The sequence below is a fragment of the Cervus elaphus genome, chromosome 1, assembly GCF_910594005.1.
Source record: "Cervus elaphus chromosome 1, mCerEla1.1, whole genome shotgun sequence".
Taxonomy (NCBI): Eukaryota; Metazoa; Chordata; class Mammalia; order Artiodactyla; family Cervidae; genus Cervus; species Cervus elaphus.
The window spans coordinates 31,216,214-31,360,392 of NC_057815.1; the positions used below are offsets into that span (position 1 = coordinate 31,216,214).

A 144,179-nucleotide genomic window follows, 5' to 3' on the forward strand; every position below is an offset into this window, starting at 1 on the left:
TGAAGAAATGTGTGTTGTAGCTTGTTCTGAGTGTGGTGAATGGCATACCCGTTACTACCCTTGGTTAGGCCTAGGTGTTCTGTGAGATGAATTCCTAGAAAGGAGTTACATGCACCCTGTTTCTTTCCTGAAAATTCACTGTGAAACAAGAAACATTGCTGCAGTGAGTAGAAGACAAGCAACCAGAATATTTTCCAGGCAGCTTTGAAACATAGCTTTCACAAGGCTATGTTGTGAAAATGGCTTTTACCAGTTAGGTACTGGGTTTCAAGTTGACCTACAGAATGTCTCCTTCCAGTTTCTAGGCACCCAGAAGAGATACCTGGGACACACTAATGCCTTCCATGAGTAAACTGGGGTTAGCAGGGTGTTCTGCATGTGGTGAGTGGTGTATTAGAGTTACTACCTTGGTTAGCAGAGAAGGAAGTGGCAACCCACTCCAGTATCCTTGCCTAGAGAATCCTGTGGATAGAGGAGCTTGGTGGGCTGCCATCTATGGGGTCGGCCTAGTTGTTCTGTGAGATGAGTTTCTAGCTAAAAGTTGCAAGAACCCTGTTCCTTTCCTGAAAATTCACTGGTCAAGCAGAAACATTGCTGCATTGTGTGTGTTACCGAAACTCAGTCTCTGTTCCCTGGGTTGAGTACAAATGTAGAGACTGAATTTGGGAGAAGTAGAAAAGAGCAGCTTGTATTTCTTTGCCAGGCAAAGGCACCACAGTGAGTTAATGCCCTCAGGACTATGTGACCAACCCTGGAGGGGGTAGTGAGGAGTTTTACAGTGTTCAAGGAGCAGGGCATGATCAGCTCATGGACAATTATTGGATTGGTTGGTATCAAGATGACATTTCAAACATCAATTTTCTGGCTTCAGTCAGTCTAGGGTCTATGTGCTTGTGGTAAGCAGGTTTCATCTGGAATGGATTCTGCTTCCCATAAATATCTTGATGAGAAAAACTGGACCATCATTTGAGACTAGTGGTCATGTTTATTTTTGTTTTTCAGACAGCTCTGTGAAATGAGCTCCTGGCAAGAAGTTGCATACACCCTCTTTTTCTAGACAACTCACTTGTATTTCCAGAGGCATTCCCGCAGTGAACACAAGATAGGCAACAATAGGCTTTGTCAGGCACCTACCAGATCCCAGGTATCTGGCTTTCTACAAATACTACTCACCATCAGGCCTTAATTTCAAAGCTGACAAATAACATATTTACCAGCAGTCTGGGCAACGAAAAGGACACTTGGGACACTCTGAGCTCTTCCAATGATAAACTTGTATAAGCAGGGAGTTCTGTATATGGTGCATTGCATACACTAGTTTTACTGCCCTAGTTAGACCTAGGTGCCTTTAGAACTTCCCAATGCCTGGCAATGTTCAGGAAAAACTGCACTGATTTTTTATTTCATAGGCTTGAGACTCTCATGTTTCTTTCTATCTTGAGTCATCCTCTAAGCAATAATCCGCACAAGAATATATGAGCAAGGCTTCTTCAATGCAAGGACAATGAAGTGTTCCCCATAGTAAGCAGAAGAACTTGTTACCAAGCATAAAGTTTCTTTAGCAGTTTTTCTGCTTCTATGAAGGGAAGTTATACCTTCCTTGTGCATTACGTATGTATGTGATGATGGCTTCCATAAAGTTGTGTATCTAGCATTGATCACTGTTAAGTGACGCTGAGCTCCTCTAGGTGTGCTGAATGTGATTGAAAGGAAAAGCCTTTCATGGGACATAAACAAACATGACTTTCACATAAGGAGAAGATAGCCAATTTATTCCTAATGTAAGGAAGAGAGCCCTGTGTTCTTTCATTGAATGTAAGATATATTTCAAGCATGGTGTATATAATATATTGCTTCAGAGATCTGTTTCTCGAGGGTACTTGAAAGCTGTGCAAAACTTTGTGTTCTAAAGATGTGTAAGAGTGAAGGCCTTTAACACCATAAGAAAACCCTTGTTTGTCAGAAAAAATATAGATTTCTTATAAGCTAGATAAAGTTTTATACAGACTTGCTCTTCAGTGTATGAAACTTGTATCAGGATTTGAGGTTGCTAGTGATATATTTGAGATACCTACAAGTCTACCCTTTCTAGTGTGGAGAGGTAGAAATGTCAATCACTGCCAAGCTGGTATAAATCTGACCAGAATTTCTCTGGTGGTCTGTGGTCCACAGCACGACTTATTTTTAAAGCTATATATAAATTTTTAAGCTTTGTTTTAAAGAGTTTTCTTATGTGAATACAAATATTTAAAATAATTATCTTGCTCTTTAAATATAAAAAAGAAAATCATCTATTTCATCTAGATGTTAAAACTTGTTAGCATGTTGTTGTTCAGTTGCTAAGTCATGTCCAACTCTTTGCCACCCTATGGACTGCAGCATGCCAAGATCCTCTGTCTTCTGTCTCCTGCAGTTTCCTTAAATTCATGTCCATTGAATTGATGATGCTATCTAACCAGCTCTTTCTCTGTCACCTCCTTCTCCTTTTACCTTTCTTCTATCTTTCTTAGCATTAGGGTATTTTACAACATGTCAGTTCTTCCTATCAGATGACCAAAGTATTGGAGCTTCAGCAACAGTCCTTAAAACGATTACTCAGGGTTGATTTCATTTAAGGTTGACTGGTTTGATCTCCCTGCTGTCCAAGGGGCTCTCAAGAGTCTTCTCCAACACCACAATTCAAAAGCATAAACTCGTTGTCACTTAGACTTTTTTATGGTCCAATTCTCACATCTGTACATACACTACTGGAAAAACCACAGCTTTGACTATACAGATCTTTGTCAGCAAAGTGATGTCTCTGCTTTCAATATACTGTCTAGGTTTGCCATAATTTTCCTTCCAAGGAGCAAGTGTCCTTTAATTTCATGGCTGTAGTCACCATCTGCAGTAATTTCAGTGCCCATGAAAATAAAGTCTGTTAACATTTCCATTTTTTCCCCTTCTATTTGCCACAGTGATGAGGCCAGATGTCATGATCTTACTTTTCTGAATGCTGGGTTTCAAGCCAGCTTTTTCACTCTTTATCCCTCTCATCAAGAGGCTCTTTAGTTCCTCTTTGTTTTCTGCCATTAGAGTGGTAGCATCAGCATACCTGAGGCTGTTGGTATTTTTCCTGGCAATTTCATTTTGTGATTCATCCAGCTCAGCATTTTGCATGAGGTACTCTGCATATAAGTTAAATAAGCAGGGTGACAATATACAGCCTTGTCGTATAGCAACAGTTCTAACTGTTGCTTCTTGACCTGTGTAAGTTTTCCCAGGAGACAGGTAAGGTGGTCTGATATTCCCATCTCTTTAAGAATTTTCACAGTTTGTTGGGATCCACATAGTCAAAGGCTTTAGTATAGTCAATGAAGCAGAAGTAGATGATTTTTTGGAACTCCCTTGCTTTCTTCATGATCCAACCAATGTTGATAATTTGATCTCTGGTCTCTCTGCCTTTTCTAAACCCAGCTTATACATCTGGAAGTCCTTAGTTCAAATATTGCTGAAGCCTCAGTTGAAGGATATTGGGCATAACCTTGCTAGCATGTGAAATAAGCACAAATGTATGGTAGTTGGAATATTCTTGGCATTGCCCTTCTTTGGAACTGGAATGAAAACTGATCTTTTCCAGTCCTGTGGCCACTGATGAATTTTCCAAATTTGCTGAAATACTGCGTGCAGAATCATTTCTTAGGATTTTAAATAGCTCAGCTGTTAGTATATGTTGAACTTCAAATAAAAGTGAAAGTGTTTAAAAAAAAAGTGAAAGTGTTAGTCACTAATGTCCACCTCTTTTGCGACCTCAAGGATTGTAGCCCACCAGGCTCTTTTGTCCGTGGAATTTCCCAGACAAGAATAGTGGAGTGCATTGCCATTTCCTTCTTCGGGGATCTCCTGCAGGGATCAAACCCAGGTCTCCTGCATTACAGGCAGACTCCTTACTTTCTGAGCCACCAGGGAAGCTTCAATTTGTGATGTAAAATGCTATAATGCATGTTAGAAATAAAACTATTTTTAGCCTATAATTCTTTCTTTTCATATCATGAACCTTACAAATTCATTTAAAGGGAAAATTTATAATCTTGTACTGAAATTCCATGACAAAAGTAATCAATATCTCATCTAAGATTTATTGATCACTACTGTTTCTGAAGGGCTTCCCTGCTGGTTCAGGTGTAAAGAATCCACCTGGCAGAGAGGAAGACACTGGAACCCATCAAAAAAAGATACCCCACATCCAAGGACAAAGGAGAAGCCACAGCAAAGTGGTAGGAGGGAAACAATTACGATAAAATCAAATCCCATACCTGCTGGGTAGGTGACTCACAAACTGGAGAACAATAACACCAAGGAAGTTCTCGCACTGTTGTGAAGGTTTTAGGCCCTATCGACAGAGGAATGGGTAAAGAAGATGTGGTATATTTATACATATACACACAACGGAATATTACTCAGCCATTAAAAAGAATGAAATAAGGCCATTTGCAGCAACATGGATGGACCTAGAGAGTGTCATATTGAGTGAAGTCAGACGGATGAGAAATACCATATGAAAACCCTTACATGTGGAGTCTGAAAAGAAATAATACAAATGAACTTATACAACAGAAAGAGACTCACAGAGTTAGAAAGCAAACTCATGGTTGCCAGGGGGAAGGGATAATTAGGACTTTGGCAGGTCATGTACACACCGCTATAGTTAAAATGGATAACCAACAAAAACCTATTGTATAGCACACGGAACTCTGCTCAATGTTATGTGCTAGCCTGGATGGGCCTCAGAGGGGTTTGGGGGAGAATGGATATAGACACATGATGGCTGAGTCCCTTTATTGTTCACCTGAAACTATTACAACCTTGATAATCGAGTATGAAGTCACTAGTCGTGTCTGACTATTTGTGACTCCATGGACTACATAGCCCACCAGGCTCCTCTGTCCATGGAATTTTCCAGGCAAGAATACTGGAGTGGGTTGCCATTCCCTTCTCCAGGGGATTTTCCTGATCCAGGGATCAAACCCGCGTCCTGCATCATTTATTGTCTGTCTTTCCTTCTAGAATATAAGCTCAATGAGGGCATTGACTTTGTATTTTCCTGGTTCACTGTTCCCCTCCCAGAAATTAAAATAGTGACTGGTACACTGTACAGTTTCAGTAAGCTTTTATTGGATGAAAACCCCTAAATAAATGTATGGGTACTATCCAACTGACTAAAATTTTACTAAGTACCTATGATGTGTCAAGTCTTGTGCTAGTAAAGTGCAGTGACAGAGTAGTTATCATCTGTGATTTTACAGAGCTAACAATCACAGATAAAATTTCAGACAATTTTCTACTGAACAGGAGTATTTTATTATTGATAAAATGTTATGTGATTACTTCATTAAGATTCTACATCATTTAGTTCATTTAGCAACATTTTATAACAAAAGTTTATCTTCAAAATGCTGGACTCTTACCCTAAGATCCCACATATTTCATGACCTACTTCAATTACTTTTAAAAACCATCCCTGTTCCTCCATCATGGATTAAGTGATGTCAGCAATAGTAGTAGACTGAATATATCCTAACTAGTCTCTACTTTCAAATTTCTCCCAGGCACTCTCCTTTGACACTTTTCCACACATTTTCTCTTTAACTAAAAAATATAGGTAATTTAATCTCATTTTAAAAAAAAACAAAAAAACATTGAGCACTTCTTCCCTGTATATAGTATGTTCATAGAGATAATCAGACCTTTTGAAGAATTACACACCAGTTCCCCTGATCATAGTAACTTTGCAGTATGCTGATATTACTCAAAGTCTGGCAGGCAGCTTCCAATTCTCCCTCACAAAACACATGGTAATAACGATGAAACACAGGACCTGGGTCACGGGATCCTAATGAACCAAGTGGCTCCACACGCTTGTCCTTACCAGGATTTTCCTTCAAGTGCCAGGGAACCAGTAAGTCTTGAGAATGAAAAGAAGTCCTGTTAGTGTGAACAGGCAACTTGGAATTAGCAACGTTCCTTGAATTACATCCTCCATCTTGAAAGTCATTTATGGAGGAGACAGGATGTGCTGAATCTTGACTGCCTACATTAGGCAACTGCTTCACAAGCAACTCTTGCACTGATGTATCATTGCTGATTTCCTCTTTCATTCCTTGGCTAGTTCTGTTTTCTCTAAGATACTTGGACTTCTTCTTATTATATTCTTGCTCCATAGCCCAAACATAGATGAGTGCCTTCCCACCAGGTCTTAGGAGTCGAACAAGTTCTTGGAGAGCTGCCACTCTACGCTCCTAGTGGAAAAAAACAAAAAAACAAAACCATATTGTCATTTATCAGCCAGAAAGAGATACAGAGAGGAAATGGGAAATATAATTGACTACAGGACTGTTTTCAATTAAGATGGACAGCACAGAAAATCAAACATAAGACAAATTTTATATAAAACAAAAAAAGGAAAAAAGAAGAACTGTGTTCTACAATCAAGGCGGGGGGGGTAGGATAAATAGAAAATATATTTTTTTCTTTCCATTAATAATACAGAGGCACAGAAGGTGTTCTGTTTTGTTTTGAATTCAGTTAAGGTCATAAGGTACCAGTAACTCCAGCACAGAGGAATCTATATTACTGCTTAGATCAGGAGAAAATGAGTAACACTCAGGAGTAATAATATTTTTTCCTATAATATAAAATATTAAATTCACTTATTTTAAAATTAGAAGCATAGTGACTAATTAAAAACATCAGCATACCACTACCAGTTAAATACTTGAGTTTTGGAAAAAAAAAAGAATATGAAAAGAAGAAAAATAGAATGGGAAGAACATGAAACTGAGATCTTGGGAATGAGAAAAAGAGCTGAGGAAGCAAGATGGGAAACAGAAATAGAGAAGCAGCTCAGAGGCTGAGAAGAGAGAACAAATTCTCAAGAGTCCTACAGCTGATCTCTTAAAGTCTCTTATAGCTAAAGTGCTGCAACTCTGTGGATCTGAGGAAGATATTTAAAGATAAGTAAGCCTCCGGCAGGAAAAAGGCAGAAATATGCAGCAATAAAGCATGGTCACAACAGACCTGTATTTAAGCAAGCACAACTCCCAAGTAGCTCATCTCCATTCCACAGGGTTTCTTTAAAAACTGGGGTACACTTTATGACATGGAAAGAAAGAAAAAGCTGAAACATAGTCCAAATCAGTAAAATCTATGAAGATTTCCTGACACTTAGTATTGTCCCAGAGGTCTCTGAGACTACCTCAGTTCTTTTCATTCTTTTACTTTATTCTTCTCTCCAGCAGTTATTTCCCCCATTTTATCTTCTAGCTCAATGATCCATTCTTCTGCTTCAGATATTCTGCTATTGATTCCTTCTAGAGTATTTTTAATTTCATTAATTGTGTTGTTTGCCTCTGTATGTGTATTCTTTAATCCTTCTAGGTCTTTGTTAACAGATTCTTGCATCTTCTCCATTCTATTTTCAAGGTTTCTGATCATCTTTATGATCATTAATCTGCATTCTTTTTCAGGTAGTTTGCCTGTTCCCTCTTCATTTGTGGACTTCCGTGTTTCTAGTTTATTCCTTCATTTGTGCAATATTTCTCTGCCTTTTCATTATTTTTTTAAAACTTACTGTGTTTGAGGTCTCCTTTCCCCTAGCGTCAAGGTTGAATTCTTTCTTCCTTTTGGTTTCTGCCCTCCTAAGGCTGATCCAGTGGTTTATGTAAGCTTCCTACAGGGTGAGATTTGTGCTGAGTTTTTTTTTTTTTTTTTTTTTTCTTTCCTCTGATGGGCAGGGCTGAGTGAGGTGGTAATCCTGTCTGCTGATGATTGGGTTTGTATTTTTGTTTTGTTTGTTGTTTAGATGAGGCATCCTGCACAGGGTGCTACTGGTGGTTGGGTGATGCTGGGTCTTGTATTCAAGTGGTTTCCTTTGTGGGAGTTCTCACTATTTGATACTCCCTAGGATTAGGCGTTCTCTGGTAGTCAAGGGTCTTGGAGTCAGTGCTCCCACTCCAAAGGCTCAGGGCTTGATCTCTTGCCAGAAATGGAGATTCCATAGGTGGTTTGTTATGGCAATAAATGAGATTAAAACAAATACCCAAACACAAGAAACCAAAGATGAACCACAGACAAGTGCAGTTGCAAAATTAGGCAAATAATAATTAAAATAACGGAATATACACATATACACCCATAAGCAAACTCAAAACAGTCCAACAAAAAAAAGTACAATAGACTGACCCTGCAAACAAAGAAAATAAAAAATGATATCCACCAGTTAAGAACAAAATTAAAGCACAAACTGGAAAACAAAACTAAAGCAAGGTGTCAACTGGGGAATAAAGCAATGAAAACAAAACAAGCAAATATGGTGAGAAAAAGAAAGGAAAGAAAGAAAAGAACAGAAATGCAAAGTTAAATAGAGGCAGACAAAGATTTATATATATTAAAGATTAACTGCAAGGGGAAAAGGACAGTAGGAAAAGTAAACAAAGGAATAAATGTAGAAAAAAATAATAATAGGTTTAAAAAATTTTTAAGTTAAAATTATAAAAAAAGAGAAAAGAGAAAAAAAAGAAAAAAAAACCCTCCACCTCCATTGCAAAAGGTGAACGCAGAGGGAGAGGTTTATAACAGCAATGCAAAGTGTGATTTAAAAAAAACTTAAAACGCTTAATTAGATTTGACATCAACCGACAACTACAACACAGGGGGATAAAAGCCAAAAGAAACTACAGAACGAGTCAAAATATAAGAATAATAAATGTTTTTCTTGAGTCTCTGTTGTCAGCATCCTTTCTCTCACTGGGAGTCACAGTCCACCTCACCTCCCTAGGATGCCCTCCAACACGGTGCTGGTCTCTGGACCTGCTGAGCAGGTCAGCTCAGACTCTAACCTGGTCCTACTCCTGTGTGTTCTTGCCTCCAATGTCCACAGCTATGAGAACGAGTGTGTTTTGTTTAGTGGGTGCTCTCAGTGCCCTTTCATATATTCCAAAGACAGAGTCTGCCTAGTTGATCGTGTGGATTTAATCCCCAGCTTGTACAGCTGGTGGAAAGGCTTTGGGTCTTCTTCCTTAGCCACAGTGCCCCTGGGTTTCAGTTGTGGTTTTATTTCCACCTCTGCATGTGGGGTCGTCCACTGGGGTTTGCTCCTGAGGCAGCCCTGGAGGACTTGGGTTTGCCCCTGTGAGGGCCAGGTGTGGAGGTGGTGCAGCTGCCTGGGTCTCAGGGCTTCTGGCAGCACCAGGTACTCAGGGGAGTTGGCAGCTAGGGCAGCAGGAAATATAGTGCTCTAGAAGGGTGTGGCAGCCAGTACTGGCCAATATGCTCCAGTATTCTTGCCTGGAGAACCCCCTCCCTGGCAGAGAAGCCTGGCAGGCCACAGTCCACAGGGCTGCAAAGAGGTGGACACAACTGAAGAGAACCCATGTGCATAGACACAAGACTTCTCTTGCCTGTGGCAGCCCTGCCCCAGTGAGGGTTAAGTGTGAAGGAGGCGTGGCTGCCTGGATCGAGGGGACCCTGATGCACCAAGTGTGCAGGGACACAGACAGCCTCAGCCGCAGGAGTTATGGCCCTATCAGTCTTTGTTCAAGCCTCTAGTAGCTGGCAATCAGAAGGCCTCTTTGGCTAGTCTTTCTCCATAGCTCCACCCCTTCAGGCATGCAGAGGGCTCCCTTGCCTGGGGTCCTTCTCTGTTGTTTGGCGCATCAGGCACATAGACAAGCCCCCCAACTGGGGTCCTACTCTGTAGATCAGCATGTCAGGCACTTAAAGGGGCACCCTGGGTGGGGTCCTACTCTGTTGTTCTGCACATCAGGTGCTTGACGGGCCAGCCACTCTATTGTTCAGCTACCAATGCTGGGGTATGGGGAGAGAGAGGCTATGGTGATTGATCCACTATGCATGACTCAGCAGTATCATCTTGCTTCCATGGCTACCTGGCTTTCCTCCACAGGCACGTCCCACCACGGTCTCCTCCTTCACATCCCCTCGGTCCGTCTCTATGCAGTCAACAGCAGTCCTTGCCCTGGGATTGCTCCGGAACCCCTACACTCCAGCTCCCTGCTGCTGCAGTTTCTAAGGGACTTGCATCCCTGTCCAGGGCACATGTGACTGCAGCAAGGACTGTCTGATTCTCATTCCATTTAGGCTGCCACAGATCAGCTGCTTCACTCTCAGCCTTAAATGTTTCTCCTCTGACCTAGCAATTGCCCTGATGTGGGGATTGGTTAGACCCCTGCTTCAGTTCCCCCACCTGCTGACTCCTGATTTTCTCCCTAGCTCCTCATCCTACGGAGTTCTGCCTGGTTCTATATATTCTTTTCTGGTGGTCAGGTACTCTGCCCACTCTCAGCAGGTGTTCTGCAAGCACTTCTGTGTCGGAAGGTGCACTCCTGACGTATCCATGGAGAGAGATGTACTCCATGTCCACCTATTCCTCCGCCATCTTGTTCCTCCTTCCTGCCACTTGGTTATAAGCTTTTGGAGCAAGAAAGACAATACTTACTGCTGTAGCAAAATGGTGAATAACAGCAATGGAAATGCAAGCGTCACAAGATCCACTGCGGATTGGTACTGCCAAAGCATCACAGACAAAGGCCTGATATTGCCTCTCTCTACAAATGTCCACAAGGTTTTGGCTATGATCACAGCCAATCTGTAAGAGATAAAGAATTTCAAAACATCTTCTTTAAATGCCGTAGAGTTATTAGGCAGATTTCATATTCATTGTGAAAGGGTTCAAGTCTATGATATTATCAGTTTTTACAGCCAGTACAAAATCACTTATATAATTTACAGAGCAGCATTTATCTTAACAGATATCAGACAGAATTCAAATTAGTAAATGGAAACAAATGACTAGAATAAAAATAACACTGGTGGAAATGAGAAGTTCTAATTAGCATCTAATTGATCACCACTGAGAATCTTGAATTTTTTTGTAATATCTTTTTGTAATATTTTCTTTTTTATCTTATTTTATTTGCCACGCCACATGGCATGTGGGATCTTAGTTCCCTGATCAGGGATCAAACCTGCGCCCCTTGCAGTGGAAGCACGGAGTCTTAACCACTGACTGCCACGGAAGTCCAATATCACACATTTTGAAATGGAAATTATGACACAAATGTAGACATTTAGTTTTTTGGGGGGATCTACAAATAATATGTTCAAAGTATCTCTTATTAGGATATAAACTATTTAGTAATGGCCCAGATGTCATGAGGATGGCTTATTTTTTCCCTGCTTCTTTACAGTTTTCAAAATGTATTACTTCCACCATCATAAAATAAAATCACCCTAAATAAAGTTAAATAACTTATTTCATTTTTTAAATCTATTGATTCTTGTTCTGCTAAATATATATATCTCATGATTCTAACTTGTGATTCATCCAGCCCAGCATTTTGCATGATGTACCTTGCATATACATTAAATAAGCAGGGTGACAACAGACAGCCTTGACATACCCCCTTTCCCAATTGTGAACCAGTCTGTTGTTCCATGTCTGGTTCTAACTGTTGCTTCTTGACCTGCATACAGGTTTTTCAAATTTTTTAAATCATCAACATAATATTAAATATTCAATTCTAAAGGTACTGATAAAAAAGGAAAAACCATTCAACTTAGTAACAGAACCATATGAAGTTTCACTTTTCTTCTATTAAAGTATCAAAAATATTTCAAAACCAAAGTATACCACAGTAATAACACTGAGATACAACGTCCTCTCATAAAATATTCATAATACAAATTGGCTGGACCTATTTTAAAAAGCAATTTTGTAAACCATCTTTTAAGAAAGATAAAAATGTTCACAACTTTTACCCCAATATTTATTCTTTGAAAAGTTCATCCTAAGAAAATGATTCAAAGTATGGAAAAAGGTAAACAGGCTAATGAAACTGTCTTTAATGAAATCCACCAAATGTTACAGCACATTCCTTGTATTAATGTATTTAACTCTTGAGAGAGACGAGACGGTAGAGTAGAGGACTTGAGCTCACCTCCTCTCACAGAAACAACAAACTACTCTCAAGAAAACACCAAAATCACCACCAACTGCTGAACAACAACCAACAAAGAAGATATTCTACATCCAAAGACAAAGAAGAAGCCACAATGAGACAGTAGGAAGAGTGCATCTGCAACACAATCAAATCCCATTCCGACTGGATGGGCAACCCACGAACTGGAAAATACATCACAGAGTCTCTCCCATAGGACTGAGGGTTCTGAGCCCCAGTAAGGCTCCCCTGTCTGCAAGCCTGGCATCAGGAAGAGACCCCAGGGCATTTGGCTTTGAAGGCCAGCAGAGTTTGACTGCAGGAATTTCAGAGGACTAGGAGAAACAGAAACTCCAGTTTGGAGGGGACTCACAAGGTTTCATGCACACCAAGACCCAGGAATGTGGTGACTTCACAGGAGCCGATGCTAGACCTACCTGCTGGTCTTGGAGGGTATTCTGCAAAGGCAGCGTGTGTATGTGGGGGTAGGGAGGGCTCTGGATCATTGCAGGGATAAAAACCCTGGTGGCAGAGGTACCAGCTCACTGGTGTGAGCTCTCCTGGAGACACCAAGACCCGGCTACACCCAACAGCCTCTGGCTCCAGGGCTGGGACACCTCAGGCCAAATAACCAACAGGGAGGGAACACAGACCCACCCATCAGCAGACAAGTTGCCAAAAATTTTCTTGAGCCCACAACCACCTTTAAACACATCTTTTGACACAGCCCTACCCAGCAGAAGAATAAGACCCAGCTCCAACCACCACTGGGCAGGTACCAGTCTCTCTAACAGGAAGCCCACATAACCCTCTAGATCAGCTTTACCCACCTACTATCCTGCAGCCTACAATCTACAATGCTGAAGCCTACAGAACAGAGACTGCAAACACAGAAAGTGTCAACTGCAAATTGGAGCTTGCCAAGGGCATTTGCTGTTGCCTCGGCAGAGACTGAATCCTGTGCTGCTGCAATTGCTAATGTTTGACACACCCTGAAAAATGAAACTAAAAGACGCTTACTCCTTGGAAGGAAAGTTATGACCAACCTAGACAGCTATTAAAAAGTAGAGACATTATTTTGCCAACAAAGGTCCGTCTAGTCAAAGCTATGGTTTTTCCAGTAGTCATGTATGGATGCGAGAGTTGGACTCTAAAGAAACCTGAGTGCCGAAGAATTGATGCTTTTGAACTGTGGTGTTGGAGAAGACTCTTGAGAGTCCCCTGGGCTGCAAGGAGATCCAACCAGTCCATCCTAAAGGAGATCAGTCCTAAATAGTCATTCAAAGGGCTGATGCGGAAGCTGAAACTCCAATACTTCGGCCACCTGATGTGAAGAGCTGACTCATTTGAAACGACCCTTGAAGCTGGGAAAGATCGAGGGCAAGAGGAGAAGGGGACGACAGAGGATGAGGTGGTTGGATGGCATCACCGACTCAATGGACATGAGTTTGAGTGGATTCCGGGAGTTGGAAATGGACAGGGAGGCCTGGTGTGCTGCAGTCCATGGGGTTGCAAAGAGCTGGACACGACTGAGCAACTGAACTGAACTGAATTGAAGGGAGTTCAGTGTGGAGAGTGAGACACTCAGTGCTCCAAAGAAACTGGAAGAACAGGTCTTTAGATAGTTAGAAATTTTCAGGAAATGATTTCACAATCCCAATCCTTGCCTCTCCTCATTTTAGAAAGCACTAAATCCCTACATGGTGACATTGTTGGTGTTGTCGTTCAGTCACTAAGTCGTCTTGACTCTTTGCGACCCCATGGATTGCAACATGCCAAGCATCCCTGTCCTTCACTATCTCCCTGAGTTTGCTCAAACTCATGTCCATTGAGTTGATGATGCCATCCAACCACCTCATCTTCTGTTGCCTCCTTCTCCTGCCCTCAATCTTTTTAGCATTAGGGTCTTTTCCAATGAGTCAGCATCTGGTGGCCAAAGAATTGGACCTTCAACTTTAGCACCAGTCCTTCCAATGAATATTCAGAGTTGATTTCCTTCAGGATTGACTGGTTTGATCTCCTTGCTGTCTAAGGGACTCAAGAGTTTTCTCCAGCACCACAGTTCGAAAGCAACAACTCTTTGGTGCTCAGGCATCTTTATGGCCCAACTCTCACATCCACACATGACTGGAAAAACCATAACTTTGACTATACAGACCTCTGTTGGCAAAGTAATATCTCTGCTTTCTAATACACTGCCTAGGTTTGTCATAGCTTTTCTTCCAAAGAGCAAGTGTCTTAATTTCGTGGTTGCAGTCACTGTCCACAGTGATTTTGGTATCCAAGAAAATTAAATCTGAGTTTCCACTTTTCCCCCACCTATTTGCCATGAAGTGATGGAGCCAGATGCCATGATCTTTGTTTTTTGAATGTTGAGTTTTAAGCCAGCTTTTTCACTCTCCTCTTTCACCTTCATCAAGAGGCTCTTTAGTTCCTCTTTGATTTCTGCCATGAAGGTGGTGTCATCTGCATATCTGAGGTTATTGATATTTCTCCCAGCAATCCTGATTCCAGCTTGTGAATCATCCGGCCCAGCATTTCATATGATGTACTCTGCATATAAGTTAAATAAGCAGGGTGACAATATACAGCCTTGACGTACTCCTTTCACAACTTTGAACCAATCCATTGTTTCATGTCCAATTCTAACTGTTGCTTCTTGTCCTGCATACAAGTTTATCAGGAGGTCTCTTCAAGAATATTCCACAGTTTGTTATGATCCACACAGTCAAAGGCTTTAGCGTAGTCAATGAAGCAAAAGTAGATGTTTTTCTGGAATTCTCTTCCTTTTTCTATGATGCAGCAGAAGTTGGCAATTTGATCTCTAGTTCCTCTGCCTTTTCTAAATCCAGCTTGTACATCTGGAATTTCTTAGTTCATGTACTACTGAAGCCTAGCTTGAAGGAGTTTGAGCATTATCTAGCTTGCATGTGGAATGAGTACAATAGCACAGTAATTTGAACATCCTTTGGCATCAGCTCCTCATAACTAGCTGAAAACCATTTGTAAAATAAGCACTTGATTGCACTGAACTCTCCCGTCACCAAAATCCTATATATTGACCTTCCCCCACTACCATTTTGGAACAGTTTCTCAGAGCTAGCTGAGCTGCTGTCTCTGGAGCTGCAGTCCTCATTTTGCACCAAACAAAACCTAACCTGCACTCTCATGTTGCGCATCATTTTTTAGTCAACAGTTATGGCAACCAGTGAAGCTCCCAGATGGACGTCCCTCCTTCACCTGAACTCTGTGAGGAACCAGAGCTTTGGTCCCAGCAGCAGCCCCGTGTGCCCATCTGCTTCCTCAAGGAGTCCAAATGAATTTCAGTAACTCTCTCCTGGTTCTTTGATCTCCTGTATTGGTTGATGATACTGAATTTTATTTGGCAGTTGGGCAGGTTACCCTGCCCCTCCCAGTTGAAAGATACTGGGGGGAAGAGGCCAGCTGAAACATACTCAGACATACCCACTCATGGTCTAGACACTAAGGGGGCTCAGTTGTAAGATACCAAGAAATACCCGTCCAGTTGAAAAAATTTTTTGGAGGGGAGGGATGGTTGAAAGACACCAGGAAAAACCCACCCAGTGGAAAAGTATTGGTTGGGGGAGGGTCAGTTGAAAGATACTGAGGTTGTTCAGTTGTAGGAGACTGCATGGTCTGTGCTGAGTTAGGTAAGAGGCTGACATAAGGCTCTTCTTCAATTCAGGTGCCTTAATAGAATTTGTTGGGATAAAAGTGAAGAGTGAATTTTATCCACAACACATTCAACTTAAAATGGGAAATAGAGCCTCTTAGAAACAAAGAGCATCAGAAAGTAGCTTCTAACACTCAAGCCAGGGTTATGTACATACAAAACTTATACTTCCAAGTAACTACTTAATAGAGGAAATTATACTGGAGGAGACATCAACCTAAAAAGTTGGGGTTCTTTTGATATTCCAAAATTGATATTTTTGCATGCATAGTTAGAAAAAGCCACTCCATAAGATCAAACACACTGAATAGAATGCTTACTTTGGTATCAGAAGGTTCTAGAAAAGGAAATAATAAAGTAACTTCACAGGAAACCAACAAGAAATTGCTTGAAACTATATCAGAACTAAAAAAGGCTGCTAGCACTGACTCTGCCAGGTCGTAGATCTAGTAAGACTGAGCAGTCACATTTGACTTTTCTTCTGAGTATGTCTTTGCCATCCTCTTGGAGCATTTTTTTTTTTTTTTTGCCATTCGGCTTTCATTTTGAGGTATTACATTGCCGTTTATTCCATTTGGCTTTTGATTTCTAGGCATCTCTTTGCCATTTGTTTTATTTGAAGCGTGACTTCCAGTTGGTGAGGTTCTGGTTTGGTTTGGTTACTTTGGTTTGAACACAAAGATTGGTTTGAGCACGCAGACATCTGGTATGAACTGCTCGAGCTGAAACGGGAAATGCTGCCTCTAAGGTTCCACATCCAACCTGGGAACCCCTTGGGAAAAATTTTAAATGACTTGTTCTACAGCTCTGATCCAATGACAAAGAAAAATGGCCTAGAAATATTAGATCTTTACGACAGGTAAATGGACTTTAGTTCCCTTATGTTCAGGATTCTTCTCCTATAATCAACAGCCTGGAACTGGTCAAACTAAGACCCTTCACCTCCCCAGAGGGGTAGTCCCCACTGGGACCAGCTGCCCTTGTTATCAGGACTGATTTAAGCACTACCTAGCCTAAATTTTGGCTATGGAACTATGACCACAGAAATATAAAGAGAATTTTTGATAGTGTGGCCATAATAGTCTTTAGATTCCAGAGAAAACTGGTTAAAACTTTTTTGAAATTTTCCTACTAGGAAAAGATGCTTTTCTCTCCCTGTGCCCTGAGACCATGGCTCTCAGGGACACTTGTCTAGATCATTACTAATTCTTGAAACTGAGGAGAAAAAAAAAAAAATGGAAAAGTCCTTATCCCAACTGTTACATATAAACTAGTGAATTTTATATTGTGATATGTGATTCATGACTAAGTTTGGAAAACAGTTATGAGATCTCTTGTTGTGTCTATTTGGATATATGTACATCTCAGTATGTGTCTTTGTATTTGGATATTGTTGCTGAAGTTAATTTGTAAATGAGCTCTATTTAGTCGGTTTAAAGAACAGTAGGCACTTAAAAATCAAACAGTTCTAAGTCCAAGAGAAATTAAGCTAAATGGATTTCAGGTTCATGTGAACTGGGAAATATTAAGGATCAAATTAATACTTGGTATTAATGTTTGTTTGTTGACATGTGTTGGTACTTACATTGACTTTGGTAAATAACAGGACAGGGCTCACATGTGACCACACCAGGGAATCCTTCCCTATTGCCTCAGGTTCTGCCTGTGGTGGAGAGTTCGCTGGGATTTTCCCTTTTGGACTAGCCTTGTTATGGGTAAGCTTTGTTCCATCTTGTAGTCCCCCCAAACACCCAGGATATTTTTAGAAGACTGGGAGACTTTCAACTATGCTTCCATGAAAGCAATTGGTATTTCTCTCTCCAGTGCCCAAGCCCTCAGGAAAAAAAAAGAGGGGGTGGGGAGTGGAAAAAGCCTTTTGAACTCAAGCAAAAAAAAAGAAAACACTGAGATTTCTGGTTCAGTCTTTATGTAAAAGTTAACTGGTAAAGGAACTGTTTGAACTGACTTGAAAGTAAGCACTTACAGATTATATCTAAATACATAGAAAAGTGGCCAAGATAGATTTTAGGACTTATGATCTGGGAGATATTCAGTACTGAATTGATATCTGCTATTGAAGGTGGCTTAAACTTGTTGGTTTGATTAATATAGATATGTCTAAAGTTATCAATGTTAAGTATAATATTCCTGTTGTACCTAGGTTTACTAGTGGTCAAATAAAACCTTACCTGTTACAAATCTGTTGACAAGTAACTCAATGTGGAAAAAACTGTAAGGAAACTAAGATATGTGTTTTCAGTAAAAGAAAGTATGAGAAATAAAAGAATACTGAAAAGAGTTATGCATGATCAGGATTTCCTAAGACTGAACTGAATTTAGTTGGGTAAATGAACCTTGTTGAGACTAAGCTAAGACTTGGATTTGCCTTTTTCTTTCTGTTCAGAAAAAAGTTTTCTTAGAATGACATTTTTGATAACAGATTATATGAGTTTCTTTGCCTTTAAATGATTTGTATTTGCTTTTGAGATCTCTGGTAACGTGTTAAGGAATAAGTACGGTCTCACAGGGACTGATCTTATCTAATAAAGTGCTTTTACACTTTTTGACAAGTTTCCCAAATATCAAATTTTAATTAAAGTTCTTTTGATTTCTGGCTAACTTTGGGATGCTTCAGAGGACCCCTGAAACATCCCAAAGAGAGATATTTAATTAGGTTCATTTGGTATGCTGAATTGCATGGGAAGTATTGTTGAGTGAATAATAAATCACCTCAGATTATATATTATGGTAAATGTTATTAATACAGCTATCCTAGAAATTATATGGAGTGCCTAAAATTCTGATATGTCCTGGTTAATATGTTATCAATCATAATTCTAGTTATAACAGTAAAGTGTTGTCACGGCCATAACCAAGTTTCTTTGTCAATTGCATTGTAATCAGATTTTAAATGTGCCTTCAAAGTCTTTTGCCATTCTAGACAGTTTTGGTTTTATTTTGATGTTTTTGCAAAAATGCTTCCTCCTAAAGAAGATTTATAGAAAGGACTTTTGGATAAATACAAGTTTCTCACTTTCAGACCATAATGCTGAACCAGGTAAGAAATTAAAGGATTCTAATGTGAAGAAAGCTGAGCACCGAAAAACTGATGCTTTTGAACTGTGGTGTTGGAGAAGACTCTTGAGAATCCCTTGGACTGCAAGGAGATCCAACCAGTCCATCCTAAAGGAGACTAGTCCTGGGTGTTTGTGATGGACAGGGAGGCCTGGCGTGCTGCGATTCATGGGGTTGCAAAGAGTAGGACATGACTGAGCAACTGAACTGAATGGGAAATCTGATGGCTTCCCAAAGGTTAACAAAAGGACTGAATGAACAGGTGAATATGCTTATAACTTTTATGGTTTATATCTGAAAAACTACTGGTTTGTATCTATGTTTTCCAGGTATAAGGAAAACTTTCCCCTCAAAAATTTGGTAAGTTATACTTTTGCAACCTGAGGCCTTGCCTCCAGGCGCATGAAAAGGCAACATAGTTCATGCTGAGATATTTGACATTACACAAAGATGGCTAAGTAGAAGGATACGTGCTCATCTTCTCCTGCAAGAACACCAAAATTACAACTAGCTGCTGAACAATCATCGATAGGAGAATGTTGGAACCCACCAAAAAAAGACATCCTACATCCAAGGGCAAAGGAGAAGCTGCAACAAGATGGCAGGAGGGGCACAATCACATTTAAAATCAAACCTCATGCCCGCCAGAGAAGCTTGGAATGCACAAACAAAACCTTGTGTACCCAGGAACCAGGGAAAGGGGCAGTGACCCCCACAAGAGACTGAGCCAGGCCTGCTGTGAGTGTCTGAGGGTCTCCTGTGGAGGCCTGGGTTAGCAGTTGCCTGCCACGGGGACAGGGACTCTAGCAGCAGCAGTCTTAGGAGGTGTGGCATGTGGCATCAGTCCTTCTGGAGGAGGTTGCCATTAGCCCCACCACAGAGCCACAGGTGGGCAATCCCAAATTAGAGAACAATTATACCAAAGAAGTTCTGGCACTACTGCGAAAGTTCTAGGTCCCAACCTGGAGATCCAACAAAGGGACTGAAAATCCCCAGTAAATTTGACTTTGAAGGTCAGCAGGATTTGATTATAAAACCTCCACAGGACTGGGGAAACAGAGACTCTTGGAGGGCACAAACAAAATATTGTGTACACTGAGGCCAAGGAGAAAGGAGCAGTGACCACATAAGAGACTGAGCCAGACTTGCCTGTCAGTGTTTGGGAGTCCCCAGCAGAGGAATTGGGTCAACAGTGGCCTGCTGCTAGGTCATGGCATTGATAACAGCAATTCTAAGGGCATGGCATGCTGGCATAAATCCTTTTGGAGGTCACCATTATCCCAGCTGTAATTTGGCCTGAGGCCAAACTATAGAGAGGGAACACAATCCCACCCATCAGTAGAAAACTGGATTAAAGATTTACTGAGCATGGCCTTGCCCACCAGAGCAAGATCCAGTTTTCCTCACAGCCAGTCCCTCCCATCATCAAGCTTGCATAAACCTCTTGTCCTCATCCATCAGAAAGCAAACAGAATAAAAACCACAATCACAGAAAACTAACCAAAATGATCACATGGATCACAACTTTGTGTAACTTAATGAAACTATGAGCCAAGCCTTGAAGGGCCACCCAAGACATGGGTCACGGTGGAAAGTTCTGACAAAACATGGTCTACTGGAGAAGAATGGCAAACCATTTTAGCATTCCTGCCTTGAGAACCCCATAAACAGTATGGAAAGACAAAAAGATATGACACCAAAAGATGAACCACCCAGGTCAGTAAGTGTCCAATATCCTCCTGGAGAACAGAAGTAATGAGGAGGCTGAGTCAAAACAGAAATAACACCCAGTTGTAGATGTGACTGGTGGTGAAAGTAAAGTCCAATGCTATAACCAAAATTGCATAGGAACCTGGAATGTTAGGTCCATGAATCAAGGTAAATTGGAAGTGGTCAAAAGGAGATGACAACAATGGACATCAACATTTTAGGAATCAGTGAACTAAAATGGACAGGAAAGGGCAAATCTAATTCAGATGACCACTATATCTCTTAATGTAAGCAAGAATTCCTTAGAGGAAATGGAGTAGCCCTCATAGTCAACAAGAGTGCAAAATGCAGTACTTAAGCAAAATCTCAAAAATGACAGAATATTCTCCATTCGTTTCCAAAGCAAACCATTCTACCACAGTAACCCAAGTCCATGCCCCAACCACTAATGCCAAAGAACCTGAAGTTGAACAGTTCTATGAGGACCTATAAGACCTTCTAGAACTAATGCCAAAAAAAGATGCCTATTTCATCACAGGGTACTGGAATGCAAAAGGAGTAAGTCAAGAGATACCTGGAGTAAGAGGCAAGTTTGGCCTTAGAGTACAAAATGAAGCCAGGCAAAGGCTAACAAAGTTTTGCCAAAAGTATGCACTGGTCATAGCAAACACCTTCTTCTAACAACACAAGAGACAACTGCCCATCATGAAAAGATGGGCACATAAAGGACAGAAATGGTATGGACCAAACAGAAGCAGAAAAGATTAAGAAGAGGTAGCAAAAATACACATAAGAACTGTACAAAAAAGATCTTCATGCCCCAGACAACCACGATGGTGGGATCACTCACCTTGAGCCAGATATCCTGGAGTGTGAAGTCAAGTGGGCCTTAGAAAGCATGACTATGAACAAAGCTAGTGGAGGTGAGGGAATTCCAGCTGAGCTATTTCAAATCCTAAAATATGATACCGCTAAAGTGCTATAATCAATATGCCAGCAAATTTGGAAAACTCAGCAGTGACCACAGGACTGGAAAATGTCTGTTTTCATTCCAATCTCAAAGAAGGGCAATGCCAAATAATGTTCAAACTATCACACAATTGCACCCATTTCACATGCTAGCAAGATTATGCTCAAAATCCTTCAGGCTAGGCTTCAACAGTACACGAACCAAGAACCTCCAGATGTACAAGGTGGACTTAGAAAAAGCAGAACCAGAGACCAAATTGCCAACATCCGCTGGATCACAGATAAAACAAGGGAATTCCACAAAAACATTTACTTCTGCATCATTGACTCCACTAAAGCCATTGACTGTGTAGATCAAAACACGGAGTGGAAAATTCTTAGAGATGGGAATATCAGACCACCTTATCTGCCTTCTGATAAATTGGTGTGCAGGTTAAGAAACAGGTAGAACTGGACATGGAACAATGAACTGGTTCAATATTGGGAAAGGAGTACATCAAGGCCGTACATTGTCACCCTGTTCACTTAGCTTATATGCAGAGTACCTCACGCAAAATGCATGGCCGAATAAAGCTCAGGCTGGAATCAAGACTGCCAGGAGAAATGCCAATAACCTCAGATATGCAGATGACATTACCCTAATGGCAGAAAGCAAAGAGGAACTAAAGAATCTCTTGATGAAGTTGAAAGAGGAGAGTGAAAAAGCTGGCTTAAAACTCAACATTTAAAAAATGAAGATCATGACATCCAGTCCCATTACTTCATGGCAAATGATAGGAAAACAGTGGAAACAGTGACGGACTTTATTTTCTTGGGCTCCAAAACCACTGCAGATGTTGACTGAAGCTATGAAATTAAAAGATGCCTGCTCCTTGGAAGAAAAGCTATGACAAACTAGACAGCCTATTAAAAAGGAGAGGCATCACTTCATTGACAGAAGTCTGTATAGTCAAAGCTATGCTTTTTCCAGTAGTGATATTTGGATGTGAGAGTTGGACCATAAAGAAGGCTGACAGCCAAAGAATTAATGCTTTGGAACTGTGGTGCTGGTGAAGACTCTTGAGGTTTCCATGGACAGCAAGGAGATCAAACCAGACAATCCTAAAGGAAATCAACTCTAAATAGTCATTAGAAGAAGTGCTGCTGAACCTAAAGCTCCAGTACTCTTGGCCACCTGATGGGAACAGCCAACTCACTGGAAAAGACCCTAATGCTGGGAAAGATTGAGGGCAGGAGGAAAAGGAGGTGACGGAGGATGAGATAGTTGGATGGCATCACGGACTCACTGTACATGAGTCTGAGCATTCTCTGGGAGATAGTGAAAGTCAGGGAAGGCCGGCATGCTATAAGTCCAGGGGACTGCGAAGAGCTGGACATGAAGGAGCAACTGAACTGAAAGACAACAACAAGAAAGCAAAATTGAAGCATTTTCACATTTTCTGTCTACCTTATCCCTCCAGAGATTGCAAACTCTTAGTTTCCAGTAGCTTTTTCAGATAAATTAGAAAAACCATCTCAGCAACAGGTCCACACAAAGAAATCTTGCAATTCTGGAGACCAGGAAAAGGGAAGGATTCACCTACATCTGTTGGGTGAAATCTGTGATAAACCCTTGGTGTGACTCTCCTAGTCCTGAGAATTTTAAGTTCAGTCTGAGACTCTTTATAAAAGTTTCAGTGAAGCAAAAAAAAAAAAAATATATATATATATATATATGTAAAATAGTTATGGTTATATAATCCACCAGGCCAGTTTTATTGAAACCAGGCTTATTTTGTAAACAAACTTGTCTTAATTTAGTTATATTTGGTAAAATCAAGGTTAATTTTAGGGAGAAAAAGATATTTTGATGGATGTTAAATCCCAGTTTGGTTTTGTAAAGTAATTAGCCTCCAACTAATAAAAATAAATGGAAAAAAAAATCCCAGTTTGTTAATTTAGGTCTATATCTACTAAGACTCATTTCCTGGATAGTTGTTTGTTGTCATGCTATACTAATATAAAATTTAATTGAATTATTAAAGGACATTCTAAGCTTGTTTCTGAGGCTTATCTCAGTGATCAATCTTTTGACAAAGATGAGGTGCCTCAAAACCTGCAGCAAGGACTGGTAAAGACATAACTGGACCATAACTAGAAGACAAGTGTCTAGAGATCTTCAACTATTAAGACCTAATCCAGTAATAGCACACTGCGTAGCCTTCTCCAGAACTAGGAATGAGTCTTCCCAGCAGTGTGGAATGGAATGGTCATGAAATGCCTCCCAAAGTATGGTCAAATTTATTAACCATGAGGGGGTCCTCTCAACTATAACTTGGCACTTGCAAAGGGCATTTGCCATCTGCCTCTGCAGAGACTGAATCCTCTGTTGCTACAGCTGTTGACTTTCACGCCCTGAAGGGAATTCAGGGTGGAGAGTGAGGGACTCTGTGCTCCAAGGAAACTGGTGGAACAAGTCTTTAGATAGTTAGATATTTTCAGAACTGATTTCATGATCCTTATCTCCTCAGATCTAGAAAAGCATTAAATCCCATCATGGTGACATCACCTTCTCATGACTAGCAGAAAACCTTTTGTAAAGCAAGCACTGGATTGCACTGAACTCCCCTTTCATCAAAATCATATATATTGAGCTTCTCTTACTATCAATTTGGGGCAGTTTCTCAGCTATTTGAGATACTGTTTCTGGAGCTGCAGTCTTCATTTTGCCCCAATTTTCTAGTTGACAAAAGTGAGACAAAGTGAGATGGCAGAGAAATATGTTCCAAATGAAGTAACAAGATAAAAACTGAGAAAAACAAGTGGAGAGATAAGGCAATCTACCCAAAAAAGAGTCCAGAGTAATGATAGTAAAGATGATCCAAGATCTTGGAAAAAGAATGGAGACACAAACTGAGAAGATACAAGAAACATCCACAGGCACTTCCCTGGTGGTCAGTGGTTAAGATTCTGCCTGCCAGTGCAGGGGACATGGGTTCGATCTCTAGTCTGGGAAGATCCTACCTGCTGCAGAGCAACCGAAACTATGCACCACAGCTACTGAAGCCCTTACCCTGTGCCCTGCAAACAGATAAGCCATCACAATGAGAAGCCCGTGCATTGCAATGAACAGCAGTCCCTGCTCACTGCAACTAGACAAAGTACAAAGATCCAAAACCTATGGGTGGCAGCAAAAGCATTTCTAAGAGGGAAATTTTTTATAGCAATACAATCTTACTTCAAGAAAGAGAAAAATCTCAAATAAACCAAACCTTACACTTAAAGCAATTAGAGAAAGAAAAACAAACCCAAAGTTAGTGGAAGGAAAAAAAATCATACAGATCAGAGCAGGAATAAATGAAATAGATGAAGAAAGAGAAAAAAAATCAATGAAACTAAAAACTGGTTCTTTGAGAAGATAAACAAAATTGATAAACCTTTAGCCAGATTTATCAAGGAAAAAATGAGAAAGGACTCAAAACAATAAAATTAGAAATGGGAAAAAAAATCACAACTGATACCAGGGAAATCCAAAGGATCCTAAGAGACTACTACAATTAAATAAACTCAAAATGGATTAAAGACCTAAATGTAAAACGAGATACTATAAAACTCTTAAACACACACACACACAAAACAGGCAAAACACTCTTTGATATAAATTGCAGCCATATCTTTTTGGATCCTCCACCAAGAATAATGAAAACAAACAAACAAACAAAAATAAAAAAATTGAACCTAATTAAACTTAATAGTTTTTGGACACAAAGGAAACCATAAACAAAATAAGAAGACAACTCAGAGAATGGGAGAAAATATTTGCAAATGAAGCAACCAACAAGGTATCTTGTATATCTCAAAAAAAAAAAAAATCCTGACTAGATATTTTGTGTATCTCAAAAATATACAAACATCTCGGGCAGCTCAATATCAAAAAAAGAAACAACTGAATAAAAAATTGGGCAGAAAATCTAAGTAGACATTTTCATACAGATAGACAAAAAGCACAGGAAAAGATGGTCAACATCACTAATAATCAGAGAAATACAAATCAAAACTATAATAAGGCATCACCTCACACCAGTCAGAATGGCCATCATTAAAAAGTCTATGAACAATAAAGGCTAGAGTGTGGAGGAAAGGGAACTCTCCTACACTATTGTTGGGAATGTAAATTGGTATAGCCACTTTCAAGAAGAGTATGGCAGTTACCTAAAAAAATAAAAATAGAACCACTATATGATCCAGCAATCCCTCTCCTGGGCATATATCAAAGAAAACCATAATTCAAAAAGATACATGCACCTTGATGTTCATTGCAGCATTATTTACAGTAGCCAAGATGTGGAAGCAACCGCAACATCCACAACATACAAATGTATAAGGCTATACAATGGGGCAAAGATAGCCTCTTTAATAAATGGTGCTGGGAAAATTGGACAGCTACATGTAAAAGAATGAAATTAGAACACTTCCTAACACCATACACAAAGATAAACTCAAAATGGATTAAAGACCTAAATGTAAGACCAGAAACTACAAAACTCTTAGAGGAAAACATAGGCAGAACAGTTCATGACATAAATCAAAGCAAGATCCTCTATGACCCATGTCCTAGAGTAACAGAAATTTTAAAAAAAAGGCAAAAAAGTGGGACCTGATTAAACTTAAAAGCTTTTGCACAGCTAAGGAAACTATAAGCAAGGTGAAAAGACAACCATCAGAATGGGAGAAAATAATAGCAAATGAAAAAACTGACAAATGATTAACATCCAAAACATACAAGCAGCTCATACAACTATTGCCAGAAAAACAAACAACCCAATCAAAAAGGGGGCAGAAGACCTAAACAGACATTTCACCAAAGAAGACATACAGATGGCTAACAAACACATGAAAACATCACTCATTATTAGAGAAATGCAAATCAAAACTACAATGAGATATCACCTTACACTGGTTAAAATGGCCATCTTCAGAAAGTCTACAAACAATAAATGCTGGAGAGGGTGTGGAGAAAAGGGAACACTCTTGCACTGTTGGTGGGAATAAAAATTGATACAGCCACTATGGAAGGCGGTATGGAGATTCCTTAAAAAACTAGGAATAAAACCAGCAATCCCACTCCTAGGCATATACCCTGAGGAAACCAAAATTGAAAAAGACACATGTATCCCACTGTTGATTGCAGCACTATTTACAATAGCTAGAACATGAAAGGAACCTAGATGTCCATCAACAGATGAATGGATAAAGACGCTGTGGTATACATACACAATGGAATATTACTCAGCCATAAAAACGAACACATTTGAGTCAGTTCTGATGAGGTGGAACCTAGAACCTATAATACAGAGTGAAGTGAGTCAGAAAGATAAAGATAAATATTGTATTCTATCGCATATATATGGAATCTAGAAAAATGGTACTGAAGAATTTATTTATAGGACAGAAGTGGAGAAACAGACATAGAGAATAGACTTATGGACATGGGGGAAGGGGAGGAGAGGGTGAGGTGTATGGAAAGAATGTGGAAACTTATATCACCATATGTAAAATAGATAGCCAACAGGAATTTGCTGTATGTCTCAGGAAACTCAAACAGGGGTCTGTATCAACCTAGAGGGGTGGGATGGGGTGGGAGGTGGGAGGGAAGTTCAAAAGGGAAGGGATATATGTATACCTATGGCTGATCATGTTGAAGTTTGACAGAAAACAACAAAATTCTGTAAAGCAATTATCCTTCAGTAAAAAATAAATTAAAAAAATAGAAAGCATATTAAGAACTACTGAGAAAACATGCAATTATAGGAAAATCAGATTTTCAGCATATAGTTTAAAGGGCAGAGAAATAAGCAAAGGCATAAAGTACAATAAAAAGATCATATTAAACTCTTGATCTGAATACTGTCTTGAGTAATAATTAGCTAAACAGATTAGGAAAGCTACTTAATCTCTCAGAGCCTCTGTTTTCTCATTATAAAAATACCTGCTTTTCAGGGTTAGCATGAGAATCAAATGAAATGATTCATATTAAATATTTAAATAACCATAAAAGCGCTATGCACATGTTAGTTATTATTGCTATACAAAACAAAGGATGCTCAAGATTCTTCTCCTGAATTCTAGATATGAAGAGAAGTCCATGTAACGTACTCTGAGTTAAGGTACCACACTGAGTTAAAGACCATGCATTTGAGGTTGTCACATTTCCTTCAAGATTATAGATCACATCATATATATATACAGTCTAGTGTTCTTTCAATTTCATGTAAGAAATTGAAGGTGAATTTGCAGATTTGCTTCTCACTATTCAAAACACCATTAATAAGTTTCTATTATGTGTAAGTGGACATCAGACAGCCCTGCTGGGTCTGAGCCAACAGCCTAGTGCTGTCACCACAGCTAGTATCTAAGGTATCTCTCTTATTAGAACGCCATACAGTATGAACTCTCCAGGTGGAGATGAGGTTAAAACTTGTCCTGACACCTTGTAATCTCGAGTATGTCATAACCTGATCAAGTGTCGGTTTTCCCACTTTCCCATTATAGCATTTAGCACACAGCCGGTACTTCACATTGTCAGTTCCTTTCTGTTCCTTCCTTTACTGGGCAGCCAACAGTTAAAAAGCAAGGCAAAACAAAAACAGAAATGTATAAAAGAAACCTATATAATCATATCTTCAATTCTTATCATTATAAATAGACACCTGACATTATTATTATTTTATTAAATTTGTAATCCCAACTATTTATAACAACCTAGAAAGTTCATACCAAATATTAATTATTTATCTAAGAAATACATCTGGAGTAAAAGTACTTTAAGAACAATGCATAAAACATCACTTGGTAAGTAAGTTAGGTCAAGCTCTGGGTATGCACATCTCATCTATTATTGGTACAATTATATAGGCAGTAAGTTTCTTGAAGGTATAAAATCTTTTTTATAAATTTTAACTCTGAAAATAAAGCCAACAGCTAATGCTGATGCTAGGAATGAAGAAGCCTGAAAAATAAGTGTTTCTTAGCTAGAATATAGAAATTTTGAGTTAAATAGCAGAAGAAAGCATGCATGCATACCTCAGATCGGAAAAGAACAGATTTACTTCTAAAAGAAATGAATAGTTGTTCATAAAACTATTTCTTAGAGAACCAAAGCTAGGATTTTAAAAATATACTTTGTTAGAAATTATATAAAACAGTGATACTAATAATTTTTTAGATTCTGAGACTATCCTACATTTGAACACTTAGAATAATGTCTCAGGTCACATCCTCTCATGAATGTCAAGAAACGCATGTGTTTTCATGCTCAAAGATCCTGTTCAAAATACACTCAAATATCATTGCTCCATCCAGGTTGGAGCCTCAGCAGCTTAAAAAAGTAGACTTCTCTTTTATCATACATAATTCCATTTCTTGTATAATGAAAACCCTAACTCCAACCCAGACAAGTAGTTTTCATTCATTCATGAACAACATCTACCAAGCCTTCTCTGAGGTCAGAAAATGGCAGTAGAAGAGCAGAAAGCAAAGAATACATGCAGCCTGCCACAGATGAAACGAATGCAGATAATGGAGAGTGAGGGCACTTATGAATTCCTAATTCTTCCAAATATATTCCTTCTTGAATCAGCTTTAGATTCTTGGTTCAGATTATCAAGAAATCATTTGTCTCGATTGTAAAAGGATAATGTTATCATATGACTGCATCAGTGTGGCTGACTTCAACCTAGTTTCACTGTCACAAATGATACCTGACTAGACAAAGCCATGGGTTATCATCAAGAAAGTGTAAAAGCAGAACTCACTGAAAAACATTTTTGGACAGTACCTTAAGATTAAAACATCAGAAGATATATTGTTTTAAACTATGGTTAGAGCTGTGAGAAATCTAAAACCCTATTTCCTTTTCAGTATGAACAAAGTTAATTCACAAGACTTTATTATTTATAAACTAAAATTTAGTTGTAAACATGATGGCAATATATGAATACTTATGTCTTATTTTGGGGAAAAGCAATTCTTTTGTCTGCCTCTTAATGAAGAAAGTCTACCTTTCCTCAACTGCAGTATTACCTTTCTTCCTTAATGTAGGTGTATAATATCTAGGACGAGGTAAAGATTACAAGCAATCTGACATGCTACAACAGCCCATGAATGAACTGCTCTCATTCTCCTTTACATAATCCCCCTTACTCTCTAGTCCTTCCTCCCCTAACTTTGAGAAAGGGACGCTCCAGTCCTCAGAGAGTAGTGGTGACAGGAGTATTTACAAACAATACACTAATGCAGGGAGAACTTCCTACTTCCTAATACAGCAGGGGGGAAAAAAGTGATCCCTAAGAAAAGGAAATTGTAACAGCTGAAAACTTTGGCATCAGAGAGAAGTGGGTTCTACCCTAGATTGAGTACTACAAACCTTGGTCAAATTTTTAATCTACTTGAGGCTTAATTTTCTCAACAGAAAGACAATAAATACTAACCTTTTTTTTCTACTATGAGTAAAAGAATACTAGATTTGGAGTCATAAGGCATGGGCTCAAGTTCTAGTTATCTCCTCGAAAACAGATTAAGGCTACCCACTCCAGTATTCAGGGCTGGAGAATTCCATGAACTACACAGTCCAGGGGGTTGCAAAGAGTCAGACACGATTGAGCGACTTTCACTTCTTCTTTGTCGCTCAGTCGTGTTTGACTCTTTGCGACCCCATGGACTGTAGCCTGCCAGACTCCTCTGTCCATGGAGATTCTCCAGGTAAGAATATTGGAGTGGGTTGCCATGCCCTCCTCCAGGGGATCTTCCCAACCCAGGGATCAAACCCAGGTCTCCCGCATTGCAGGCAAATTCTTCACTGTCTGAGCCACCAGGGAAGCCCAATAATACAACACCAAGGAAGTAATATAAAAACTCTGTGAGCCTCAATGTCTTCAATTATTAAAGACGGATCAAAGTATCTACTTTATACTTCTTATGAGGAACTAAGCAAAGAAAATGGTTCCTATAAATAAAAATCATTTTTATAACCTGTAAAGAGTTATATAAGATAGTTTTACTGATAATCTTCTTAGAAAGCATAATCTGAAGGAAACAAAAAGCCAAAAAACTACAAATAATGGCATGCCTATAAATTTCTAGGGGAATAAAAAGAATAAGAGTGTTCATTAATTTTCAACCTGTTGGTTATAAATTTTTTGCAATGACCTAAAAACACAGCATTATATCATGAGGAAGGTGATGCTAACCTTTACAAATAAAGCAAAAATAAAGCCAGAAAAGATAATTACTTGCCATATATAACTCCTTATTGATGCCAAGATACTTTCCATTTCCACATCCAATATCAGCAACTAATGAACCACTTGGCAAAGCTTTCAAAAACTCTACTATGTGTGGCCAAGGGGTGTGTCTCGTGCTGCTGAAGTGCCTAGCAATTTCTTCATAAACCCGATGGACATAATCTTGCTCCAGTTGTAAGGCTTCTTTATCACTCTCTGGAAATGATGCAGGAGCCTCCTTCATCTGGCTATCACAGACCAAAGGGTAACCTAATGAGAAAAATAAAGCAATATAAACCATTTATTTATTTATTTATTTTTAGGCCACGCCATGTGGCATGTGGGATCTTAGTTCTCCAAAGAGAGGTCGAGTCCATGCCTCCTGCACTGGAAGTACAGAGTCTTAACCACTGGATTGCCAGGGAAGTCCCTAAACCATTATTTGTATCCAAATGAATCATCAAGTTAAGACTGTTTTCACAAAAGAAGAAGCAAATCAGTCCACATTTGATGACTAGGGATAAGTAGGTTCTTATTTATCATTTTAAAAAAGTAGTTTTCACCAGTTATGTATGTGAAGGGTCTAATATAAGAAAGGATAAATCCATCTGCAACAAAACATTACTAATTCCACATGCCTTATATTGAAGATGCCTGTTTTATCTTAGGATTAAGGGTCTTCCTATTCAAGAAAGGATCTTGATGGGCCTGGCCTAACTGAAGAAACTTAAAAATTAACAGGATTTGGGGTTTTTGTCTTAGTAGGAGTTCTGGGGACCCTAATACTCTCAGAAGAAGAACCAGACCTAGAAACAGTGTGTGATTTGGTAATAATCACAAGATTTAATGAATACTATTTGATGGCAACCCACTCCAGTATTCTTGCCTGGAAAATCCCATGGACAGAGAAGCCCGGTAGGCTACAGTCCATAGGGTCACAAAGAGTCAAACATGACTGAGCAACTTCACATTTGAAGTGGTTTTTATATATATTGTCTCACAGTAACACTGTGAGACAGGAACCAGCACATTCATTTTACAGATGAGGAAACTGACACAGAATATTAAATGATACTAAAGTGACAAAGATGGTAAGTCACAGAGTCAAGATTTGAACCCAGGCAACGGAGACTCCAAAACCCACATTCTCAATGACTACACCTCCTTCCAAAAAAAAGGGTAAATCCTAAGAAGAGCACAAAGTAAAGGGGTGACTGAGGAAATTTAGGATACAATATGTCAAGTTAATTGTGAAGTTGTTCCCTGGTCTTTATAATAACATCTAATATTCATTTCAAATTCTTCCTATTCTCTGCTCTGCTCTAAATTCCCATTGCCTTCAGCCAGCCTGTGACACACAACATCTTTTTATGGGTAGTACACTAGAGAATAAAGGAAAAAGCAGTGTTCCCAGAGAAACCACAGACAAGACTTCAGCAATATTTATAAATCATATGGCAGCAAAAAATTGGGCTATAGCATTGACGACTTCAGGAATTTTCCCTAAAAGTAACTAGAAGATGCCAAATCTTGAATGGGGGTGGAACTATCTAGTCCCTACTAATGTGTAAAGTGAGGCTCTAAACACTTTATGTGGACATTTAAGAAAAGGGTAGTCCTAGAAACTTTGAGGGCTCTAACATACATGTGGCAACAGATGGGTCAGTATGTCAGTTACAACAGAATTACAATTACACTACAATATACATTACAATTACTTTCAACTAGTCTTGGTAAAAATTGTATTCTCTTGGAAACTATGAACATCTAAACTACATAAAGGGAGGGTCACTTAAATCCACAACTTTTGGCTAAAAGTATCTAAATGTTGGCCTTGAACTTTTAAAAAAAATCTGTAAACTGAATAATCAGAGCTTCTTACAGCATCCCTTACACTAAATTAACATATTCAGCGCTCCCATTTCATTCAGTTTATGCTTTCCAATCTCTTGGTCTCTTTATTTGTTGTTCTTTCTCAGGCCTTTATCAAGTGTAGTAGAAAAGCTTTTGTAAACACACACACACACATATATATATAAATAGTAAGTATAATATATATGTTTTAGAAACTTTACAAATTTTTGCTTAGCTAACAAATTTATGACATTTTGGTCCCACTTGCTTGACTAAGTTATGAATATAGAATGCTAGATTTCTAATTTATATTCACTCAAAACTTTATATGGGTCCAATTATTCTGGCATCTAGTATTATTGTTGAAAGTCTTAAAAGTTTATTATTTTATTAATATTTGAAAAAAATTGAACGAGGCTTGAAACTTCTAATCCAATTCTGAAAATAAAGAAATATTATGTTGTAAAAAAAAAAAAGGAAATTACCATATGATACAGTATTAGTAACTAAAGTTCAGGTTTTGTTCAAATTTCACTTATGCTAGTGTCCATTATTTGTTTTCATACCTTATCTAAGATTCCACACTGTATTTAGTTGCACTGAGCAGCTTCAGCTGCATGCAATAAATTTTCCTTTCATTTTTGTCCTGTTACAAATATTGTCCAATTTTCCTTCTTATGGCTTCTTAGATACACCCATCATTTAAAAGTAGACATTTAATTACCAAATACATGGAGATTTTTAAGTATCCTTAATATTAATTTATCATGTTGATATTAATTGCTCACTTAAATGCTTTCTTCTCTACAACCACCCTCTGTGTTTTTTCAGGCTTTTAACCTTCCTGAGGCTTTCAATGGCTAGCCAAAGATCTCTCTGGGTAACTGTCACATTGTATTTGAAAATATGTACATTATTTTCAAATATCTTTTTATACTGATTTCTAACATAACTCCACAGTGATAAGATAACAGACTCTGTATGATTTCAATATCTTTCAGTTCAGTTCAGTTGCTCAGTCGTGTCTGATTCTTTGCGACCCCATGGACTGTAGCACGTCATGCTTCCCTGTCAATCACCAACTCCCAGAGCTTGCTGCGACTCATGTACATCGAGTAGTAATGCCATCCAACCATCTCATCCTCTGTCATCCTCTTCTCCTCCTGCCTTCAAATTTTCCTATCATCAGGGTCTCTTCCAATGAGTCAGTTCTTCGCATCAACTGGCCAAAGTACTGCAGCTCCAGCTTCAGTATCAGTCCTTCCAATGATATTCAGGACTGATTTCCTTTAGGATTGACTGGTCTAATCTCCTCGCAGTCCAAGGGACTCTCAAGAGTTTTCTCCAACACCACAGTTCAAAAGCATCAATTTTTCGGCACTCAACTTGCTTTATGGTTCAACTCTCACATCCACACATGACTACTGGAAAAACTATAGCTTTGACTAGATGGACCTTTGTTGGCAAAGTAACGTCTCTGCTTTTTAATGTGCTGTCTAGGTTGGTCACAGCTTTTCTTCCAAGGAGTAAGCATCTTTTAATTTAATGGCTGCAATTACCATCTGCAGAGATTTTGGAGCCAAGGAAAATAAAGTCTGTCACTGTTTCCATTGTTTCCCCATCTATTTGCCATGAGGTGATGGAATCAGATGACATGATCTTAGTTTTCTGAATGTTGAGTTTTAAGTCAGCTTTTTCACTCTTTTTTCACCTTCATGAAGAGATTCTTTAGTTCTTCACTTTCTGCCATAAGGGTGGTGTCATCTGCACATCCAAGGTTTTGATATTTCTCCCAGAAATCTTGATTCCAGCTTGTGCTTCATCCCGCCCACCATTTCACATGATATACTCTGCACAGAAGTTAAATAAGCAAGGTGACAATATACAGTCTTGACATGCTCCTTTCCCAATTTGAAACCAGTCCATTATTCAATGTCTGGCTCTAACTGTTGCTTCTTGACCCACATACAGGTTTCACAGGAGGCAGGTAGGATGGTCTGGTTTTCCCATCTCTTTAAAAATTTTCCACAGTTTATTGTGATCCACACAGTCAAAGGCTTTGGTATAGTCAATAAAGCAGAAGTAGATGTTTTTCTGGAACTCTCTTGCTTTTTCTATGATCCAAAGGATGTTGGCAATTTGAACTCTGGTTCCTCTGCCTTTTTTAAATCCAGCTTGAACATCTGGAAGTTCTCATTTCAGGTACTGTTGAAGCCTCGCTTGGAGAATTTTGAGCATTACTTTGCTAGTGTGTGATCATGAAAATTTTGCACCTTGTTTTACGTCCCTGGATATTCTCATGTCTCCTGGTTCATAGTCTATAGGAACTTAAATAGAATTTGTACCCTGCTGCTGTGTGAAAATTTGTATAAATCTTAATTTTGTTGAGCTGGTTCATAGTGCTTTTCAGATCTACTATATCCTTCTATTTCTCTGTACATTCATTCTATCATTTTTTGAGAGTTTGATAATGAAACTCCAAATAAAAATCTTAATTTATCTACTTAAAAATAATTGTAATATATTGTAAAACTACATATATAACTTGGTTCTGTATCTCCAAGTCTCCTGTAAATGTTATCATACTTTTATAATTTAAAAAATAAAAATTACTTAGTTACTGTCCCTAACAACAACAAAAATATTGGCATAAGAAAATGAACTTGTCTCTCCTACTAGACTTCAAGTTCCGGTGGTACAAGAGCCATGCTTTATTTTTTTATAGCTTGTAAATCTATGGCTGTGTTAGACATTCATCAAACACTAAATAAACATTTTTAATCAATGAAAAAATTGTGATATTTTAAGTGTTCATTGCCACTTTTAGCAGAAGAAACAAAAATCTGTTAAAACCTATTTTATGCTTCACTAACATGACAATATCAAACATGAAGCTTTCAAGTTTTCTAACAGAGTAATTTCATGCACATATAAAAAGGATTTCTAATTTAAAACATAATTTTAAGATGACTAAGTCCAAAAGCTCCTGTTGAGATACCTCCCATAATTGAAACACCAAGATATAAAAAGAATCTTAACATCACTGTCATTACTTGTAAAACAAAAAGGGTTTTTAATTTACTGAGTCCAAGAAAAACAGGAAATGATGCACTTGCAGAGACAATACAAAACAGCATCCTCCTGACAAGTTTTTGAACACTCCTTTCCAAATAAGACAAGCCACTCTTTATCCCACTAAAGCTATCTATTTATTATAGAACAATTTGTCATCTTCAACTTCCCTGTTGGGTTAATGAGAAGTAATTTAGAAATGTGATAAGCTGTTTCACAAAAAAATCTATTTTTGTACAGTGATATTTTAATGCCCCCAAATAGTAGTCCTCTTAACCATGAGTACGATAAATAAAACATTTAGAATCCAACTCAAGTACTATGTTTAAGGAAAATAAAGATGAATAAGATACAGTTCCTGCCCTCAAGAAATATAACCTCTAATGAGGGTGGTTAAGAAAAGTATATGTAAGTACAATACAAGGCAGAATATGGTAAATGCCATTACAGGAGTTAAGACAAAGCTCTTCTCAGTTCTGATGGACTTTAAAAGATTTTCAAACTAGATTTACTCCATTTACAGTAGAAACAAAATTATATACTTACTACAATTACAAGGTGTTTGCCTCACTTTCCTAAATGTAAATGATGTCCGTATTCCCCTCTTGTTTAAAGTCAAGTCTTCAACATCACTGGTGATAATTCCACTTTTGTGACCCTTGGATGCTTGAACAGTATCAAATTTTCTGGGTGTGATTCTAAAAACAACAGTTAAATTAATTTATTCAACATTGTATTCATAAAAAATATTTCCGGTCCTTTAAAAACATTAAGAGAATACAGTAAATCTACAAGAATTTGTTGCAAATGTCTATTGGATCCCCTGAATTACTGTATTGTAGAAAAAAAAACAAAGAAATAGAAGTCTTCGTCTCTAAGGAAATCATCTCTAGGGTAACCACTAAAAGAATTTATAGTTAACAAACATTCAAGGGGGAAAATAGAATAATAACAACTGTTAAATTAATACCATTGCCAAGAGGAAAAAAGAAACAGATGGCAAAAGAGAAATAGCAAACTTCAATCCAGTTATCAGTAATTATGTTAAATGTAAAAGGACTTCAAATCCAATTAAAGAACAAACAATTTCAGATTGAATTTTTAAAAAAAAAATCCATGTACATGGTGATTACAAGAGATACACCTTATAATAAGGTAAGGAAATGGTTGAAAAACAGAAAAAAAAATACAACATACAAACAATATTTTGCATATACTTAGCAAAGCCAGAGGAAAAGTGGTATAGTTATACTAATCACACAAAGTAGACTTCAAGGAAATTAGTATTAATAGAGATAAAATGGAACATTCCATAATGATAAAAGGGTCAATCCAACAAAAAAACATAAAAACTTTATATGTTTGTATGCACTTAATAGGACTTCCTCAAAATATATAATCCAAAAAGTGGAAAAAAAAAAAAACTAAATGGAGAAATAGACAAATACATAAACATCATTGAATTTCTAATATATCTTTCTCGGTAAGTGAAATCTAGCTGTGAAACAGACATCAACATCAGAAAACAACAGATAATGGAACAAAAAAGCATATGATTAACACAGATACAAGAAGTAAAACAAAGATGCAAAATAAAAAGAGGAAAGTACAAGCCATTGTAAATTTTAAGAAAGTTTAAAGGGAGTCTTGGAAGTAAGATCAAGTTTTTGAACAGAAAAAAGAAATCATTTGGTATGATTCTTGCTAAAAGTCAAAAAAACAATGGCCTTTTCAAAGTTAAATTTACAGAGTGAAACGCACAGATCTTAAGCGTACAGTTCATGAGTTTTGGCAAAGGCATGCAACCATGTAGCCGCCATCCCAAGCAAGACACAGAATATTCCCAATCACCCGTGAGACCCCTCAGGCCCTTTCCAGTCACTCTCCCCCTCCTCACAGCAACCGAAACCTGACTTCCGTCAGCACAGTTTTGCCTGTTCTTGAATCTCATACATAGTCGGCACTGTCTTCTCTCTGGCTTTGCCCATTCCACATAATTTGGAGGTTCAGCCATGTTTTCCTGTGCTTCAGTAGTTCATGTTTTCCTCTCATCACTGAGCAAAATGTCACCATATGAACATGCTGCAATTTATGCAAAATCTCCTGTTTACAAGTATTTAGTATTCTCAGTCCGGGGCTATTACAAGTAAAGCTTACATACATTTTTTTCAGATACGAACTTTTATTACTTCTGGGAAAATACTTAAGAGTGAGACTGTTGTGTCAGAGGGTAAGAAACTACCAGTTTTCTGAGATGGTTGCACAGAATTTTACATTCCCACAAGCAGCATATGAGAGTTTCAGGCTCCTTGACATTCTCACCAAAACAATGTAAGTTTTAAATTTTAATAATTTTAGCAAGTGGCAAATGACATGAAATTGTAGCTATAATCTGTATTTCCCTGATGACTAATGATACTGTATTTCTTTTCATGTGCTTTTCAGCCATTCATAGATTCTTCTGGTAAAGGATCTGTTGAACAGATCTTATGGCCAATCCTTTGTTAGATATATGTATTGTGGATATGCTTCCCCAAGTACAGATTGATTTTTCATTTTCTTGATGCTGTCTTTTGATAAACAGAAGTTTTAAATTTGGATGCAGTTATTTTGTCTTCTTTTTCTTCTAGTGTTCTGAAACCTTTCTCAAGGGAAACAAAAAAACTTTGCCTGCCTCAGATTTGCACAAGTATCCTCTTGTATTTCTTCTAGGCAGCTCATAATTTGTATTTACATTTAAATCTATGATCTACCCCATATTAATTTTTGTGAATGGCATGAGGTAATATCAAGGTTAATGTTATTTCCACACAGATCTCTGATTTTCCCAGCACCATCTGTTGAAAATTTTCCTTTCCATAATGAATTGTATTGGCATCTTTGTCAAAAGTCAACTGACAATACATCTATGAATATATTCTGTCTCACTGATTTATCTGTACAACAATACTATACTCTTGATTAGGTAGCTTTATACACAGTAAATCTTAAACATCAGGTAGAATAAATCCTCCAACATTGTTCTTACATTCAAGATTGTTTTGGTTATTGTCTATCGCTCACATTTCCTGGTAAATCTTAGAATGTGCTTATCAGTTTCTACAAAGAAAGTCTTTTTAAGATTCTGATTAGAATTACAGTAAATCACTAGACCAATTTGGGAATAACTGCTATCTTAACAATATTAAGTTTCCTATCCATGATTATGATATCTCTTATCTTTTCACTTATTTTGGTCTTCTTTAATTTCTCTTAGCAATGTTTCATGATTTTTAGCATACATGTGTTGTGTATCTTTTGTTAAACCTACTCCTAAGACTTAAATCATCTGAAGCCAAGTTTTCCGCTTGATTTACTTTAGCAAGGCTATCTGCCTATATAAATGGATTTCATGCTCACAGGGAATGTGCCAAGCCTGAAAGATTTCAGCAAATTTTTAAAAAGCATAATTTTATACTAAAGCTGTTGATACATCAAGAATCAAATATGTAAATCCATGGCTGATTCATGTCAATGTATGACAAAACCCACTACAATACTGTAAAGTAATTAGCCTCCAACTAATAAAAAAAAAAAAAAGAATCAAATATGTTGACTACACACCTAGAAAAGAGAAAAATCAACCATCTATTAAAGTGGACTTGATCCTAGAATGAAATAATATAATGCATTTCAACTTTCAATTTTCATTTGGTCATTGTTATACTATTTCACTCAGTCTAATGCTAGAATCAGATTCCAAAAATGCAACAAAATAAAAAATAACTGGGACTACATCAAACAAAAAAGCTTCTGCACAACAAAAGGAAATCATCAACAAAATGAAAAAGAAACCTATGGTATTCCTATGGAATGGTAATTCTTAATGGAACAGGAGAAAATATTTTCAGATTAAAAATATCTGATAAGGGTTAATATCCAGAATATATTAAGAACTGGTGAGGGCCAAGACGATGGAGTAGGAAGACCCTGGGCTCACCTCCTCCCACGGGCACTCCAAAACTACAACTATTTATAAAGCAACTATCAATGAGAACAGCCTGAAGGCTAGCAGAAAAGATCTTCTACAACTAAAGACATAAAGAAGGAATCACAATGATATGGGTAGAAGGGCAGAGATGTGGTAAGAGTCAGGATCCAAACCCCAGAGATCCAACATCAGGCTCCCCACCTGAAGGTACCACACGGGGAAGATGAGGTCCCAGAACACTTGACTTTGGAGGCCAGCAGGGCTTAATTTCTGGAAAGCCAGAGGGCTAAGGGAAATAAGAGACTCTACTCTTAAAGGGAGTCTCACATGCTTCGGGACCCAGGACAGAAGCAGCAATCTGAAGGAGCCTGGATCAGACCCACTGACCGACTTTGAAGAGCCTACCAGACTGGCAGAGGCAATCAGTACTTACCTTGGGGACACTGGTGCTGGCATCTACCATTTTCGAATCTTCTCCCTTGCTTATTAGGGCTGGGACCTGCCCCTACCCTCCAGCCAGTAAGAACTAGTCCTGGCAGGTAGCTGAGTGAGAACACAGCCCCATCCACCAGCAGGACAACTGTCGTAGGACCTCTGAGCCCTGATCCTGCCTCACCCACCAAAGGGCCCAGGGCCTGGCCCTACTTACCAGCTGGTAGCTCTAGCCCCAGGAGCCCAAGGACCCTGGCCTGCCCACCAGAGGGCCAACATCAGCTCTAGGGTCCTCAGACCCCACAGCCAAAGAACCCAGAACTCAGCTCCACCTACCAACGCACAGGTACCAGTCCAGGACCCTGAGGGCCCTGCCCTGCTCACCAAAGCGCAGACACCAACTTCAGAGTACCTTGGGCTCTTCAGCCAGCTGTGTCAGGAACTGGTCCTGGCTACCAGCAGGCCGATACCAGCAGCAGACACCGCACCCCCACCCCCCAGGACACCAAAGCCAACTACCTCCTGATCTTGCCTCACCCACCAGCAGGCTGGCACCAGTACCACGACTCCTCTCACCATGCAGCCAGCCAGGCCAGGACCAAGCCCCACCCACCAACAGAGGGCAGCTGCCCACGGGGTACGGCCTCCCAGACAACCAGGCTGGGGGCAAGCTGTGCCTCCCAGACTGCCCACCGAAGGAGCCAAGCAGTCGGCACAGAGGGCAGCCCTGGGGCGTAGCGCTCTGGTGTCCGGAAGAGAGTGTTCTGCTGGGCCCCACAGGATACTCCTTCCATAAGACCACTTCTCCAAGATTGGGAAATACAACCCAACAAATACGTAGAAATAAAAACAGCAATTTAAGCAAAATGAGGTGACAGAGGAATAGATTCCAGATGAAAGAACAAGACAAAAACCCCAAAGAAGAACTAAATGAAGTGGAGACAAGCAATCAACCCAACAGAGAGTTCAAGGTAGTAATCATAAAGATCAAAGAGCTTAGGAGAAGACTGAATGAACAGAATGAAAAGTTAGAAATTTTAAACAAAGAATTAGAAAAATATAAAGAACCAAGCAGAGCTGAAGAATACAACTACTGAAATAAAAAATACAGTAGAAGGAATCAACAGTGGATTAGATGATTCACAGAAATGGATCATTGAGCTGGAGGCAGAGTAGTGGAAAGCACTCAAGCTGAATAGCAAAAAGAATTTTAAAAATGAGGAAAATTTAAGAGACCTCTGAGACACATCAAGTGCACTAATATTCACACTATATGGGTCCCAGAAGGAGAAGAGAGAGAAAAAGAGGCAGAGAACATATTTGAAGACATAAGAACTGAAAACTTCCCTAACCTGGTAGAAGGAAACACACACTCAGGTGCACAGAACAGAGTTCCAAACAGAAGCAACCTAAAGAGGCCCATGCCAGGACACATTGTAATTAAAATGGCAAAACTTATGATAGAGAGAGAATACTAAAAGCAACACAGGGAAAGCAACAAGACATACAAGGTATCCCCATAAGGCGATAAGCTGACTTTCCAGGAGAAATTCTGCTGGTCAGAAGGGAGTGGTGTGATATATTTAAAATGAAGAAAGGGAAAAATCTACAATGAAGAATAATCTACCCAGCAAAGCTTTCATTCGGATTAGAAGGAGAGATCAAGAGTTTTACAGTTGTCTGTAACTAAGAGTTTGCACCACCTAACCAGCTTTGCAAGAAAGGCTAAAAGTACTTTTCTAAGCAGAAAAGACTACAAGAAATATGAAAACTGTGAGAGGAAAAATCTCACTGGTAAAGGCAAATATACGGTAAAGAGGTCACTCACTTATAAAACTAGTAGGAAGGGTAAAAGATAAAACCTAGTTTAGAAAAAAACAAACATGATAAAAATATGATCAAGTTAAGATGAAATTTATTATCCATAAAATTCTAGTTTAAAGAGAAAATAGAAAACAAATGACCGTTGTTCAAACTATATGTCTCTGCAAAAAAAAATAAGAACTCATACAGTTCAATAACAAAAACCAAACAATCATTAAAAAGCAGGCAGAAGATCTTAGATACTTTTTTCAAAGAAGACATACAAAATGACTAACTCGTACATAAAAGGAGCTCAGTGTTACTAATAATCAGTGAAATGCAAATCAAAGTTACAATGAGATTATCAGTTCATGCTTATTAGAATAGCTATTACAAAAATGACAAAAAATAACAAGTGTTGGCAAGTATGTGTAGAAAAGACCATCCTTATACACTGTCAGTGATTATGTAAACTGGTGTATCCCTATGGAAAACAGAAAGGAGGTGATTCAAAAAATGTTACATAGAACTACCATAGGATCCAGCAATTCCACTTCTGGGTATTCACCTGAAGGAAATAAAAACACTAATTTAAGAAGATATCTGTACCCACCATGTTCACTGCAGCATTACTTACAATAGGCAAGACATAGAAACAACTAGGAATTACGCTATGTGAAATTAATTGACAAATACTATATGATCTCACTTATACACAATACATAGAACAAAAATAAACTTACAGAAAACAGGTGGTTATGGGGCAGGTGGGATGGGGTGAAGTGGCGTGGAGGAAGGTGTGGATGGGTGGGGGAAGGTGAATGTGGTCAAAAGACATAAACTTCCAGTAATATAGTAAATAAGTTCTGATGCTACAACGGTATCTATAATTAATAATACTATATTGAATACCTGAAAGTAGCTAAGACAGTGTATCACAGAAGTTTTCAGTATAAGAAAAATAATGTGTAACTGTGTGGTTAAAGACATTAACTAGATTTACTGTGTTGCCTATTTTGCATTATATACATGGAATCAGTTTGCTGTACATCTGAAACTAATATGTAGATGAACATATGGAGAGAGTAACATGGAAACTTGCATTACCATATGTTAAATAGCTATATGACTTGGAACTCAGACAGGGGCTCTGTGACAATCTAGAAGGGTGGGATGGGGAGGGAGATGGGAAGGAGGTTCGGGAGGGAGGGGACAGGGTATACCTATGGCTGATTCTTGATGATTGACAGAAAACAACAAAATTCTGTAAAGCAATTATCCTTCAGTTAAAAATAAAGCAGCAAAAAAAATCAGAACTTCTGGGCTGACAGCTTTTGAAACTGTTAACTTTTGACCCTAATTAATTCAGAGTATTAGAAAAGAAGAATTTTACAAGTTGTAACCAAGCAGGACCCTATGTAGCCTTCCCCAACAGATCCCTCCCCCATATCCTCTGCTTTTGGTGGTTTAGTCGCTAAGTCATGTCTGACTCTTTTTTTTTTTTTTTTTTTCATGTCTGACTCTTGCAACCCCATGGACTGTAGCTTGCTAGGCTTCTCTATCCATGGGATTCTCCAGGCAAGAATATTGGAGTGGGTTGCTATTTCCTTCTCCAGGGGATCTTCCTGACCCAGGAATCAAACCAGGGTCTCCTGCACTGCAGACAGATTCTTTACCGACTGAGCTATGAGGGAAGCCCATCCTCAGCTTCCCTCATAGCTCAATTGGTAAAGAATCCTTTGCTTTTAGCTTCTTTGTAAAGTACCTAAATAATAGTTTCTGATTTGAATTTCCTTAATTGTTTTATAGATGCTAAAACCCCTTCCAAATGAAAGAAATTAACTACCTGATGACCATGAGCACCCATGACTTACTGGCACTGAAGGATGAAAATTAACCCCTGTGACACCACCCTTAACTTCACCATCAACCAATCAGAGAACTGTACACAAATCCATCACATAACCTAGGATACCCCTCCCTCACTCTGCATTTAAAAATGCTTTGCTGAAACCCATTGAGGAGTTTAGGCTTTTTGAAAACTAGCTGTCCCGGACTCCATGTACAGTACCCAACAATAAATGCTGCAATTTCCTTCACCACAACCTGATGTCAGTAGATTGGCTTTTACTGAGTGTGAGCAAGCGAACCCAAGTATGCTTTGGTAATAAAGTCCTGATGTTGTCTCAAAAAGGATTTCACTTCTCTCTCCAAAAATTAATTTTTGATTATCAACCTTATATGCTTATATGCCTTGCATGCTATATTCAGCCTTGTATGCTATATATTGTATGCTATAATATTCATTCTAGTACTTACGTTGCAGATATGATCAGTTCAGTTCAGTTCAGTCACTCAGTCATGTTCGACTCTTTGTGACCCCATGGACTGCAGCACACCAGGCCTCCCTGTCCATCACCAACTCCTGGAGTCTACACAAAATCATGCCCATTGAGTCGGTGATGCCATCCAACCATCTCATCCTCTGTTGTCCCCTTCTCCTCCTGCCCTCAATCTTTCCCAGCATCAGGGTCTTTTCCAGTGAGTCAACTCTTCACATCAGGTGGCCAAAGTACTGGAGTTTCAGCTTCAACATCAGTCCTTCCAGTGAACATTTAGGACTGATTCCCTTTAGGATGGACTGGTTGGATCTCCTTGCAGTCCAAGGGACTCTCAAGAGTCTTTTCTAACACCACAGTTCAAAAGGATCAATTCTTCGGCGCTCAGCTTTCTTTACAGTCCAACTCTAACATCCATACATGACCACTGGAAAAACCATAGCCTTGACTAGATGGACCTTTGTTGGCAAGGTAATGTCTCTGCTTTTTAATATGCTGTCTAGGTTGGTCATAACTTTTCTTCCAAGGAGTAAGCGTCTTTTAATTTCATGGCTGCAGTCACCATCTGCAGGGATTTTGGAGCCCCAAAACATAAAGTCAGCCACTGTTTCCACTGTTGCAGATATGCTAGGATTTTCAAATCCACAAAGGGTTTTACTTTTTTCCTTTCAAATACATATGATATTTTTTTCTTAATATATGTATTTTATTGAAGTACAGTTGACTTACAGTGTTTCAAGTGCACAGCAAGGTGATTCAGTTATATATATACACACATATTATTTTCAGATTCTTTTCCATTATAGGTTATCACAAGATACTGACTATAGATCCCTGTGCTATACAATAAACCTGTGTTGCTTGTTGCCTATTTTTTAAAAAATTAGAAACCTAGCCTTCTATTCATACTAAGTTAAACAAGTGGAATCAAAATGTCATAAATTTTTTAGCTAGGCAAAAATTCATAAGTTTTCTAAAATATATCTATTATCTTACATAAACTATATATATGTGTATACAAAGATTTTTCTACTATGCTTGATAAAGGCTTGAGAAAGAACATCAAAAAGAAAAGAAGAGATGGAGAAGTTGAAAACAAACTAAATGAAATGGGAGTGTTGAACATGATATAGAAAAAGTGAAACAAACTAAATAAAAGATCATCATATACTCTAGTTATTTTTAAACACGGCTACTTATTAGAAACACATCTGGAGCTTTGGGAAAAAAAATGCAATACCTGGGCATTTGGATTTATGAAAAAATTCTAAGATAATTCTGATACGCATCTGGATTTTAAAAAGTGATTGTAGATTTTTCTATTAAATGGTAGCTTTGGTGATATAGAATTCTACTATTTTCTGTTGACCAATCATGATACAAAGGTATTAAGTGAATAATAGTTACATAATCACAATAGTAAAGATATTTATTAGTTTTCACAATATATAGTCCAGACAAAAAATAAAAGATCATTAGGAAATATGATTAATCTAACAATATAAAATAATTACATATAATTTGGGGGGTTACGTAGAATGATGTGGTAAGTTGAAGTACATACACGTACATGTTCTCATCTGCCCAGTCTATGTCTTTTGGTTGGTACATTTAATCCGTTTATATATAAGGTAATTATCCACATGTATGACCCTATTACCACTTTCTTAACTATTCTGGGTTTATTTTGCATAGGTCTTTTCCTTCTCTTGTGTCTTCTACTTAGAGAAGTTCCTTTAGCATTTGTTGTAAAGCTGGTCTAGTGACACTGAATTCTCTTAACTTTTGCTTGTCTGGAAAGCTTTTGATTTTTCCATCAAATCTGAAAGAGAATCTTGCTGAGTAGACTATTCTTGGTTATAGGTTCTTCTCTTTCATCACTTTACATTACGGCATTTCCTTCTGGCTTGTAGAGTTTCTGTTGAGAAATCAGCAGATAACGTTATGGAAGTTCCCTTGTATGTTGTCATTTTTTTCCCTTGTTGCTTTAATATTTTCTTTGTCTTTAACTTTTGTCAGTTTGATTACTGTGTGCCTTGGTGTGTTCCTCTTTGGGTTTATTCTGCCTGGGACTCTCTGTGCTTCCTGGACTTGGCTGACTGTTTCCTTTCCCATGTTGGGGAAGTTTTCAGCGATTATCTCTTCAAATACTATCTTTGGTCCTTTCTCTCTCTTCTCCTTCTGGGACTCCCCCTATAATGCAAATGTTCATGCATTTAACATTGACCCAGAAGACTCTTAGACTGTCTTCATTTTTTTCCCCCTTATATTCTGTTCTGTGGCAGTGATTTACACCATTTTGTTCTCCAGGTCATTTATGCATTCTTCTGCCTCAGTAGTTCTACTATTGATTCCTTCTAGTGTATTGCTCATCTCTGTCTGCTTGTTCTTTATGCTTCTAGGTCTTTGGTAAACATTTCTTACATCTTCTCCATTTTGTTACCAAGATCCTGAATCATCTTCACTATCATTATTCTGATTTCTTTTTCTGGAAGGTTTCCTATCTCCACTTCATTTAGTTTTTTGAGGTGTTTTATCTCGTCCCTTCACATGGGACATAACTTTCTGCTTTTTCATCCTTATTAACTTTCTGTGATGCTTTTGAGATTGTGGTTCTTCTCTCTTCTTTGATCCGCCCTTTAGTAGCTGATGCTAAGTGCTGCTTGTATAAGCTTCCTGATGGAGGGATGGATTGGGTGGGGAAAACTGGGTCTTGCTCTGGTGGGCAGGGCCTTGCTCTAGGTAAAGCTAGAATCCAATTATCTGCTGATGGGTGGGGTTGTGCTCCCTCCCTGTTGGTTGTTTGGCCTGAGGTGACCCAGCTCTGGGGTCTATGAACTCTGTGGTAGGGTTAATGGTGGCCTCCAAGAGGACTCACACAGGGGCATCTTCCAGGATTGCTGCTGCCAATGCCCCCATCCTTGTGGCGAGCCCTTGCTGACCCATGCTGCCACAGGAGACTGCCTAACACTAGCAGGCAGGTCTGGCTCAGTCTCCCGTGAGGTCACTCCCCCTGTCCCCTGGGTCTTGGTGCAAGCAAAGTTTTGTGCCCTCAAAGAGTGGAGTCTCTGTTTCCCCCAGTCCTGTGGAACTCCTATAATCAAATTCCGCTGGCCTTCAAGGTCAGATTCCCTGGGGATTCCCATTCTTTGTTGGATCCCCACGCTGGAAAGCCTGTCATGGGGCTCAGAACCTTCACAACAGTCGGAGAACTTCTTCAGTGTTACTGTCCTCCAGTTTGTGAGTTGCCCACTCAGTGGGTATGGAATTGGATTTTATCGCAATTGCACACCTCCTACTATCTCACTGTGGCTTCTTCTTTGTCTGTGGATGTGGGTCTTTTTTTGGTGGGTTTCAACAGCCTCCTGTTGATGGCTGTTCAAGAGTTCAAAACAGTTGTGATTTTGGTGCTCTTGCAGGAGGAGATCAGTACACACCATCCCATTCCACCGTCTTAAACCGGAAGCCCTCAATCACGTGTGATTTTTATTGCTTTCTCTTGTATTATTATACTAAGACGTCCAGTATAATATTAAATAGGAGTGATGAGAGCAAAAATCCCTGCCTTTTCAATATTTTAGGAAAAAGCATTCAGTATTTTACTATTAACTGTAATACTGCCCGTGGGTTTTTCACAGATGCTCTTTAATCACACTTAAGAACTCTCCTTCTTATCCGATTTCCCAAGTTTTTATCATGAGTGGATGCTAAATTTGGTCAAAATATATTTTCTGCATCAGTCAAGATGATTATTTTTTCTCTTTTGTTCTTTGACTTCCAACTGTTAAACAATCTTGCAACTCTGGGATAAATTCCACTTAGTCTTGATGTATTTTCATTTTTATATATTGCAGGTTTGAATTTTCTAATAATTTGTCACAGACTTTTACAATCTCTGAGAGATATTGGTCTGCAATTTCCTTTTTTGTAATGTCCTTGACAAATTTTGGTGTCAGGATAGTGCCAGATTCATAAAACAAGTTGTAAGAACAGCTCATTTAAAAGAGTTCATGATAAAGGCAATTTTTTAGAAGTAAAAACAAACAAACAGTGCCTGAAATTATGTGACTGTTACTCTGATAACGGAAAATGATTAAAACTATAATGCTGAACAAAGAACAAATTTCAGTTATTTCATAACAATGAATATCTTGAAATTCTTATTAGCAATTCTCTCTTAGGTACTAAACAGTTCTCTATTATGGCTCTTTGAAGTCAACTACTTCAGTTGCCTAGAGTTAAATCTTAGGCAAAGGTCAAGAAGTACTTACTGCTTTTGGAACCCATCTCAGATTTTTGGGACTAGGCAATCTATATGTTAAAAATAATTATTTGTATATCTCTGAACATCTTTTTTCCCTGTACTCAATCAAATTATAATCTATTTGGGAAAACATTAAATGAAAAGATAAAAACACTATTATAAATTTAAATAATAGTTCACTATGATAAAAAAAGATAGCACAAGTCAGTAGGAGGCAACACAGTCTTTAGGAGTTAAGGGAGAAATTATTTTAGGCTATTGTCATCAGAAAAAACTTTATACATTGTAAAGGAAACAAAAGTTGAGCTATATGTTAAAAAGAAGTGAATGGAAAGGAAAAGGAAATTTATTCCATTAAGAGTTGACAAAAGTGTGAAGGCTACAAGGCACCTGCATAAATTCAGATGAAAGGGAGCAAACGAATTTAACTATAACAGTCTGGTTAAGACCACAGATCCTGAAGACAGACTCTGATCTTGTCTCTGCCCCTGACTGGATTTGTAACTTTGTACAAGTTATGGAACCTCTTTAGGCTCCAATTTCTTTTAAAAATGTGGACAAAACCATGAAAAAAACTTTTCACTGTGATTATATCAGTTACATGAGTTAATGTATGTAAAGCTTTCAGAGAGTATAGCACAAAGAGTTCCAAAAATAATTTAAAAGGAGAGCTCACACAGATTCATGAACTAACTGAACCCGAGCCTAGTCTAATAACATAAATGAGGGAAGCAGGTAGACTTTAGAAATACACTGTTTGCCATTAAACACATAGGAACTGTCTTCATTTCAAAAAAACTAAGTGTTGTCTTCCATTTTTCTTAAAACACACATTCCTATTCCTTCTAGCTTTTCCCCACACTTCTAAAACAGATATAAGTTTAAGAAATAATTAATTTTCATTTAACTCTGTTATAAGATAAAAACATTAGTATGAGCACAGTGATAAAAGACAACTGATACTCAGTAATACTTCAGGCAATCATAGAAAGTGGTAGGAACCCTAGAGAACCTGAAAATATAGTTTCACCTAAAGAAGGCCATTGACAGTCTCAGCTACTGCTGTCAAAAGATACTGTGGTCTAATGTTTTCAGAAGTTCTCAATTTTCAAAAGAAGCTGAAAATTCAGAATCCTTTAAAAGCTGCTGATATTCATATACAACCAGTTTTTTTAAATTCTACAATGTTGACTACCAGTGCCCCAGCCAAAGAGTCTGACTGCTATATTTGACTCATGTTCTGCCAGTCTGCCATCTCTGCTTTAGTGCATGGTAACTAGAACAGTAAACTTTAACTACGTCCAATTAAAAGTGTTTGGGGACTTCCCTGGTGGCGTAGTGGATGGGATTCCACCTGCCAGGGCAGGAGACACAGGTTCGATACCTGGTTCGGGAGAATTCCATGTGCCTCAGAGCAACTAGGCCCATGTGCCGCAACTACTGAGCCTGTGTGTCACAACTACTGAAGCCCACATTTCAAATACTGAATCCTGCACACTTAGAGCCTGTGCTCTGCAACAAGAAAACCCACCGCAATGAACAGTCCAAGCACTGCAACAAAGAGGAGACCCCCCCTCACCACAACTAGAGAAAGTCTGCACAAAAAGCAACAAAGACCCAGTGCAGCCAAAAAAGAAGTGTTTGAACTGGCTGCGTGAATCACTCTTCTTCAGTGGTGCTTGCTAGTGTTTTTTAGCACAGATCAAAATATTTTTAATCAAAGTTTATATCTAGAGTTTATATGTATTTTTGGTACGCTGAATGTGCCTCTTTGATTAATTCTCCCTTCCACTCAGATTCCAAGGAAGCTTCCAATAGTTGATTCACCATTTGTTTGGTCAGTCTTTCTGTGTTCCCATCACTGTCTCTTCCCTTCACTTTTCTCCATTCTTCTCTCTCTTTCTTAACACACACATACATACACACACAGGCAGGATAAACCCAAAGAGGAAAACACCGAGACACACAGTAATCAAACTGACAAAAATTAAAGACAGATAAAATATTAAAAGCAACAAGGGAAAAATGACGAATAACATACAACAGAACTCCCCTCAGGCTATCAGCTGATTTCTCAACAGAAACTCTACAAGCCAGGAGGGAATGGCATGAAATATTTAAAGTGATGAAAGGGAAGAACCTACCACCGAGAATACTCTACCCAGCAAAACTCTCCTTCAGATTTGAAGGAGAAATCAAAACTTTTCAGACAAGTAACAGTTAAGAGAATGCAGCACCACCAAACTAGCTTTACAACAAACATTGAAGGAATTTCTCTAGGAAGAAAACACAAGAGAAGGACAAGACCTGCAGAAAGTAAACTCAAAACAATTAAGAAAACAGTAATAGGATCATCAGTTCAGTTCAGTTCAGTCGCTCAGTCGTGTCCGACTCTTTGCGACCCCATGGACTGCAGCATGCCAGGCCTCCCTGGATCAGGATCATACATATTGATGAATACCTTAAATGTAAATGGATTAAAGGCAGACTCACTGGGTGGATGAAAATATGTACATGTATGCACTTCTACGAATCACATCACTCTGCTTGACCCTCCCAAATTGGTATGCAATTATTTTATATTGTTAAGTTAATCATGTTTGCATTACGGTTTGCAACTGTAACTTTTATTTTCTTTCTGGATATTGATTGTGAAAACTGGTAAACATCTTTTACTCTTGTGATTATGCAACTGTTGCTCCCTTAATACCATTGTATCATGATTGGTGTTGACCAAAATAACAGAACTCCATATGACCAAAACTAGGATCTACTAGAAAAATCTGTAAACAATTTTTAAAATCCAGATGTGTATCAGGTTAATCTTGAAATGTTTTGAAAAATACAAATGCTCAGTCAGTAGTTCAGTCTCTCAGTCATGTCCAACTCTTTGCAACCCCATGTACTCCAGCACACCAGGATTCCCTGTCTGTCGCCAACTCCCAGAGCTTGCTCAAATTCATGTCCTTCAAGTTGGTGATGTCGTCCAACCATCTCATCCTCTGTCATCCCCTTCTCCTCCTGCCTGAAATCTTTTCCACCATCAGGGTCTTTCCAGTGAGTCAGTTCCTCTCATCAGGTGGCCAAAGTATTGGAGCTTCACCTTCAACATCAGTCCTTCCAATGAATATTCAGGACTGCTTTCATTTAGGATTGACTGGTTTGATCTTCTTGCTGTCCAAGGGACTCTCAAGAGTCTTCTCTAACACCACAGTTCAAAAACATCAATTCTCTGGCACTCAGCTTTTTTATGGTCTAACTCTCACATCTGTACATGATTGATGGAAAAACTATAGCTTTGACTAGATGGACCTTTGTTGGTGAAGTAATGTCTCTGCTTTTTAATATGCTGTTCACATTGGTCATAGCTTTTCTTCCAAGGAGCAAGTGTCTTTTAATTTCATAGCTGCAGTCACCATCTGCAGTGATTTTGGAGCCCAGAAAAATAAAGTCTGTCACTGTTTCCATTGTTTCCCTGTCTATTTGCCATGAAGTCATGGAACCAGATGCCATGATCTTCGTATTTTGAATGTTGACTTTTAAGCCAGCTTTTCACTCTTCTCTTCCACACTCATCGAGACTCTTCAATTCTTCTTTGCTTTCTGCAATAAGGGTGGTATCATCTGTATATCTGAGGTTATTGATATTTTTCCCGGAAATCTTGATTCCACCTTGTGTTTCATCCAGCCTGGCATTTCCAATGAGGTACTCTGCATAGAAGTTAAATAAGCAGGGTGACAATATACAGCCTTGACGTACTCCTTTCACGATGTGGAACCAGTCTGTTGTTCCATGTCTGGTTCTAACTGTTGCTTCTTGACCCGCATACAGATTTCTTAGAAGGTAGGTAAGGTGGTCTTGTATTCCTGTCTCTTTAAGATTTTCCATAGGTTGTTGTGATCCACACAGTCAAAGGCTTTAGCATAGCCAATAAAGCAGAAGTAGATGTTTTTCTGGAACTCTCCTGCTCTTTCTATGAACCAAAGGATGTTGCCAATTTGATCTCTGGTTCCTCTACCTTTTCTAAAACCAGCTTGAACATCTGGAAGTTCTTGGTTCACATACTGTTGAAGCCTACTTGAAGGATTTTGAGCATGACCTTGCTAGCACGTGAAGTGAGTACAACTGTGCAATAGTTTGAACATTCTTGGCCCTGTTCTTTGGGATTGGAATGAAAACTGACCTTTTCCAGTCCTATGGTCACTGATGAGTTTTCCAAATTTGTTGGCATATGGAATGCAGTACTTTAACAGTATCATCTTTTAGGATTTGAAATAGCTCAGCTGGAATTCCATCACCTCCACTAGCTTTGTTTGTAGTGATGCTTCCTAAGGCCCACTTGACTTCACACTCCAGGATGTCTGGCTGTAAGTGAGTGATCACACCATCATGGTTATCTGGGTCATTAAGATATTTTTTGTATACTTCTGGGTATTCTTACCACCTTTTCTTAATATCTGTTAGGTCCATACTGTTTCTGTCCTTTATTGTGCCAATATTTGCATGAAGTGTTCTCTTGGTACCTCTAATTTTCTTGAAGAGATCTCTAGTCTTTCCCATTATATTGTTTTCTTCTATTTCTTTACATTGATTGCTGAGGAAGGCTTTCTTACCTCTCCTTGCTATTCTTTGGAACTCTGCATTCAGATGGGTATATATTTCCTTTTCTCCTTTGCCTTTATAGTATTTTCAAAATTACAGGAATACTTTAAACTACTGGATCACATCACCATTTTCAATTGCTGAAAGTGAAAAATATTTTAAATGGCTGTGAAAAAAAAATCAGGCAAATTTAATCCTTAGTGCACAAAATCAGGCTGTTTTTATGGCTCATTCAGGACAGGTTACAAACCCATTTAAATGCTCACTTCTCTGAATTTTTAAGAAATGAGTTAAAAAAGAAAAAAATCTCCAACCAAGGCAGCATTTATAAGTTCAGAATTCAGTAGTATTTTAAGAACAATATATGCAAATTTTAGCAGTATGATGCTTCCACCTCAAAAGACTGAGGATTTATTCCTGCCAAAAGTTAATAACTCATTTCGTTTACATTAGATTCAATATAAAAAAATCTCAAGGAACATTCTCTAAAACTGCCATTTGTTGTGTAAATGTGTAAATGTCAAAAAGACAAAGAAAAGTTGAAAACTTGCTTCAAATTAAAGAAGACTAAAGAAAATTGACAACTAAATGTAATGCAAGACCATAGACCAAATCCTAGATCAGACAGAAAACTTACCACAAGGTACTGACAGACTCTCCTCAACCAAACTTTAGTCAGGTTCCTCTGAGCCCAGACCACGAGACCACCTTACCTGCCACCTGAGAAATCTGTATGTAGGTCAAGAAGCAACAGTTAGAACCAGACATGGAACAACAGACTGGTTCCAAATCGTGAAAGGAGCATGTCAACACTGTATATTGTTACCCTGCTTATTTAACTTATATGCAGAGTACATCATGCAAAATGCTGGGCTGGATGAATGAAGCACAAGCTGAAATCAAGTTTTCCAGGAAAATATCAGAAACTCTGATATGCAGATGACATCACCCTTATGGCAGAAAGCGAAGAACTAGAGACTCTTGATGAAGTTGAAAGATGAGAATGAAAAACCTGGCTTAAAACTCAACATTCAAAAAAACTAAGATCATGGCATCTGGTCCCATTACCTCATGGGAAATAGACAGGGAAACAATGGAAACAGTGACAGACTTTATTTTCTTGTGCTCCAAAATCACTGCAGATGGTGACTGCAGCCATCAAATTAAAAGATGCTTGCTCCTTGGAAGAAAAGCTATGACAAACCTAAACAGCATATTAAAAGGCAGAGACATTACTTCACCAACAAAGGTCCATCTAGTCAAAGCTATAGTTTTTCCAGTAGTCATGTATGGGTGTGAGAGTTGGACCATAAAGAAGGCTGACTGCCAGAGAATTGATGTTTTTGAACTGTGGTGTTAGAGAAGACTCTTGAGAGTCCCTTGGACAGCAAGGAGATCAAACCAGTCAATCTTAAAGGAAATCAGTCCTGAATATTCATTGGAAGAACGGATGCTGAAGTTGAAACTCCAATACGTTGGTCATCTGATGCAAAGAACTGACTCAGTGGAAAAGACCCTGATGCTGGGAAAGACTGCAGGCAGGAGGAGAAGGGGACGACAGAGGATGAGATGGTTGGATTGCATCATGAATTCGATGGACATGAGTTTGAGCAAGCTCCAGTAGTTGGTGATGGACAGGGAAGCCTGGCATGCTGCACTCCATGGGGTCGCAAAGAGTCAGACATGACTAAGTGACTGAACTAAACTGACTCTGAGCCCAAATAGGCACTGTTCTTAGGCTGACTAGTGTCCTACTTTAGCAAGAATCCTGGTAAGTCAGTTTAGCCACAATCCACCATCCTCCATACCTTATCATCCTTGGTAACTGACCAAATTCCTTACACCTATCTTTCCCCAGATGATGTCTGATCACTGTGGCTTGCCTTCAGAAAGAATCCTGTGGTTGGTTTAGCCAGAATTCTCCCTTCCTACTGATGTTTCTTGTTAGTAGTTTTCTGTCCATGCACACTGCCCCACCCTCAATCCCAGGTTCCCTGTCTATAAATCTCCATTTTTCCTTATTACATTTGAAATTGAGTCCACTCCTATACTATTTTCCTGTATTACAATACTTCCTGAGTAAAATCTGTTTTTGTTGCTTTAACTACTGTCAAGGTCTGGTTTTCTTTGACAGTAGTATAAAGTGCAACTAGCAAATTTACAAGGTGGATTGTATGAGCATGATAAGAGCATTTTATCAATGCTGAATTTCCTGAATTTGAGGCATATACTGCAGTTTCGTAGAACAAGGGGCTGGCACTTTTTCTATAACAAAACCAGAAAGTATGTATTTCAGCCATAGAAGGCCATCTATAGTCTCTACCGCATATTCTTTTTGTTTTTGTTCTTTACAACACTTTAAAAATGTAAAACCACTTTTAGATCAAGAGCTGTGTAAAAACAAGGGCTGAAGTTGGCTCATGAGCCATAGTTTGCCAACCCCTAATACAGACAATGTTCTTGCTCTTTAAAAATATGCAATGAACCATGTAAAGATAAAGGGTCATCATGGCTACAACTTTCTCTCAAAAGATTGAGCAAAAATAATAATAACAATAACACATTGGAGAAAAAATGATGCCAAACTTAGCGCAGACACCGGATCAGCATAGTGTACTACAGCCCAGAACTCCTGGGCTCAAGCAATCTTCTTGCCTCAGCTTCCCAAAGCTGGGACTATAGGTGTGTGTCACTCCACCAAGCAGAGGATTAAAGCCAGATTTCTATTTCTTCCAAACTCTTTCTTCATGTGTCTGTGCAGCATCAGTGGACATGGAGAAAAGATTTTGGCAGCAGTGAAATCAGACAGCAAAATATTCACAACTGGTAAACCTATGTGAAAGGTGAAGGGAATTCACCATACTATGCTTACAATTTTTCTTTAAATATGAAATTTTTTCAAAATAAAGAGTTTTTTAAAAAGCCATAGATGTCCCTGGGGGCGCCAGGACATGTGCAAGCCTCAATGTGCAAGCCTGAGGCATGGTTCTGGCGGCTCAGAAAAGAATGAGACTCCCACAAAGAAAAGGTATCCTGTCATCTAGGTCATTTCAGTACATACCCATGGGTCCAAAGGTATCTAGATTCTCCTGTCATCACCAGCAAACTCCGACGAGGCAGCATAACTGGCACTGTCATACCATCTGGGTGCTTAAAATCCATGACAATCTTGAAATAAAGGCAAAAGCATAAAGACCAATCAATCCAGAAAGTCATACACTTCAAAGATAAAAGCAATTCATTGATTCTGTCTATCTTTCTAAGCTAACAGAGATTAAAACATGGTAATGCTTACAGGAGAGCATACATAGCACAGTGGTTCTTAAACTTTAGTGCACATAAGAATCAACCGAATGACTAAAAGTAGGTCTACAGTAAGGCTCAGGAATCTGCATTTCTAACAATTACCTAAGGAAATTATGATGCAGGTGGCCAGAGAAGCATTCACACTATGAAAAACATTAGTACTCAAATTCAAGGACTTAGAACCTGAAACATTCATATCTTGGCTTTTTCACTTACTGGCCATATGATTCAGGACAACTCATTTAACCCCTCTGTGTCCAGCTTCCTCAACTCTTAGGATTGTCATAGTATCTGGCACATTGTAAATACAAAAGATATTTGTATATATATCTGCAAAAGTAGATATTATTATTCATGTGCATGCATGCAAAGTCACTTCAGTTGTGTCCAACTTTTTGCAACTCTCTGGACTGTAGCCTGCCAGGTTCCTCTGTCCATGGGATTCTCCAGGAAAGAATACTGCAGTGGGTTGCCATGCCTTCCTCCAGAGGATCTTCCTGCACTTCCTAATTCCTTAGGAACTAACCTGCATCTCTTACATCTCCTGCACTGGCAGGTGGGATCTTTATCACTAGTGCCATGGGGGAAGCCCATTTTAGAATATTAACAATTAACAATCTAAGGAGAAGTAACTGTTAGCTGTAGATTTTCATATACTCCATTTTTCCTTTAAAGTGACACAACATTTTAGACTTTAGACTGATTTATGAGATAATCAAAAAACACAGGAAGATATTCAGTGATTCTTCCTAAATTATGATCAAATATTATAAACCACAATGTATAAAGCACCAAGAAAACACCCAAGAAAATGTTTTTGTGTCTAGACTAGCAACTTCAGTTTAAACACAGCAGCAGTTGACAAATGAGATTTTTTTTAAAAAATATTTTCTTATTTATTCATTTATTTATTTGGCTGCACTGGGTCTTAGTTGCAGCATATGGGATCTAGTTTCCTGACCAGCGATTGAACCTGGGTCTCTTGAATTTGGAGCAGCATTTAGCCATGGAACCACAAGGGAAATCTCCAAATGTAAATTTTAAAAAGGCATGTCAAAGGGCTAAAAAAATATTTAAGCAAACAAATCAATCCATGTGAAAAATAAATATGCCAACTAAGTATCAGTGGGATGAACATTAATTTAGCATAGTACCTTCATCAAAGGTAAATTTAGGACAGTACCTGGCACTAAAGCAAGCATTTAGTAATGATTACTTATTATTAATAATAATAATGTTGGGTAAAACAGATGATAAACATGAAAATCCTTCATAAATTATATAGAATTATATTGAATCTTATTGCAAAATTCAGACTTAAATTGAAGAAAACAGGGAAAACCACCAGGCCATTCAGGTATGACCTAAGTTAAATCCCTTATGACTATACAGTAGAAGTGACAAATATATTCAAGGGATTAGATCTGATAAACATAGTGCCTGAAAAACTATAGATGGAGGTTCATAACACTGTACAGCAGGCAGTGATCAAAACCATCCCCAAGAAAAAGAAATGCAAAAAGGAAAAACGGTTGTCTGAGGAGGCCTTACAAATAGCTGAGAAGAGAAGTGAAAGGCAAAAGAGAAAAGGAAAGATACACCCATCTGAATGCAGAGTCCCAAAGAATAGCACACAGAGATAAGAAAGCCTTTTTAAGTGATCAACGCAAAGAAACAGAGGAAAACAAAAGAATTGGAAAGAAAAGAGATCTTTTCAAGAAAATTAGAGTTACCAAGGGAACATTTCATGCAAAGATGGGCACAATAAAGGACAAAAATGGTATGGATCTAACAGATCAGAAGATATTAAGAAGAGGTAACAAGAAAACACAGAAGAACTGTACAAAAAAGTCTTAATGACTCTGATAACCAGGATGGTGTGATCAATCACCTAGAGCCAGACATCCTGGAGTGTGAAGTCAAGCAGGCCTTAGGAAACATCACTACAAAACTAGTGGAGGTGATGGAATCCCAGCTGAGCTATTTCAAATTCTAAAAGATGATACTGTTAAAGTGCTGCACTCCATAGGCCAACAAATTTGGAAAACTCAGCAGTGGCCACAGGACTGGAAAAGGTCGGTTTTCATTCCAATCCCAAAGGGCAAGCCCTTCTTTGCTCAAACTACTGCACAGTTGCACTAACTTCACATACTAGCAAGATCATGCTCAAAATCCTTCAAGCGAGGCTTCAACAGCATGTGAACCAAGAACTTCCAGACGTACAAGCTGGATTTAGAAAAGGCAGAGGAACCAGAGATCAAATTGCCAACATCTGTTGGATCATAGAAAAAGCAACGGAATTTCAGAAAAACATCTACTTCTGCTTCATTGACTATGCTAAAGCCTTTGACTGTGTGGATCACAGCAACGTGTGGGAAATTCTTAAAGAGATGGGAAAACCAGACCATCCTACCTGCCTCCTGTGAAACCTGTATGTGGGTCAAGAAGCAACAGTTAGAACCATCCAAACATGGAAAAACGAACTGGTTCCAAACTGGGAAAGGAGTATGTCAAGGCTGTATATTGTCACCCTGCTTATTTAACTTATATGTTGAGTACATCATGCAAAATGCTGGGCTGGATGAAGCACAAACTGGAATCAAGATTTCCAGGAGGAATATCAATAACCTCAGATTCGCAAATGGCAGAAAGTGAAGAAAAATTAAAGAGCCTCTCGATGAAGTATGAAAGAGGAGTGTGGAAAAGCTGGCTTAAAACTCAACATTCAAAAACTAAGACCTAAAAGAAAACAGAAAACGAAGATCACGGCATCTGGTCCCATCACTTCATTGCATGCAGATAGGGAAACAATGAGAACAGTGACAGACTTTATTTTGGGGGGCTCCAAAGTCACTGCAGATAGTGATCTACCATGAAATTAAAAGACACTTGCTCCTTGAAATAAAAGTTATGACCAACCTAGACAGCATACTAAAAAGCAGAGTCATCACTTTGCTGACAAAGGTCCATATAGTCAAAGCTATGGTTTTTCCAGCAATCATGTGTGGATGTGAGAGTTGGACCAAAAAGAAGGTTGAGTGCCAAAGAATCAATGCTTTTGAATCTGTGGTGCTGAGAAGATTCCTGAGAGTCCCTTGGACAACAAACAGATCAAACCACTCAATCCTAAAGGAAATCAGTCCTGAGTATTCACTGGAAGGACTGATGCTGAAGCTGAAACTCCAACACTTTGACCACTTGATGCGAAGAGCTGACTCGCTGCAAAAGACCTTGATGCTGGGAAAGATTGAGGGCAGGAAGAGAAGGGAGCGACAGATGATGAGACAGTTGGACGGCATCACCTACTCAAGGGACATGAGTCTAAGCAAACTCCAGGAGATAGTGAAGGACAGGGAACTCTGGCATGGGGTTGCAAAGAGTCGTACATGAGTGAGTGACTGAACAACAACAATAATACTGGTCTAAAAACCTCTTTTTCCCTTTTTCATATGCCCTTCCAACCTAAGTATGGAAAATAAAGTATGATGATAGAACTTAGTTTTCCAATTATCTGTTCCAAATAATTTCAAATAGTCCACAAAGCATTCTCCACACTCTAAAAGCATTCTATTTTAAAAAAAAACTGTAGATAAATTCTGATGTTTTCGACATGAAATGTACTGAAACCTGCAACTTCCCTGAAATGTATAACTAAAAGAAGATGAGCTGACAGACTGAGGATCGAAAGATGAACAGTCATTTAATAAAGCAGATATATTAAAATGTTAACTGTAGTACCTAGGTGGTGAATATATACAGACTTACTGTATAATACTATCAACTTTTCTGTAAGAAAAATTTCATTATTAAATGTTGGGAAAAGGGGAAAGGGAACACTGTAGCCCATTTTTAAGCAAACATACATACAGGCTTCAATTTTCTGAATCAACACTAAAGGTCCACAAAAAAGAAAGAATAACAGAATATTATTAATTTGGCTCAGTGGTAAAAAATCTACCTGCAATGCACGAGACACAGGAGATATGGCTTCCATCCCTGGGTCAAATCCCTGGGTTGGCAGGATCCCTGGAGGAGGAAATGGAAACCCACTCCAGCATTCTTGCCTGAAAAAAAACCCTAGAGAGGAGCCTGGAGGGCTACAGTCCAAAGGGTCGCAAAGAGTCAGACACAACTGAGCACTGAGAACACACAAACATTAATTCCTTCATTAGAGATGATCAGCTGTGACTCAAAGGAATCAAATCAATCCGGGTGAAAACGCTTGATGGGACTGTATCATCAACCACTAGACTCTAACTGTACAGTTTTATCACTTCAGTTCAGTCACTCAGTCGTGTCTGACTCTGCAAACCCAAGGACTGAAGAACCCCAGGCTTCCCTGTCCATCACCAATTCCCAGAGCTTGCTCAAAATCATGTCCATTGAGTCGGTGATGCCACCAAACATCTCATCCTTTGTCATCCCCTTCTCCTCCTGCCTGCAATCTTTCCCAGCATCAGGGTCTTTTCCAGTGAGTCAGTTCTTTCCATCAGGTGGCCAAAGTATTGGAGTTTCAGCTTCAGCATCAGTCCTTCCAATTAATATTCAGGACTGATTTGCCTTACAATTTACTGGTTTGATCTCCGTGCAGTCCAAGAGACTCTCAAGAGTTATCTCCAACACCACAGTTCAAAAGCATCAATTCTGCGGCACTCAGCTTTCTTTATAGTCCAACTCTCAAATCCATGCATGACTACTGGAAAAACCATAGCTTTGACTAGATGGACCTTGGTCAGCAAAGTAATGTCTCTGCTTTTTAACATGCTGTCTACGATGGTCATAGTTTTTTTTCCAAGGAACAAGTATCTTTTAATTTGATGGTTGCAGTCACCATCTGCAGTGATTTTGGAGCCCCTGAAAATAAAGTCTGTCACTGTTTCCATTGTTTCCCCATCTATTTGCTATGAAGGGATGGGACTGGATGCCATGATCTTAGTTTTCTGAATGCTGAGTTTTAAGCTGGGTCTTTCACTCTCCTCTTTCACTTTCATCAAGAGACTCTTTAGTTCTTCTTCGCTTTCTGCCGTAAGGGTGGTGTTATCTGTGTATGAGGTTATTGATATTTCTCCCGGCAATCTTGATTCCAGCTTGTGCTTCAGCCAGCCAGGCATTTCCCATGATGTACTCTGCATAGAAGTTAAATAAGCAAGGTGACAATACACAGCATTGACGTGCTCCTTTCCCAATTTGGAACCAGTCTGTTGTTCCATTTCTGGTTCTAACTGTTGCTTCTTGACCTGCATGCAGATTTCTCAGGAGGGAGGTAAGGTGGTCTGGTATTCCCATCTCTTTCAGAATTTTCCACAGTTTGTTGTGAACCACACAGTCAAGGGCTTTGGTATAGTCAATAAAGAAGTAGATTTTTTTCTGGAACTCTCTTGCTTTTGTGACGATCCAATGGAAGTTGGCAATTTGATCCCTGGTTCCTCTGCCTTTACTAAATCCAGCTTGCACATCTGGAAGTTCACAGGTCACATACTGCTGAAGCCTGGCTTGGAGAATTCTGAGCATGTGAGATGGGTCCAATTGTGCAGCAGTTTGAACATTCTTTGGCACTGTCTTTTTTTGGGGGGATTGGAATGAAAACTGATCTCTTCCAGTCCTGTGGCCACTCCTGAGTGTTCCAAATTAGCTGGCATATTGAGTGCAGCACTTTCACAGCATCATCTTTTAGGATTTGAAATAGTTCAACTGGAATTCCATCACCTCCACTAGCTTTGCTTATAGTGATGCTTCCTAAGGCCCATTTGACTTTGCATTCCAGGATGTCTGGTTCTAGGTGAGTGATCACATCATCACATTTTCTGGGTCATGAAGATCTTTTTTGTATAGTTTTCTGTGTATTCTTGCCACCTCTTCTTAACATCTTCTGCTTCTGTTAGGTTCATACTGTTCTGTCCTTTATTGAGCCCATCTTTGCATGAAATGTTCCCTTGGTATCTCTAATTTTCTTGAAGAGATCTCTAGTCTTTCCCATTCTATTGTTCTCCTCTATTTCTTTGAAGTGATCACTGAGGAAGGCTTTTTTTTTTTTTTGTAGATAGAATCATACTTTATTTACTTTTCTGTGACTTCTTTTCATGCACTTAACATTTTAATCCTAGATTCTTCTATTTTGTTGCACAGGAAAATGTATTCATTCCAGTGCTCTTTAGTATTCCAGCATGGAAAATACAATAATTTATCTATTTTGCTATTGATAGATGTTTGAGTTATTCTGGTATTTTGCTTGTACCAAAGGTTGTCTTATAACCTTCTTGTACATATCTCCTTGTGTAATTATAAATTCTTTAAGCTATGTAGATTCAATTTCTGGATCATGAGTTATGGGCAATCAACATTTGGTTGTCATATTTTTGTATTTGCCAATTCAAGTCAGTTCAGTTCAGTTCAGTTGCTCAGTCCTGTCCGACTCTTTGTGACCCCATGAACCGCAGCATGCCAGGCCTCCCCGTCCATCACCAACTCCCGGAGTTTACTCAAACTCATGTCCATCAAGTCGGTGATGCCATCCAACCATCTCATCCTCTGTCATCACCTTCTCCTCCCGTCCCCAATCCTTCCCAGCATCAGGGTCTTTTCCAATGAGTCAACTCTTTGCATGAGGTGGCCGAAGTATTGGAGTTTCAGCTTCAGCATCAGTTCTTCCAATGAATACCCAGGACTGATCTGCTTTAGGATGGGCTGGTTGGATCTCCTTGCAGCCCGAGGGACTCTCAAGAGTCTTCTCCAACACCACAGTTCAAAAGCATCAATTTTTCGGCACTCAGCTTTCTTCACAGTCCAACTCTCACATCCATACATGACCACTGGAAAAACCATAGCCTTGACTAGATGGACCACTGTTGGCAAAGTAATGTCTCTACTTTTTAATATGCTGTCTAGGTTGGTCATAACTTTTCTTCCAAGGAGTAAGCATCTTTTAATTTCATGGCTGCAATCACCATCTGCAGTGATTTTGGAGCCCCCAAAAATAAAATCTGACACTCTTTCCACTGTTTCCCCATCTATTTGCCATGAAGTGATGTGACTGGATGCCATGATCTTCGTTTCCTGAATGTTGAGCTTTAAACCAACTTTTTCACTCTCCTCTTTCACTTTCATCAAGAGGCTCTTCAGTTCTTCTTCACTTTCTGCCATAAGGGTGGTTCATCTGCATATCTGAGGTTATTGTATTTCTCCCGGCAATCTTGATTCCAGCTTTTGCTTCTAGAGGAAGGCTTTCTTATCTCTCCTTGCTATTCTTTGGAACTCTGCATTCAAATGGGTATATCTTTCCCTTTTCTCCTTTGACTTTTGCTTCTCTTCTTTTCTCAGCTATTTGTAAGGGCTCCTCAGACAACCATTTTGCCTTTTTGCATTTCTTTTTCTTGGGGATGGTCTTGACCACTGCCTCCTGTACAATGTCACAAACCTCCGTCCATAGTTCTTCAAGCACTCTGTCTATCAAGTCTAATCCCTTGAATCTATTTGTCACTTCTACTGTATAGTCATAAGGGATTTGATTTAGGTCATACCTGAATGATGTAGTGGTTTTCCATACTTTCTTCAATTTAAGTCTGAATTTTGCAATAAGGAGTTCATGACCTGAGTCACAGTCAGCTCCCAGTCTTTTTTTTTTTTTTTTTTTTGCTGACTCTATAGAGCTTCTCCATTTTTGGTTGCAAAGAATATAACCAATCTGATTTTGGTATTGACCGCCTGGTGATGTCCACATGTAGAGTCTTCTCTTGTGTTGCTGGAGGAGTGTTTGCTATGACCAGTGTGTTCTCTTGTCAAAACTCTGTTAGCCTTTTGCCCTGCTTCATTTTGTACTCCAAGGCCAAGCTTGCCTGTTACTCCAGGTATCTCTTGACTTCCTACTTTTGCATTCCAGTCCCCTATCATGAAAAGGATATCTTTTTTAGGTGTTAGTTCTAAAAGGTCTTATAGGTCTTCACAGAACCATCCAACTTCAGCTTCTTCAGACTTGGATTACCGTGATATTGAATGGTTTGCCTTGGAAACAAACAGAAATCGTTCTGTCATTTTTGAGATTGCACCCAAGTACTGCATTTTGAACTCTTGTTGACTATGAGGCTACTCCATTTCTTCTAAGGGAATCTTGCCCACAGTAGTAGATATAATGGTCATCTGAGTTAAATTCGTCCATTCCAGTCCATCTTAGTTCACTGATTCCTCCTATCCAAGTACTAACCAGGCCCAACCCTGCTTAGCTTCCGAGATCAGACGAGATCAGGCATGTTCAGGGTGGTATGGCCATAGACAGTTCACTGATTCCTAAAGTTGATGTTCACTCTTGCCATCTCCTGTCTGACCACTTGTAATTTACCTTGATTCATGGACCTAACACTCCAGGTTCCTATGCAATATTGTTTTTTACATCATCAGTCTTTACTTCCATCACCAGTCCCATCCACAACTGGATGTTGTTTTTGCTTTGGCTCCATCTCTTCATTCTTTCTGGAGTTATTTCTCTACTTTCTCCAGTAGCATACTGCACACCCACTGACCTGGGGAGTTCATCTTTCAGTGTCCTGTCTTTTTGCCTTTTCATACTTTTCATGGGGTTCTCAAGGCAAGAATACTGAAGTGGTTTACCACTGCCTTCTCCAGTGGACCATGTTTTGTCAGAACTCTCCACCATGACCCATTCATCTTGGGTGGCCCTACACAGCACAGCTCATAGTTTCATTGAGTTAGACAAGGCTGTGGTCCATGTGATCAGTTTGATTAGTTTTCTGTGATTCTGGTTTTCATTCTGTCAGCTACCTGATGGATAAGGATAAGAGGCTTATGAAAGCTTCCTGATCAAAGAGACTGACTGTGGAAAGTGGGTCTTGTTCTGATGGGCAGGGTCCATTTTCTGTCGATGGGCAGAGCTGTGAGCCCTCCCTGTCATGGTCTCAGGTCAAACAACAGGGAGGGAATGGTATAAAATCTATAATATTTTCCTGAAAACACTGCTTGTTAAAGACCAAAATAAAAAAGATTTTTTCAAATATTTACTAAGGATTCACAATCAACAATCCTTGCCAGCAACTGCTGAATCATTCTGCCCTGTGACAGCTTTGCTCCACTGGAACTTTTTCCAATTATTCTTTTTGGTTTTACGTATTTTATTTTCTGAGTCAGTAAAGATCAAGTTAGCAGCAAGCTCATGATGAGACAGGAAGAAAGGGAACAGAACAAAATCACTGTAACAATGACACAGCCTCTGAGGATATAACAAAACTGGTTAGAACCAACGTGGCCCAAGATGGCTGAAGATTCAAATTCCAAAAGCACTTTAGCCTTATTATACTTTTACTGCAATGCATTAGCATGCTAAATGACACTTTCTCAGACACCATGACAGGTCCCAGGTTGACCATAAAAGGACAAAAAGTGGGCTGTGGCCCGGTTCCTGGAAACTTCTGCTCCTTCTCTCAAACAGTTAGAATATTCCTCCTACTTCTTAGCATATATAATTACCCAGCCCATAAAAACTAAACACTCCACAGCCTGAAATCTGGTTCTTGCCTTCTGAGACTGACCACATTCTGTCTATGGAACGTATATCTCTCTAAAATATCTTTTACTTTACTATGGCTCACTCCGGAATTCTTTTCCAGAATCCTCACTTGGCAGCCATCCCAGGAACTCACCCAAGACCTGGGACATGACTATTCTCTCACACACCCTTCTCCTGCAACAATGGGGCAAGATTAAAGATAATATTCAGTTCAAAGCAAACAAAAAACTCTAGACATTCTGCTCTTATAAAACCCTTAACACAACCAAATACAACAGAAAGGAAACTGCAGACATAGTTATCACTCAAGTATTTACTGAAGTAAAGATAAGATGTGAGAAATGAAACATGTCCTGCCGAATCAGTAAATAAGGATGTCACAGTCATCAGCAATTGCAGTGACTCACTGGAAAAGACCCTGATGCTGAAAAAGATTAAAGACAAAAGAAGGGGGTGACAAAGGATGAGGTGGTTAGAAAGCATCACTGACTCAACGGACATGAATCTGAGCAAACTCTGAGAAATAGCGGAGGACAGAGAAACCTGGTGTGCTGCAGTTCATGGGGTCACAAAAAGTCAGACATCTCTTAGCAACTGAACAATAACAAGGTGGGCTGGTGAGCTCTGGGGGCACTCAGGAAGGAGAAGAAACCTGTAATCTAGCAGCCATCGGACTGCAACTACTCCCTACAATGAGCCCCAAGGAAGTTCAGGATGTGAAAAAACTCAGGACACTGACCCCAGGATAGCAAGATGCATATAATAGGAACAATTTCAGTGAGCCCAGACTCTTGCATCTTCCCATATACAAAAAAGCACTACATTCCTCAACTTGGGATATCTGGTTTTCTTTTTATTAACAATCCTTTGATGTTCAGACTACTGCCTTTTGCTATAAAGCTTCACTCCTCCTTTCACCTCCTTAGACCAGTTCTCTCAGGGTTACTTGAGATGATGTCTCCCAGACTTGAAGTCCTAAAAATTCCCACAGAATAAAACATAACTCTCAACTTATAGGTTGTTAACATTTTTTAAGCTGACAGATGCATAACAGAAAAGTACAGGAAACTGATCTCCCCCATGCTGGCTAAACAGGAAAATGAAAACATAACACTACTGGAAGCACTTCTGAGAAAGAAGACAAATTTAATCCTGATCCTTATCAGTTAAAAATAGGCTGAGACCTTTAACCTTTTAAAACTCTTAAGGATATATCAACAAAAGACAATAAGACATGAAGAATGATGTGTGATTCACAGAGAATGAAGAAAGTTGAGAGGATAGAAGTGACTATATTTAGCTGGAGAAAATATTTCATGCCTGAGAATTTAGCAGACTACAAAGAAGCCTGCCAAATATAAACCTTCTGTGGTTGCACTAACTTTTCCATGGGATTCAACTGCAACTGGGCAGGACCCTATTGGGCTTTCCTGGGACAGACCTCTCCCAGTAGCCTCTGTTTTAGCCCCTCTCAATAGTACCTAGGTAATAGTATTTGACACATATTTACTGAGTTTTTTAGATGCTAAAACCACCATCAAAGGAAGAAATTAACTACTTAATGACTATGAGCATGTAGCTCCCAAACTTCTGGTGCCTAAAGACTGATCACTGTCAGGAAGCATTTAACAGGAGGTTTCCTGTGTGCTGTTTTGGATCTGTCATGAATCCTCTGTTCCTTATTAATTCCTGAATATTCAGGAATTAAGAGGAGGGGCAAGCCTCTCCCAGGGCTGAGGAATCCAGGCATTTCCTTCATTAGTTTTTCAATACAGTGATAAGTACCCTCTTCCTTCTTATGAACCAAATGGTAAAAGTGATTGTTTACAACTCTCTCTCTTTAATATGGATCGCCTTATGTTTTGTAAGTCTGGAATTTTAATCTTCATCTTTGCTGAGAATAACTACCTTGTAAGACAGTATATATGCCCACACCATGTTGATTGAAACACCTTTGCTCCATCAGAGCTTGGGTCCCCGTGTCTTTCTTTCTTTCTTCCTTTCTCTCTCTCTCTCTCTCTCTATTTCTGGCTGATTCCCTGGAGTGCGAAAGCCAGCTGCGTAACCCAGGGAATATTAGCCTCTTTCCTTCTTTCACTCTCTCATTGTCGACTCCGGACCACCAGGTTCCGGTCCAATAAAGGATCAACAAGTGGTGCCGAGAACAGGGACTCTGGTACACGTGGCAGATTCGGACGGAGTGACCCCAGAGGTCCTATTGAGGCCAGTAAGTACTAAGACATGGGTCAAGCGGCTGGAAAGCTCCCTCACTTTTCTACTTTACTTCATTACTTATCTAAAGTTCAGGGATTTTCAGTTTCACGCCAGTGAATAGAGGCTTGCCTTCAGACAGTGGTTGAATGTAAGCCTTGGTTCCCTGATGAAGGAAGTTTTGATTTAGAAATTTGGCATCGGGTCAAAGACAATGTTGAATGAGCCGTCAGACAGGGAAAAAATATTCCGATAGATTTCTGGCCCCTATGGGCTCTCATTGAAGCTGTGATTCTGCCATTCCAAGGTAATTCTAGCCCTCCTGATATTTGGCAACAAGCAAAACACTTATTACATGAATATGAATTAGATGATGAAGCCTTACAAAAGGTCCAGTTAGAACAACATAAGACATTTCAGAATTTTCCTACTAACCCTACCCCGGCTGCTCCAAGCGCTCCTCTCCTGCCAGCGGGCACAAATCCCAAAGTCTCTCCCTTGATAGAACCTAATGATTCTGGCAATGACTCCCTTAAGCCCATACTGTAATAAAAAAAAAAAAAAGAAAGAAAAAAGCTAAAAGACAACTTAAAAAAAAAATTACTTGTTTATGATAATGCAAATCAGGAATGTCAAAGGGCTATAGCCCCAATTTGTGACACAGGGACTATTTTTGATTATTTGAAGGCTTGTCGCAATATAGGATCAGAAACTCAAAAGATGCAAATGCTAGCTGAAACAATGGTTGCTGCCTTAAGAAAAGGAAAATAAAGGATGCTTTACATGTGGAGATAAGTACCATTTAAAAAGGGACTGCCCTATGAAAGCTAATAATTAAAAGAAAAAAAAAAAAAAAAAACCTCCAAAAGTCTGCCCCTACTGCCGTAGAGAAATGCACTGGGCCAAAGAGTGTAAATCTAAATTTGACATTGAAAGAAAACCTATTCTGGTAAACTCCAAGCAGGAGACTCCCCAGATCCCCTTCAACAAAACCAAGGGCAAATTCCATCTTTTCCCTCAAACCCTCAACATCTGGCAGTGCTGCCTTCGATATACCAGCCCTAAATGACTTTCTCCTCTACCCTCAAGCAGTCCCCTCTAGAATACCTATCAGACTTTTTGGGCCCCTGCCCCCACAAACCTTCGGTCTTTTACTTGGCTAATCTAGTTTGACTTAACAGGCAGGAAGGCCAGAGGTCTCCAAATGGAGAAAACAGGCTGCAAGTGTCAGACATTTTTATCTCTCTTAAGCAGCAGGAGGAAACAAACTAGCGATATTTCTTTCTTTTTTTTCCTTCTCTATACAAACTTAAAAGGAGGTTTCTCTTAAAATACTGTGTTGCCATAATAACACCTGGTTTCACTTAAAGTTACCTATTCTCAAACCCTGAGTTAACCAATGCATTTTTCTTATGGAAATGTTTGTCTTAAGCTATGTTAATATGCTATACATTTACCCCAGACTCTGTCTTGGGTTCCACCTAATGGCTCAGAACCTACTTGACAAACCAGTATGTTATACTCAGATATTGTTCCCCTAAACTATATAAACAAAACTATTTGTACGGCAATCTGCCTTTCTTCAAGATTCATGTCAATCATTTTATGGCTCAGACAACTCACCTGGTGCCAAGGTTATCTCAAAATGCATGTTGTGGGTGAGGGGCCTGGTGCTATTCTCTGAGTTTTGAGACGTTTTCTTTCTCTAATTAGCAGATTGCTAGTAGTTATATGACATCTGGCTAAAGACTAGCAGGGGGCCACTCTTTCTGCCCCCTTCTGATGTCCGTCAGAAGCTTTCTCTGTCTCCTTTATACTTTAATAAAACTTTATGACAAATAAATCTCAATTTGAGAATACATTACAAACTTCTACTGATATCCAATTAGCTTTTCTAAAATATTTTGGAGAAATTTCATTTCATTATCCTTCTGGTAAGCTGTGAAATTTCTTCAAAAATACTGAATTTATTATTTCCCACATTATCAGCTCACAGCCTATACCACAAGCTGAGGTTTTTCATATAGAAGGGACTAAAAATGCCAAAACTTCATTCTGGTCTCTTAAAGAATATAAAGTCTTTTATACTAAATTTCATTCTGCTCAACAAAATAAATTATATGCTCTTAATGAAGTTATTTGCCTACATCCTTACCCCATTAATATAGTCTCTGATTCTATATATTCAGTTTTTGTATTAAAAAATATAAAAACCTCCACCATAAACTCCAATCAACCTATTATTCAACAACACTTTTTTGAACTACAATTTGTTATTAAAAACCGCACTTCTCCCATTCATATTACACATGTATGAGCACATCACACACTAAAGTTACAAATTAAAAAATTTAAAAAGACACAGCAACACTACTGTCTTCCTTACTTAAAGCAGACTTTATTAGATTCCAACATAAGATATTTTCTAAACCTATAACTATTGTTAATACAACTTTGTTTTAAATTTTTTAAACCTACCACAGGGAAATATTTTAATAAGGGCAGAAAGACATTTCGAAGGAATTGAAGGACACTTCTCTTCCTCTGCCCATTTAGTATCAAGATGGGTTCAATAAACAGTGGAAATCTGGGAAATTAATCTTACAGGGAAAGGTATATGCTTGTATTTCCCCAGATGGATCCAACAAACTTTTCCCTTGGAAAATCCAACCCAAGGGGGTCCCCGACATTCAAAATGGAGATGAAACAACAAGAACCCCAGGAGGAAGAAATTCCAATACGGGCCATGGTGGCTCTAAAGATCTCCAGGAAGCACTGCCCTCAGCAGCATCAACCCTATGACCTCCCCTCTTGGGGACAGATTAAAAACCCTTACTAATCAAGCTAAAAATCTGGTCTCTCAACAGGGAATGCCTCGGAGTCCAGAATACATTTTCCTGGCAATGCTCAGACTGCTAGCGTGTGCCTCCCAAACTTAACCGGGCTTACTTACCCAACCCCCCCTTTATTATAGGTCATAAAATGGATGAAGAAAAGACCGATCATATCAACCAATGACTCCACCCATATGCCCCCTCCCTGGAACCCTCACACCCTGTGGAGGAGGGAAAACTAATTAACATTTCTTTAGGTTATGAAGTCTTTCCATTGTGCCTGGGCCCAGCAAAATTATGCGTAAACGTCAGCTGACAAACTTGGGCTTTCGTCCTGCCTCCAAAAGAAGACTTTCGGACATTGCCGCCCTTTGTCTGTGAACCATGCTTACACTGCTGAAGCTTTAGGGAAAGAGTTAGGGAAAGAACAAAAAACATTATGTAAAAGGTTACTAATGAAACATTACCATGACAAAGGACTTCTTGGCTGGCTTGAGGGTGGAATGGCATCCACTCCTCCTCCTGGAATCGTCCTCGATAAACAAATTGGGCCTGAACAATGGGACATATGGAAACTTGCTGCCAGCACCGAAGAACTTGGGACTTAGACCGGACATTTCACAGGGACCAGTCGTGGTCATAGTACCTATTACTTTCGCTATAATCAGTCATATTTTAAACAGGCCTGTGTCCCACTTCCTTTTGTTATAGCCATAGGAAATTTACAATTTAATAAGACTTTACGTTCTGTAACTTTTATTAATTGCCAATTTTGTGTTACTCCTGTTCAATTCAATCATAGTGCCTACAACTAGGAACAAATCAAATTTCATTTACATGATAAAGCTTCTCTGAATGTACAATTACTACAAAAGGAAATCTTTGAAACTTTTTCTAAACGTCTGCCCTCTTCCACTAATTTGAAAACTTTTAGCTAAACAGCTCGCTGATCGATTGTCTGGGCTAGACTCACAAAGATGGTTTCCAAGTATTACCCACAGCATTGGGTCTGGAACTGTAACTTTGGTGATTGTCTTGATAATTATATTTGTTGTTTATCATTGCTTTCTATAAGGTTGGTTAATACTAACCAGACTCAATTGGTCAGGACCCATTTTTTTTTTTACAAATATAATAAAATAGGGGGAACTGTCAGGAAGCATTTAACAGGAGGCTTCCTGTGTGCTACTTTGGATCTGTCATGAATCCTCTGTTCCTTATTAATTCCTGAATATTCAGGAATTAAGAGGAGGGGCAAGCCTCTCCCAGGGCTGAGGAATCCAGGCATTTCCTTCATTAGTTTTTCAATAGTGATAAGTACCCTCTTCCTTCTTATGAACCAAATGGTAAAAGTGATTGTTTACAACTCTCTCTCTTTAATATGGATCGCCTTATGTTTTGTAAGTCTGGAATTTTAATCTTCATCTTTGCTGAGAATAACTACCTTGTAAGACAGTATATATGCCCACACCATGTTGATTGAAACACCTTTGCTCCATCAGAGCTTGGGTCCCCGTGTCTTTCTCTCTCTCTCTCTCTCTCTCTCTCTATCTCTCTATTTCTGGCTGATTCCCTGGAGCGCGAAAGCCGGCTGCGTAACCCAGGGAATATTAGCCTCTTTCCTTCTTTCACTCTCTCATTGTCGACTCCGGACCACCAGGTTCCGGTCCAATAAAGCACCAACAGATCACCATCAATCAGAGAACTGTGCAAGAGCTGATCACATACCCTGACTCTCCCCTCCCTCACCTTGCCTTTTAACAAGCTTTTCTGAGACTCTGAAAACTTCAGGGTTTTAGAGCATAAGCCACCCATCCTTCTTGTATTGATGCCTTTACAAAAATAATGCTGCACTCTTCCTCACCACAACACAGTGTCAGCAGATTGGCTTTACTCTTTGCAGGCAAGTAGATACAAATTTGGTTCAGTGACAACTTGTAAGTAAGTCTGCTTGAAGTAAGTTTGCTTTTTATTTTAAACAGCACACAAAGGATTCCACATACCTCATCATGGCCATGTCTGCCACATTTGTGAGGTAGAAATTGTTAGGCAGTCACTGCAGGGCCAGGACCTCCAGTTCATTTTTTTAACTTCAACTCCTTCTCCCATATAAACATTTTGCTCCACTGACTTAAAGCTATACTTGCTGTTCCTGATTCCAGGCATTCAGAGGAAAGTCTCCCTGACATGGAGGGTCATAAAATATCCAGACTCAAGACAGAACAATCAGTAACTGTTGACCAACTTATCAGATAGGAAAATACTAGATGGACCATTAACTCTTAGCCCACACTTCTGGTCCTTATCCGGTCCTTAAATGACGGCCTGGGGTCATGAGAAAGAGTCACAGGATAGTGACTCAATGACTAAGAAAACTCAAAGACAGAGGGATTTTAAGAAAAGTCATAAAAATGACAAACTGGACATAGGGACTTTCAAACTAATTGGTCAGAAATTATATACATCGGGGATGTGAGCCAACCAAAAACAAACAGATCAATACTGGTAAAGATATAAACTGCTATAACTGCTGCCCTTTCAGGGCACTTCACCTCCTCTCAGCGTCTATGCTGGGAGCTTTACACTTCTCTCTCCTTTAAAATAAAACTCTGCCTGTGTGACTATTTGCATGTTTGTAAAGTTCATTCTTTGGCTCCCTGAACAAGAACTCAGATTACTGTTTTATCCTGACAAGTAGAAAAGGAGAGACAAACACAACTTCAAGGATACAAAACTGAAACAAATTACTTACAAAAAAATACAGCAATAACAAAAATGTCTGTTAACATGTTCCCTGGATTTATAAATACAGAATCCCACCATATCATGAGATAATTAGTCCACTGTCGGGGTGAAGAGGAACTCGGTACATTTTTAATAAAACAAATACAGCTTTTTGTCACTCTACAAAAGATGATATTCCCAAGAATATACTTTCCTAAGCTGAAAAGTACCTAGAAGAGAAGCCTTCTGGTATACCATATTTTTCCAAAGCAGACGAATTTAAATCTCCTACCTATACTACATGGGTTTCCCTGGTTTCTCAGATGGTAAAGAATCTGCCTGCAATTCAGGAGACCCAGGTTCTATTTCTGGGTTGGGAAGATCCCCCAGAGAAGGGAATGGCAACCCACTCCAGTATTCCTGCCTGGAGAATTCCATGGACAAAGGAGCCTGGTAGGCAATAGTTCATGAGGTCACAAAGAACTGGACATGAATGAATGACTAACACACACACACATACACACACACACCTATACTACACATGCCTGCTTAGTTTCCAACCTCTAAGAAAAGTTAAAATCAAAGGCCACAAGAAACCACTTTCCCTTCCTTGCCTCCTACCTGGGAGCTGCAGACCAGAAGGGAGTGACAAGATATACTAAAATGATGAAAGCGGAAAACCTAAAAGCAAGATTACTCTACCCAGCAAGGATCTCATTTAGATTCAACATAGAAATCAAGAGTTCTACAGAAAAGCAAAAGAGAAGAGAATTCAGCACCACCAAACCAGCTTTACAACAAATGCTAAAGGAACTTCTCTAGGCAGAAAACACAAGAGAAGAAAAAGATCCACCAAAACAATTAAGAAAATAGTGAGGGGAACATATATATCAATAATTAATTTGAATGCAAATGGATTAAATGCTCCAACCAAAAGACACAGACTAACTAAATGGATATATAAACAAAACCCTATATATGCTGTCTACAAGTGACCCACTTCAGACCTAGGGGCACATGTTGACTGAAAGAAGGGGATGGAAACAGATATTCCATGCAAACAGAAATTAAAAGAAAGCTAGAGCAGCAACACTCATATCAGATAAAATAGGCTTTATAATAAACAATGTTACAAAGAGACAAAGAATCATATTACATGATGATCAAGGGATCAATACAAGAAGATATAACAATTATAAATGTTTCTGCACCCAACATAGGAGCACCTAAATACATAAGGCAGATGCTAACAATCACAAAAAGGGAAACCAACAGTAAAATAATAATAGTGGGGGACTTTGTTGTTGTTATTCTGTCACTAAGTCACTAAGTACTCTTTGTGACCCCATGGACTGCAGCACACCAGTCTTCCCTGTCCTTCACTATCTCCAAAGTTTGCTCAAACTCACGCCTACTGAGTCAGTGATGCCATCCAACCACCTTATCCTCTGTCGCCCTCTTCTCCTGCCCTCAATCTTTTCCAGGATCACAGTCTTTTCCAGTGAGTTGGTTCTTCCTATCAAGTGGCCAAAGTATTGGAGCTTCAGCTTCTGCATCAGTCCTTCCAATGAATATTCAGGGTTGATTTCCTTTAAGATGGACTGATTTGATCTCCATGCTGTCCAAGGAACTCTCAAGAGTCTTCTCCAGCACCACAGATTCAAAAGCATCAATCCTTCAGCACTCAGCATTCTTTACAGCACAACTCACATGACTACTGGAAAAATCATAGCTTTGATTATATGGACCTTTTTCAGCAAAGTGATGTCTCTGCTTTTTAATATGCTGTCTAGGTTTGCAAAGCTTTTCTTCCAAGGAGCAAGCATCTTTTAATTTCATGGCTGCAGTCACTGTCCACAGTGATTTTGGAGCCTAAGAAAATAAAATCTACCACTCTTTCCATTTTTTCCCTATTTACCATGAAGTGTTGGGCCTGATGCCATGATATTTGTTTTTTGAATGTTGTGTTTTAAGCCAGCTTTTTCACTCTCCTCTTTCAGATTCATCAAGAGGCTCTTTAGTTCCTCTTCACTTTCTGTCACTGCGGGGGGTATCATCTGCATATCCGAGGTTGTTGATATTTCTCCCAGCAATCTTGATTCCAGCTTGTGAGTCATCCAGCTTGGCATTTTTCATAATGTACTCGGCATATAAGTTAAATAAGCAGAGTGACAATATACAGCCTTGACATGCTCCTTTCCCAACTTTGAATTTTTGTTAAAATGGGGGACTTATGGCAACCCACTCCAGTATTCTTGCCTGGAAAATCCCATGGACGGAGGAACCTGGTAGGCTACAGTCCATGGGGTTGCAAAGAGTTGGACACAACTGAGCGACTTCACTTCGCTTTCACTAACAGCCTACTTACACCAATGGACAGATCCTCCAGATAGAAAATAACTAAGGAAACACAATCTTTAAATGACAAAATGACACAATAGACTGGATAGATTTCACTAATATTTTTACAACATTCCACACAAAAGTGGCAGAATACACTTTCTTCTCAAGTGCACACAGAACATTCTCCAGGATAGGTTACATCTTGGTCACAAATCAAGCCTCAGTGCATTTAAGAAAACTGAAATCATATCATGCATGTTTTCTGACCACACCGCCATGAGATTAGAGATCAATTACAAGGAAAAAAAAAACTATAAAAAAACACAAACACGTGGAGGCTACCCTACTAAATAACCAAGAGATCGTGAGAAATCAGAGAAAATTTTAAAAATACATAGAAACAAAAACACAGTGACCCAAAACCTATGGGACACAGCAAAAGCAGTTCTAAGAGGAAAGTTGATAACAATTCAATCTCACCTCAAGCAACAAGAAAAATCTCCAATATACAATCTAACGTTACACCTAGAGCAATTATAGAAAGAAAAAATTTTAAACCCCAAATCATAAAGATCATAATAGAAATAAATGAAATAGAAAACAATAGTGAAGGACTTCCCTGGTGGGGTGAGGGAGTGATGAACTGGGAGACTGAGGCTGCCATGCATGCATTGCCATGTATAAAACTGATAGCTAGGGTGAACCTGCTATAAACAGCACAGGGAGGGCATTTGGAAACTCTGTGGTGACCTAGATGGGTGGGATTGGGTGGGGGCGGGGCGGGAGGCCCACAAGGAGGGGCCTGTACGTGTACACACAGCTCGTTTATCAAGTTGTGCAGCAGAAATTGGCACCACATTGTAAAGCAGTTGTACCCCAATAAAACAACAACAACAAAAAACACCAAAAGTCATGAATTCACTTGTTAAATTCCTTGAAAAATGGAATCTCAAGATTACCAAGTCTCGTGAAGCTCAAAGGAAGGAGGCAATGGCAGTGATAACACACCCCGGAATCAATACAGAGGACACAGGACATCCCATGTGAAAATGATTGAAGAAAGAAAATGAGCTCTGCTCCCTTGCTGCAGTCAGAAGCAATTTTCTAAAGTTCAAGCCTTAATAGTCTTAACACGAGGGGCAAAAATAAACTCATACCTGATACTGTGGTACCTTATGGCATATAAGAGTGATCTGCAAGTAGCAGACAAAACAGCTAAATTGGGGCCCAAAGGAACTTATTTCTCATTGCTTCTGAGTGTGAGGTGTAAGAAGTAGAGTATCATTTGAAATTTCTGGTGTGAAAACTTTCCTAGTTGATCAGATACTATGAACACATGTCTACAATACTGCATATGTGAAGCAAGCAATATGAGATCCAATCAAAAGTTAAATAGAAAACACCACAAACAAATCTAATCCAGAGCACACATCAGCAAATTGCACATTTCAAACACAACTCTGCCTTACGTAAGGAATAAACACAAACTTGAAAAGATACGTGCTCCTCCATGTGTGTTATTTACAACAGCCAAGACATGAAAGCAACCTAAGAGCCCATTAATTCATAAAGAAAATGTGAGACACACACACACATAAAATTATTCAGCCATAAAGAAGGAGGAAACTTTGCCATTTACAACAACATGGATGGAGCTAGAGTATATTATGTTAAGTGAAATAAGTCAGATGAGAAAGATTCAAATGCTGTATGATCTCACTTATATGTGGAATCTAAATAAATAAACAAATAAACAAATGTAACAAAACAGAAGCAGACTCAGATAAAGAGGACTGGTCGTTCCAACAGGGGAGGAGGATAGGGGGATGAATAAAACAGGTTACGGAGATAAAGAGGTACAAACTCCCAAACTTACAAAACAAATTAGCAAAAGAAATGTACAGCACAGAGAATATAGTCAATAATACTGTAATAACTTTGTGCAGCAACACATGGTAATTAGTCTTATTGTGGTAATCATCTTACAGAATATAAAAATACCAAAGTATTATCTTGTATAACTGAAACTAATACTGTAAGGCAATTATACTACCTTTTTTTTTTCCCACTAGGGGAAAAAGTGTGTGACTCCAGAGACACCAAATGGAGCTAATGATTACAGTAGATTTTCAGTGCAACTAGAGGCAAGTTTTCCCCTTCTTTATAACTTAAAAACTATATAATCACCTTTTAGGGTGTTGGAGGAATATTTAGGCCCCATTTTTTATATTTCCCTAGGAATGGAGAGAATTTCTATAGGAATGAAAGTAATAGGAAGACCTATTTTTCTCCATTTCTTTACTTCCAACTCTCCACAGAGAAGGCACACCTCAGCTGACTGGTTAGCCTAGAGCCAAACCTGCTTCAATGAGCCCTTTCTTCTCTCTTTCAAATCTAGCTAGTATGCAGAATCTTAATGTATACTTCTTCATGTCCTCTGTTATAGGGACAGCCTCTGCCTTTACGGGAAAAGTCATCAGCTGTACCAGTGTAAAGGACAGTATGTCTAATTCAGAGTCGAAGCATTAATAAATCCAGTTGGCAACAGATCCAAAGCCATGATCTTCCATGTTTTCTCAGCAGCCGACATTCTGATATTCATTTATCTTTTATCTCATCTCTACATTGGTTACACAGTTAGGAGGAAAAGACAAAAGATGTTCTTTACTGATCCCCTAAAGCTACAAGCCAGGATAAGAGGTAAAATGAAAATAAACAAGACAGTGAAGAGCTCTTTTCCCTTCCTGTCCTCATTATTTTGTAAAGCACTTAATAAGAATCCACAAGTGGAGAGGATAAGATGGTTTTGCCTTATCAAACAAATACACTAGCTCTATAGATATAGTATCAACATGATCACACAAGCTCAGCAAAAGTTAAAAAGCCAAAGCAAAATTTAGTGATGGGAACTAAGCAAATGGAACAACAGAATGGTTCCAAGTAGGGAAAGGAGTATGTCAGGGCTGTATATTGTCACCCTGCTTTTTTAACTTATATGCAGAGTACATCATGAGAAACGCTGGGCTGGATGAAGCACAAGCTGGAATCAAGGTTGCCGGGAGAAATATCAATAACCTCAGATATGCAGATGACACTACCCTTTTGGCAGAAAGTGAAGAACTAAAGCGCATCTTGATGAAAGTGAAAGAAGAGAATGAAAAGTTGGCTTAAAACTCTCAACATTCAGAAAACTAAGATCATGGCACCAAGTTCCATTAATTCATGCAAACAGTGACAGACTTTATTTTCTTGGGCTCCAAAATCACTGCAGATGGTGACTGCAGCCATGAAATTACAAGACACTTGCTCCTTAGAAGAAAAGTTATGACCAAACTAGACAGCATATTAAAAAGCAGACATTACTTTGCCAACAAAGGTGTGCCTAGTCAAAGCTATGGTTTTCCCAGTAGTCATGTATGGGTATGACAGTTGGACTATAAACAAAGCTGAGCGCTGAAGAATTGATGCTTTTGAAGTGTCGTGTTGGAGAAGACTTTTGAGAGTCCCTTGGACTGCAAGAAGATCCAACCAGTCCATCCTAAAGGAAATCAGTCTTGAATATTCACTGGAAGGACTGATGCTGAAGCTGAGACTCCAATACTTTGGCCACCTGCTGCGAAGAACTGACTCATTTGAAAAGACCCTAATGCTGGGAAAGATTGAGGACAGGAGGAGAAGGGGACGACAGAGGATGAGATGGTTGGATGGCCTCACTGACTCTCAATGGACATGAGCTTGAGTAAACTCCAGGAGTTGGCGATGGACAGGGAGGCCTGACCTTCTGCAGTCCATGGGGTTGCAAAGAGTCAGACACAACTGAGCGACTGATCTGAACTGAACTAAGCAAATGCAAAAAAATACCAGAAAACAGTATTTACATCCAGGAACAAGATTTTGAAACAACCTTGTGTTTTAAAGACTCTTCTAGATTTTAAATTCTGATTTCTATCTAAAACTCCATCTTCAGTTTTCATGAATGAAATATAGTGAAAATCACTCAGTCATGTTTTACTCTTTGTGACCCCATGGACTATACAGTCCTTGGAATTCTCCAGGCCAGAATATTGGAGTGGGTAGCCTTTCCCTTCTCCAGGGGATCTTCCCAACCTAGGGATCGAACCCAGGTCTCCCACATTGCAAGTGGATTCTTTACCAGCTAAGCCACAAGGGAAACCTGAGAATACTGTAGTGAGTAGCCTATCCCTTCTCTAACTGGTCTTCCTGACCCAGGAATTGAACCAGGGTCTCCTGCGTTGCAGGCAGATTCTTTACCAACTGAGCTATGAGGGAAGGCCTCAGAGCTTCAGTTTGCATGGATTGCGTTAAATCATGCTTTTGATAGCTTCTGTAGCAGTTTAAGGGCTTCCCTTGTGGCTCAGCTGGTAAAGAATCCATCTGCAATGCGGGAGTCCTGGGTTCAGTTCCTGGGTTGGGAAGATCCTCTGGAGAAGGGGAAAGCTACCTACTCCAGCATTCTGGCCTGGAGAATTCCATGGACTGTATAGTCCATGGGGTCACGACAGAGCAACTTTCACATAGCAGATGAAATAAAGTATAACCATACTATAAAAATATATCAGTGAATAAACATTAACCTCATCTTTATTTGTAAAGAAACATTACCTATTACTGTTCAAAGTTTTTGAAGGGACTGAATCACAAAATATATGTAAACAAGTTTATCAAAATTCCAGACACACTTTAATCTATAGACTGCAGCTACTATCTTTAGCCACTAGATGGCAATGCTGCTACAGTAACTTGCTGTAAAATGGCCATTTCGGTTTTACTTAACTTACAAAAGTACCATGTATTTTACAGGGTTTTCCTGCCATCTAGTGAGCTGATACATAAAACTCTGGACACCTAAAAGAAGAGACTGTGATAATTTCACATTCTATAAGAAATTAAATGCTAATGGTGTCTTTACATTTCATTTTTAACTCTTAATTCATCTGAAATAAGAAATGTGAGAAATCCTATGAAAAGAGCATTGCATAAGGTAAGACATTTGCTGATAGCTAATAAAAGTGTTTGAAAATTTACCTCTGATCCCAAACTGAGAGAAATGATCTCATCCTCAAAAGCAGAATGCGTGTCAATGTGAGCAGGAATTCCTGAGATGGAACATAGGGTAATAGGTCACTTCACTTTTCCTCTGAGTACATTTAAGACATCTCTAAATATAGCCTCAAGGATTATAGTGAAAACATCATTTGATAAACAGGAATCTACTGTAATTTTAGGTAAAAGGAAACATTTCAGATGAATGTAAATAAAATTAAATTTGTTGTTGCTGCTGTTGTTGAGACTCTAAGCCGTGTCCAACTCTTTGTGACCCCATGGACTGCAGCATGCCAGGCTTCCGTGTCCTTCAGTATCCCCAGAGTTTGCTCAAATTTACATCCATTGAGTCAGTGAGGCTATTTAACCATCTCATTCTCTGCTGCTCCCTTCTTCTTTGCCTTCAACACGTTCCCAGCATCAGGGTGTTTACCAAAGAGTCAGCTATTCCCATCTGGTGGCCAAAGTATTGGAGCTTCACTCTCAGCATCAGTCCTTCCAAAGAATATTCAGTATGAATTTCGTTTAGGATTACTGCTTTGATCTCCATGGAGTCCAAGGGACCAAGAGCCTTCTGCAGCACAGCAATTTGAAAGCATCGAATCTTTGGTGCGCAGCCTTCTTTATGATCAAACTCTCACATCCATACATGACTACTGGAAAACCAACGCTTTGACCATATAGACCTTTGTCAGCAAAGTGATGGCTCTGCTTTTTAGTACACTGTTTAGGTATGTCACAGCTTTCCTTCCAAGGAGCAAGTATCTTTTAATTTCACGGCTGCAATCACCGTCCATGGTGATTTTGGAGCCCAAGAAAATAGTCTGTCTCTGTTTCCACTTTTCCCTTTTTATTTTCCATGAAGTGATGGGAACAGATGCTGTGATCTTAGCTTTCTGAATGTTGAGTTTTAAGCCAGCTTTTTCAGTCTCCTATTTCACCCTCATCAAGCAGCTCTTTAGTTCCTCTTCAATTTCTGCCACTTTCATGGTATCATCTACATATCTGAGGTTGTTGATATTTCTCCCAGTAATCTTGCTTCCAGCTTGTGCTTCATACAGCCTGGCATTTTGCATAATGTACTCTGCATATAAGTTAAATAAACAGGGTGACAATACACAGTCTTTCCCAATTCTGATATATTCCTTTCCCAATTTTGAACCACTCCATTTTTCCACGTCTGGTTCTAACTTTTGCTTCTTGACTTGCATATTGGTTTCTCAGGAGACCAGTAAGGTGGTCAGAGATAAATTAAATTATCTCTTTAATAATTTTCCAGTTCCTTGTGATTCACAAAGGCAAAGGCTTTAGTGTAGTCAATGCAGAAGTAGATGATATTCTGCAACTCCCTTGCTTTATGATCCAACGGATGTTGGCAATTTGATCTCTGGCCCCTCTGTTTTTTCTAAACCCAGCTTATATATCTGGAATTTCTTGGTTTACACACTGCTGAAACCTAGCCTGAAGGATTTTGAGCACAAGCTTGCTAGTATGTGAAATGTGTACAACTGTACAGAAGCTGGCTTTAGCATTGTCCTTCTTTGGGACTGGAATGAAAACTGATATTTTCCAATACTGTGGCCAGTGCTGAGTTTTCCAAATTTGCTGACATACTATGTGCAGAACTTTAACAGCATCATCTTTTAGGATCTGAAACAGCTTAGCTGGAATTCCATCACCTTTACTAGATTTGTTCATAGTAATGCTTCCCAAAGCCACCTGACTTCACATTCCAGGATGTCTGGCTCTAGGTGAGTGACTATACCATCATGGTTATCAGGGTCATTAAGACTTTTTTTTCCTGTGTATTCTTGCCACCTCTTCTTAACCTTTTTTGCTTCTGTTAGGTCCTCAACAGTTTTTGTCCTTTATTGTGCCCATCCTGTGTGAAATGTTCCCTTGATATCCCCAATTTTCTTGAAGAGATCTCTAGTCTTTCCTATTGATTGCTTTCCTCTATTTCTTTGCACTGTCCACTTAAGAAGGCTTTTGTATCTCCTCTTGATATTCTCTGGAACTCTGCATTCAGATGGTTGTATCTTTCCCTTTCTCCCTTGCCTTTCACTTCTCTTCTCATCTCAGCTATTTGTAAAGCCTCCTCAGACAATCACTTTGCCTTCTTGCACTTCTTTACTTTGGGATGGCTTGGTCACCACCTCCTGGACAATGTTATGAACCTCCGTCCATAGTTATTCAGGCACTCTATCAGATCTAACCCCTTGAATTTATTCATCACCTCCATTGTATAATCATAAGGGATTTGATTTAGGTTATACCTGAATGGCCTAGCAGTTTTCCCTACTTTCGTCTATTTAAACCTGAATTTTGTGATAAGGAGCTCATGATAGGAGCCACAGTCAGCTCCCGGTCTTGTTTCTGCTGACTGTATAGAGCTTCTCCCTTTTCAGCTGCAAACAATATAATCAATCTAATTTTAGTATTGAGCATCTAGTGATGTCCACATCACTAGACTCATCTTTTGTGTTGCTGGAAGAGGGTATTTGCTATGACCAGTGCATTCTCTTAGCAAAACTCTGTTAGCCTTTGCCCTGTTTCATTTTGTACTTCTAGGCCAAACCTGCCTGTTAATCCAAGTATCATGTGACTTCCTACTTTTGCATTACAATCCTTTATAATGAAAAGGATACCTTTCTTTGTGGTGTTAGTTCTAGAAGGTCTTGTAGGTCTTCATAGAACCAGTCAACTTCAGATTCTTCGGTAACAGTGGTTGGGGCATAGACTTGGATTGCTATGATACTGAATGGTTTGCCGTGGAAATGAACCAAGATCAGTTTTACACTCAAGTACTGCATTTCAGACCCTTTTGTTGATGATGATGGCTACTCCACTTCTATCTGAGGGATTCTTGTCCACAGTAGTAGATATAATGGTCATCTGAATTAAATTCACCCACTCTCACCCATTTAAATTCACTAATTCATAAGATGTCAATGTTCACTCTTGCCATCTCCTGTGTGACCACATCCAGTTAACCTTGATTCATGGACCTAACATTCCAGGTTCCTATGCAATATTGTTCTTTACAGCATTGGACTTTACTTTCACCACCAGACACATCTACAACTGTCATTTCCGCTTTGGCCCAGCCTCTTCATTCTTTCTGGAGCCATTAGCAATCACCTCCACTCTCAGGTAGGTATAATGGACACTCAGAAGGTATAATGGACACCTTCTGACCTGGGGGGCTCACCTTCCAGATCACAGCCTTCATGGATCACAGCCTTGTTGTGGCGAAGGTGACTGTGTAACTCAGTGAAGCCATTAGCCACGCTGGGCAGGGTCACTCCAGATGGACAGGTCATAGTGGAGAGTTCTGACAAAACGCGGTCCACTGGAGGAGGGAGTGGCAAACCACTCCAGCATCTTTGCCATGAGAATCCCATGAACAGTATGAAAATTAAACTAAGTCTAAACTAAAAAGATAACTTGACATTAAAGTGACCATTGTGACTTGATTGTAAAATCAAGACTTGAGAGTCACTGCTTAACCAGGGCATTTCCCAAATCTCATCCCAAGATAGCTAACAAAGTCATTCTGCCCTATGAATACTGGATTCCCAAGTATTTGTAGAACAAAAACAACAGCTAGGCATGAAGACTAATCTTATGAATATATACTATATGGCTTCCTTCACCAGTCTCTCAATCGACACTGTTGTGGTTTTTCAGTTGCTAAGTCATGTCCATCTCTTTATGACTCCATGGACTGCAGTATGACAGGTTTCCCTGTCCATCACCATCTCCCACAGTTTGCTCAAACTCACGTCCACTGAGTAGGTTATACCACCCAACCGTCTCATTCTCTGTTGTCCCCTTCTCCTCCTGCCTTCAACCTTTCCAAGCATCAAGGTCTTTTTCAACAAGTCAGTTCCTCCCTTCAGGTGGCCAAAGTAATGAAGCTTCAGTTTCAGCACCAGAACTCCTAATGAATATTCAGGGTTGATTTCCTTTAGGACTGACTGGTTTGATATCCCTGCTGTCCAAGGGACTCTCAAGAGTCTTCTCCAGCACCAAAGTTCGAAGGCATCAATTCTTTGGCACTCAGCCTTCTTTATGGTCCAGCTCTCACATCCATACACGACTACTTGAAAAACTATAGCTTTGACTATATGGACCTTTGCTGGCAAAGTGGTATCTCTGCTTTTCAATATACTATCTAGTTTTGCCATAGCTTTTCTTCCAAGGAGGAAGTATCTTTTAATTTCATGGCTGCAGTCACCATCCACAGTGATTTCAGAATCCAAGAAAATAAGTCTGCCACAGTTTCCATTTTTCCCCATTTTTTTTACTGTGAAGTAATGGAACCGAACGCCATGATCCTGTTTTTACAAATATTGAGCTTAAGCCAGCTTTTTCACTCTCCTCTTTCACCTCCGTCAAGAGGCTCTTTAGTTCCTCTTTGCTTTCTGCCATTAGGGTGGTACCATTTACACACCTGAGGTTATTGATACTTCTCCCATCAATCTTGACTCTAACTTGTGATTTATCCAGTCCAGCATTTTGCATGATGTACTCTGTATATAAGTTAAATAAGCAGGGTGACAACATACACCCTCAATCTACACTGGCTGAGTATATCTCTTACTTGAAAGGAACTTTGCTACATCGTGAGAGTATATGAAGCTAGTAAGACACAATCCCTGTCCTTAAGGAGTTTATAGACCAATGGAAAGACTAAGCTATCATAAAACATGATAAATGCAGAGGGAAAAAAACGCCATAACTTGTCACTTTTAAAGGCCTCAATATCATTTGATTAGTACAAATATCAGATGAAGATGCTAACAAGTGCAAAAAATCAATAACCTAAAAATTTTTCATTAAAACGTCATCCTAGAATTATCTTCCACATTCTCTACAGAAGAATAAGAAGATCAAGATGATCTAACTAATTAGCCTTTTTCTTGGTACCTGTAAGTTATTTGATTTCTTCCATTCTACATGCTTTCTTTGTTTTTAAAGCAATCTTCTTCCTCTCCAAAAAAAGTGTTGAGGAGGGAACAAAAGAAAATCACAAATAACAACATGTCAGTCTGTTTACACTTACAGATGCAAATTCATCAAGAAACTGAGTGTAAAATTGCAAAGGGATTAAAATCAACACAGGTAACGGACATAAGCAAATTACTCTAAGAGTACATTTAAGCAAAAAAATAATATCTTTGATCTTAGGGAGCTATGTAACCCACTAAGTTATGAAATTTATGACTGGAATTGTAAAAGAAGAAATACTTACCATGCCCAGGTTCATACTGGTTTATAGTCAATTGATCAGGTTTATGTTTAATGAATCCTTCCTTCAACCATTTCTCTAAAATGCTCTCCCAAATGTCAGGAAGACCTGAAATCAGTAATGATAAAAGTGAAACATATTAAAATATTTAGTTTTCATGTTTAACCCAAGAATGAAAAAAATAGTCAGTGATAAAAATCACACAGCTTTTAGTTTAGTAGTCAGATCCAAACATAACAGTAAACTCACAAGCAAAGGAAAATAAAAACAAAATCTTAATAATCTTTTAAGTTATTTTATTAACTTTATCAAATAAAATATACAAAAGAATTTTGCAGGCAACAATTTTGGGTTTTTTTAGAGCAGCAATTATAAAATTTACAATATTATATGGAAACTAGCCTGACCAATTTCTTATTATCTTAAATTATTAATTTATTTTAAATTATTTCTTTTTAAAAAACATATTTTTCAAAGTAGAACTAAGTCACTTTTATTGGGATCATAAATGTTATTTTATGAGGCAAAGGAAATCCTTAAGTAAGACGAAAGTCATAAAAATACAGATAAATTGAATTCCAACAAAGATGTCTACCAAAGGATTAATATCTAGATTATATAGTAAAATCTTATTAATACATTACACTACTCATTAGAAAAAACTAGCAAAGAAGATGAAAAAGAATTCACAGAAAAGGAAATAAAAATGGCCAATCTCACTAGTAATCAGGTATAAAGTTAAAAGCGATATTTCACATGCAGCTGGGGTAAGGAAGTAAGCACTCTGTGAGAGAATGTTAGTATAGCTCTTTTAGGATGCAATCTGTCAGTGTCTACTGACATTTTTAAGTGAGCATAACTTTGACAGAATTCTAATCCAGCAGTTTCATTTCCCTTGAGCAACTCTTGCTTAAAGCATAAAGAGGTGTGTACAAAGATATCTACTGCAGCACAACTTGTAAAAGCCAAAAACTAGAAACAACCTAAGTGTCTAGCAAAAGGAAACTAACTGAATAAGCTATTACTAAATATTCAATAAAATGAAAACCTATATAAGATCTCTAACATATACTGTGATAATGTGACAATATATGAATATACAATTCATGACATACAATATACTACTACATGTTAACAACTATATACTTAAACAGGTTATTTGGACGTAAATTCATTTATAAAGATTGAAATAATATACACTAAACTGTTAACTGTATTACTTCTGAAGAGGTATACGCGAATAAGGATAGTGCTCAAGAGAAATTAAATTTAGCTTTATTTGTATGTATAACATTTTTAACACAAAACTATACTATTTAATCTAAATGAATTAAATTTAATCAACTTTTATATGTTAACATACAAATGACAAATGAAAAATAATCTCAACCATGACATCCTAACATTATACATTAATATTTTTTTCTGAGCCAGCCCTACTGTTTGCTAACAATTACTTACCCCCAGGTAACGGCTTATCTTTATCTACACTGTTGTTCTCATAGTGGAATTCATAGCCAAAATGCTTTACTCTTCTGTGCTTTAAGGATTTTTGAACTGTATGAAGAGAAGTAAATTATTTAGGAGAAAAACAATTTCATTCCTTCATATATTTCAAAGTTAATTTTATGAACAAGGATTAATTTAATAATGGCAATTTTTGTTAACTGCTAAATTATTGTCTTCAGTAAAATTGAACATTCTACTTCATATCTGCTATTCTTTTAAGTCTAAAATTGAAACAAACTTTTAAGGGTTTCACCCATGTCAATTTGAAAGAGCTAACCATATACACTGCCACTCACAAGATTGCTAATGATCCGGAAACAGAGTAACTAATTTGTAAATTTCTCCAGGACGTTCTTACTACATTATAATCATATGGTACTGAATTGCTAATTCCTCATAGTAAAGTTTGCCTTAGGGTAGAGAGAACCATGGGTTTGGGTGGACTCTGGGAGTTGGTGATGGACAGGGAGGCCTGGCGTGCTGTGGTTCATGGGGTCGCAAAGAGTCGGAAATGACTGAGCGACTGAACTGAACTGAGAGAGAACCAAATAAGACAACATACAATTGTTCCTGTGTATCCTTGGGGAATTGGTTCCCTCAAATGCCAAAATCCTTGCGTATAACCTAAATATCTTTCACATCCTCCAGAATGCTTTCAATCATCTTTAGATTACTTACAATACCTAGTACAATGTATATGACATGTAAAACAGTTGCAAATACAATATATATATATATATGTATATATACATATAATGAACTGCCAAAATATTTTACCTTTTGGAACTTTGTAGAATTTTGCTTCTTTTTCAAATTTTTTCAATCCAGAGTTGACTGAATTCATGCATACAGAACCCATGAATACAGACAACCAAACATATGTGAAACAGCTTATTAATGTTGGCTCTACAGTTCAGTTCAGTTCAGTCGCTCAGCCGTGTCCAACTCTTTGTGACCCCATGGACTGCAGCAAGTCAGGTTTCCCTATCCATCACCAACTCCCAGAGCTTGCTCAAACTCATGTCCATCAAGTCGGTGATGCCATCCAATCATCTCATCCTCTGTCATCCCCTCCTCCCCCTGCCTTCAATCTTTCCCAGCATCAGGGTCTTTTCCAATAAGTCAGTTCTTTGCATCAGGTAGCCAAAGTATTGGAGCTTCAGCTTCAGCATCAGTCCTTCCAATGAATATTCAGGACTGATATCCTTTAGGATTGACTGGTTTGATCTCCTTGCAGTCCCAGGGACTCTCGAGAGTCTTCTCCAACACCACAATTCAAAAGCATCAATTCTAGCGCTCAGCTTTCTTTATAGTCCAACTCTCACATCCATACATGACTACTAGAAAAACCATAGCTTTGACAAGACGGACCTTTGTCAGCTCTACAAATGTTGGCTAATAAATATTCATCAATTTGCAGTTTTAAATTGATACCTATATATGAAAGCTACTAATTATTAATGCTCTTAAGAATTGTTAGTGTGACTTACCTAACAGTGGATCCAGAGCACTTTCACTAATTTTGAGGAAACAATTGAATAAACCAAAGAACAAGAAGACATTTTGCAGAAGCTTTTAAATATCAGATTTAAAGTTTTACTTACAATTTTGATTGTCTGTATCTTCTGTCCAGTTAACACTCTCCAAAAGCATTTTCTCATCCTCAGAGGAAATAATTTCTTCTATTACTTTGAGGCCTGGAGGCAAGGCTTGAAGCCCCAACTCTTTCCACTGTGCTGTGGGAAACAAAATTAAAATAGTCAACTTACAAAACTTAAAGTTCTCATAGACAAATAATTCTGTTCAATTCGCCTTTTATCAGTTCACAAAACCCCTGTGAAATGGAGTATTTCCTGCCGTATCAGTAAACAAGGATGCACAGTCATCAGTGATTTTGGGCCTCCAAATATAATAAATTGCTGAGCCCCAGGGGTGCCCAATGCCTGCAATCCACCTGCTATCAGCTGCTAGCAATCCCTACAGTAAACGAGGAACTAAGGATGTAACAAAATCAAGAAAAAGGATGCTAGCCCCAGATGGAGAGGTTCGTAGAAAGAAAGGATTTCAGTAAATAAGCCCCAGATGCTTGCATCTTCCCATACTTAGAAAAGTGCTAAATTCCTTGAGATACCTGGTTTTCCTTAATTAACAATCTTTTATGTTCAGACTACCTGCCCCCCTTTGTCACAAACTTTTCTATAACCTGACTGCTTCCCCCACCTCAAAGCAGGGCTTTGAGGGCTACTTGAGATGCTGCTTCCTGGGCTTGAAGTCCTAAGAATTCTCACCGAATAAAACAACTCTGTTTCCAGGTTGTGACAAGTTTTTTTAGTTGACATTTTGCTGATGGACAAGGGGACCAGAGCAGATTCCTCTTCTTTACCTGGACTCTACAGAGATCCAGAGCCTTGGTTTTTTTGCCCATCAGCCTGCTCGACCAGTCCAGATGAATCTGGGTGAGTCTCTCCTGGTTCTAGGATTTCCCATTACTGGCTGATGATCCTAAGTTTTATTCAGTGGGGGAAAAAGTTATCCTTGAAACTTGGTTTCAAGATGTACCTGGCTGCTCAGTTTGGACACAGGGCGGGATACCCTCAGTCAGAGGACTAGGAAGCTTCTGCTCGAGCAGGGAACCCTCAGTGTTAAGGCACTGGGAAGGCTCAGTGTGAATACTGAGTGGATAGCCTCAATTGAGAGACTAGGCTCAGTTTAACACTGAGTAAGGTAGGACTGAGTTATTAGGGGTAAGACTGGCTTGTTGTTTTTCCTTGATTTGGTTTACCTTAACAGAGTGTGTCAAAATAAAATAAAAATCTTATGAGAGCTTCTGAGCTCCGAAGAAGGGACTCTTCCTTCCAGCCAGCAATGGCTTTCTCAGGTGAGAGAAACTTGCAGGAGTGGTAGAGGCAGACCTCACACCACGAGGCTGCACCTACACGGAAACCCACTCACATAATTAACAATCTGCTCAACTAGGGACATGCCTAAGAATTGGCCATTCCACAATCTGAGCACTTGTGGAAGTCTTATACTTTACTGGGATACCCAAGGCACATACGAGGGGGCTGAAACAACTCTGAGGCAAAACCAGAAGAGAAAGCCTTCAAGCAGCACACGCTGGCCTGCCACATGATCCTCATTAGCAATTTTATCTTGACAAACTGACTTCAAAATGGGAAACAAAGGTTTCAAAGTAAAAGAAAAAGGAAGGACAGAGTTCCAGTACCCTAGCTGGGCAAATGTATGTTAAAAAACTTACAAATGTTTACTTGATCGGAAATTGGAGAAAATCTCACCCTGGAAATTGAGCGGGCTCTTCACTGCAAACACAGTTAAAGTTAAAAGCTGGCTTGGTAAAACCTTAAACAAAGGGCTTTAGTTTCTTCATACAAGATGGTCACATCTCTTTTGCTTAATTAAATTGTGAAATAGGCATGTTCCATTGGGGCATAATTCCCCTGTGTGGTATTATAAGACAAGGCAAATAGATGGCCACTAAGAACATACTAACTGAATGTACTAACCAGCAGTTGCCTGAGCCATACAAATAAGCAAAAACTGTGAACTAACATGCAAGGGGTAATAAAAATAAAACTAGTGATTTTGCTTTGGTTTAATTCATAAACTCAGAATTGTCTTTGCTGAATGTTTTATACAAACCTTTAAAGGCAAGATAAATTAAATTCTAAAATTATAGAACACAAAACTTAATAAAATACATTTCAGTTCAGTTAAAATCTTGTCACTGATGTCAGTAACTTTAGGTGACAGAACTGTTCTCCTAGGAGCTAAAAACAACTGTCTTTCTCTTCCAAATCTCTAAAATCAGAATGTGAATACAGGCCATAAGGACCTGAGACTGAGCCCAATTAACTCAAGCACACAAAACCTAAAACAAAGGGGAAAAAATGGCAGTTTTAAAATTCAAACTACTGGAAATGCTCCCTTAGGCAAACTTACAGATCATAAGCCTTAGTCATCTGAGCAAGCAATCTTAATGTATTCTGTTTGTGAATTAGTAAGTTTATATTGTAATATGTGGTTCATATCTAAGCTTTTAGTAAAGCCATGAGATCTCTAGTTTGCCTGTTTATGTCTGTGTACACATTATACATATGAGATATCTCTACTTCTAGAAAGTACTATCAAAATTGAGTTTATAAAGAGTTCAACTTAATTTTAATAAAAAGCACTACATTTAAAATGGTGACGACGACTTTCAGATTCATGTGAACTGGGAAATATTCACTATTAAGTTGATATCTGATATTGATGTTTAAGATTATTGATCTAATTAAGATATGTTAAGATTATTGTACCTAACCTAGACTGAGAGCGCCAGGCTGAGACAGCGCAGGAGGGGCGGCCTAGAGAAGCTTCCCCACCCCCGAGGTCAGGGGCCCCGCCCGAGAGGAGCTACCCCACCTCCATGGAGCTGCTGCTGCGCGGGCACAGGAGGACCAAGAGGAGCTACTCCACGTCCAAGGTCAGGAGGGGCGGCCGTGAGAAGATAGTCCTCTTCCAAGGTAAGGAGCAGCGGCTGCGCTTTGCTGGAGCAGCCGTGAAGAGATACCCCAGGTCCGAGGTAAGAGAAACCCAAGTAAGACAGTAGGTGTTGTGAGAGGGCATCAGAGGACAGACACACTAAAACCATAATCACAGAAAACTAGACAATCTGATCACAGGACCACAGTCGTGTCTAACTCAGTGAAACTAAGCCATGCGTGTGGGGCCACCCAGGACAGTCGGGTCATGGTGGAGAGGTCTGACAGAATGTGGTCCACTGGAGAAGGGAATGGCAAACCACTTCAGTATTCTTGCCTTGAGAACCCCATGAACTGTATGAGAAGGCAAAATGATAGGATACTGAAAGAGGAACTCCCCAGGTCAGTAGGTGCCCCAAATGCTACTGGAGATCAGTGGAGAAATAACTCCAGAAGGAATGAAGGGATGGAGCCAAAGCAAAAACAACACCCAGTTGTGGATGGGACTGGTGATAGAAGCAAGGTTCGATGCTGGCAAGAGCAATATTGCATAGAAACCTGGAATGTTAGGTCCATGAATCAAGGCAAATTGGAAGTGGTCAAACAGGAGATGGCAAGAGTGAATGTCGACATTCTAGGAATCAGCAAACTAAAATGGACTGGAATGGGTGAATTTAACTCAGATGACCATTATATCTACTACTGTGGGCAGGAATCCCTTAGAAGAAATGGAGTAGCCATCATAGTCAACAAAAGAGTCCAAAATGCAGCACTTGGATGTAATCTTAAAAACGACAGAATGATCTCTGTTCGTTTCCAAGGCAAACCATTCAACATCACGGTAATCCAAGCCTGTACACCAACCAGTAATGCTGAAGAAGCCGAAGTTGAATGGTTCTATGAAGACCTACAAGACCTTTTAGAACTAACACCCAAAAAAGATGTCCTTTTCATTATAGGGAACTGGAATGCAAAAGTAGGACGTCAAGAAACACCTGGAATAACAGGCAAATTTGGCCTTGGAGTACGGAATGAAGAAGGACAAAGGCTAATACAGTTTTGCCAAGAGAATGCACTGGTCATAGCAAAAGCCCTCTTCTAACAGCACAAGAGAAGACTCTACACATGGACATCACCAGATGGTCGACACCGAAATCAGACTGATTATATTCTTTGCAGCCAAAGATGGAGAAGCTCTATACAGTCAGCAAAAACAAGACTGGGAGCAGACTGTGGCTCAGATCATGAACTCCTTATTGCCAAATTCAGACTTAAACTGAAGAAGGTAGGGATAACCACTAGACCATTCAGGTATGACCTAAATCAAATCCCTTATGACTATACAGTGGAAGTGAGAAATAGATATAGAAATAGATATAGAAATAAATATCAGAACTAGATCTGATAGACAGAGAGCCTGATGAAATATGGATGGAGGTTAGTGACATTGTACAGGAGACAGGGATCAAGACCATCCCCATGGAAAAGAAATGCAAAAAAGGCAAAATGGTTGTCTGAGGAGGCCTTACAAATAGCTGTGAAATGAAGAGAAGCAAAAAGCAAAGGAGAAAAGGAAAGATATTCCCATTTGAATGCAGAGTTCCAAAGAATAGCAAGGAGAGATAAGAAAGCCTTCCTCAGCAATCAATGCAAAGAGGAAGACAACAGAATGGGAAAGACTAGAGATCTCTTCAAGAAAATTAGAGATACCAAGGGAACATTTCATGCAAAAATGGGCTCAATAAAGGACAGAAATTCTATGGACCTAACAGAAACAGAAGATATTAAGAAGAGGTGGCAAGAATACACAGAAGAACTGTACAAAAAAGATCTCCATGACCCAGATAATCACGATGGTGTGATCACTCACCTAGAGCCAGACATCCTGGAATGTGAAGTCAAGTGGGCCTTAGAAAGCATCACTATGAACAAACCTAATGGATGGAATTCCAGTTGAGCTATTTCAAATCCTGAAAGATGATGCTGTGAAAGTGCTGCACTCAATATGCCAGCAAATGTGGAAAACTCAGCAGTGGCCACAGGACTGGAAAAGGTCAGTTTTCATTCCAATCCGTAAGAAAGGCAATCCCAAAGAATGCTCAAACTACCGCACAATTGCACTCATCTCACACGCCAGTAAAGTAATGCTCAAAATTCTCCAAGCCAGGCTTCAGCAATACGTGAACTGAGAACTTCCAGATGTTCAAGCTGGTTTTAGAAATGCAGAGGAACCAGAGATCAAATTGCCAACATCCACTGGATCATCAAAAAAGCAAGAGAGTTCCAGAAAAACATCTATTTCTGCTTTATCGACTATGGCAAAGCCTTCGACTGTGTGAATCACAATAAACTGTGGAAAATTCTGAAGGAGATGGGAACACCAGACCACCTGACCTGCCTGACAGAAACCTGTATGCAGGTCAGGAAGCAACAGTTAGAACTGGACATGGGACAACAGACTGGTTCCAAATAGGAAAAGAAGTACAGTCAAGGCTGTATACTGTCACCCTGCTTATTTAACTTATATGCAGAGTACATCATGAGAAACGCTGGGCTGGAAGAAGCACAAGCTGGAATCAAGATTGCTGGGAGAAATATCAATAACCTCAGATATGCAGATGACACCACCCTTATGGCAGAAAGTGAAGAGGAACTAAAAAGTCTCTTGATGAAAGTGAAAGAGGAGAGTGAAAAAGTTGCCTTAAAGCTCAACATTCAGAAAACTAAGATCATGGCATCTGGTCCCATCACCTCATGGGGAATAGATGGGGAGACAGTGGAAACAGTGTCAGACTTTATTTTTCTGGGCTCCAAAATCACTGCAGATGGTGACTGCAGCCATGAAATTAAAAGACGCTTACTCCTTGGAAAGAAAGTTATAACCAACCTAGATAGCATATTAAAAAGCAGAGACATTTACTTTGCCAACAAAGGTCCATCTGGTCAAGGCTATGGTTTTTCCAGTGGTCATGTATGGATGTGAGAGTTGGACTGTGAAGAAAGCTGAGCACCGAAAAATTGATGCTTTTGAACTGTGGTGCTGGAGAAGACTCTTGAGAGTCCCTTGGACTGCAAGGAGATCCAACCAGTCCATTCTGAAGGAGATAAGTCCTGGGTGTTCATTGGAAGGACTGATGCTGAAGCTGAAACTCCAGTACTTTGGCCACCTCATGCGAAGAGTTGACTCATTGGAAAAGACCCTGACACTGGGAGGGATTGGGGGCAGGAGGAGAAGGGGACGACAGAGGATGAGATGGCAGGATGGCATCACTGACTCAATGGGCATGAGTATGGGTAAACTCAAGGAGTTGGTGATGGACAGGGAGGCCTGGGGTGCTGTGATTCTTGGGGTCGCAAAGAGTCGGACACAACTGAGTGACTGAACTGAACTGAACTAGGTTCAATAAATAAGATCTTACTAGATCTCTTGCAAGAAAAATAACTTGACATGAAGTAACTTTAAAGTAAAAGTAAATGAAATAAGAACTTTGGTATAAAAACTTTAAAGTAATTATATTTTAGAAATATCTACTTAATGATCTTTAGAGACATTTGGTAACTTAAAGTTCTAGAGCTGTACTAAATTTAAGTGATGACAGCTTATTAAATAGGTAAAAAGATACTGAGACATCAATTACCAAATAGAAAAACTAAAAGTAGTTGGAAATATTATTGAAAACGTTTGGTATCATCTGAGATGTTTTCTATAAGAAAACAAATGTTTTAAAAAATTATCACTGGTGTTTATGCTCACTAATTTATAGGCTGCTTCGCTGATAGCTCAGTTGGTAAAGAATCCACCTGCAATGCAGGAGACCCTGGTTCAATTCCTGGGTTGGGAAGATCTGCTGGAGAAGGGATAGGCTACCCACTCCAGTGTTCTTGGGCTTCCCTTGTGGCTCAGCTGGTAAAGAGTCCGCCTGCAATGCGGGAGACCTGGGTTTAATCCCTGGGTTGGGAAGATCCCCTGGAGAAGGGAAAGGCTACCCACTCCAGTATTCTGGCCTGGAGAATTCCATGGACTGTGTAGTACATAGGGTCGGTCACAAAGAGTCAGACACTACTGAGTCACTTTCACTTTCAATTTAAAGACAGTTCATAATTGCTTCTTAGCTTTACTAAAAATTAAGGCTTTAAGAGTTGAGGATTCTAATTTAAACATGTAGTTAAAGTGAATAAGAATAACACAGTAACACTTCAGTATACAATAGGAAGTAGAATGTATGATTTCAGTAAAGAAGGTATGAGAAATGGAATTACATTTTATTGAAAAAAAAAAAGTATGAGCTGGTTAATTTTATTTGGATGGGAAATGAGGCACAGGATGAATATAGAAAGTGATGAGAGATTATGGAAATGAACCCTGAGGAAAAAGTTCTATACACAGTCAAGATTAACCAAATTTAGATTGAAGTTGTTGAGTAAATGGACTTTAAGTGAGCTAGTACAGGACTGGAATTTAATTTCTGTTAAAAGTGCCCCTTTTATAATAGATTGTGTGAGCTTCTGTGCCCTTAAATGATCTATATTTATTTTTTTAATAGTTTTTGTGACTTTGGTTAAATGAATAGGTGTCGCTTTAGTGACCTATGATCCTGTTGTGCTTTAAAACCTTTATGAAAAAGTTCCCAATATAAAAATCTAACTAAAGCTCTTTTAGTCTCCAGCTAACTCTGGGATGGATGCTTTGAAGAAGCATCTTTGAGGCATCTCAGAGATGAATGTTAAACTAAGTCTATTTGCTATTTTTATCTTCCCAACCCAGGGATTGAACCCAGATCTCCCACATTTTATGCAGATTCTTTACTATCTGAGCCACCAGCAAAGCCCCAACTCAAAAACATTGTCAAGTGATTGAAAGTGAATTTTAGGTTGTAATGTATGGATAAATGTCATTAATACAGATATTCCAAAATTTATATGAAATCCCTAACATCAGGTATGTCCTGATATAATGTTATCAGTCATAATTGTAGTGATTATACTAACATGTTACATGTTGCAGAAATATCCAAGTTTCCTAATTACATGTACTCAACTCTATAACCATGCTATTTTAAGTTTTGTCCTTTACAGACTATCATAATTTTACACTGCTTTTACATAATAAAGATTTTCAAGAAGACATAGAAAGAACTTTTAAACAAATGTGTTTCTGACAGGCTTAATGCTACTAAATTGCATAACAAATTACAAACTGTAATGGAAAACCTGCTTACTTCATATAGATCAAAAGGAATCAATCACATGGGACTAAATGAACTGATAAATGTGATTCATAACTTTGACTTTAGGACATACTAACTTCAATCTGTTTTCCAGTAAACTTTTTTTTTATGCTGTGACCTACAACAAGTTGATAAAGAATGCCTTTGTAAACAAAGATAAAACATTTATGTTTTTCTCTCTGCCTGCTGCTGCTGCTAAGTCACTTCAGTCATGTCCAACTCTGTGAGACCCCATAGACAACAGCCCACCAGGCTCCCTGTCCCTGGGATTCTCCAGGCAAGAACACTGGAGTGGGTTGCCATTTCCTTCTCCAATGCATGAAAGTGAAAAGTGAAAGTGAGGACGCTCAGTTGACCTTGCCAAGATTTGGCTTCTCCAGCTGGAGACATAGCAACCCAAACTATGGGATCGCCAGAGAGATGGAAAAAAAAAAAAAGGACGTTTCCTACAAAAGGCTCTAAATGCCACATGGTAACACCTGGCATGCTCACAGAACAAAAGACTGCATCCTAGCAAATGCCAAAGGAGGGGAAGCTAGCTGCTATTTAGGGCCCTCCCTCCCCGGAGGCAGAGAGGCAGGTGTGCAACAGCCAGAGTTGCAAGGCAAGGGGCCGCTGTAATGTTGACCCAAGAGACTGCATCTTCCACCAAGCTGTAACAGGCTGCCAGCTAACCACGTCTTCCTGGGATCCTGGAAGGTTCACATCCACCAGGAGTGTCACAGCCTGAGACCAGCTTCCCAGAGGAGACACACGGGACACCTGGGACTAGGCCCTCGTGGCACACACAGGAAACCAAGCAGCAGGGACCAGGGAGGTGGATAAGATGCACGGCCCACCTGGGACCATGGGCTCGCCAAGCACTGGTCGCCTGAGTGGCTTGGACCTGGGATGAGCACTGAACACAGTCCCTCTGGGCCTGTGCCCTTGTGGGGCACCCAAGAACCTGAGCGGCTTAGACCTGGGAAGTGCACGAAATGCAGGGTCCACTTGGGACAGGACCCTCACGGAGCACCCTGGAGCCTGAGCAGTGTGGACCTGGAAAGTACACACCGCTGTGGGCTATGGCAAACCCAGGGTGGTCCACCGATGCGAGCACTGCCCACACACGCTGTATTTCTTTGCCATGCTCCTCCCTCTCCACAGCACGGCTGAACAAGTGAGCCCGAATAAGTGGCCACCTTCACCCCCTCATGTCAGGGCAGAAATTAAGACACTCAAGAGACTTGCAAACAGAGGAAGCCAAAATAAACAAAGAAGGGGTAACCACCCTGGAAGTGACAGGTGCAACAAATTAAAACCCTGAAGTTAATGCTGATACTGTGTATTTTGGGGGCAGCTATAGACCTTGAGAATAAGTACAAGCCAGAACAAGGGACAATCTGACACAGAACTGACCCCACATTGCCCCAACAGCTCCAGAGAAATCCCTACATATATTTTTACTATTATCACTTTTCAATTTTTGAAAATTTGAATTCTTTATTACTCCTTTAACTCTCATTTTTATAGCCTACTGTCACCTTTCTTAAAAAAAAGAAAGAAAAAAAGAAACTATTTTTTAAAAACAAATTCCATACATATCTTTTTAATTTTTGTGATCAATTTTGTATTTTCTATATTGGATCTTTGGGAGTTTAACCTCTAGTCTAAGTTTTTAATCTTTGCTTTTTGATGTTTATTATTAATTTTCTATCTTTAAGAATCTAATCTTCAATATCCATTTTCACTTAGGGATTTGATTACTGGCTTGATAGCTCTCTCCCCTTTTGATTCTCACTTTTCTCCTCCTGGTCACCTCTATTTGCATCCTCCCTCTTCTGTATATAAGTCTGTGAATCATTCTGGGTGTTCCTGGCTGTGGAGAGCACTTAGGGATTTGATTACTGGCTTGACTGCTCTCTCCACTTTTGACTCTTCCCTTTTCTCCTGGTCACCTCTATCATCCCCTCCCTCTTCTCTTCTCTGTTTAACTGTGAATTTCTCTGGGTGTTCCTGGCTGTGGAGAGGACTTAGGGACTTTATTACTGGCTTGACTGCTCTCTCCACTTTTGTCTCTTCCCTTTTCTCCTCCTGGTCACCTCTATCTCCCTCCTCTCTCTTCTCTTCTCTCTATAACTCTGTGAAACTCTCTGTGTGTTTCTGGCTGTTCAGAGTTGTTTCACCATTAACCTGGGGGTTTTTTCTTCTGTGCTGTATGGATGGAGAAGTCGTGAGGCTACAGTGAGACTGGGGACAAAATCCAGAGGCAGGAGGCTCAACTCCAGAACTTTAGAATATCAGAGAATTCCTGACTCAGGGAACATTAACAGACAAGAGCCCACCCAAAAGACTCCATACCTACACTGAAACCAAGCTCCACCAAAAGCCAGCAAGTTTCAGTTCAAGACACCACACTAATTCTCCAGCAAAACAGGAACACAACCCTGACATTAAAAGATGGGCGGCCCGAAGCCATATCAAACCCATAGACAACCCAAAACTACTACTGGACATCTCATTGCACTCTGGAGAGGAGAGATCCAGCTCCAACCACCAGAACACAGACACAGGTTCCCCCACCCAAGAAACCTTGACAAGCTACCGGTCCAACCCCACCCACAGTGAGCAGACTACAATTAAGAGGAACCACAACCTTCCAGCCTGCAGAAAGGGCACCCCAAACATAGCAAGCTAAGCAAAATGAAAACACAGAGAAATCTCCAGCAGGTGAAGAAACATGATAAAAACCTACCAAACCAAACACAAAAGAGGTAAATAGGGAGTCTATCTGAAAAAGAATTCAGAATAACTATACTACAGATGATCCAAAATTTTGTAAACAAAATGGAGTTACAGGTAAATAGACTATAGACAGGGATCGAGAAGATGCAAGAAATGTTTAACAAGGACCTAGAAGAAACAAAGAAGAGTCAATCAATAATGAACAACACAATAAATGCGATTAAAAACACTCTGGAGGAAACCAACAGCAGAAAAACGGAGATGAAGAGAGGAAAAGCGTGGTGGAAGATAGAATGGTGGAAATAAATTAAGAAGACAGGGAAAAAGAAAAAGCAATAAAAAAGAAATGAGGACAACCTCAGAGACCACTGGGACAATGTTAAACGCCCCAACAGTTAAATCATACATGTCCCGGAAGAAGAAGACAAAAGGAAAGGGCATGAGAAAATACTTGAGGAGATAATGGTTGAAAACTTTCCTAAAATGGGGAAGGAAATAGCCAACCAAGTCCAAGAAACCCAGAGAATCCCAAACAGGATGAACCCAAGGCAAAACACCCCAAGACACATATTAATCAGACTAACAAAAATTATACACAAAGAGCAAATATTAAAAGCAGCAAGGGAAAAGCAATAAATCATATACAAGGGGATCCCCGTAAGGATAACAGCTGATCTTTCAAAAGAAACTCTTCCCATTAGAAGGGAATGGCAGGGCATACTTAAAGTGATGAAAGAGAAAAACCTACAACCAAGATTACTCTACCCAGCAAGGATCTCATTCAGATATGAAGGAGAATTCAAAAGCTTTACAGACAAGCAAAAGCTGAGAGAATTCAGCACCACCAAACCAGCTCTTCAACAAATGCTAAAGGATCTTCTCTAGACAGAAAACACAGAGGTTTATAAAAACGAACCCAAAATAACAAAGTAAATGGTAACGGGATCATACTTATCAATAATTTACCTTATATACAAATGGATTAAATGCTTCAACCAAGAGACAAAGACTGGCCAAATGGATACAAAAACAAAACCTCTATATATACTGTCTACAAGAGACCCACATCAAACCTAGGGACACATACAGATTGAAAGTGAGAGGCTGGAAGATGATATTTCATGCAAATGGAGACCAAAAGAAAGCAGGAGTAGCAATACTCGTATTAGACAAAATAGACTTTGAAATAAAAACCATAAGAGACAAAGGACACTACATAATGATCAAGGGACCAATCCAAGAAAAAGATCTAACAATTATAAATATATATGCACCGAACATAGGAGCACAACAATAATGTAAGGCAAATGCTAACAAGTATGAAAGGGGAAATTAACAGTAACACAATAATAGTAGGGGAATTTAATACCCCACTTACACCTATGGATAGATCAGCCAAACAGAAAATTAGCAAGGAAACACAAGCTTCAAACTATGCAATGGACCAGTTAGACCTAATTGATATCTACAGGGCATTTCACCCCAAAACAATGGATTCTGCCTTTTTCTCAAGTGCACACGGAACATTCTCCAGGATAGATCATATCCTAGACCTAAAATCTAGCCTTGGTAAATTTTTTAAAAAATGAAATCATTTCAAGCATCTTTTCTGATCACAATGCAGTAACATTAGATAATAACTACAGGGGAAAAAACTATAAAAAACACAAACATACGGAAGCTAAACAACATGCTTCTGAATAACCAACAGATCATGGAAGAAGTCAAAAAGGAAATCAAAATATGCATAGAAACAAATGATAATGAAAACACAACAATCCAAAACCTATGGGATTCAATAAAAGCAATGCTAAGAGGGAGGTTCATAGCAATACAAGCCTACATCAAGAAAAAAGAGAAACATCAAATAAACAAACTAACTTTACACATAAGCAACTAGAAAAGAACAACAACAACAACAAATAAAAAAAAACCCAAAGTTAGTAAAAGGAAAGAAATCATAAAAATCAGAGCAGAAATAAATGAAAAGGAAATGAAGAGGACTATAGCAAAGATAAACAAAGCTAAAAGTTGGTTCTTTGAGAAGATAAACAAAATTGACAAACCATTAGACAGACTCATCAATGAAAAAAGGAAGAAGAATCAAATCAACAAAATTAGAAATAAAAATGGAGATATCACAACAGACAACACAGAAATACAAGCGATCATAAGAGACTACTATAAGCAATTATATGTGAATAAAATGGACAACTTGATAGAAATGGACAAATTCTTAGAAAAGTATACCCTTCCAAAACTGAACCAGGAAGAAATAGAAAATATGAACAGACCAATTACAAGCATGGAAATAGAAAATGTAATCAAAAAGTCTTCCAACAAACAAAAGCCCAGGACCAAATGGCTTCACAGGTGAATTCTACCAAAAATGTAAAGCGCTAACACCTATCCTACTCAAAATCTTCCAGAATATTGCAGAGGAAGGTAAACTCCCAAACTCATTCTATGAGGCCACCATCACCCTAATACCAAAACCAGACAAAGATGCCACAAAAAGAAAAAAAGAAAACTACAAGCCAATATCACTGATGAACATAGATGCAAAATCCTTAACAAAACTCTACCAAACAGAATCCACCAACATATTAAAAAGATCATACATCATGACCAAGTGGGCTTTGTTCCAGGGATGCAAGGATTCTTCAATATCACAAATCAATCAATGTGATACACCACATTAACAAAATGAAAGATAAAAACCATATGATTATTTCAATAGATGCAGAGAAACCCATTTATGATTTAAAAAAAAAAAAAAAAAACTCTCCAGAAAGCAGGAATAGAAGGAACATACCTCAACATGATGAAAGTCACATACAACAAACCCACAGTGAACATTATCCTCAATGGTGAAAAACTGAAAGGATTTTCTCTAAAATGAGGAAAAAAGGGTGCCAACTCTCACAACTACTTTTCAACATAGTTTTGGAAGGCCTAGCCACAGCAATCAGAGAAGAAGAAGAAATAAAAGGAATCCAAATTGGAAAAGAAGTAAAACTCTCACTGTTTGTAGATGACATGATCCTTTATATAGAAAACCTAAAGATACTACCAGAAAATTACTAGAGCTAATCAATGAATATAGTAAAGTTGCAGGATATAAAATTAATACACAGAAATCACTTGAATTCCTATACACTAACAATGAAAAAGCAGAAAGAGAAATTAAGGAAACAATCACATTCACCATTGCAATGAAAAGAATAAAATACTTAGGAATAAATTTACCTAAAGAAACAAAAGACCTATATATATAAAACTATAAAACAATGACGAAGAAATCAAAGATGACAAATAGATGGAGAAATACACCATGTTTGTGGATTGAAAGAGTCAATGTGGTGAAAATGAGTACACTACCCAAAGCAATCTATAGATTCAATGCAATTCCTATAAAGTTACCAATGGTATTTTTAACAGAACTAGAACAAATAATTTCACAATTTGTATGGAAACATAAAAAACCTCGAATAGCCAAAGCAATGTTGAGAAAGAAGAATGGAACTGGAGGAATCAACCTGCCTAAATTCAGACTATATTACAAAGCTACAGTCATCAACACAGTATGGTATTGGCACAAAGACAGAAATATAGATCAATGGAACAAAATAGAAAGCCCAGAGATACATCCATGCACCTCTGAACACCTTATATTTTTGACAAAGGAGGCAAAAACATACAATTGAGAAAAAACAGTCTCTCTAGCAAGTGGTGCTGGGAAAACTGGTCAACCATGTGTAAAAGAATGAAACTAGAACACTTTCTAACACCATACACAAAAATAACTTCAAAATGAATTAAAGATATAAATGTAACACCAGAAACTACAAAACTTTTTGAGGAAAATATAGACAGAACACTTAAACCACAGGAAGATCCTCTATGACCCACCTCCCAGAATATTGGAAATAAAAGCAAAAATAAACAAACGGAACCTAGTTAAACTTAAAAGCTTTTGCAAATGAAGGAAACTATAAGCAATGTGAAAAGGCAGTCTTCAGAATAAAAGAAAATAACAGCAAATGCAACAACTGACAAAGAATTAATCTCCAAAATATACAAGCAGCCCATGCAACTCAATACCAGAAAAACAAATAACCCAATCAAAAAATGGCCATAGAACTAAACAGACATTTCTCCAAAGAAGACATACAGATGGCTAATAAACACATGAAAAGATGCTCAACATCACTCATTACTAGAAAAATGCAAATCAAAACCATGATGAGGTATCATCTCATGCCAGTCAGAATGGCCACCACCAAAATGTCTACAAACAATAAATGTTGGAGAGGGTGTGGAGTAAAGGGAACCCTCTTACACTGTTAGTGGGAATGCACACTGGTACAACCACTATGGAGAACCACATGGAGATTCCTTAAAAAACTGGAAATAGAACTGCATATGACCCAGCAATCCCACTCCTGGGCATACACACCGAGGAAACCAGAAATGAAAGAGACACATGTACCCCAATATTCACTGCAGCACTGTTTACAACAGGTAGGACATGAAAGCAACCAAGATGTCCATTGGCAGATGCATGGTTAAGGAAGTTGTGGTACATATACATGATGGAATATTACTCAACTATAAAAGGGAACACATTTGAGTCAGTTCTAATGAGGTAGATAAACTGGAATCTATCATACAGAGTGAAGTAAGTGAGAAAGAGAAACACCAATACAGTATAATAACACATATATATGGAATTTACAAAGATGGTAATGAAGATCCTATATGCAAGGCAGCAAAAGAGACACAGATGTAAAGAACAGACTTTTTGACTCTGTGGGAGAAGGTAAAAGTGGGATAATTTGAAAAAACAGCACTGAAACATGTATATTACCATATGTAAAATAGATGACCAGTGCAAGTTCGATGCATGGAGCAGGGCACCCAAAGTCAGTGCTCTGGGACAACCCAGAGGGATGGGGTGGGGAGGGAGATGGGTCGGGGGTTCAGGATGGGTGGACACATGTGCACCTGTGGCTGACTCATGTCGATGTATGACAAAAATCATCACAATACTGTAAAGTAATTATCCTTCAATTAAAATAAAATAGTTAATTTATTTTTAAAAGTCAAGAAACAGGATTCTGGCCCCACACAGGTGAGGTACACATGGAAGAAATTATTTCAGTATACCCAGACGCTTGCATCTTTCTAAACTTAGAAAAGTGTTAAATTCCTTAACTTGAGATATATGATTTTCCCTAATTAGCAGTAATCTTTGACATTCAGACTACTTGCCCCACTGTACTGCAAACTTCTTCATAACTTGACTGCCTCCCCCACTGCCTCAAAGCAGTTTCTCAGGACTACTTGAGATGCTGTCTCCTGGGCTTGAAGTCCTAAACATTCCCACCAAATAAAACATAACTCTCAATTTCTAGGTTGTGACTGGTTTTTTTTAAGTCAACACTCTAAGCCTCATTTTTAGAAATAATAATGTTGAAAGGCATACAGCATATCAGTATGGGTGCTGCCAAAGAGAGTCCAGGACACAACATATTAAGAATATAAAAATTAAGGCTAAGATAAAAATCATGGTACATTTTATTCACTGCAATTACCAATAGCAAATATAACAGGATTTACTTAAGTATTTTGTTTGAACACAATCAGGCCACTTTTTAAATCTAAGAAAGAAGGTTTCTCATATCTACAGTATGCCCCTCCATAAACCAACCAGATTCTAAATACTGGTTGGTATGCCCCTCCATAAACCAACCAGATTTAATACTATATTAAATACTTAATATAAAATTTAAATATTCATTTTTGCTTCTATGGTCAAGTAATAGAAAAATGTGAAATAACAGTATGGTGGTTTCTCAAAAATCTAGAGTTGCTATATGACCCAGCAATTCCACTCCCGGACATACATCTGGAGAAAACTATAATTCAAAAAGATACACACACACCAATGTTCCCAGTAGCATTATTTACAATAGCCAAGACAAGGAAGAAACATAAATGCCCATCGACAGATGAATGGAAAAAGAAGATGTATGTGTACACACACACACACACACACATACATATCAAACGGAATACCACTCAGCCATAAAAAATGAAAGAATGCCATCTGTAGCAACATGGATCAACACAGAGATTATCATACTAAGGTAAGCGAGAAAGAGAGACAAATACCGTATGATACCAGTTATATGTGGAATCTAAAATATGACACATATGATCTTATTTACAAAACAGAAACAGACTTACAGATATAGAGAGCAGATTTTTGGGTGCTTGCCAAGGGCAGGAAAGTAGGAGAGGCATGGTTTGTGAGTTTGGGGTTAGCAGATGCAAACTACTGCAAATAAAATGGATAAACAACAAGGTCCTACTGTGTAGCACCAGAAACTATATTCAATATCCCATAGTAAGCCATAGTGTAAAATATATCACATATATATATAACTGAATCACCTCGCTATATACCAGAAACTAACACAACATTGTAAGTCAACTATACTTCAATTAAAAAAAAAAGAAAACCTCTGGATCTAATATAGGATTTCAAATAAAAACCATTCCAAAATTCATTTCAAGCAATTTCTTACATTGTTCAACATGCTGGAGGAAAACCCAATGATAATATTCTTTGATTAAGATTTATTCTTAAACCATACAATTTTTAAAAACTGACCACAAACTCTTTCCTCCGCTGCCGCTAAGGTGCTCGGTTCTTCCGAGGAAGCTAAGGCCGTTTTGGGGTGAGGCCCTCACTTCATCCGGCGACTAGCACTGCACCTGGCAGCCATCACCTAGCACTCGCCCACACCATGGCCTCCGTCTCGGAGCTCGCTTGCATCTACTCTGCCCTCATTCTGCACGACAATGAGGTGACGGTCACGGAGGATAAGATCAATGCCCTCATTAAAGCAGCCAGTGTAAATGTTGAGCCTTTCTGGCCAGGTTTGTTTGCAAAGGCTTTGGCCAATGTCAACATCGGGAGCCTCATCTGCAATGTGGGGGCTGGTGGACCTGCCCCAGCAGCTGGTGCTGCACCAGCAGGAGGTCCTGCCCCAGCCACCACTGCTGCCCAGCTGAGGAGAAGAAAGTAGAAGCAAAGAAAGAAGAATCTGAAGAGTCTGATGATGACATGGGCTTTGGTCTTTTTGACTAAACCTCTTTAGTAACATTCAATAAAAAGCTGAGCTGTTAAAAATAAATAAATAAAATAAAAAATAAAAATAAAAACTGACCACAAAAACAAAATATGAAAACAATCTGCTTTGCAAAATCTGAAAGCTTAAGTCAGATTTGAAATTAAGTACATACAGACACTGAGAATTATAACTTATAAAATATATCTTTAAAGGAGTTATTCAAAGTTTCCTTTGAGTCTTATTTTAAAAAACTTTATTTAATAAATAAATAAATAAATAAAAAACATTATTTTGACATATACTCACTTACTTACCCACAGCATATCTAGACAAAACTGTTTAATTGCCTAAACAGGTAGCAAATGAATATAATAGAAGGAGATTAGATGTTTAAACATCAGAGTTCATCTCAATATATCTCATTTCCATGAGTCAGTAGTGAAAAGATGGAATAACCCCTATAGCAATTTTGTAAATCAGTCTGTCAAACTTTTATTTAAATTAGTTAACTGAATTTATTTAAATAAAATCAAAATTTAAAATCCACAGAATCATGCTGGACAACACAGATATAAAATATGAACATATTTCTACCAACACAGAAAGTTCAACTGACTATCACCACTATAAAGCTTCAGGCATCTGTGGTGGCTAAAGTTGTTTCTCCATAACTGTGAACCTTGGCACATAATCATTTGGATCACAATTAATTCCTAAGTGATTAATTGAAAGCTTCTAGGTAGACACTGTAAAATAAATCTGAACCCTTAACAATAAATACTGAAAAACACAATTAGACAGCAGGTTCCAAAATAAATAACATATATAACAAAGATATTATTAGCTTGGCAGGACCGGCTCCTTATAAACAATAAGCTGTATCTAAATCATCTCACTTCAACTACTAGTCCTATGCCTACACAACACTAGGCACTTAAAGAATGTCAAAAAAAAAGGGGGGAGTTGCTTAACCCCAAAATGGGATGTCCTATTGTGTTTCACAATAACTGAAACTTTTGACTTAGATATGAAAGAAAACTCACACAAAAGCAAAAACCATTTTTAAAAAGATACCTGTATGATATACCTTTTTCCACAAAATTCAAGTACAGGCTGATCTTTTGTCCTAAATCATCCACTATTTCTTTGCCATTGAGAGTATCATAGGCTTTCTTGGATTCTTCTACAGTTTTGTATCTTACGCATGAGTAGGGTTTGTTAGGTGGCATTAAGAGAGCATCCACCAATCCACATTTCTCTAAAACCGGAAGCAGTTGGTTCCTACTCACTTGATTACCCAAACCACCATTGGCAACAATCAAACTCTAAAAAGACAAAAGAAGAAAGTAACATGAGCAGTTGATATCAACCTGTTATTTTTAAATAACATTTTCAAATAAAATATTGTAATGATAACTGATTTTTAAATAGCCTTTTAGTGACCATAAACACAAATTAAAAGATAACTTTCACTGTTCATAAATTTAACATAATGAAACAGAAAGAAGAGGTAGAGAGGAGAAGAAACAAGGATTTACATAAATCTTGCTTTTTGGCTAGACACTGTGCTATATGATTTTATATTCAATCTTCATTAAAACAATCTTCACAACAATCCTGTGTGTACTCAGTTGTGTCTAAGTCTTTGTGGCCCCATAGACGGTAGCCCACCAAGCTCTTCTGTCCATGGAGTTTTCCAGGCAAGAATACTGGAGCAGTTTGCGATTTCCTACCTACTCCAGGGGATCTTCCCAACCCAGGGATTGAACCTGCATCCCTGCAACTCCTTCACTGGCAGGTGGATTTACCACTAGAGCAATCTGAGAAGCCCTCACAATAATCCTACAAAGTGGGTAATATTAGCCCCACTTCATATAGAAAGAAACTAAAAATCAGAAAATGAAGTTAAGGTAGTAATTAGTTGGAGCTGAGTTTCAAATTTACTTCTGTCAGTTTCCAGAATCTGTACTTTTTTATATAACCATTATACAATGTTTATTAAAAATGAAAGGTAAAGGTACTGGCTCAAAGGAAAAAAAAAAAAATTACAAGTTCTATTGAATATAAAATAGGAAAAGTTTCCTCTATCTGGATTATCCAGTTATTTTGCAATTAATTTTTTTTCTTTGAAAATACCATGCTTACTTCCTGTCATTTGCAATCCTGTTCAACTTTACTCAAGGAATTTCGTGGTGAGAGGTCTCCTATTTTTATTCTGATGCTTGAAGTCTTATAGTCTCTGTACTTAAAAACATTCTTCACCATGTTAAGATCTTTAAATTCTGAAGCATAACAAAAGTAAACATCTAATGGCCTACCCGCATCAGTGTCATCATTTACACCAGATACTGGCAAAGCTTTTCCGAAAAATGACAGGCAGTAAATACTCTAGGTTTCACAGATCATATAAGCTCCTGTCACATGGTCCCATTTATTATTTTTCGTTGTTGTTGTTCAATCGCCCAGTTGTGTCCAAGTACTGCAGCACACTAAGTCTCTCTGTCCCTCATCATCTCCCGAAGTCTGCCCAAGCTCATGTCCACTGTATCGGTGATACCATTCAGCAATCTCATTCTCTAATGCCCTCTCCTCCGTCTGCCCTCAATCTTTTCCCAGCATCATGGACTTTTCCAATGAGTCGGCTGTTCATATCAGGTGACCAAAATGCTGAAGCTTCAGCTTCAGCATCAGTCCTTCCAAAGTGTATTCAGGGTTGATTTCCCTTAAGATTAACTGGTTTGATCTCCTTGCTGTCCAAGGGACTTTCAGGAGTCTCACAGTTCAAAGGCATCAATTCTTTGACTTTCTGCCTTCTTTCCAGTCCAGCTCTCACTACCGTACACAACCACTGGGGAGACGATAGCCTTGACTATACAGACCTTTTGTTGGCAGAGTAATGTGTCTGTTTTTCAACACACTGTCTAGGTTTGTCATAAGTTTTCCTGTCAAGAAGCAATAATCTTCTGATATCATGGCTGCAGTCACCATCTGTAGTGATGTTATTTTTTTTTTCATTTATTTTTATTAGTTGGAGGCTAATTACAATATTGTAGTGGTTTTTGTCATACATTGACATGAATCAGCCATGGATTTACAAGTATTCCCCATCCCAATCCCTCCTCCCACCTCCCTCTCCACCCGATTCCTCTGGGTCTTCCCAGTGCACCAGGCCCGAGCACTTGTCTCATGCATCCAGCCTGGGCTGGTGATCTGTTTCACCCTAGATAATATACATGTTTCGATGCTCTTCTCTCGAAACATCCTGCCCTCGCCTTCTCCAGTGATTTTAGAATCCAAGAGAAGGAAATCTGTTACTACTTCCACCCTTTCCTCTTCTATTTGCCATGAAGTATTAGGGTAGGATGCCATGATCTTAGTTTTATTAATATTTAGTTTTAAACCAGCTATTTCACTCTCCTCCTTCACCTTCAAGAGGTTCTTTAGTTCCTCTTCACTTTCTGCCATTAGAGTGGTATCATCTGCATAACTGAGGTTGTTGATGTTTCTCCCACCTATCTTGAGTCCAGCTTGTAATTCATCCAGGCTGGCATTTCACATAATGTGCTCAACATATAGGTTAAATAAACAGGGTGACAGCAGACAGCCCTGTCATACTCCTTTCTTAATCCTGAACCAATCAGTTGTTCTGTACAGGATTCTAACTGTTGCTTCATGACCCACATAAAGGTTCCTCAGGAGACAGGTTAGATGGTCTGGTATTCCCATCTCTTTGAGAGCTTTCCAAAATTTGTTATGATCCACATAGTCAATGGCTTTAGCATAGCTGATGAAACAGAGATAGATGTTTTTCTGAATTCTTTTGCTTTCTCTGTGATCAGGCGAGTGTTGGCAATTTGACCTCTGGTTACTCTGCCCTTTCTAAACCCAACTTGGACGTCTGGAAGTTCTTGGTTCGTGTATTGCTGAAGCCCAGCATGCAAGATTTTAAGCATGACCTTACTAGCATGGGAGATGAGTACAATTGTCTGATGGTTTGAACATTCTTTAGTACTACCCTTCTTGAGAACTGGAGTGAAGATTGACCTTTTCCAGTCCTGTGGCCACTGCTGGGTCTTCCTGATTTGCTGATATATTGAGTGCAGCACTTTGATAGCATTATCCTTTGGGGTTCTGAACAGCTACTAGAATTCCATCACATCCACTAGCTTTATTAACAGCAGTGCTTCCTAAGTAAGGCCCACTTGACTTCACACTCCAGAACGTCTGTCTCTGGGGTCTGGACAACTCACCACACTATCATACTTATCCAGTTCATCAAAATCTTTTTTGTACAGTTCTTCCGTGTATTCTTTCCATCTCTTCTTGATCTCTTCAGCATTTACTAAGTCTCTATTTAGTTATAATTTTTTAACAACCCTTAAAATGTAAAACTCATTCTTAGCTAACAAGTCAGATTTAAGCTGAAGAGAGTAGTCTGCCAACACCTGATTTATATGAAGTTGGAGTTTAGAACATAATGTATCAGTTTCATATGTATAAAATGGGAAGGTTCATGTCTAGAACCTTGTTTTAAAAGAATGCAAAAGAAATTATTATAAAATTGGATAATAAGTAATGCCCTGCTCTGTTATGGGGCAGCCAATACTTTATATGTATGGTGGCTCAGTGGTAAAGAATCCACCCGCAGTGCAGGAAAAGCATGTTTGATCCCTGGGTGGGGAAGATGCCCTGGAGAAGGAAATGGCAACCCACTATAGTACTCTTGCCTGGGAAATCCCATGGACAGAGGAGCCTGGCAGACTACCATCCATGGGGTCTCAAAAGAGCCAAACAGGACTTACTGATGAAAGAACAACATGTAAGTATACACACACACACACACACACACACACACACAATAAACACACTAAAACAATACTATAAAATATGGTATAAAATTTAGTCTCAGATGGTTTACCCTGGACCTCATTCAGTGAGACTATAAATTAAAGTACCAGAATAACTTTAGTCATATGTAGCCATAATAAAAAATTTTTCCAGTAATCCCAAATCTAAGGAACTACAACAGTCTTGTAAATGGCAAGGATCCATAGCCCCACCTAGAAATTGGGGAAGACAGTGAGTGGTGACCTGAGGAGTAGTAGTAGAACTCAAAAATGCTGTCCAAGTGATTTGTGGGCAATGCTGAAGGCAAAGCACACGAAAACAAGTGCAATGGGGGAGGGAAGGGAGGCACTTACTTACTATTACATGTGAGCTATATAATCAATGCTTACTTTAATCAACAGTTGTTCAGTCAAGCAATTTTTCCAGTAATATGAAGAAAAGAATTCAGATTTTTTTTAAAGTTATCTTCAGTCTTGATAAGTTGAGGACCATGGCTCTAGAAAAACCTAGTAATCACTATAACATTGTACAAAGATACCTACATGCATGGGTGCTAAGTTGCTTTAGTCGTGTCTGACTCTGTGTGACCCTAAGGACTGCAACCTGCCAGATTCCTCTGTCCACGGGTTCTCTAGGCAAAAACACTGGAGTGGATTGCCATGCCTTCCTCCAAGGGATCTTCCTGACCCAGGGATCAAACCTATGTCTCTTAAGACTCCTGCACTGGCAGGCAGGTTCTTTACCACTATCACCACCAGGAAGTCCACAGAGATATCTATACTTATGACATATAGTAAAAAGAGAATTTTTTTCTCCTCTAGATAAATAATATATAATTGGAAGTCCTTCTACAAATGTTTTCTCTTCCTTTAAAAATATTGCGGAGAAAAAAATAATCAAGTCCAAATAAGATCACAGTTTGGAAGCCATGAAGATGAGGCTAAAACTTCTAGAGATGTAACAGAAAAGTTCATCTCAACCAGAAACAAGTTTCAGAGGCAGCAAAGAAACCCATTTCTTTTCTTACTACTTTTCTACACAGTCCCTGTAAGGGGGGGAAAAAGCCAGTTATGCTTGAGAACTGATGAAAATAGAGTATGTCATTAATCTTCTGAATGCCTCACAGCCTCAGTGGCTCCTGGCAGTAAGTGTGTGCATATATATTAATTCTGATCTATTATCTGCTCCATCCTTTTTTGCGGGATTTGGTTTACATTCTCTGAAGTTATTCATCTGTGTGTGTGTACTTATCAAAGGTCTACTTCAGGGAAGGAAAAGGCCTCCACTAGGCTGGTTTTCAGACGATGCCTTACAACTGTTTCTTCAGTACTTAGTGCTTGATAAGGATTCTGCATCTGCAAAGCACATTTCTCATCAGCCCGTCTGAGCCCTCCTGCTCTCCACTGCAGAACCGGGCCACAGGAATGCATCTCGCACCACAAGCAGCTTGCCTAATTTCATTACACTGTATTTCATCGGCTGTGGAGCCCACGAGCCACCCAGCATCGTGAGCACAGGCAGCGGGAGCAGGAGTACCTGGAGTCCCGTGACCGTGACGGAATAGTACGGGAACCTGGGCGTGAGGCACACTGTGCGTGGACACCACGGGGTGAGCCTGAGGCTACTAATATTTAAGAAAGTCTAAGTAGGGCTAATATTAAATCTCCACTCGTTCCCAAACTGGGATGCAGCACAGAAGACAAAATAAACATGACAGAAGAGTAGTGGTCTGAGAATCAAGAGATCTAAGTTTTGAGCTCTGCTTCACCTTCTAAACTATATCTCTTTGGCCCTCAGTAGTAAGTTTCCTTACTATTCTTATCCTATATCTTTACCACCAGAAAGAATATCATAAGAATACTTTATACTCATATGGTATTTTAACGATTAGGAAGTACTATCATATACATGTTCTCTTTATATATACATGTTCTCTTATCATATACATATTATCTTATCATATACATGTTCTCTTATCATATACATGTTCTCTAACAACCCAATGGAATAAAAAGGTATGCAATAGTATGTTCTTACAAATGAAGAAAGCTGAGGTCAAAGGATACTGCTCATGTACAAATAAGTGGAGAAGCTACAAGTTAAGCTAACTTCTCCTCATTCATAGCCCAGGAAGAGTTGTGTGTGTGTGTGTGTGTGTGTACATACATACATATATATCATTTAATCATTGCCCGTAAGTTAATTAAAAAGGTTTTATAAATAAAATCTCATAAATAAAAAATGTTTCACAGCATATAATTAAAATACTTTATAATAGAGATGAAGTTAGGAATAGAAGAAAGAAGAGTGCATTAGGGTACAAAAGATCTAACTTGAGATTTCGATTCAGCACCTTATATCAATGGACATATCACAACCTCTCAGAACCTTAGTTTTCTCACTGATCTCATAAAGACTTCTAGGGAATTAAATATAATAATGAATAAAAGTATGCTTTGTAAACTGTAAATAGATGTATAGTGTTATTGTTATTAATGCAGAATTGCAGCTTCCTCTAGTTCAAACAGGAGAAGGCAATGGCAACCCACTCCAGTACTCCTGCCTGGAAAATCCCATGGACGGAGGAGTCTGGTAGGCTGCAGTCCATGGGGTCACGAAGAGTCGGACACGACTGAGCGACTTCACTTTCACTTTTCACTTTCATGCAATGGAGAAGGAAATGGCAACCCACTCCAGTGTTCTTGCCTGGAGAAACCCAGGGACCACAGAGCCTGGTGGGCTGACATCTATGGGGTCACACAGAGTCAGAAACAACTGAAGCGACTTAGCAGCAGCAGCAGCAGCAGCTAGTTCAAACAACACAATCAATGGAAATTCAAACTATACTAGGCTATGTCCCAAAACACAGTTAGAAGGTCCTATCTTATATATATACATTTAACACAGATTGTAACACATACGGAATTTCTTCTCTGAGCAATTATTAACAATGCTACTTAGAACACAATAACATGGCAATACGTTTAAATTCAAATTATAATAATAGCTCTAGGTTACCTGAGTAGCATAAGATACTGTCTCAATGCCTTCATGTCTCAGCAAAGTATGCCTGGCTTTAATCTGTTTCCTTAAGAGTTTCTTCTCAGTTTTACTGAGTTTGTAATTACTTTGGTGATTGCTGTCCATGACAATACTGGGGAAAAAAAGGAAGGTCAAAATGTCAACTTTAGGAATCTGAAACGAATAGTTATAATACTGTTCATGTATTTTATACTTTATAAATGTTTCTATGTGACAATTTTTAAATGCCTACTATACTTTTCACCAACCAAGAGAAGTGAGAACAAACAGATGCATGGACAACAAAGGAATATTTAAGAAGGTAACAAAGAAACAAGAACATCTAACAGCATCTCTGGTAGATTCTACGAAACAAGTCAGTGCTTTAGTGCTATTAGGTGGGCTGTTTTCCCATATGCAACCTCTTTACTTATGAAGTCATAAGTAAAATGCACCAGACAAATCTCACATGTTCTCGTTATTGTTGGTCAGTATCTGACTCTGCGGCTTCACGGACTGCAGCACACCAGGCTTCCCTGTCCCTCAAGTTCTCCCGGAGTTTGCTCAAACTCATGTCCACTGAGTCAGTAATGCTATCCAATCATCTCATCCTTTGCTGTCCCCTTCTCCTCCTGCCCTCAATCTTTCCCAGCATCAGGGTTTTTTCCAATGAGTCAGCTCTTTCCATCAGGTGGCCAAAGTACTGGAGCTTCAGCTTCAGCATCAGTCCTTCCAATAAATAGTCAGGGCTGATCTCCTTTAGGATGGCCCGGTTGGATCTCCTTGCAGTCCAAAGGACTCTCAACAGTCTTCTCCAGCATCACAATTCAAAAACTTCAATTCTTTGGTACTCTACCTTCTTTGCGTTCCAACTCTCACATCCATACTTGACTACTGGAAAAACCATAGCTTTGACTACATGGACCTTTGTCAGCAAAGTGATGTCTCTGCTTTTGAATATGCTATCCTGGTTTGTCATAACTTTCCTTCCAAGGAGTATCTTCTAGTTTCATGGCTACAGTCACCATCTGCAGTGATTTTGGAGCCCAAGAAAATAAAAGCTGTCACTGTTTCCACTTTTTTTCCCATCTATTTGCCATGAAGTGATAGGACTGGATGCCATGATCTTAGTTTTTTGAATGTTGAGTTTTAAACCAGCTTTTTCACCCTCATCAATGTTAGGAAAGGAAGAAAAAAGAAAAACCAAAAAATTCACAGTAGAATATACAGTATGATTCCATTATATAAAGTTCAAAATTCAAAAGTAAACCATATGTTGTTCAGAAATATATATATAGCATAAAAGCAAGTAAATGATAAATATAAAGTATAGGAGAGAAGTTATTTCAGGGGAGAAGAGAGAACTGCAATATGAAAGGGACACATAGAAGTATTAAAAGTATTTAAGCTAGGTGGTGATTTAGGAGTTTATTATTTTTATAAACTGTGTATGTTAAATACTTGGTATCTATAACTTTTAAAATAACAGGTATAAGAACACCATAGAATTATGTTTTCATTTTTTTAAAGATATGTCAATCAGTAAGTAGTTCCTGAGTGCTTTCCCAAAAAGGTCTTCACACTATCCAAATCAGCACCCTGCATCATGCTTTATTACAGAAGCCTATTTTATTTTGTTTACAGAATTTAACAAATTTGTGATGACTAATTTGTTGGCTTAATTATTCCATCAGGATGTAAACTCCTGGAGAGCAGGAATGCCAACACACAGCAGGTGCTCAACAAAAGTTTGTTGAAGGGATAAACAAACAATATGTGAATATACACATGCCTACTTAAGGACTCAGGACTCTACAGCATACAAATACAATACATGGTTTATGCTTTCAACACAGATTTATAAGTTAGTTGAGGAAAACAGACAAACATTAAACAATGAAAGAATATGACATAGCTTTAGATAATAAAGTGTCAATGTTCTTTAAGGGTGATATAAATTAGAGACAAAAAAGATAAGATTGATGTTAACTGGAAAAGTTTGGGAGAACTTCAAAACAGAAGGGGACTTGAGATGAGTATCAAAGGACAAGAAGAATACACAGTCATAAGGAAGGGAAGGGATCCAGCGAGGCAATAAACAAAAGCTAAAAACAGAAATGGATGTGTCTGGCAATGACATTGAGTAGCAGACATAATTTTTTAGAACAGAGAATGCTGGCTGATCCACCAATACCACTCTTCACCCACTTGAAAGTCTTCAAAGTTAGCAAACAAAATAAACTTAAGAACTTAAATAAAATCATTTCAAAGCAGCTCTTCAACAGTCAAAACTCTAATTATTAGTCTTAATATACAGAATAAAAATGCTGAGACTACTGAAAAAACGTCAGTAATCCAGCTTAAATAATACATGGAACCCATGAGACAGGAGGTAAAGCCAGTAAAATAGGCTGGCTGGACAGCACAATAGGGAAATGAGAAGCAAAAGAACTTGCAATAATCCAGGTTAACAAGTAGAAATGCTGGTCCCACCTACAGTGAAGGCTATAGAAAGAAGGGAAAGGGAAATAGGAAGAGAGGGCAAAAGATAAGTTCAAAAAAGTCAATAGACCGTGATGACTACTCAGACATGAGAGAGAGAAGAATCAGACCAGTGGCTCAGAGAGTAAAGAATCTTCCAGCAATGTCAGAGACCTGGGTTCAATCACTGGGTCAGGAAGATCCCCTGGAAAAGGGAATGGCAACCCACTTCAGTATTCTTGTCCGGAGAATTCCACAGACAGAGGGGCCTGGTGGGCTACAGTCCATGGGGCCACAAAGAGTGAGATAGGACAGAGTGCCTATTACTTTCACTTTAACTTTGACTTTACTAACAGGACAGAGTGAGTGATGGAGAGGCTAGAGTAATGTCATTCCAAATTCTGACTGCAGAGTCACAAGAGGGTCAGGAAGAGCAGATCAGTAAGGGGAGGTGATGAGTCGGATTTAGGATATCATTTGTTTGAATTACTGGTGAGATACACAGTTCCAATGCCTGGCTGGCACGTGAAAATATAAAGTGGCAAAAGGAAAAGAAATGAGGTTAGAAAGTAAGTTTGGGGAGTCATCATTAGACAGGAAGGAGACAGCTGAATACACATTTTTAACACCGCACTAATTATTTGTTTTCCTGTTTGTCCCCTTCCACTGGACTATAAGCTCTTTAATGACAAGAACTAAATCATATTTTTGTTTCCCCAGAGCCTCCTCAGACAGTATAACACACTATTTAGGGGTCAAAGTTCTAGTTCAAACCTCAGCTTTACCCTTTACTAGCTATAATGAACCTGTGTGAGTTATTAAGTTTTTTCATGCTTAGGTTTCTTCACCCATAAAATAGGAATAATAGTGCCTATTCTTGGCACATAACTTCATCTAAACCCTGCACTAAAAAATGTGACCAAACTCTACCATCGTTTACAGTGGCATAAAGTCATGTCTTAGGATGATCCCAGCTTCTCATTAAAATGGTTGCCTAAACCTACAGATATATTAACAGATGAATGGATAAAGAAGCTGTGGTACATATATACAATGGAATACTACTTAGCCATAAAAAGGAATGCATTTGAGTCAGTTCTAATGAGGTGGATGAACCTAGAGCCTATTATACAATGTAAGCCAGAAAGAAAAAAAAACCAAATATTGTATTAACACATATATACGAAATCTAGAAGGATGGTACTAACAAATTGGTTCACAGAGCAGCAATGGAGACTGCAGACGTACAGAACAGACTTATTAATGGACAAGGGTGGGGGAGAGGAGGAAGAGGGTGAGATAAATAGAAAGAGTAGCATGGATGCATATACACTAACTTACGTAAACAGATAACCAATGGGAATTTGCCGTATGACTCGGGGAACACAAACTGAGGCTTTGTAAGAACTTAGAGGGGTGGGAATGGGTGGGAGACAGGACGGAGATCCAAGAAGGAGGCGGCATATGCACACCTAAGGTTAATTCATGCTGACGCACAACAGAAATCAAATCAATATTGTAAGCCAATCATCAATCAATTAAAAATTAGTATTTTTAAAAAATGGTTGACTGAGAAAACTTAAAATTCTGCCAGGAAATTTTATTATTTGTTTTTTTCTAAATACGTTACATGAGCAAAGACTGCAAAGTGGAAGAAAGAAGAAAGAAAAGAAGCTGAATGCATTGTTTTAAGCCTGACACTAAAAGTCCGGCACCAGTAGATGGAGCCTCGTAATCACATTTCTGGTGTCCCCTTTCCCCTTTCCTTCCCTCCGTCAGGCAGTCGTACTACAGGTGAAGACGGGTCTGAGTCACCTTAACAAGGAAAAGGCTGATACCAGCTGCTGAAACTTGGAGGTGCCCCTTTCTAAAAAGGCCAATTCCCTGGCCAAGGAATTTCCACTACTGCATAAAGGTTTGCACATGCCTTGCCATGTTTTGGGACTGTTATGGGGTATTACAAGAGCGAGGTCACTATTTTATTAGAATATTAGCCATGCTGTGTCTAGCCCAAGCACACACCCTATAGGATAATAAGAATTTTCAGATGGCATCTGCTCTGTAAGTAAGTTTAACCCCAATACATTCTATTGGATACTGCCCTAAGTGGAAATAATAATATATGTGTTTATGCTCTCCTTGAATAAGAGAGCCTATGATGAACCAAGTAGTACAGACAAATGTTCCTGTGCTTGAACATAAATTAAATTAATAGCAAAGACTGGAAACAATTTACATTCCTATCAAATGAGGCCTGGCTATAAAGTATAGCACAGATATACAAAGTATACATACAAATGTCTAGGACATACAAGACTATCAGTAATATGGGTTGACTCAAGGAAGGGAAAATAGGTAGACTGGGTACAGCAATGAGGAGTGAAAGTGCCCTTTTGCAACTTTTCAATTTAGGAGCTATTCAAATTGCATTATCTATTTAAAAAGAAAAAATATATATAATGATTAGAAAACACTGACCCCATCACTTGTCATATCACTTCACTTTAATTCTTTAAAGAACAACTACTCTATATTTTCTAATGCCCTCATTAATGTGTTTATTCTGTTTTTCTCCTTTAACTTGCTAAAATGGAAGAAAAGCTATAACAAAGCTGACTCGTTGGAAAAGACCCTGATGCTGGGAAAGAGTGAGGGAAAGAGGAGAAGCGGACAACAGAGGATGAGATGGTTGGATGGCATCATCGATTAAATGGATATGAGTCTGAGCAAACTCCCGGAGATAGTGAAGGACATGGTAGCCAGGCGTGCTGCAGTCCATCGTCGCAAAATCAGACATCATTGAGCAACTGAACACCACCACAATTAAAGTAGAGGTTTTGTCTGTATTATTCACCTTGTAACACCCAACACCTACAGCAGGACCTAGTACATAGTAGCCAATCAATAAACTCATACTGAGTAAGCCTAAATTTACTGAATTTGCCATCTTACCTTCTAAACCTCTTCTCCAGAATTGAGTTTGGTGGCCCTCTTCAATGTTTTCATTAATACATGATATGCAACTAGATCCTTGCATTTTCACATCATATTATAACTACTTTGCTATGTGCTGCGTTCACCCAGAAGGCTGTCGCTTACTTGAAGGCACAGAATTTGAGTGCCGGACATTCGGAAAGTAGAGAGTAAATATTTGCTAAATGAAATCAGCCAAAACTATTGGCTCACACTACGAAGAGCACAAGAGTCCCAGGGGTTACTCAAAAAAAGAGCATAGGAAGAGACAGCTTTGCAAGCTACTAGACCATCAGCAACACTCTCTTCGCCGTACTGGCACGAATCAGAAAAACTTCTGAAGCTAACACCAAACCCCAGATAACAACCGCTTGTCTCCAACCCTCCAAAAAAACAGATGGACACAGGCACCACGTGAGCACATGCACCTCAAACTCTAACAGAACCACTCAGCGCACGACAGCCTACTGCCCACGGACAATCCCTCCTCTCCCTGGTGAGGTCCGAAGCTCCTGGGGTATTAAAAGGACACCGGAAGAGGCAACAAGGAAAGCGGAGATATGCAGCCTCCGTTCCCACCAATAAGAAGGGCCACAAATCTCCGTCTTGGCTCAGGCGCGGTTCTCAGCAAACGAGAGCTCTCTCCTTCGCCAGGCTCTCCCACTCTTAACACAGAAAACCGCGGCGGGTACTCTCACACAACTCACCCGGGCGCCGCCATGTTGGAGAAAAACTGCACTACATTTCCCATGAGCCTGCTGGGGCGCTCCCACAAGCCCTTTCGCCTGCCAGAGACTCGCTGAAATATGTCGCTGCCAAGAGTCTTTGATTACCGAGGTGCCTCCTCTCCGTTCCAGTGAAAATTACGTTGTCTTTTGAGGGGGTATAGTAACCATTGTGAGTGCAGCTTATTTGGGGTAGCTTCCCAAATGGACATGGTCAAACAGGTTTGTGTCCCTCGGGCCCTGAGTAGTACCCACCTCCCCCTTGGACTGCGTGCATCTTTCTTCCTGAGTCTTACTAGGGGTATGGGAAGGGAATCTGGAGTCTGAAAGATGACTCGCAAGAACAAGAGAGAGGGCGGTGAATATGTATGAACGTGCCCGGGAGTGATGAATACCACAGAAAGATGTGTGGAAGAATGTTGAGGGAGGTAAGACAGGAAAGATAGGTTGTCCTATGTTATGGAAGACTTTACACCATTCTGTTGTGTAGGCCTACGGGGATCCCTGAAAGGGACTAATATGACCAGAGCTTCTGGTGGAAGGTAGGAAGAGAGGCTAAAAGAAGACTCGGTAACAGGCTATTGCAGTGCTGAAGTGAAAAGGGAAAAGATTTGGTAGCAGATCAGACATAAAAGACACCAGGAGAGGATGATGATTAGCTATTGTTCCTGCTGTAATGTTGTGTGATGTGAATGTATTATAATCATTCTGCTTGCATTGATTATGAGCTGTGTGAGTGCAGGGACGGAAACTTGGGAGTGGGAAAGAAATTACTTCCTTATGATGCTGCTGCTGCTACGTCACTTCAGTCGTGTCTGACTCTGCTACCGCATAGACGGCAGACCACCAGGCTTCTCTGTCCCTGGGATTCTCCAGGCAAGAACACTGGAATAGGTTATGGTGCTGATGCAGTGCCCCCATTTGCACCGTACCACAGTGGACTATCAATAAAACTTAAGGTTGGCTTCCCAGGAAAAGTGGCATTGGTAAGAGTGTTGTTGAGTGGATGAATGATTTATATGGAGAAAAAATTAAAAGGAAGAAAGAACAAGATGCAAAAGCAGATAGGCGACCACTGTGATAGTCCAGTAAAAAAGAGGGTGAGGCTAAAACTGAATAGCAAAAGGGAAGAGGTAACATTAAGCTAAAGATATCAAATCAAGCAGACATTGCATATTGCAAACTACTGTGGAGGGCATAAGAGAAAACATGTTCAATCTCCACATTGCAGTCTTGCTTCTGCCCTACTGGATGTTTAAACAAACAAACAATAACACCAGCAAAAGGCACACACCAATAGGACTTTCTGTGATGACTCAAAGGCTTGAGTTGCCTGGTATGCTAGCCACTAGTGACATCTGACTTTTGAGCATTTCAAACATAGCTAGTACAACTAAGGAACTGAAGTTTGAACCAAATTGAACAATACAAAATATCACGTTATGTCCTGCTAACCATTTTCAGTTTATTTCATCTCTATATCCACTCTGCTTGATGGTACTGGAGCTTTTAAAAATTTTGAGTTTGTTAGCATCTGTGAAACAACTCCTAGTTTTCTTTACACTTTCTGATCACTTGTTTTCAGAGTTTTTCACTGGCTTCTCTCTCTTTCCGTGATTCAGTTCAGTTTAGTTCAGTCGCTCAGTCATGTCCGGCTCTTTGTGACCCCATGAATCGCAGCACACCAGGCCTCCCCGTCCATCACCAACTCCCTGAGTTTACTCAAACTCATGTCCATAGAGTCGGTGATGCCACCCAGCCATCTCATCCTCTGTCAACCCCTTCTCCTCCTGCCCCCAATCCCTCCTGGCATCAGGGTCTTTCCCAATGAGTCAACTCTTTGCATCAGGTGGCCAAAGTATTGGAGTTTCAGATTCAGCATCAGTCCTTCCAATGAACACCCAGGACTTATCTCCTTTAGGATGGACTGGTTGGATCTCCTTGCAGTCCAAGAGACTCTCAAGAGTTCTCCAACACCACAATTCAAAAGCATCAATTCTTCAGCGCTCAGCTTTCCTCACAGTCCAACTCTCACATCCATACATGACCACTGGAAAAACCATAGCCTTGACCAGACGGACCTTTGTTGGCAAAGTAATGTCTCTGCTTTTTAATATGCTATCTAGGTTGGTCATAACTTTCCTTCCAAGGAATAAGCGTCTTTTAATTTCATGGCTGCAGTCACCATCTGCAGTGATTTTGGAGCCCAAAAAAATAAAGTCTGTCACTGTTTCCATTGTTTCCCCATCTATTTCCCATGAAGTGATGGGACCAGATGCCATGATCTTAGTTTTCTGAATGTTGAGCTGTAAGCCAACTTTTTCACTCTCCTCTTTCACTTTCATCAAGAGGCTCTCTAGTTCCTCTTCACTTCTTTCCATGATTAAATGCAGGCAATCCTTCAGGTTTTGTGTTTGATGCTTTTATCTACAATCTCCCTATCTGCCTCTTCAACAGATTTGTGAATCTTCTCCTAATTTTTATCTTCAATCCTTTCTTCCCTTTAGGAGGCAGTTTGATTTAGTAAAAACAATATGAACACTGGCACATATGACCTGAAGTAGAAATTACAAAATAATATTGGCCATATCAATCAATGGTGATTGATGTAATAATTTGACTACCATATAGAAAGTAGCTATTAGTGGTTGTTCATTCCTTTTCTACCCTCCTGATCCTGAGTTATGGACTCAAATTTCCAACCACTTGCTATCCATCCTTTCCTCCTTTTCTACTTAAAAAAAATACATATATATATTGTTTAATTTGGCCACTCCTCATGGCATGAGGGGTCTTAGTTTCCCAACCAGGGATCAAACCCCAGGCCCCTGCAGTGAAAGTGCCAAGTCCTATAGGACCACTGGACTGTCACAGAAACCCAATACAGAAAAAACTTTTCATTCAAAGACAGCCAATCCAAAAAGTGGTGCTGGGAAAACTGGACAGCTACATGTAAAAGAATGAAACTAGAACACTGTCTAACACCATACACAAAAATAAATTCAAAATGGAGTCAAGATTTAAATGTAGGGCCAAAAATGATAAACTATTAGAGGAAAAGATGCTCAATATCACTCATTATTAGAGAAATGCAAATCAAAACCACAATGAGCTAACACCTCACACAGTCAGAATGGACATCATTAAAAAATCTACAAACAATAAATGCTGGAGAGGATGTGGAAAAAAGGGAACCCTCTTGCACTGCTGGTGGAAATGTAAACTGATACAACCACTATGGAGAACAGTAGGGAGATTCCTTAAAAAACTAGGACTAGAACTACCATATGACCCAACAATTACACTACTGGGAATATATCCTGAGAAAACCATAATTGAAAGAGATGCATGTACCCACTGTTCAGTCAGCATTTTTTTTTACAATAACTAGGACATGGAAGCAACCTAGATGTCCATCAACATGAATGGATACAGAAGTTGTGGTACATATATACAATGGAATATTACTCAGCTGTAAAAGGAATGTATTTGAGTCAATCATTGTGAGGTGGAGGAACCTAGAGCCTGTTGTACAGAGTGAACTAAGTCAGAGAAAGATAAGTATTATATATTAATGCATGTATATGAAATCTAGATAGATAGTGCCCTATTTGCAGGGCAGCAGTGGAGATGCAGACACAGAGAACAGACTTGTGGACATGGTGGGGAAGCAGATGGTGGGATGAACTGAGAATAGCATGGAAATGTATACATTACCATATGTAAAACAGATAGCCAGTGGGAATTTGCTGTGGAACACAGAAAGCTCAACTCAGTGAGCTGTGGCAACCTAGGGGGTGGGATAGGGTGGGAGATGGGAGGGAGGTTTATGAGGAAGGAGACATATGTATACCTGTGGCTGATTCATGGTAATGTATGGCAGAAACCAGCACAGTATTGTAAAGCAATTATCCTTCCATAAAATGTTTTTTTAATTTTTTATTCAATACTTTTTATGCAAGCCCTTATCTTTTGCTCAGAATATTGCATGGATCATTTTTCCCAGAGAAGATTACTCCCTGAAGTCATTTCCAGTTATATTAAGACCCTGACTTATTCATTGTGTAACTTCAATGTCTTCCATAGTCTTGTAATAACAGAAATTCAATAAATGTTGAACTGAAAAGAAACCTAATTTGAAGATAGAATTCATTTTTACCTGTGCCAAAAGCTTTACACAGTGATTTACAATAATTTTTCAGGTATTAAATGCTGACCTAATAACTTACCTTAGTAAAACCCATTCTCAACTTTATGATAGGTGAATCCTCTGTGCGACTAGTGCAGAGGTTGGCATGATCTTTCCATAAAGGCCCATATAATAAACTCTCAGCTTTGTGGCCACTTATGGTCTCTGGTCAGATATTCCTGTTGTTGTTGTTGGGGGGGGGGGGGGGGGGACACTAGTACAAACCCTTTAAGAATATGAAAACCTTTTGGACCTCCCTGTTAGTCCAGTGGTTAAGACTTTACTCTCCAAATGCAGGGGCACAGGTACCACCCCTGGTCAGGAAGGATCCCACATGCCATGTGGCATAGCCAAAAGCAAGAATATGAAAAACTTTCTTAGCTGCCTGGCTTTTGCCAGCAAGATTTGGCTCATGGCTGTAGCTTGCTGACCCCTAGATCCTCTTTCCTGGACTCTGTAATCCTGAATACAGTCTCAAGGTTAAGCTAAGATTGGCACCACAATCTGAAGACCCTTATTACAAATTATAGTATAAATGAATTTAATCAGATTAGTCAATTACTACATTTTAAAGTGTAGTAAAGTAGAGATCTGTCCCACAGTAGAGTTCCAAAAATTAGGGACAGGAGCAACATGTCATTTAGAATTGCTTTTAGTTGCCAGTGACAGAATACTGAACTGATTGCTTGCAAACAGATAGTTATTTTTCTTCAAATGACAAGCTATCCAGACAAAAGCAATCACTGGCACTGGTTCTGCTATTTTAAAATATCATCAAGAGGATCTAGGTGCTTTCTAGTCTCCTGCTCCACCATCCTTAGTATGTTGAGTTTATCTTCATTCTTGATGTCCCCTGGTTACAAGGTAGCTGCTGCCACTCCAGACACCTTGTCTACCCTCCCTTACACACTAGCATCTCTAGCTGGATAAAATAAGCTGAGTCTCCATCTTCTCATCTAGGAAATGGAATCCCCCTCATTTCTTTGACTACATATGGCTTACATATAATGTTATGCTTGATAATGGACACCCAGAGATATCCACACTCTAATCCTGGGAACTTGTGAATATGCAGATATAATTAAGTATGCAGAACTTAAAAAAGATTATCCAGGGGCCCAATATAACATGATCCCTTAAGAGCAAAACATTTACCAAAGCTGGAGCAAGAGAGATCAAGCAGAAGAAGTAAAAAAAGTTTCAAGTGTGAAGGATTCAGCACACTTCTGCTCTCTGAGATGTAATGGTCCATATGCAAAGACTGAAGAGAGGCTTCTATGAGCTAACAAGGAAATGGGGACCTCAGTCCTACAACCACAAGGAACTGGTTTCTACCAACAACCTGAATAAGTGTGGAAGCAGATCCTTTCCAGAGCATTTTCATAAGAGCTCAGCCAGTCAACACCTTGATTCTGTCCTTAAAAAAACTCAGAGCAGAGAGACCAAGAAAGCTAACCCAAACTTCTGGCCTATGTAACAGTGAAATAACAAATTTGTGATAATTTGTTACATCAGCAATAGGAAACCCTTATTACACATGCTTACTCCAGGCCAATCATTAGCTAAAGGGAGTGGAATTACCATGACTACTTTAAATTAGTGATGATTAATTCTGAGGGGCTGGTATGAGGTCCATGCTCCCTGAGATTAAGAGGCCTTGATACCATATCTGGAGAAAAATAAAATTAGGAGTCTATTAGCAAGAAAAAAATAAGAGAACATCTGTTGGATAGACAGTTAATAGCATGCTCCATATGGGGATTGAAATTTTCATTTGGTGGGATTATCATAATATGGTCTATCACAAAACCTAAGAGAAAGGGATGCTAGAAAGAGGAGTACTCTCATCAACTAATAAATATTCAAAGGTAGAATTCTAATAGTTATTATATTTAATTCAAGATTCCTCACTCAGAAAACACTGAAAATGTCCCCAAAGCCTTGAAAACTGTTAATATTTATTACGGTTCCAAAATGTAATATGATTTCACTATAGCTTCAAATTCAATTCCTAGGACTTCCCTGGTAGTCCAGTGGTTAAGAATCTGCCTGCCAACACCTGGGACATAGGTTTGATCCCACATGCCATGGGGCAACTAACAAGAAAAGCCACCACAATGAGAAACCTCCACACAGCAACTAGAGAGTAGCCCTCACTTACTGCAACTAGTATATTGTCACCCTGCTGATTTAACTTATAAGCAGAGTACATCATGAGAAACACTGGGCTGGAGGAAGCACAAGCTGGAATCAAGATTGCCAGGAGAAATATCATTAACCTCAGATATGCAGATGACACCACCCTTATGGCAGAAAGTGAAGCAGAACTAAAGAGCCTCTTGATGAAAGTGAAAGAGGAGAGTGAAAAAGTGGGCTTAAAGCTCAACATTCAGAAAACTAAGATCATGGCATCCGGTCCCATCTCTTCATGGCAAATAGATGGGCAAACAGTGGAAACAGTGGCTGACTTTATTTTGGGGGGCCTCCAAAATCACTGCAGATGGTGATTGCAGCCATGAAATTAAAAAATGCTTACTCCTTGGAAGAAAAGTTATGACCCACCTAGATAGCATATTAAAAAGGAGAGATATTACTTTGTCAACAAAGGTCCATCTAGTCAAGGCTATGGTTTTTCCATTGGTCATGTATGGACGTGAGAGTTGGACTATAAAGAAAGCTGAGCACCGAAGAATTGATGCTTTTGAACTATGGTATTGGAGAAGACTCTTGAGAGTCCCTTGGACTGCAAGGAGATCCAACCAGCCGATCCTAAAGGAGATCAGTCTTGGGTGTTCATTGGAAGGACTGATGCTGAAGCTGAACCTCCAATACTTTGGCCACCTCATCCGAAGAGCTGACTCATTTGAAAAGACCATGATGCTGGGAAAGATTGAGGGCAGGAGGAGAAGGGGACGACAGAGGATGAGATGGTTGGATGGCATCACTGACTCAATAGACATGGGTTTGGGTGGACTCCAGGAGTTGGTGATGGACAGGGAGGCCTGGTGTGCTGTGGTTCATGGGGTCGCAAAGAGTCAGACACGACTGAGCGACTGAACTGAACTGCAACTAGAGAAAATCCACACACAGCAACAAAGACCCAGCCAAGTCAAAAAAAAAAAAAAAAAAAGAAGTTTAAAAAAATTCAATTCCCATACTTTACTTACAAGTTTCCTAATTTCCCCTCCTCCCTCTACCCCCCACCACAGACCATCTGTTTTTTGCTACTTCCTGTATTTTCCCCCTCTGTCCCTAGTGACAAGTGTGTTCATCTTGCTTTTTCCCTTTTCCTATTTTTGATTTTTAAAAAACACTTTTATTTCTCAGTCTTTCCTCTCCACTTATTTCATCAATCCTGGATAACTGACAAATTTATATGAAATTTCCTTTTCAAACTTCACCTTCTCTGCTGCATCCTTGGTTTGCTGGCTTTTTGAAACTCCATCAAGAACGTATTATTTAAAACCATTTGATGTTCATTGTGACATTTTGAGGACTGAATGCATTATTCATTGCTATAGTGATAAAAATTCAATGAAAAGTTTGCAGTTTTATAAGTCATATGATGAAAGTATTGCCATGCAGTAACAGAGGCAAAAGTGATCAAAAGGAAAAGGGGCCAGCCTTTAACATGTAATACAAAACATAAAATTCTGCTTGGAAGAATTGCAAAATATGTTTGCTATAAAGTATTGGCCAACTCCCACCACCACCCCTTCCCCACAAAATGGTTCATTCTTGAGGCTGAAAAATTGCTTACTTCACAGAATATTTTCCTGCAACATATTTTTCAAGTAGAAAAGAGTAAAAACATAACAGATAGGGGTTCCCTGGTGGTTCAGTGGCAAAGAATCTGCCTGTCAGTGCAGGAGACACAGGTTCAAGAAGATCCCACATGCTGTGTAGCAACTAAGTCCGTGGGTCACAACTGTTGAGTCTGCACTCTAGAGCCCAGGAATCACAACAATTTACTCACATGCCTCGACTACTGAAGCACTCATGCCCTAGAACCCGTGCTCTGCAACAAGAGAAGTCACCACATTGAGAAGACCGAGCCCTGTGACTAGAGAGTGGCGCCCACTCACCACAGCCAGAGAAAAGCCAGTGCAGCAACAAAGATCCAGCACAGCCAAAAATAAATGAAGTTGTTAAAAAAGAGAGAGACAATTTGGGGTGCGGGAAAATCTTTAGGGTGGCCAAAGGAGTAAGATTTATGATTTTTTTAAGTTATGATAAAACAATTTCTGTAATGTTTGTCTTTACAAGAAAAAATTTCTCTTAAAAATACGTAAACAATTCATTTTAAAGTCTCTACCTGCTTTAATGGCTTCATACTATCATTAATCTCTCAAAGGCCCCAAAATACAAAGATACTTGCCCAGAGAGGGCAATTTCATCATTAACTGTCCTGGGTATAAATCCATGTTTCATATAATCTTTATAATCAGTTCTACTTTGGGGAAGCTTACTAGAGCTGATTAGGGGACCTTAGCTTTTACTTACATTATGACTGAGACCTCTTATTAGGAGCATCCATTTTGCCATTTTCTGTTGGTTATTTGTGCTTACATTATGATCTTCATCTTCGCTGTAGAGAATCTAGTTTTCTAACTCATTTGCAGAAATAGTTTTGGGGTTATATAAGCATTTACCATGGAATCATAAGTTATTTTATCTGCTTCCACTTCATTCTCCTCATATGTCAGCTACTGATATTCACACCAAATCTACAGATTTGGAGTGAGGATTAAATCATGTAATATTTTAAAGCATTTATTAATACAGCAATGTCTAACATAGAGGAGGAGCCCAAGCATGTTATATAATAATGCTAATGATAATAATCAGTATCTCACATGTAATTGCATGCTCATCTGGTATTTATTTTAAAAAAACCTCAGAGAATTGAAAAACGTGTCTACACTCTGGAAAATATACACTGCCTTGCCCACCTCACTTCTGGTGCTCCCAATAAACCATGCGAACTAACCTCATTGCTTCCTCTCCTATAAGACAAAATTCAGCACTGTGTTATATTTTCTACACTATAAATACATAATATCCCAAAAGGCTTTTCCTGCCTGCCAGGCACAAGAATCATGTCTTGCTTAAAGCAAAGCAGGGAGGGGCCAGAGGCAGCCTCCCTGCCTGCGAACTCCCACTCCAATGTCTTCTTTTAGAGCACTTCTTAAAATCTCTGACATGTGACAATCAGACATGCAGATATAATGAAACCTCCAGTATAGTAAATGTAAGTAGAGATTAACTTGATTTAGACAAAACTATAGGTAGAATTCCAACATATTTTTCCCAGATAACCTAAGCTGTGCACACCGCACATCAGAGGTCTGCACTTGAGCTTATGTCTCCAAGGATGGTCCTCAGACTAGTTGCATCAGAATCGCTGGAGTACTTGTAAAAACACCGAGGTCCATACCCCATTAGATATAATGACTCAGTAAAATCAATATATGTTTTAATAGTTTCTCCGAACCCCAGTGAATTATAGTGTCTGTTTCAAAATCTCTGGGGCCAGCACCCAACAATCTGCTTGCTTAACAAGCAATCTTGCTTCTAACCATTGAAGAAAATTATCAACATAGAGTTCTTTAAAAATCTGTTCCAGAGTAACAAACTCTCAAGGTTCTAATGTATTTTGAATTTTTATTTCAGATGAAATGTAATTTTATAAGGTTCAAGGGACCAAGAAGATACAGATGATACAGTGCCCAGATTATCAAATTATTAAAGAACCCCTATGTGGGGAAATTAACAAGATGGCACCAGTCAGATTCTCACCCCACGCTCTCATGCCCTCTCAGCCCATGTTCTGCAAACAGTGACTGCACGGCTATGTAACAGCTGAGGCCACATAGCACAGTGCTTGCACGTCATGAGGTACTCGCTTGGCCACAGGCTACTTTGTTTGGAAAGCATACATAAGCTTCAGCTGAAAAGCCCTGGGGGCTGCTGCATTGAGGCTACATTGGAGGAGCATCATGGTTATGTTTTATGAGGCTATGGTACGGCTGCATTATGGTTATGTTATGGTTTTGTATGGCTGCTGCCACAGCTGCTGCATCAGCCAGGAGAGAGGCTGTGTTATGGCTGTCACGCCAGCCAGGAGAGAATAAATGTGCTGCTGTTCCTACGGCTCCACAAGTCTTCTTCCAGCCTCTTAGCTCAGGCTTTCCCTACCCTGGGTTCAACGAACAGTGTGAACAGTTAAGACAACTGGCGTTATGAACAGGATCAATGACACACCATAAAATTATCTTAAAATAATTCTAATTATTGACATTTCCACATCCCATTTTATAGATAGAGCAACTTAAAAGACAAACTGTATAAGCTACTTAAGTAGGAAATGGTTTTTAAGACTGATTTACATTCATGTCTGTGCTCTTATATGAATAAAAGGGCATAGTTTTATAAATTAAAACATATCTATCTACAGCTACCTTTTTGTGAGGTATTAAATATTATATTTAACATACTTTATTATTTAATCCTAGAAAAAACAACCCTGGGAATAAATTTTCTGTCCTCAATTTGACAAATATGGAATCTGAGGCTCAGCAAAGTTAAGTATCTTTCCCTAGATCACATAATTAGTAGTAGAAGCAGGACTCCAGCCCAAAGCTCTGCCTCTTTTCTAATTGCAATCATTATGCTCAGGAACACCATTGCAGAGAAAATGTCTTTGATATTTTAAAGTCTATCCAAGAGTTATGATTCAAATATAAACATGATAAATGAAAAAAACGTTTTATTTAAATGGTTGTATTTCTTAAGCAAACACATACAGAAATAATTTACATGGTATAACTTTAAACCTTCAATAAATATAGTGTACCCAGAATCTTATTTGAAAGCTTAGATGCTTTATTATTAATTTCGAAAAAAGACAAGTGGCATTAATTGTTTTGTTTTCTTTTGTTGTTTCAGTTTGTGTCATAAATGATTGACTGTCACCATTTTCTCAACCAATTTGAAATCATAGCTTCAGGGACCATGTGGGTTACTAGAAAGTTAACTAGACCTAGAATTTAACTACACCTTTCCAACATCTCTAAGAAAGCTGTTGACATTCTCAGAATGAGAAATTAATAATTAGCATTGATTATGGAACTATTCATGAAATTTAAACATAATAGGAATAACTTTGAAAAATCATTTGAAACAAAAAACTTAGTGAAACTGAATTATTAAGGCAATAATAAAGGTAGACCATGATCTCAAGTTAAAATGTTTTCCATGCCTGTGAAAATAATTGCTTGGGGTTTATGAGTCTCTGACAGATTTCTTATGCTTCTATTACAAATTCCTCCATAGTTTTGAATGCTCTTCCAATTTATAGTCCAATGACTATAAATATTATCATGACAGTGGCTTCATGTTGCTGTTTATTGCAAAGTTGTGTCTGACTCTTTGTGACCCCATGAACTGTAGCCCACTAGGATCCTCTGTCCATGGGATTTCCCAGGCAAGAATACTGAAGTGGGTTGTCATTCGCCATTCCTGACCCAAGGATCTAACCCACATTTCCTGCATTGGCAGGCAGATTCTTTACCACTGTGCCACCTGGGAAGCCCAACATAATGTTAATTGGTTCTAATCTAACCCAAGGAGATCGGGGTGGGTAAGGTAATTAAACAAGCCTTGGATGAGAGTTCAGGAAACAAAAGAAATTAGTGACAAATTGTTAAAGAAATGGGAATCTAGAACTTAAAGAACTATAGTAAGCTCATAGCCATATTCCTTTAATATAGCAGGTACTTTTGATCAGGAGATAGCAATAGTGGAAGCAGGAACTTGCAGAAACAAAAGAGATACCAACAGTATTTGGAAGTCAAGAATGTGCCTCAAAAGTTCCATAATCACCAAAGTCTTCTGGCTGACATGGAGGCCTTTAGGAGGTTCCACTTCACTGAAGTGATCCCAGATATTCTCCCATTTAGAGAACAAATAGAAATTTAAGTACTAAAATTAAATTAGAAGTAGTGAGCAACTGTTACCAAGCCATGGTAGCAAAAGGTTTCTCAGAAGCCAGCCTAGTTTAATCCAAGAAAAATCAACTATAATTTGACCAAAGACAAAGAACTATAATAAGAAACAGGAAGACAACAAGGATTTAAGACTCAAGTCATAGAGCAGAGCAAAAGCAAATCTGACTGGGAACAAAAGACGTTGACACAGTGGTCAGTACCAAAAATCTAAACTGGGCACCTGGTTCTGACAATTACTAGAGTAGCAGTGGGAAGCATATGAACGGACTCCCTGGGAGAATGATTGTTTATTTAAGGGCAGTTCAGTTTCTTGGGTTGTACTGAAGATGTCTATGAGAGGAGCTAAAAAGGAATGCTTCATTTACATTAGTTGTTGACGTAAATGCAGTGATGGAGGGCTGAAGCCATGGTGTCAAAATGAGTCAGATAAGAGAAGGCAAATGAATTATTTTAACCGTATGTTAAAGAGACGGGTAGGGAGAGGTTATCAGGCTTAATCACCAAATGGAAACACATTACAGTAAAGAGTTCACTTCTAGTACACTGCCATGCATTCTTGGTTGTGCCATTTTATAAAGCATGGCTTGGTGTCAAGATGATCTGGAACTGTCTTTAGTTCTTCTAGACAAGTCTATTGCAGAGATGGCGGTTGAAGCTATAAGTACCTAGGAATATTGAAAGTGGGGAAGTGGGTCAAACTAACAACTGAAGAACAGCTGAAAACCTTTGCTTGGTGTCCTAAACAAATGTTCATATTTGAATGATCATTTGCATTTCCTGAGTTAAAATTGTGCCTCACGATACCATTTCCCCTAACTATACTTTTCTGTTAAAGTAGGGTTAATACCCCATATATTGGTTTGGATAAAGTAAGAATTAGTCACCTATTCTTCTTTTAAGTTATAGGACATAGTGAAGTGAGAAAGAAAGTGAAGTCACTTCAGTTGTGTCCGACTCTTTGTGACCCCATGGTCTGCAGCCTGCCAGGCTCCATGGGATTCTCCAGGCAAGAATACTGGAGTGGGTTGTTTTTCCCTTCTCCAAGGGATTTTCCCAACCCAGGGATTGAACCCAGGTCTCCCATATTGCAAGCAGGAAAGGCAAGAGGGTCCTCAACTCTTGGGGGAGCATGGGCAGAACCTCGACATCAATGATCATGGCCAGCCCTGGACTGAGTAGGAGCAGCAAAGTGCAGGGGTAGGCTCCAGTCTGGCCCTGGCTGGGCTATGAGCATCAACTACAGGAAACGATGCACCCAGGAACAATGCAAAGCTATTATCCACGCCATGCAGGGCCACCCAAGACAGACAGGTCACAGTGAAGAGTTCTGGCAAAACGTGGTTCACTAGAGAAGGAAACTGCAACCCACTCCAATATTTTTGCCTTGAGAATTGACAATGTGAAAAGGCAAAAAGATATGACACCAGAAGATGAGCCTCCCAAGTTGGAAGGTATCCAGTATGATACTGGGGAAGAGTGGAGGGCAGTTACTAACAGCTCCAGTAAGAATGAAGCAGCTGGGCCAAAGCAGGAATGATGCTCAGTTGTGGATGTATCTGGTGGTAAAAGTAAAGTTCAATGCTGTGAAGAACAATATTACATTGGAACCTGGAATGTTAGGTTCATGAATCAAGATAAACTGGACATGGTCACAGAGGAGATAGCAAGATTGAACACTAACATCTTAGGAATCAGTGAACTAAAGTGGACTGGAATGGGTGAATTTAATTCAGATGACCATTATATCTACTACTGTGGGCAAGAATCCCTTAGAAGAAATGGAATAGCCCTCACAGTCAACAAGAGTCAAAAATGCAGTACTTGGGAACAACCTCAAAAACTGATATCAATTCGTTTCCAAGGCAAACCATTCAACACCACAGTAATCCAAGTCTATGCCCCAACCACTGATGTTGAAAAAGCTGAAGTTGACTGGTTCTGTGAAGACCTACAAGACCTTCTAGAACTAACACCACAAAAAAGATGTCCTTTTCATCACAGGGGATTGGAATGCAAATGTAGGAAGTCAAGAGATACCCAGGATAACAGGAAAACTTGGCCTTACCAGTACATAATTAAGCAGTACAAAAGGCTAACACAGTTTTGACAAGAGAACATGCCGGTCATAAAAAACACCCCTTCCCACCAACACAAGAGATGACTCTACATATGATATCACCAGATGGTCAATACCAAAATCAGATTGATTTTGTTCTTTGCATCCAAATATGGAGAAGCCCTATACAGTGAGCAAAAACAAAACCACGAGCTGACCGTGGCTCAGATCATGAGCTCCTTATTGCAAAATTCAGGCTTAAATTGAAGAAAGTAGGGAAAACCACTAGGCCATTCAGGTATGACCTAAATCAAATCCCTTATGATTATACAGTGGAGGTAATGAATAGATTCAAGGGGTTAGATCTGGTAGACAGAGTGCCTGAAGAACTATGAACAGAAGTTTGTTACACTGTACAGGAAAACCATTCCAAAGGGGCGGAAAAATGTGAGTAGGCAAAGTGATTGTCTGAGGAGACTTTACAAATAGCTGAGGAAAGAAGAGAAACATAAGGCAAGGGAGAAAGGAAAAGATACACCCAACTGAATGCAGAGTTCCAGGGACCACCAAGGAGAGATAAGAAGTCATTCTAGAACAATGCAAAGAAATAGAGGAAAACAATAGAATGGGAAAGACTAGAGATCTCTTCAACAAAACTGGAGATATCAAGGAAACATTTCATTCAAGGATGGGGACAACAAAGGACAGAAATGGTGAGGAATTAACAAAGCAGAAGAGATTAAGAAGAAGCGTCAAGAACACACAGTTCAGTTCAGTTCAGTCGCTTAGTCGTGTCTGACTCTTTGCGACCCCATGAATCGCAGCACGCCAGGCCTCCCTATCCATCACAAACTCCCAGAGTTTACTCAAACTCATGTCCATCGAGTTGGTGATGCCATGCAGCCATCTTATCCTCTGTCGTCCCCTTCTTCTTCTGTCCCCAATCCCTCCCAGCATCAGGGTCTTTTCCAATGAGTCAGCTCTTCGCATAAGTTGGCCAAAGTATTGGAGTTTCAGCTTCAGCAACAGTCTTCCAATGAACACCCAGGACTGATCTCCTTTAGGATGGATTGGTTGGATCTCTTTGCAGTCCAAGGGGTTCTCAAGAGTCTTCTCCAACACCACAGTTCAAAAGCATCAATTCTTCGGCGCTCTGCTTTCTTCACAGTCCAACTCTGACATCCATACATGACCACTGGAAAAACCATAGCCTTGACTAGACGGACCTTTGTTGGCAAAGTAATGTCTCTGCTTTTTAATATGCTATCTAGGTTAGTCATAACTTTCCTTCCAAGGAGTAAGCGTCTTTTAATTTCATGGCTGCAATCACCGTCTGCAGTGATTTTGGAGCCCAAAAAAAATAAAGTCTGACACTGTTTCCACTGTTTCCCCATCTATTTCCCATGAAGGGATGGGACCAGATGCCATGATCTTAGTTTTCTGAATGTTGAGCTTTAAGCCAACTTTTTCACTCTCCTCTTTCACTTTCATCAAGAGACTTTTTAGTTCCTCTTCACTTTCTGCCATAAGGTGGTGTCATCTGCATATCTGAGGTTATTGATATTTCTCCTGGCAATCTTGATTCCAGCTTGTGTTTCTTCCAGCCCAGCGTTTCTCATGATGTGCTCTGCATATAAGTTAAATAAGCAGGGTGACAATATACAGCCTTGACGTACTCCTTTTCCTATTTGGAACCAGTCTGTTGTTCCATGTCCAGTTCTAACTGTTGCTTCCTGACCTGCACATAGGTTTCTCAAGAGATGGGTCAGGTAGTCTGGTATTCCCATCTCTTGAAGAATTTTCCACATTTTATTGTGATCCACACAGTCAAAGGCTTTGGTATAGTCAATAAAGCAAAAATAGATGTTTTTCTGGAACTCTTTTGCCTTTTCAATGATCCAGTCTAGCAACAGCTAAAAACAGGAGAAGCCACCAGCAAGAAGAGTCAGGATCTCTTCAGCCACTGTTGGCAGGGTCTGCTTAAACCCCAGGGGAAGGTACAGAACTGCACATAGAAACTAAACATCAGTCCACCAGTGTTGCTTGAAAACAGTATATTCAGAAAGCAGGACAGACTTGTAAGTGACATGAAAGCAACATAAGGTAGCAAAGTCATCACAAAACAGTGACAAAAGGAAGAGAGATCCAACAGCAGGTAAACCTTAGAATTCCCAGCAGGCATCTTCACCAGGAAGTCCCTTCCTGACCCAGGGATCAAACCCCTGTCTCTAGCATCTCCTGCATTGGCATTCAGGTTCTTTACCACTAATGCCACCTGGGAAGCCACACCAGGAAGTCCACCAGGAGGTAAAAGGCTTTAAGAGTTTACAAGCAAAGTGCTCTCCTTTGGAGAACTCCTAAAAGCAAAGCAGGGTCTCCCTTCTCATAGAAAGCAAATTTGTTCCCAGGACATGGGTTCAGAAGTAGTGGACAGGAAGTACTTTCAAAGCACTCCCAGACTAAACCTGACATTGAGCAGCAGGTAGGAGCCTTACAGAGGCTTTCAAATCCCTGTTGGGGGGAAGCAGTTGGGGCAACAGCTGCTTTGGGTCTGCAGGTGCACTCAAAAGGCTCCCACTGCGAGAAAAAGCCAAGCCTTCAGGTCACAGAGATGGAGGGAGGCATCTGATTTATACCTCTTAGAGTGGTCAGATAGGCCCCATCTCCTGGTTTCTTTCAACTATTCAAATTTTACATTGTTAATTCAATTTTTCTTAATCAAGCTATAAACTCTTTGAAGCCCACAGCTTATACTTCTGTATCTTACACTCTAGCATCCCGGATGAAGTACTGCACATAAGCAGTACTAATATATATTTGCTGACTCATTCTACTGCTGATTTAAAGGCAGCATGGTACAACAGAGAAGCACCTTGCATAGAAGCACAAGTATTTAATTCTGGCAAATCTTGTCACTTTTCTGCACTTCAGTTCTTTCTGCCCCTTCATGAATATGCATGTACTATAAGCTTAAAACTTCCCCAGTTTTGTTGTTCAGAGAGACCCTGCTTTGGGAAGATCCCTGGTGTTCTCCCTACTTGCTGCAAGTAATAATAAATATTTCTTTCTCCTAATCTTCGGCTTAGTTGTGTCTTTTGGCTTGACACCTAACAATAGGTGAGCCCAGTCTGGGGTAACATTATTAACTTTTAATCTATGTTCCTTTGCGACTTATGGTTTCTTAAACATGCCTCAGGTAGTCATCATGCACAATGGGAGTAGGAAGAGGAAAGGGACACTGGTCCATGACCACTTTATTGAGAGCAGATTCACTTTTGTTGGTTTTACATTTTGGAGTTCAGAGTTGAAGTTACATTTGTAAGAATGTTGTTGAACCCAAGTTCAACAACCCATGAGGCCAAACAAACCAAAATTTCAGAATCTGGAGCAGAGAAAGCCTTATTGCAAGGGCCAATAAATCAAGGAGTTTGGAGAGGTGGGTGGGTGCTCATGGTCTAATGGCCCAAATTCTTCATGATTGAGTTCTTACAGGCAAAATTTCAGGTGAAGTCTGACCTTCCTCTGAGTGACGGGTGGTTAGGTAATGGGGGTATTCCAGAAAACCCATTCACAGCCTCTGGTTCCAACCAGTCTGGGGTCCTTGTGCTTATGCTCAGCCTGAAGTTATCATCCTCCACATGGGTGGGGGCCTTAGTTCCTATAGGAGAACTCAGAAGTGTATCAGGTTGTTATGTATATCCCTTGAAGAGGAACCAGGACCCTGCCTTATGGCTGCACTATTTTTCTTAACTGCCTTTCCTTTGTTTCTGTAATCCCTTAAACCCCTTACTCCCCTAACTCATAACTGTTTGAATCTGCCTTTGGAACTCAAGGAAGCTCTAAGAGGCTGAAACATTCCTACAAACAAGAAACAGGAGACATGGAAAGCCTTTTTTAAAAAAAATCTGGGTGGGCTCTACTGGGTCCTGCTTGGTTTCAGGAGTTCTGTGACTAAATTTTTTGAGTCACCTGACTCACTTATTTCAAAGGTCCTTTTCACTTTAACATGATTTTGTAATTTCATAGACATTAGGTGGGAAGAGTCTTATTAATTGAAGTCCATCCTAGTGCAAGAACTGTGCTTCCCTTTACCCTCACTTTCCATTTTTGCAGAGGTGAAATAAAGACAGCTGTGTTGTTTGCATCTAACCACATACCTCTTTCACACCCTTCAGTTCATTCATTTCAAATGTGTGACAACCTCCCTTTCCTCCAGCCTAATTAGTGTTCTAATTTTTAGGAGAGTTATCTGAGACACCTCTATCTCTGCTAAACTTAGATACATCTCTGATTCTTTTGGTTTTAACCTTTCAATGATGTTTTTACCTCTTACTTCTTACTACTACTTCTTTGCTGGCATAATGTTTTGGTTTTTTTTTTCACCCCTCTGCCTATTCATACCCGAGGGTTCTCAAAACCACTAAGAAATTTATGTGAGTGCTATCTGTAGACTAACAGCCTCAGCAATGGAGAAGGAAAAATGATACAGGAAGAAGAAATGGTAAAATACAATAGGAAATAAGGAAAGCAAGAGGAGTGACAGAAGAAGGAGGTATGTATGGTCTCTATGTAACCAAGCAGGACCTTATGTGGGCTTGCTGGGACAGATGCTTCCTTCCATGTCCTCTGCCTGCCTCTTGTTGTAGAAAAGCTACCATCTCCCAGTCTTCCCCTGACATACAAAAGCCTGTCTCACCAATTATTGGTTGAAAGTGCTACTGAAGAGTGAGTTCTTGTCTCATCACAGGAAGGATTCAGAGACAAAACTTGGAGGTCAAGGAAACAAAACAAGGATTTATTAAGCTCTTTATTACACTCAAAAGGGAAGAATGTGCAGACTCACATGAGTAGCTACCATGAGCTTCTTTGGCAAGCCTACTTATATGGGGGTGTAAAAATGAATGGGCGGAATATTCATTGGGGAGGGATGGCTTGGGGGTCATATTTCTTGATTTTCATCCCAGCTCTATCTTCCCAAAGGGAGGAAGGATTTTTGTCCTTATTTACCCTCGGAGAGCAAGGAGATCAAACCAAGAAATCCCAAAGGAAATCAACCCTGAATGTTCACTGGAAGGATTGATGCTGGAGCTGATGCTCCAATACTATGGCCACCTGATGTGAAGAGCTGACTCATTGGAAAAGACCCTAATGCTGGGAAAGATTGAAGGCAAAAGGAGAAGGGGGTGGCAGAGGATGAGATAGTTAGATAGCACCTAACTAGTCTAGTTAGATAGACTCATTGGACATCAATTTGAGCAAACTCTCTGAGACAGTGAAGGAGAGGGAAGCCTGGTAAGTTGCAGTCCATGAGGTCACAAAGAGTCGGACATGACTTAATGACTGAAGAACAACAACAAAAGCCTTGATCAGAAGTGTGATAGCACCAGTGCATGATGGGTAGTACTTATCTGCAAGGCTAATTCCATTTTAATGAGAGAATAAGCAAAAGGTTACATTAAGATGCTGAAAATTCCTGCATTTTCCCACCTATCTTTGTCTACCTCCAGGACATCTATCTCCTCAAGGAAGGTATATGGTTTCCTATCAGTCCAAGGTTTCTGCTTTTCTTTGTTTGCCAAAAGACTCCTGTTGTTTACAAGATGTATCGTCTCCTGGCATTTAGCCTGGCCCCCTTTCTCTGCTCATATTCAGTGATTGTTGTCTGTTGTTTTAGTTGCTAATTCATGTCTGACTCTTTTGTGACCCCTTGGACTGTACTCATCAGGCTGCTCTGTCCATGGGATTTCCCAGGCAAAAACACAGGAGTGGGTTGCCATTTCCTTCTCCAGGGGATCTTCCTGATGTAGGGATCAAACATGCATCTCCTGCATTGGCAGGCAAATTCTTTACCATTGAGCCACCTGGGAAGCTCATATTTAGCTATATATCTATTCTAATAAAAGGATGTGAATGTAGCAACTGGGTAATGAGAACTGGTAACAATTTAAATACAAGTTAACTACATGGCAGTCACAGAACCTTTCCTTCCTTTCTGAAATACATAGATAACAGTACCTGATGCACATTTCCTAAATTGTTTTACAGATACAACAACCCCATGAAATGGAAGTTAACTATTTGATGACCAGGAGCACATAACAGCCCACAGACCTACATGAGCCCCAAAACTGCTAATGTTAGCCCTTATGACATGGCCCTGTTACCTCACCATCAACCAGTCAGAATTGTACATGATCTGATTACATAGCTTGTGAACCCCCCCACCCCCGTCACATTGCCTTTAAATATGCATCCCTTAAACCCCTCAAGGAGTTCAGATATTTTGAGCATTAGCTGCCCTGGACTCCCTGTCTACCACATTACAATAAATGCTATACTTTCTTTCACCACAGTTCAGTCTCAGACTGACTTTACTGTGCATGGGTGAGAGAATGCAACATCTTGGTTTACAGTGATATTTATTCTTTTCTTCTGCTTCTCTAAAACATACTGCCATTAAATATGGCATTGCTTTGGCTAACAACTTTAAAAAACTTGCACTTTTTATTTCGTCTCATCAAATAGCAGTCAACTAGTATGATTTTGAAAGACAATATTACATAGTAGGTCACATGTGGACTCAATAGATAAATGACCTAGAATCTTGCCAGCTCTGACCTTGATCTCTTTCTACTTCAGGTTCTTTAATATGGGGTAAAAATAGACCTCACCTTCATGACTGTCATGATGATGAAAGAAGATGATGCAAGTGTTCTGATTAAGTCCTGACACAAAGAACCTTATTCTAAAAAAATGTTTTGCTTTACAGCTTTGCCCACAGCTTTTCCTAACACATCATGTTCCTTTGTAAATGCATTGGCCCAGTCTCTTGTGGCCTTACCATGCCTACCACAGCCTAATAAATGTTCATGGTAAACAATAGCAATCATTGCTTCTCTCTGTGGAATGGCTATTACTCTTGCTGTTTTGCTAGAAAAATACTAGTTTCACTCAGGCAAAGAAAGGCGGTAACCACATCATAATATATCCACAATAGGCCTGTTTAGGAGGTTTAGCCTTGGGCAATAAACAAATTTTATAATTTTATTGCAAGAATATAAAAAAGCAAGTGAGCTACAGTTCATGCTTTTACATAACTTGGCTTATCTCCTGTGTGTTTGCCTCTTAATCAGCTGTGCACTTTAGAATCACCTGGGAGTTTTTAAAAACAATATATACCCGGGCCCTGTCTCTAAAGGATTCTGATTTACTAGGCCTAGGTGATGTTCTGGCATGTTTGTTTGGAATTGTTTACCTAAGTGATTCTGATGTAAAACTAGTGTTCCAAGTATTCCTGGCCCATTGCCTTCCATTCAACAAAAGCAATTTCAACTACTGGAGTGAAAAAAATCAACCACAATTTTTATGGCCTTTCCATATAAGTAGGTATACTAGTGATTTCTTAACGAATTATCCAATCACAGAAGTAAATGTCTATAGTTTAAGTTTATAATGATGAAATTATGAATTATGTTCCATTTGGATTGAGCTACCGACAACTTTTCGGGTGAGGTTTTCTGCCATTTTAATGAGTAAAAAAGGGAGCCTTTGTGGATAAGACGGTGGCTCCATCAAACCACCTGTAGGCTCCAGTGCTGGGAAGCCTCAGACCGAACATTCAATCAGGCTAGAACACAGCCCTGTTCATCAGCAGACAGACTGCTTCAAGTCTCCATGAATAAACAACTGCTTGATAAAAAACACAGACTCAGACACAGCCCTACTCACTAGAAGAACAAGACCCAGATCCACCCCTCAGAGAGTGGGTGTAAATCTCTCATATGAGGAAGCTTGCACAAGTCTCTAGACAGCCTCATTGACCAGGGGGCAGGGAGCAAGAAGCTAGGAGAACTACAACCCTGAAGCTTGTGGAATGGAATATGCAAACACAGAAAGCTAGATAAAATTAGATGGCAGAAGAATATGTCCCAGATGAGGGCACAAGATAAAAACCCCAGAACAGTGTTGTATGAAAGGAGAGAAGGTTAGCACTCCCCTTGATGAGAATGGAAGAGGTTCTCAGGCCTGACAACATATATATGGTTAAGGCATTGCCTCCTACTTTGTGGCAGCTAAGCACTGTTTTTTACAAGTATACAATGGAGAAAAGACAGTCTCTTTAACAGATGGTGCTGGGAAAACTGGTCAACCACATGTAAAAGAAAGAAACTAGAACACTTTCTAACACTATACACAAAAATAAACTCAAAATGGATTAAGGTCTAAATGTAACACCAGAAACTATTAAACCCTTAGAGGAAAACATAGGCAAACACTCTCTGACATAAATCACAGCAAGATCCTCTATGATCCACCTCCCAGAGTAGTGGAAATAAAAACAAAAATAAACAAGTGGGACCCTAATTAAACTTTAATTAAATCAATTAGCTAAAGGAAATCAATCCAGAATATTCATTGAAAGGACTGATGCTGAAGCTGAAACTCCAATACTTTGGCCACTGATGTGAAGAACTGACTCATTGGAAAAGACACTGATGTTGGA

General features: G+C 39.2%; 1 protein-coding gene, 1 non-coding gene and 1 pseudogene across 3 annotated transcripts; 2 read left to right on the forward strand and 1 right to left on the reverse strand.

The window, feature by feature from the left end:
- Nucleotides 1-5,316: 5,316 nt before the first annotated feature.
- On the reverse strand, nucleotides 5,317-121,571 carry ALKBH8 (alkB homolog 8, tRNA methyltransferase). 2 transcript variants are annotated; one of them, XM_043898194.1, is made up of 12 exons: nucleotides 121,405-121,571; nucleotides 115,241-115,376; nucleotides 108,462-108,699; nucleotides 89,401-89,532; nucleotides 87,749-87,844; nucleotides 86,291-86,395; nucleotides 81,016-81,086; nucleotides 56,099-56,205; nucleotides 36,174-36,325; nucleotides 30,715-30,971; nucleotides 10,493-10,642; nucleotides 5,317-6,278 (listed from the first exon to the last, which is right to left on the reverse strand). In XM_043898194.1, the coding sequence occupies exons 1-12, from the start codon at nucleotides 121,446-121,448 to the stop codon at nucleotides 5,721-5,723; spliced, it is 2,046 nt and encodes a 681-aa protein (XP_043754129.1). In that variant the 5' UTR covers nucleotides 121,449-121,571; the 3' UTR covers nucleotides 5,317-5,720. The 2 variants fall into 2 exon arrangements, with proteins under 2 accessions (XP_043754129.1, XP_043754138.1); XM_043898203.1 differs by lacking the exon at nucleotides 121,405-121,571 and adding an exon at nucleotides 120,677-121,221.
- Nucleotides 86,266-107,433, forward strand: LOC122691594 (annotated as a pseudogene).
- Nucleotides 121,572-143,638: 22,067 nt separating the features above from the next.
- On the forward strand, nucleotides 143,639-143,764 carry LOC122703783. The gene has a single exon (XR_006343608.1). It is a non-coding gene; the product is annotated as a U6atac minor spliceosomal RNA (small nuclear RNA).
- The last annotated feature ends 415 nt before the right edge of the window (nucleotides 143,765-144,179 follow it).

Excerpts from the sequence above, each read along its gene's own strand:
- ALKBH8 (XM_043898194.1), bottom strand. The coding sequence starts at position 121,448 with ATGGGAAATGTAGTGCAGTTTTTCTCCAACATGGCGGCGCCCGG. Across the intron at positions 86,396-87,748 it reads AGATAAGCCGTTACCTGGGG|GTCTTCCTGACATTTGGGAG; the intron begins GTAAGTAATTGT and ends TACTGATTTCAG. Across the intron at positions 36,326-56,098 it reads AGATACCTTTGGACCCATGG|AATCACACCCAGAAAATTTG; the intron begins GTATGTACTGAA and ends TGTTGTTTTTAG.